The sequence below is a fragment of the Aphis gossypii genome, chromosome 2 (genome assembly GCF_020184175.1).
Source record: "Aphis gossypii isolate Hap1 chromosome 2, ASM2018417v2, whole genome shotgun sequence".
NCBI lineage: Eukaryota > Metazoa > Arthropoda > Insecta > Hemiptera > Aphididae > Aphis > Aphis gossypii.
Window position 1 is genome coordinate 13704698 of NC_065531.1, and position 106745 is coordinate 13811442.

At 26.9% G+C, this 106745-nt stretch overlaps 5 protein-coding genes and 1 pseudogene across 9 annotated transcripts; all 6 read right to left on the reverse strand.

Annotated features, from left to right (window-relative positions):
• Positions 1–1864: 1864 nt before the first annotated feature.
• Positions 1865–21015, reverse strand: LOC114130213 (lysosomal alpha-mannosidase-like). The gene is made up of 17 exons (XM_050200076.1): positions 20772–21015; positions 18441–18543; positions 15333–15414; positions 15031–15216; positions 14453–14658; positions 12485–12621; positions 12250–12383; positions 11820–12040; positions 11534–11723; positions 9467–9651; positions 9161–9375; positions 8748–8964; positions 8538–8655; positions 7965–8235; positions 7371–7604; positions 7143–7292; positions 1865–2657 (listed from the first exon to the last, which is right to left on the reverse strand). Exons 1-17 carry the CDS (start codon positions 20994–20996, stop codon positions 2460–2462), a joined length of 3072 nt encoding a protein of 1023 aa, XP_050056033.1. The 5' UTR covers positions 20997–21015; the 3' UTR covers positions 1865–2459.
• Positions 21016–21744: 729 nt separating this feature from the next.
• On the reverse strand, positions 21745–29060 carry LOC126549758 (uncharacterized). The gene is made up of 6 exons (XM_050200077.1): positions 28827–29060; positions 26614–26663; positions 25064–25134; positions 24425–24509; positions 24239–24347; positions 21745–22026 (listed from the first exon to the last, which is right to left on the reverse strand). Exons 1-6 carry the CDS (start codon positions 28830–28832, stop codon positions 21925–21927), a joined length of 423 nt encoding a protein of 140 aa, XP_050056034.1. The 5' UTR covers positions 28833–29060; the 3' UTR covers positions 21745–21924.
• Positions 29061–35517: 6457 nt separating this feature from the next.
• Positions 35518–40995, reverse strand: LOC114128125 (uncharacterized). Of its 2 annotated transcripts, none has more exons than XM_050200623.1 (4): positions 40767–40995; positions 37307–37459; positions 36003–36146; positions 35518–35826 (listed from the first exon to the last, which is right to left on the reverse strand). In XM_050200623.1, the coding sequence occupies exons 1-4, from the start codon at positions 40845–40847 to the stop codon at positions 35641–35643; spliced, it is 564 nt and encodes a 187-aa protein (XP_050056580.1). In that variant the 5' UTR covers positions 40848–40995; the 3' UTR covers positions 35518–35640. The 2 variants fall into 2 exon arrangements, with proteins under 2 accessions (XP_050056580.1, XP_050056581.1); XM_050200624.1 differs by having other exon boundaries at positions 40676–40780.
• A 2397-nt stretch (positions 40996–43392) lies between these two features.
• On the reverse strand, positions 43393–48185 carry LOC126549983 (transmembrane ascorbate-dependent reductase CYB561-like; annotated as a pseudogene).
• Positions 48186–51926: 3741 nt separating this feature from the next.
• On the reverse strand, positions 51927–94948 carry LOC114128124 (sodium-dependent nutrient amino acid transporter 1-like). Of its 4 annotated transcripts, none has more exons than XM_050199897.1 (13): positions 94802–94948; positions 78573–79187; positions 59706–59826; positions 57546–57677; positions 57318–57460; positions 57083–57219; positions 55772–55931; positions 55230–55333; positions 54913–55150; positions 54331–54456; positions 54070–54267; positions 53703–53876; positions 51927–53608 (listed from the first exon to the last, which is right to left on the reverse strand). In XM_050199897.1, exons 1-13 carry the CDS (start codon positions 94829–94831, stop codon positions 53186–53188), a joined length of 2601 nt encoding a protein of 866 aa, XP_050055854.1. In that variant the 5' UTR covers positions 94832–94948; the 3' UTR covers positions 51927–53185. The 4 variants fall into 4 exon arrangements, with proteins under 4 accessions (XP_050055854.1, XP_050055855.1, XP_027848359.2 ...); XM_050199898.1 differs by lacking the exon at positions 94802–94948 and adding an exon at positions 92583–92844; XM_027992558.2 differs by lacking the exons at positions 78573–79187; positions 94802–94948 and adding an exon at positions 65139–65715.
• Positions 94949–99487: 4539 nt separating this feature from the next.
• Positions 99488–105602, reverse strand: LOC114128126 (cullin-3-B-like). The gene is made up of 3 exons (XM_050200472.1): positions 105084–105602; positions 102539–105006; positions 99488–99601 (listed from the first exon to the last, which is right to left on the reverse strand). The coding sequence occupies exon 2, from the start codon at positions 104967–104969 to the stop codon at positions 102588–102590; it is 2382 nt and encodes a 793-aa protein (XP_050056429.1). The 5' UTR covers positions 104970–105006; positions 105084–105602; the 3' UTR covers positions 99488–99601; positions 102539–102587.
• Positions 105603–106745: the final 1143 nt, after the last annotated feature.

A 106745-nucleotide genomic window follows, 5' to 3' on the forward strand; every position in this document is an offset into this window, starting at 1 on the left:
TGATATTTTTATTCAACTTGTGTAGGCCTACTAAAAGGGTCCCTTAAGCTCCGGGCGCCCATGGGCCCCTGCAAAGCTTAAGACGGCCCTGGAAGCGGGCCAGCTATTGTGTGTTTAAAAAAATATCTCGTGGGCGTTGATAATAAAAAGGTGTATTAAACAATAAATAATGCATTAAAAAAAGTATGCAGGGCTACATGCTTAAAACGTTTTCGCGAACATCTCAAATAAAAATATTTGGCGGGTCACAGGTTAAAAACCTGAGCAATAGGTACCTACACTGTAGATATTTGTTAACATTTTTGTACACCATCATATTTCGGCGTGCACATCATATTGTGTCTATTTATACCTAAATAAAATAGTCGCTTTGAAAAAAAAATTGTCATTGCAGGATTAGGTGTAGTCGTGATTTACTGGTATTATACAATAGTAGGTATATAATACGTCGAGTCTCCGCGCTTGGCTATTCTGTGACGTTTGAATTACCTGGCAATGTCCCAGGTCCTGGCATCTGTACCGTTTAACGTCAAACGGAGGCGCGTATTAGTCAACGGTCTTTTTGGCAAACGGAGGGTGGATCAATATTATTGTTACTGCGGGAAATAGTACGGATACCTGCGATCAAATCGAAAACTATATAGGCTCTACGCGTCTTATGATGGTATTAATTATTATTAGGTAAATAGAAGCTGCGATATACGGAATATAATATTACAATATGACAGTGCACCGAATAGTTTTCACGTGGTTGTTTAATCAAGTGTGCGTTATATGTTATGTCATATATCGGGTTAACATCGATTTATATTTGTATGAGTCTCTAGTACCTACGTGTACAAGACGCGTGCTATATTATCGCAAGATAGGGGTGATATTCTCGAGTAGTTATTGTTATTTCAAGTTTCCGGTTTTGTTACTCTTGCGTTTTATTGTTTTATAATAAAATCGAGATGCTGTAAATTGTTTGTAATAACGGAAAGTTTACATTCGTATTAAAGTTGAAGCAAAACAACGTCGGATTTGATAATATAATAATGATGAAATTATCGCACACGTTTTTAACGACTTAAAGAATAAACGTTTAAATTCATTTGCAAATAACATCTCCGTACGAATGCATATACCTATATACTGCGAACATAATTTAGTTAATCAATAAGCAATGCCACAGCATCCACACTTATTATTATTATTTGTTTAAACACCGCGATGTAAACATAATGATATAATTATTTCTGTGAACATTGTGATTGTACAAGTGTGTACTTATACATATAACATACAAACGGCGTTTAGTCCACACGGAACACAAACGAAAAAATTCAACAAGAAAATATTTATAATCACACTAACAGAAAATTATTACGTGATAATATCAATGTTATTCCAGTAGTATTGCATGTGTATTATTGTGATCGTTTATTAGATTATCTACGAACGTAATATAATAGTAATACACGAGTTTCTTAGTAAATACCAAAATCGTATTTTATATTTCGGCAGTAGAATAAGGGGACGACACTCCGTATTTGCAGGAAAATTAATTTTAGGAGCACTAAGATTCTGTGCACTAAAGACAGATGCTTTCAGATTTAAGTAATCACGTATTACGATATTATGTAGGTAAAATATGTCCCATTACTGTATACTCCTACAAACAAACTGCAATATTTTGAAGTATACACGATGTGTGTATATGAACATAAAAATGTATAACTCAATGTATTCAATGTGTGCATATTATATGAAAACGTGCAAAAAAAAGGAACATTTTTATGTGTTTGGTTTGCACGGATAATTTCGACTAAAATAAATATATTTATTTAAAGAGGAGTATTATACATATTATTTTGTATCAATATACGTCAAACAAACAACGGTTTTATTAAATTCATACAATAAGTCTATATTAAATTAATATTACAAAATTAGTCTCATACAGTTGTGTAATACACAATTTTAATATACAATAATATGATGATGAACGTCATGCTGTATGATTCAATAAAATAAATTAATAAAATAACATACTATATTTAAAAATAAAAGGGATTGTCAAGATTTAAAAAGAGAACATCATAATGTGGAAACGCGAGTAATATCATATCAACTCATGAGAAATCCAGAAACTATTTTAACAAACTTTTCGCAATCATCTTATCTCCGGATGTATGCTTTACATTTTTTTTCTTTTTAAATTAAGTAAATAAAAACTAATAAATAATGAAACTAATATTTTATTAGCTGTATATGCCTACTTCCGTAGTTAGCACATATAATTTCAAACGGGCAGTTTTCATTGAACATAATATTTACTTTGTCTGTATATTATAATTTGTCGATTTTTCTTGTGTGCGAGTGTATCTGTATATGTGTGGACAAAACAATTTAATAGTTTTCTTACAGTTCCTTTGTCTTTGGTTATATAATAATAAAACTCAAAACAAATCTATACATTATCGTGGTTTCACCGTAAGCAAATAAGTTTTAATGGCCATGGGTGTGAGGAGATTGTCTGGTAGCGGTGCATTCAATTCTGGTCGTTGTGGTTTATCGCTATAGTTCCAACGGTAACGATCTAGATCTGCCTTAGCCAAATTTGCGCTTAGCGTCAGTTCTTTATACTCCAATACCTCCAATTGCGAAAATAATTGCTGAAACACGTTTTCAAATAATTTTACATTAGTTTTTGAAAAGTTAACGAAGTGCGTAAATGTCAATGTTGCGAAGTCTAATGAGTTCGCTTTTACGGAGAAAAAAAACAAACAATAGGTACATCAAACACGTGTTTATCACAATATCGCGGACCGCTATTGTATTTTTTCGTTTTATTCTTTAAGAAGATAATGGGTCTTATTAAACATGTTCATGTAGGGGAGGGCATAAATTCACAATTTGAAACACAAATCCATGTTAAGTATAAGTACTGCAAAAAGTTATTTGAAGTACACGAAATATAAAGATAAGCTGCAGTAGTTATAAATTGATTAATACATTCAAATAGTTACAATACATTAATCTTACCCAAATAATCAATCTAAATAAATATATATTTTATTCTTTTTATTTAATAAATATAATACATATTATCTATTAAATAATATTATTATAATATATGAAAACGTACAGTTGATAACATAACTAAAATTATCAATAATTTATATAAAATCCTCATCCGATTGATTTAACAAGGAATTAAATAATCCTCTATACATTTGTTATACATCTATAATCTATATCTTGCTCGTGCACAGTAGCCAAATTGTAATTTTTTAATTTTTTATGTTGAAAAAGTTACGATGGTTAATATCTAATGATAATAAATCACAGATTTTTGGACTTACATTAATGTGTAGGTATGTAGGTATGTGGATTATGTTAGCTCTGTGTGCATAGTTGGTGCTTTTATAAAATATGTTTGTCTAAAATTATATCCAAGTTTAGTTCAAAAAAAAAAAATGTTTTTAATAATGTTAAGTACATAAGACTTATAGAATATACTTTTTTTATTGATGATAAATTAATTTAACCCACGCAAGTATTTTGTGTGATATATTGAGTTTTTTTTTAATAATTTTTTATATTTTATTTTAATTGCCTTATAGTTTTTTCATATATACCTAACCTAAAGTTTAACCTTATCATTCCTATATAGAAAACACTCTAATTTATTTATTATAGAATCTATCAATACTTAATACACTACTTATCGTTTTACTTCATTTACCTGTTACAAAATATATTATACGATCATTACATTTATGATTACCTATACAACATCTTTATACAAACAATTTATTAACAGTTCTACTAAGTATTTTTACAAAGGTTTAGAATGTATGTATAATATTTTGATTAAAACATACATTATCATTTATCATATAATAATATAATATATTATATAAACATTATTTAATTGATTATGATTAACTATAAAATATGATAAAATGTAAGTTTTTCCTAATAAGAAATAAATTATTTTCATATAGTCACTATTGGAATTTGTTTATAAAAAAATACTATATCGACAGCATAACTAGATTACCGTGTGTGTTTAAATTATTTATTTTGTTTGTATGTGGTATTTATATTTGGTCTATTAATGAGTGTAGACGATAAAGTAGTCCCTTGAGGCATACTACGTATTATTAAAGTTTCTCGACTTAATTTATTGTTAGTTTGGACGTGTTATTTTTCTATTTTATTTAGTATGAACTTTATACATTTCAAGATGTTTCTTTAACGCCAAATTTGTTAAAATATTGTTTTAATGTTCGATAATCTATAATATTAAATGCTTTTTCTAGATCCTAATAAATAATTGCACATTTTTTTACCTAAAAAACTATAAATATAGCTCGATACAATTACAATATCTTGTACAGTGTTTTTTTTACCAAGAATTAAGCGGAATTTAGTACATTATAGAAGATAATTATATTCAAGGTCTAACTTACCTTAGTAGTACTATTACTATTACTAGTTATATTTTAATATTTTTTATAAAAAAAAATATAAAGCTATACTTATTCAAAAAGTATAAGATTGGGTGACAATTTTAAATTTATTATCTTTTTGAGTTATTATTATTATTACTGACATTTTGAAGCTTTCTAGGACAGTTTATACTATGATAGATGAATTTTAAATGTGTGATGGTTTAATTATTAGATGCATATTTAATTGGAACGTTTTACTGTAATTTTATCTAACTTTTTTTTCTGGATTAGATCATCTTTTACGATCTTTATTGCTATTGCAATTCTTTCATCTTAAATTTAATTTAATTTTATTAATTGAAATGTTAGTGGTATTGATGTTAGTTGTTAACTATCTATATTATGTAGTATGATGTATAATATGTATCATCAGTATTATGAGTTTAATATGGTAAATTCTATATTATTTTTTGATCTGAAAATTATAGTGAGTTAATTCTCATCAAATAAAATATTGACAGTTTGAGTAGGCTAATGAGTTTTAGAAAAATTTTTGTAAGTTTTTATTTTGTTTATTTACATTATAAAATATTTAAATTGATATATCATTAAATTAACATCATAACAATATGTAAATAAGCATATCTAAATACATACCTAGTTATCTATGATTATAAGTGTACTAATATAGTAATTATAGATGGCTAATAAATTAAGTAATAGGTAAAATTAACGTCCTTTAACCAAATTAAATATCATTTTCAGGGCATAATACTAATATAGTTAGCTGATAGGTATTAATAATTACTAATTATATGGTCTACAGGCAAGGGAAATCAATTTAATTATTACTCACAGATTAGTTTAAAAACTCAGATTTTTCTTTGAAAAATGGTTGTATAATAATAATTTAAGTCAAGATTATAAGCCCATAACTAATTTGTTAATCAAGAAATTTATAGTAGTTTAATGCATACTGTATGTCTATAATCTGCACATACATAACTAAGCCATCTCGAACATTTCGTAAATATCTACGTCATTTTATGCCAATAGTATACAACGAAAATAAATGAATAGCACATTACATACCTATCTCACGAATATCTCATAATTAAAAAAATACACAGAAGTCTCTTTTCTATCGATTATGTTTTGGGTAAGGATTCTCGTTGACTAACTGTCATTTATGTGATAAATATGAACTCAATGATGAATCGTTCCTCGCTAAATAAAATTCTAAGCGATGACAGTAATTTCAGCTTTTACGTCTATTTAAGAATGTATAATACATTTTCATAATTAGCGTTTACTTATGAAAATTGTTAAGAATTATATTTCTTCAGTGAAAAAATTATAACAGATTTCGAGGTATTATATTTTAAAGCATTGTTTAAAATCTTAAACCATGTACTTTTATATATATGTATATATATATATATATATAATTGTGAATGACTTTTCAAATCGTCTTATCTTTTTTGTTAAGATTTTATTTTACTCATTTCTTCGCTTTCATCATTTATATCTTTTAGGTAATTATAGAACGTAATCCTTTTCAAAACCACTTTATTATAAACTCGGTTATTTTAATTAATACAAAACTGTCGTTTGTTCTAAAAACAGAGCTATGAAACCAAATCTTACATGTTGGCATGTTGCTAACTGAGCTTATTAGTGAAGAGTATATAATATCATTAGTGTACCTACCGTACCGCCGGGCAACATGTAAATGCGTTTATATTTTGTACAACTAAAATTTAAAATTGCACCTGACTATCAACTTTTTACATCGTAAAATCTAGAAGAAATTAGTTTTTAACTAAAGATTCTTAAATACTTTTATGAACAAAACTTACAAGATAAATCATATATACAATATGGTGGTAAAAACTTTTTAAAATAAGTCTCAGGTAAATAATAACAATTGATTTTGTTGTTAAATAAATTTCGGAATAAATAATATCGATTTTGTTATTTTAATACTGCATTGTCTACATTTTACTGATAAACATGATTTAAAGACCTAGTCATACAGAAAATGCTGAAGTTGTATAATAGCGCTTAACTAAAGTACTTAGAATGTATGTAAGAATATATTGCTCGGAAAAAAGTATTTTTATTAAACTGTATATTTAACTTATGATTGTTCGTATATAATATGACTATTACTTTTAGTGTCGACATATTAATTCCCATTAAATACCCAAGACAATTATCATATCTATTTTTTTATAAAGGTCTTTAAATCGTTATTATATTTACTGTCTGATTCTTTCTAACACCATTTAAGAATAAATAATATACTTTTCAACTACTTTTGTAATAAAAAAAAAAACTGACTCTTTCAAACCAATTATATATTTCTTAAAAATGTACCTATTAAAATACTTTATTCAATTTAATTTTCCTTTCATGAGTTATTGTTAAAGGCACATAATATAATATTATTATATTCTAAATGCAATGTAAATAGTAGATAATTGCAAAAATATTGCTATCAAAAAAATATGTATTGTATAAAAATACGTAAATTTTTATTATTTTTGATTTTACGTTTGTAAGTAATTTAAAACGATAAATTATTTCATTAAAAGCTAACACCAAACAATGATACAAGATATATTGTAATAAAACGATGTCATACCATTTAAAACGAAAAATATTTGTTTTAATACAACGAGTTTAGTAGGTACTTACTTGAAGATGAACGGTTTCAGGCAGAGATAAAAATCTATCTTCGTCTTTCTCAAATATATGTTCGATTCTCAATAAAACTTGATTTTTTCTCCAATATTCCAAAGTCAAAAGATGTATATTTAATGGTAACGAATTGTTCAACAATTTATACTACAAATGCCAAACGTGTGTATTAGTTAGGCGAGGAGAAGCATTTAAAATGCAGTTAGCAACGCCAATAGATCTTACCGTTGCACTGAACTTTGAAACCCATTCATTACTTTCCATGTGAGTTGGTGCCAATGTAACAACAGGTTGCATGGCTGTATGGAGTGCCGACAGCCTGTGTGCTTTGGCAGCCTTATCTAACTCGTTAAAGTGTAGTATGTGCTTTCCCCTAGTCACCATGCCTTCGCCGTATTGATTCTCATCCAATGGTTCGCTAACCCCTTGACTGTCGTCGTACAATAGTCGACGATGAAGCTATAATATAAGAACGTATATAAGTATATTAATATTAAATATGTACGACCATACCTCGGCGTTGTATTGAAATTTGAAAATATTTTAAACCAATAAATATTTGACAAGTACGTGATTTTTAACACACGTTAAACGAAAAGTATTTTAATAATATTATTAAAACAAATAAATAACATATTAATATTATTACATCGAATATTCGAATCGTACAAAACGATATTTTATAATACGATAATAATGGATTGATTTTTTTATAATTTTGTAAATTTTAATCATACCGCCGGGCAAGTATTATTAACGTTCTGCAGACTATAGTATAATAATATTATGTTAGCAGTAATTTTCTTGTCATCAATTTACCATAAGTTCCAATGTGCCATCCTCAATGCTTGTACCGCCCTGAGGCCGATCGGTTATTACTGTAGCTTGGTGAATGGCGTCCCTGATTGCTATGCTCGAAGTGATTGGATAATAATTAGACGCAACGGGTTCAGTGAGGGTTAAATTCCAAGAAGAACGTTGGTTTCGTTTCCTTTTCATCCACCTTCTCCCATTAGAATCCGTATAAAATGTACCGTTTGACGCTATTTTAGTTGTATATTTGGTAATGACTTCTTTTCCAATCCATTCCCTGTATAATCAATCAAACTGACATATGTTAATTCATCGAAGTGTATTAATAAAATATATTAATATTGTATAGTCTTGTAAACTTTTATATCAATAATAATTATAAATTATTTGCTTCGTATTAAATACTATCGAAAATATTATTGTAACGTGAATTATCAATTATCAAAAATAATGAATTTAAATACAATATGTTAATATTGTACAATATGCGTTAAATATAAAAAAAAAATTTATTTTTAAGTTATCATTTTTTTTTCATTTTTTTCATTTTTTTTTATTATTGTTATTTTTTTCACTCACATTATAGGTATGGGACCGACGAGCCATTCAAATTCAATTGATTCTTGTTGATCATAAATCCTAACTACTTGACTAAGCCAAGAACTGAAAGACTGGTGTACTTCGTGCACATTTTTGCCTGAAAAAAATCATACACATGTATTATGTTTTGCCGCTTTAGGGCGAATTAAGTATAAGACTATACCAGTATTAACGAACACTTAATCATACCTCGATAAATCGTCAAATTGATTTTTTCCGATATGACTGTCGGTTGGTTTTTAGTGGGTCTAAAAATATAAGCACCGCTGGCACGATTATCGGAGTTGAAATTATAACCTTTCATTGATTCGTAGAAGAAAAAGTTTTGCTGCAACTGATGTCTGGTGCCGTTTTGTTCTATCCATTGTACTAATCCGCTGGTGCCGTTAAAACCTATTTTCAATTTCTGCAGATTTGTCAAATCGGAAGAAATAAAAAAACGGAACGAAGATATAATTACATATTATATACATATATTATGCGTATAACGACGCGCATAAAATAATGATAAATCACAATATTAGTATCATAATGATATATCGAAAAGGTTAATATTAATTAGTTTAATTTGAAATTTATTTAACGTTATTGTTGTTATATACCCCGTTTTCTATCGTCACTTCCTCTGTGCTATTGTGTGGCGTCGGTCTCGGTGGGGGTTCTGGTTCGTTAATTCTCTCCACATGATAGTTGACTAATCCTAATGGGGACACTTCACTAGCAATAAATACTAGCTCGTGCGTGGCGTTCGAGGTACGGCCTCCCAGTCGGAAAATCTGACCAGGCAAAAACACCAATTCGTACTGCACATTGGCCCCTGAAAATCACACGCGTGATTATCACCGTATGAGTTAGGCATGCGAAAATTATCAGGCTTATTTAGCTGTTGTAGTGTAAATTGTTGTTACCATTCGGACCGGTAACCTTGTAATCTGCGTATTTCACGGGAATACGGACAGGCGTGGTAACGGGGCGCGATAATGGATTGTACAGAGTGATCACGAATTTAGAATTGTTCTCTGAAACATCGCACTCGCTGATATTGAGCAACTTGCAGTACTGCTGTTCGGGAAACTCCTTTCCAAACCATTTTCTATAGAACCACAGTATGATGTATAATAACGTGAACGTTTAATCACTTGTATAATATAATATGATGAGCATAACCATTAATCATATTTTATAAAACACAATATAAATATAGTTGTTCCTGTTAAATCTGTACTCAAGTATAAGTATGTATTTTATGTAAAGTATATAATATAAATTTGTACATTGTGATAAATAAACTTACCACTAAGATTTTTTTGGACTTTTTTCCGGCTTTTTTCATTGTATAGTTTAAATTTATTATTATAAATTATAAAAATAATATGTTTACATTTTGTTTAGACATTTTTAACTACGATAACGGTTTACTCTATTTTTTTTTTTTTTTTATAAAACCTATATTTTTAGTTTTATATACTTATCCTGAATTCGCTGACTAATATTTATGAATAGATATCGAATTTTAAAATCATTAGATTATCATCGCAAGAGTTTTAAACATTTAAAGTTTAGCGAAAAATTCAACAATTATTTATCAACTTCTCAAATTCTGTCGACTAAGCTTTAAATTATTAAAGATGATAAAATATTGGTTTCCGGTTCGTTGAATGTATAACATTCTAATTCAGAATATGAAATTTAAAAAATAGCTATTTTCTTTATATTTTATAAAACCTAAAAAGTCATTGCAATGATAAAAATGAAGAATATTATTATATTATTATAATTTCAAACTAAAAGTCAAAGCAAAAGAAAAAATTAACAAAACCGTTAAAGTGATAAACTAAATGAATTACTAAATGTATAATTAATGGATATTAACAATATGATACGCCTTTTACTTATATTATAATCAGAAACTATAAGTTTAATAGATGTGTATAACATTGTTCATACTACATACAAACAAACCTAAACCAATTCTCTACTCGAGAAATACAAAATCAATATTATTTATTTCATTATTTGAGAACGAAGTAAATACTCGACGAATATTTTATTCATTTATTAAATATGATCGGTGTATCTAGGTACTTATTACTAAAATTCAATAAATATTATGCTATTAATTATTAAGTATTGATCGTTTACTTTTCAATATTACACCACTTTAATTATATGAATTATATCAATATTGTTATATTTTATATTTCATAGACTAACCAAATGTACTAGGTAGTTATTTTTTTTTTATATTTAATTGTATTATTTCAGATGTTATATCTTTATGAGGTCAAGGCTTACATTTTTTTTCCAATATTATAAAAACAAATTTAAAATTTAAATTTGAAGTTATTAAACATGACATCGCATGCTATAACAAATATATTTTAGATTCCGATCGGTTCAAGTTTAATTTCATTCAGATCTGAGAGAAAATAATAATATAGTCGAGTATGGATGTTAATCCCACAGTAATATATACACATAAATATATTGGAATAGTCAAAAGAATGTACGGTGATATTTTCAACCATTACAGAACGATATCTTATTACAAAAAATTCAGTGTGCTTGGTTGTTGTGACCAATTTTTTTTTTTTTTTTTACGACTAGGTATATAATATATCTATGCTATGATGCTCATAAATTATTTATTCACTATTCATACGTAAATACACTGAATAATGTTGTTCATGGTCTTATAAATTATTTTACTATAACTTATATAATATAATTGTATTTTCGACGAATTTATTCTTTGTCTCTTCAATTGCGGAATAAAGCTACAAATGAGGTTAAGTCATTAAAGAAAATAGGTTATACTCATCAGCAACTAGCGAAAATTAATCTATCTTCTATCTCGACTCATTTGTGGATATAAATTTGTATTTTTGTCTATCATAATATCATATTATAATAAACGCATGCTTAAAAGTTAACGGTATACATAGGTAGTAGAACACGATATGAACACGGTATACCTGTAAGCAGCCGTCAATACTTTTTGCGACTCTCCTATTCCTTCGTCTAAGTAAAGGGCATAGTCGTCAGAAACGTGTTGTTTTTCCGTGCCCGTGATGGCGTCGTGATGTTGTGACTGCGCGACGGCGATAGCTAACAATTTCACGTGCTCGTTGAGATCTCCTCCCAGTATCGAACCGATTTGCTTCACTGCCTAATTGGGATTACCGCCGGTCAATATATTATGTGTTTTCGTTTCAAATCTATTACTACTATATTATAACAACACGACGTGTTCCTGTGTACTTGCCTGTAGAAGGTTGTTGGCCTTGCAAATCATGTACTTCAAATTCGATCGAGACGTGAAGTATCCAGTCCAATACGAATGTTCGTCGTGCGCGTAAGGGAAGAAATCGTCGGAATCCTTGACGGGCCAAGTAACGTTTTTGGACATTTGCAGAGCGGACAAATAACATTCGGGCGTCGAATACAACACGTTCAAATCCGGTTTCAATATATTCACGTGTCTAAAATAAATTATTAGAATCGCGAATGAATAATTCGTACGGTATCGAGTAGGCCATCTAGATAATTATATTTTGCTATATTTTGTTCGTTATCATTGTTATATTATCTTTATAATCAATGTCGACTAACTAATATAATATATACATAATATTATATGAGTTCAAATCGAGATCAACATTGTTCAATAATAGCGAAAAAATCACTGTACTTGATTAGCTTGTCCATATTTCTGAACCACGACGACGCCACCGAATAAGAGAAATCACCACCCATGGTCATCATGATATTGTTCGTTTTGAATGCCGAAGCGTATCTCTGGACGTGATTCGCAAAGTTTTCTACCTTCCAGAGAAATAAAACATTATTTAATTCATTAATTATCAATGCGCACTGCACAGGTTACGTATATATACACAAATACATCCATTAGGTATAATTATTACTTTTGCATTGACGTTGTATCCGTGGAGTTTTGGGTTGTCCAAAATGGGATCATCGTTGCAAAATGCATCGAAACAAAATCCTTCGGGGGCAACGTATAGGTTGTACAAAACACTTGTAAACAATTCACCACCTTGTCCTATAAGGATTTATAAACCATTAATTTATAATATTGCATAAAATAATCGGTGTAAAATAATATAATATTATAATTCGTTAGTATACTTTTGTCACCGATAAATATTTTATGAAATTTAATAATTGTATTTTAACTTGATTTAACATTATAAAAGTGTTTATATTATAATTTATTTAAAATTAATTACATTTGAAAGAATTTTAAAAGACATAAGAATAACTTTTTTTGTAAAGTATGCTCTTTATTATAATAAACCAACAAATCAAACCAAATTAAATTATATTAAATTATTTTTAATTACAATTGCAATAATTAATATGATTTATTCAATATTAATTGTTTACTTTTGTAAAATATTGACGTTAATGTTGAATTATTTATTTATTTTGTTCAATAAAAATAGCCAATTTAGAATGATTTTGCATGAAATATTTTATTGACATTTCAAATAAAAAAAATGAATAACATTTCTGTAACACTTTCAACAATATTTTAAACGTTAACTTCGACGAACCTAAATTCTTTATAAAATCATCAAATCGAGATAATCTTCTTCAAACTTTTACTATAAAAACAAGTAAGAAAACATATTATATAAAGTTATTTGTCCGAAAACTTCTTATATAAGTTTATAAATGACCAATTGATTTAGATTATTTGTTTGAATGATATTAGTTGAAAATACATACCCAAACTTTAAAACATTGTGAATGCAAGAAATAAAAACAAGATTGTTTTCTTTAACGTATAGTACAGAAACAAAAGTAGTTTAATCCGTAAAACAACTATCATTTAAACTTATCGTTGTTAATTCGTCTTGATAAAACTAAAATTAGTTCATTTATAATATATTTAAAGTATGTACAATGGTGATAGGCGCTTGGCGTTAATTGATTGGATCTGACACACACGTTTTTACACGTCTTGTAATTATATTACAAAAGTTTTTAATAAAATGTTGTTTATTGAATAAAATGTTAATATTATATAGATTATAACAGTTATAATTTACTTGCAGAAATACCTACAAAAAAAAAAACCCTATAAATTATGTCATTGATTTGCATGATACTATTATACATAGTGATAGATAAATTGCAAAACTTCAAATTATTTTTTTTAAACATTATTAACATTTTTTTTTTTTTGGAATTTCGGTTATATGACTCCTAATAAAAAAAAATAATGAAAATAAATTTATAAACTATAATAACTATAGTATATACCTGCAACTTTTTGGAATCTACATTATCTACCTATACCTACTATGTGTACTAAAATTATTACATTATAATATTATTAAATATATATAATTATAATATTACTATCTAACCTAATCATATCCGTAAAATAAAACATAAATGTTAAAGCTATGTGTAATCTCTATAATTAAAGAATGAAACTATATTTAATCTAATATTGACATTGAAAAAACAAATATAACTATATCAAATTATTGCTGATGATAAAGAATTAATCTATAGATTGATCGTATATTATAATATAAATTTAAAATGCAAAAGAAAAAAAAATAATTTCACTATATTGTTGTTTTTTTATTTTTTGTTAAAAATTGAGTTTGTATTTTAATCATCATTATTCTATTAAGCTTAAGTGTGTTTTTTTACATAAATTAAAAAAAATATATATATTTTGTATAACTGAATTTTCTTTAAGCGTAATAAATTGTTGACACATTTCAAGGCGAGTAAAAATGATATAATAATAAAATATAATAGAGATAAAAAATAAGTCTGATGAACAACTTATACTATTACAAATATAAATCAATTAAAAATATTATGATACAAAATATAAGTCATACACTTACCTATATTGACATCCGGTCTCCATACCATTTCCATTGTTTTTTGATTTTTTCTAAGAAATATGTCTTCATGATCAATACGGCCCAACACCAAACCATCAAAACCCATTTCGGCAAATTCAGCGGCGACTTCGCTTGAATGACCAAATGGATCAATTTGCCATGCCACACGAGGCCGAGCACACTCTCCAAACGTGTCATTTAAAAACCTGAAATATAAAACAATAGTCTCTACTCAATACCAATGAAATTACTGAGTATACAGTGTCAGTGTAATATTATAAAGTTATTTTTATAAGCATGTGTTATAAACGCGATACTTTAAAAAACTATAAATATATATTTTTTTAATTGTATTATTAAAATTCAATGTTTTCGTGTAAAATAAAAATAAACGATTAAATGTCCCCACTTAAAGCATAACAATCAATGGAAATTCTTTACAATAACTTCCCTATACCTACTACAAATTGTTATTTAACCGCCACAAGACAACATATTATACGTTTAGTAACCTATAAATTATAATATTCAGATATACACAATAATCCTCTAGCCACAAACACATTATTCGCACTTACTTAAGGCCCAAAGTCATCTGATCGATAAGGGTTGAATAATGAGGGACCGCTTCGTCGCTCATTACCCATCCACCGTGCAACAGTTGTAGCCGACCTTCGTTTACTAGCATCTTTAAGCTGTTTCGGTTCCACTCGTCTTGTTCTTCCCACCAACGCCATAAAAACGCAGTTTCCACAAAAACGAATCTGGTAAAATAAAATATACATAAAAATTACAAACTCGAATGAATCCGTTTTTACCCTATTCAGAATAAACTGCATATTATTATAAAAACTTTAAAATTTAAAAAAATAATTTTTACTTTCGATTTTTGTTTTTCAACAGTTCAGAAACAACCGAGTCCAAGATATATTGCACTCCGTAAGGTGCATGTGCCTTGTTACCTTGTCAAAAAAAAAAAAAAAATACATTTCATTATATTATAAAAAAATGTAACGAAAAAAATCGTTTTTATTGTTGCGAATGGACATATTCATTCCTATAAATCTATAGTACATAAATAAAAATATTTTACATGATACAATCGATTTCAGGGTTAATTTATTCCATATAGATTTAATCGTTTGTAATTTTGAAAGTTAGGGGGTCGAGATTATTTTACAATAAGTACAATAGATACGTTCGATTAATGCTTATTAATGTCTATATGCAAATTATTAAGTAGTTACTAGGTATTTGGTATATTATAGTATACACTATATTATAAAATATTCATAATACGTACATGAAATCGTTCAGATTAAATTGTAAAGTTAATACGCTAAACATAGATAGGTAAGTATAAAGTATAGGGTGATTCACTAAACATGCTCAGTTCGTTTTTTTTCGATAATGACGTTATTCAAAATCTGATCTGTTTTGGAATTTTTAAATATATTTTAAAACCATACTCTAAAATTCTTAAGATTTTATTATACTACTTAAGGAGTATTAAGAAACTCAAAAAACGTTTGTTTTTCATATAAGAACTGTAATTTTTTACTGTAAATTATTTTGTGAATATTTTTTTTGAAAATGTTGACGTACAAAATCATAACGAATAATTTTTGAGTTATTTAACTATAGAATAATGTACTAAGTATATAGATTTATGGTAATGGTTTTGTACGATATGGAGGCTATTATGACTTAAAAATTTAAATAATTCATATTAATCTATCAACGTTTATAATTTATAAAAATAGTTCAAATATAATAGCCTGTGTATAGTATAAACAAACTAACCGTAATATGACCAAGCTATATTTTAACATTTTTAAATTTAATATTTGATCAAGAAATCAATGGAAATGTTATTAGTTGGAATAAAAACCTACATAGGTAATACATAAATTTAAAAACAAAATGTAAACAAGAACTTCTTTTATAAAAATTCCATGATGACAAAATAAAACATAGCCAGGGTTTCAATATCTAATACTAACCATTTTTCTTGCTATGCTCACCTTGATATAATTCATTGATGTTATAAATTTTAAAAGCAATGGTAAATAAGAATCGTGTTTACAGAGTCACTTTAAATAAAGCCTTAACCTAACTACCTATTGAATTACAATTCGTCGTCTCTGTTTTTCGAAATTCTTATAACAACTATAAGACAATTTTGAAGCACTTATACTACTTGGTGTTCATAAAAACTTCATCATACAACCAATCCATTCTTCACTAACCGCTTTGCTTAAAATTTAAAATTTTTTTATCAAACTATATTTTAAGTATTTAAAATTACGAATATAACTAAAATATGATTAATCTTGTCGCATTATTTGTACGATAATAATTTATATTTTTATCTGAAACACCCAAGTATAGATAATATTCAACGATTAAATAGTAAAATTAATCTTTCGTGAAATTTCATATCAAAAATAATTAAAATATTATTGGTAAAATTATATAACTAAAGTATTATTAGATTTTTAAAGTATTAACAAAGCATAATAACCATTTATCGTATATAAAAAAGTGGCGAGGTATTAAACATAACCTTGTATGGTTGGACTAGTTAATTATGCGTACATCAACTATTACTGAAATTATAAAGGCGAATGAATTGTATTATATGCGACTAGATAAACTTTTTACTATTTTAAGAATTAAGTAATTTTTGTACGACAGTGTTAATTTACTTGCAAGTTTTACTATTCTCGAGAGATTTAACGTTTAAACACTCAGAGAAATTAAAATGTCAAGAAATATAGCGTGCTTATTCTATGACATATTATTATAGTTAGTTTACGGAAAAAAAATAAATTTATTAAATCTTATTATAAAATATTAACCAATATATAACTTAAATAAATTTATAAAAAATAATCAAATCAAATATTAATTTAAGTATAAATTTATAACATCTGATCAATAAGTTATAATATTACCTATCTAAAGTTTTAAATATGAATTTGTTTTTGAATACTTCATGTATTACTATAGATAAGCATTTTTTTTACAAATTATAATAATTTAAAACGATGTGTAGTTAAAAAGTAGATATTGTATTATACGACTTGAGTTTTGTTCGTGTTTAATGTTTACATAAATTTCTAAAGTGAATTCAACTTTGAATTATAATAATATTAATACAAACTTTATATAAATTAAAAATAAAAGACGTAATAATAATATTATGGCATAGTACTCCGCTGAATAAATTAAATAAAATTGTTAAAATCTAAAAATATGTAACAAAAATTCAATGTGGTTATACTTTTGAAATAATGTTAATTAAAACTCGTTCATGGAATAGGCAAAATCTAATATAAATTATATGCTGTTAATTAAAATATTAAATTATCTTAATTAATTTACTTTGAACCTAAAAACTTGATTATTTCGTTTTATTTCGGTGATATTTAAATCTAACTACTAAACGGGCATATAAATACTGAATATTATCATTTATTTCGAGGTTAGCAGTTTTTTTTTTGCCAATTTAAATAGTGTTCAATGATAATATGGTTATCAGTATTTTACATTTTATATTAACACAATAAATGAAAAATATTATTACAATTCTAAGTTTAAAAACAAACAATTCGATTTTTTTTTTTTTTTTTAGTAAATATTAAAATAATTATAAGATCACTACTATGTATTAGTTTTATACGATTAGTGTAAGTCATTGTTTTTATGGATTTTTCTGTTTCTAATTTAAATATTGATCGTATACTTTTAATTACATATTGTTATTATTATAGTTATTATTTATACTATTAAAGTGTATTTTATAGGCAATAAAGTGTATATTATTCATTGTGTAAAAAAAAAAATAGTATCAGATCTATTTATTGTTTTAAATCAGATATGTATAAAATGTACATGAGCGATAACAATTTCAAAGTAAAAGTTATTTTAAAAGTTGTTTTATTTTGTAATTAATAATAATACATTAAATCAAAAAAATACCTACTGCCATAGTAATACTGATCCACAGTTTTCAGCCATCCCACGTCATCGTGTGTGTGAGCAATCAAATGTACGTTTAACTTATTAGGATCGATTGCGTTGCATGACTAAAATAATAGTTAAAAATTAATTTTTTTATATGACATCTTATTGAATTGTATCAATAAAAATTTAATATTTTAGTTTATTGTGTTAAATATAATGCGATCATGTGACAACGGATAATCAAAAATAATATTTTTCAACCTGTTTCTTAAATGCTATTAATACACTTAAAGGTTTTACGAAATACAATGAGTACTTCACTAGGTTCCAATATTTCAATTTGTTACAAAATATTTCTTGGTTTTGAAAATCTGTTCTTCTTTAAGTTTAAAACAATACTTATATAATATTATATTACAAATTCTGTCGATCAATGAGTTTAAATATAATATTATATTCTTGTATATTTTTCATTAAACATAAATGATGAAACATATGGATTATTATTCATTACATTTTACTATTTAATTCTAAATTAGATAATATAATCGTAATCAAATTTCAATTTTCAAATGCACCCTTATATTTAGATATTATGCCAACTTACGATGAAAACGGTTGTTTTCGAAAATGAACTCGGCGGCGTAAGATATTTTAACGGGAAATTTTAGAGTTTAAAAAAAAGCAATAGGTACACGTAGAAAAAATTCACGGATCCAAGGTCAATGCCAACTCGATAACCTTTAAGACGTGATGATGATTAATTTCTATAGTCCATGTGCAATAATTATTGTGTTTGTAGGTATTGTATAAACGCTCCATCGATAACAAACGGCAAGAACATAATATCATCTTTACATACCTAGGTACTTGTACTTTTATTAGGCCGTTAGTCGTTAATCAGTCGGAGAATAGTATACCGGTGCAACAGGTTAGGTACCGGTACCGCAGGGTCACCGCCGGTCACCGGTTCACCCAGTACAATACAAAGAATATCGTTTTAAGTGCGCTTTAAAACAAGAAACATAAATGAGAACGATATAATTTTTTTAGTCGTATCTATAAATATATAAATGTACAGGAGTTTGACGTTGCCACTGGGTATGTAGTAGTATATTACCACTGTTATCGTATAGATGTGTTGTACTATAGGTAGATACGCATCTTGTTTTGCTTTGGGTAGGTAGAAATCTAAAATAGTTTTAAAAAGAACTACTACGTAATTATCATCCACATATTATGGGAATCGTATACCTACAATATAATTATACGACTTCTGACCAACATTGATTTTATAATATTATTTTAATACATTCAAATCAATGACCTGCACAACGACACGATGATTCACCATAGTACAACATACGATTATTATCATCCGTCGACTATCGTACTTATATCGTTTGTACTCGTTACAACTAGTCGACTCTTAGGTACGCGTGTGATTTAAAACAAATATTATTTTAAATATTATAATACAATACGCGTCTATGCGTGTACTAGCGCGTGCGAACGTGTGCATATTATACCTACGACAATATTATTACTTATAGGACCTTTGGTTTTGGTATAAAACATATGAAAACGTAAAACGTCACAGACGCGCGCGGTCAAAGGCCGCATTCCACGAGAGTTATTCCGATAAAAATTACAAAAACTTTTCGTGTACACTAGTTTGCGTTTATTTTTTATTATTGCTCGCCAACGCGTGTACGTACGTTTGTACCAATTGCTTTTTATTGCTCGGTCTACACATCATAAATATATATATATATGAGTACCACGTTGTACACACACAACGCGCACGTCGTATACACACATTTATATTTAATATATTTATATATTTATAGTGTAACGTGTATAGTATTCAATTGGTTCATAAAAGAGACACGTCCTTTTCAGCGATTACACACTCTGCATCGCAGACGGCACACTCTCGCACACATCATATTCATACTTGCGCGCGTGTAACGCGCAAAATAATGTACAGGATCATTTGAAAATTTGAGTGTCCGTCCGATTCCTATCGCCCAAAATGATAGATGACGACGGCGTAAACGCGAACGTGCGGCTGTATAGCGTAACACACGTCGACGAAGCCGGAAAAAGCGTACCTTTTCGACGATATAATAGACGCGATCGTATAATATTGAATTACGTCGTAAGACACCGGTCGTGTATGGTCCGGCGAGTGGAGGTTTTTTAAGGGTGGTTCGGGGAGGGACGCGCGTAGACGACACCGGAAGTCGGCGATTTCCCGAGAACCCCGCGGACGGAAGCGATGTTTTTCGCGCAAAGTGTTTTTTTTTTTTTTTTGATATTTTTACTCGTTTTTTTTTTTCATGTTTACCTTTGGAGCGCATCCGCTTGACGACGACCCGAGATCTGCTGCTGCTGCTGCGGCGGTGGTCAGCGCCAATAACGCGCAAAGCGCGACGCACACGGCGGCGGCGAACCGGTACCGAACAACACGTGACGGCGACCGGTCAAAGGACGCTACAGTGCGAACGGCCATACCTGTGGGCAACACGACCATTACCGAGTACTGACGTCTGACTGAATGGGTGATGCACATAATAATATAATACGTATAGGTACCGTCTCGCCACCACCGCCACCATAATATGTAATACATCCCGTGTACACATTATATTATTTCCCCCACCGCCACACCGCCTATACAAACATATTTTTACATAATTTACCGAGTTTGATAATAATAACACTATAATATTATTATATATATTATATGTGTGTGTGTGCATTTAATATTTATACGCATAGGTATTGTTATTTCTACGATTGTCCGCGGCTGTTATGATATATTATTGTTATTATTACATCACTACAACAATAATAATAATAACGACGACGACGACGACAATGATATGATTCAGACGATAAGTCACAATAATAATAATAATAGTCCGAAACCAGATATATACGATAACAATATTGCAGGTTTTGTATAATAATATATTAACCGCTAAATATTCTGATTTTAGTGTACTACCAGTAGGTAGACGGGTACCAGTAGACGGGTAGGTAAGAGGCGAGTGGGCTGAAACGGAAAGTTTCCAGCCGAACGACGGCGTGACAATACGCGGATATCGTGTATTATTATATATTATTATTATTTATATTGTTGTACCGTTGACCTACTTCTAACATTTTCCGCCGTATATGACAATACTATAAAACATTACGATATAGCCGTTAAAGGTATGCCGCCATACGATAGATAGCTGACGTATGGCTTGAGACGGCGTATAAAAGTGAGATCGTTTGGTGGTGGTTTAAAGTTTTAAACTTCATTCTAAAAATTATTTTCAACACGTTGTATATTGCATTAAACAAGCGCACATCGGCAATCGGCTATCGGCTGTACGATAACACGACTAGATCAGTACAGACAAAATTAGTGTATGTAAACGACATGTGTTAACAAGAACGTAGTAGTCGTCTTAAATATAGTTATGTATACATAAAGGCATAAAGGGTGGCTAAGTCGAATGTCGATCTTCGCCCACGTTCTCGGAGCCAATGTTCAACAGTTTGAGATGCCGCTGTATCATCCTCCCGACGTCTCTTTCGTCCGCGCCCACCTGTAATCACAGACCAATTTCCATCGATTTCAATCACGCTTTGTACACATATTATATTACATATATATATATAGTACGATTTCGAGTTAATATATGCATCTAAATAGCTCGAATAACATTACTCGACAACCGTTGTGAAATATATTGCAGTATTATTGAATACGTGATATATGATATTAATTACCTACTATACTGTCATTAAAATAATAATAAGAACGTTCGTCAACAATCGCGCAACAGATAAAATATTATAGAATAATAATGTTTGAAATGTTAACATTACACCTTTTTTTTTTTTTTTTTTTTATGAGAATACGATGAGACTATGGAATAATAATGTTCACTGGTTAGTTGAAATAATTTACACAGCAATTATTTTCTCGAAATTGATATAACTTTTTTTTAAGAAAATTTTAATTATTTTCTGCACAAAACATCTTATAAGGTGGTAAATATTTAAAAATATTGACTTTAAAGATAAAATAAATTATACGGTTAGAAATGATTAAAAGCTGTATTTAAATTTATTATTAGAAGTACCTACCTACGAGGGAGGTGTTTTACTAATAAATTTAATTTTTCCATAGTCTTGAAAATAATATTATAAATATTTTAAACTAAGCAAAACAAATGCAGTGAAGATTACCCCGTCTGCTTATAGTTGAATTATGTTAGGGTACTTATAATGTTAAAACAAGTCTATAAAGTATTCCAGTCTATAAACGTATTTTTCTGGTGTAAGTTAGTGAATTAGATTTATACAAAAGATAAATATAATGATAAAAGGAGCTTTACATTTTAATAAAGATAAAAAGATAAAGTAGCTATATTTTATTTTATATTTAATAAGATGTCTGATGTTTAGACATTATTTACAAAAAAAATATATCCAAAGACTCTTGAGAGTCTTGGACCTTATTCAAAGTTAGTTTCCTCTTAACGTCTACTTGAGTGGTAAATATTACCTGAAAAGTAAAGTGGGAAATGTCAGTTCCGACTATGTTAAGTAATTAAAAGAAAAACAATTATAAAACCATCGTAAAGTGTGTAATTTATCATTGTATAGCGGAGGTAAAAGTTTTTGATTTACTGGCTTATAATATTGTGCTGTAACACTTTGTATAATATTCAGTCATTCCAATATTTAGAATAAGTACATAAATTTAAATGGAAAATAGTGTTTTTATGAATAATTTATCGTTAAAACAAAAGTTTTTTTTAAGTTTTTTTACAAAGTTCATTTTTTATATATTAGCGACTAAGTAACCATTCAATTTTAAATTTAAAAATTAAACTATTTTCAAGATGAATTATTTTTCAATTTACCAAAGGTTATCTTTTTTTCATACATTGGTATTATACACACAAATATTATTATGTATATTTACGTATTTATATTCATGTAATATTGGTGCAGTCATATTATTATTCATGCAGAATATATATAAATAATAACTACGTGTTTACTATGCTTTTAAATGAAAAACAAATTTTAATTACCTAACTCTAAACTCATATTTGTTAATTAAATATGCTGTACTGCTGTGTAAAAGTTTAATTATTTTATAGTATAAATAGTTGTACCCATTCATTATTATAATTTATATAAATAGATAACAAAGTACCTATGATACTATTTATTATTTATTATTCATAATTATTAAAGTAATACGTGTTTATTTTTTATTTATAACTTAGTTTTCAAATAGATACTAGCACCGGCGTACACTTTACAAGTGACAAGAGAAAGTTATAATAGCTTGGGTTATCTTACTAATGGAAAACATAAAGAATTTTACGTTAATATTATAGGAATCTGTTTAACTATGTTATTTTTGAATTTAGAGTAAATTGACTAATTTTTAAATGCATAAGAGGACAATAAAATTTATCTAGGGCGTCTCTGAAGGTTTTTTTGATAATTTAATTTTAAAACAAGTTATGACTATTTTTAAATTTGCAAAATAACATACAATTTTAAAATGCTCATAGTTTGCTTTAAAATTGAAATATTAAAAAAAAACCTTTCGTGATACTTAAACAACATTTTTACTTTTAAATTTGATAATAGTTCAATTCAATTTAATATTCAAAATTAGAGTAAAACAGATTCTTCTAAACGTGAAATTTGATATGTTGTACATTAGTAAGAAGGAGACAACTTATGTGGGTATAATATATAACGTCCTAGTTATAATAATATTGTTCGTACGTCTTCTAAGTGATGTTTCCGTGTCATGTTGCTAAATAATAATCCGAGATCGATGTCGGGTAAATTAATCGGAGGTCTCATTGTTTCGTCTTCATAAGCAGATTCAGTCCTAAAACAAAAGTAATATCGATTAGTTAAATAACAATTTATTACCAAAGTCCAAAATAATATTTTATATCCTTTTACACTCTCGAATGTAACTCGGCGGGTTTTACTGAATACAACAAATCCGCATCAATATTTTCATCTGCATCTGGTAGTATAGGTATATCTGAAACATCAAACGGTTTTAACTATTAAATATAATATATAATATGAAATATGATATAATGATTCTATCAATAACTGCTTTACTTGTAAGTATTTATATTATATAACAACAAACATTATTAATATTATACATTATAATAGTGCATAATACGTTTCGATTACAATTATTAATTGGATTATTATTGTTGGTTATTAGATATAATATTATGTTATTATGTTCCTTATAATCTATTCAAAAATGCATTTTAGAAGTACGTCATATTACAGGTACTGATATATTATGATAAAATTATTTTATCATTCATTATAAATTAGCTTCTGTAAAATATTATATTACCAGCACTGAACTGTTTTAAAGTGTACAACATTTTAGATACTTACACATAATACTTGTATAAATTGCATTATAAAGTTATAAATTATATCCAATTAACACACATTTCAGTCAATTACTAATATATATTTTTTATCGACGATTTGCATTCATCTTAATCGCGTTTCTACCATAATATTTTTTTACCATATGTACACAAAACTCTGTATTGTTTAAATTACCATTGTTTATTTTTGTAGTGGTGTTAGAACTTGATTTCTTTCGCGAACCAACAAAGTTATCGAATTTTCCTCTGCAACAAAACAATACAGTATAACATTATCATTAAACATAAAGTCGTTTTTATATTCATAGCTGCATAGTTTATTAGCAACGCACAGCAATTTATTGTTGTATAAAAGAAAACATTGAAATCGGTATATGTTTTAGATATGACGTGATTAGGTTGGAAGGAAGCTGCGATTTATGAATCATTAGCATCTTCCAGATTGTAATTATCATTTTGTGAAAACATTTAAATTGTGTACATTAAACATTTCTCATTGTAAACGTCATGATGTACATTGTACATATTGTAATATTAATCGCTAATCAATACCTAGTAATAAACACAAATAAAATGCCCCGTAGAGAAAAAAAAATCCAATAAAAATTAATCAAATGGAAGAATTTATTATTTACCAAATACAAAATAAAATAGACAAAGAAAAAACAGCAAAAGTACAAAGTAAATACATAGGTAACCCAAACATTTTCAAATCATTTGAAATAATACATCACAACCATAAAATTCTAAAATAACTAATTTAAAACATATCGATGTCTTATCTAGAATTATTAAAAAAAGTTTTTGATTCGTTGCAAAAATCAGTAAATCTTTTATAACAACACAATTTAAAATTATATTTTTTTAATTGAATTAAATAATTTGCATATAAAGTTTTTAATTTAAAATAATTATGGTATTAACATTAACAATGTTTATATTACGATTGTTTTGTTCAAGTACGAAAGACGAATGATGTATATATATTATCAGGGACCGGGGTAAGTAGAACACTACCTACACCGACCATACTTATAACGAGAGAGTAAAAATATTATTTATTAATTTTTTATTTTGAAAATTACTTAGTTATTTTATACATTGTTTATGACTGTATAAGTAAAGTACCTACATACTTTAATCAAATTCTAGATATATTTTTTTTTATGTAACGCATGCAATAATAGATATTTTAGAAGTTTAAGCTATTAAAAAAATGTGAAATGGTTTAGTTTACGTACAAAATATTTTTTCTGATGGTCAAGGTTTTAAAAAATGTTTTTGTAAAAATGAATGAATATCAAATAAATATAAAGCAAAGCCAAGGAACCGTACTTTAATATTATATTAAATATTTTAATATGCTTTGGTTGTTGCTACTACCATTTAAAGTTTTAGGTGAGTTGATCGTATTGTACCATCATTACAGTTTACGAATTTACGAATTTACGATTATGATAATACGAATAATACTTTATTCACAGCACACCGATCAATATATAAATTTTATAATCACCTTAAATATGTATAATATATACGAATTGCACTGTCCATATGGATAAAGTTTACATTACTTGGTTTGTATGTACACTTGGTAGCTGTTTTTGGACCTTACCCATAATATATATACTTAAATAGTTACCCAATATAATATTGTATTAAAGTGCCTATAACAGATGTCTAAACAAAAATATTGATAGTACCGTTTTATTTAAATTTACTTACTTCATAGTTTCATCGACCCAACGTCCAATTTTCGACTTTGCTCTTTCAGTCTGTTACAAAAATATAAATACAATTTTAAGTTTGTTAATAAACTTGATATCGAAAGATTATTAATTGTCATAAATAATAGGTCCCTCAAAATTTATAATTTTTGATCTTACACTGGATGTCAGGGAAGTTTAAAACTCTAGTCTAATTATACATTTTTTTTTTTTTTCGTAAAGATGATAAAACGATGTGATTTTGTCTAAACACTGTCAATTTTTATTCAATATGATATTTCATTAGAGTCTATTTGAACTTTAAAATCTAATTAATTCAGTCAAAAAACAATTATTATTTTCAATTAAATTTCAACCCTTATAACTACAATAACGCAGCCATACCGTAAATATTAAAGATAAAATTTATATCAAAATATAAATCATCCATTTACGATACATAAATTTCAATTTAAAATGCTCAATAACCAACAACATATTACATTACAATTATCCAAAACTACATACCAAATGAGAGATGGTACCTAGTGTTCTAGTACACTGATATTACATTATGAATTTGTGCGAATTGTATGTATAAATATTATGTTTAGCACGTTCAAATGTTCAATGAGTAATAATATATTCCGAAAAATTTATTCGCACAGTCACACATAATTCTATTAACAATATCTTAGTAAGCTATTCAAGTAAATCGCAATCTATTTTAACTATATTATACTAAATCACAGATAGTCGTGACACATTAGTTATTTTGATTACTATAATAACTAATAAGTAATGATTATAGGAAATGTCGTACCTAAGTATCGGCATTGATTATAAAATGTATTAATTATAAGTTTTTTTATCAATGATATAAGCGAATGAATTTATGTATTATGAATATGTTATATCAAATCATTGTATTAACTTAATGTTGAATAGAATCGACTTAACTAACATTTATTATTATTATTATTATTTGTTTTCTATTTGTTTTTTTTTTTTTTTTTTTAATAATATAATTAAAAATAAATAAATAAATTCTTAATTCTCTCTTATTAAATTACTTACACACATCTTAATTGAGTTTTATTGTATCGTACCTTTTTGAGGTATTTTATAAGTCGATTGTCCGATTTCAACCAGTGATAAACTCTAAAATCTTAATCGTCATTATTTAATTGATCTATAGACATTATTTCGGTTTGACTATAGTGACTGACCAAAATATCTTTTTGTTAGAGTTTTTTTTCAGTTAAAACACATTTATTTTTATTTTTTTTTTTAGTAAGACACATTTTCAATTATGGTAACATAATATGTAGGTACATTCATGACGATTAACGAATTTATTGTAGTATAAGTTTAAACTTACATAAACTACAGGGCTATTTCACGATTAGCCTAGCCGAAATACAGAATCAGAATAAAAATATTGGTTATTTTTTTGGAAATTTTATGTATTAATAATGATGTTTATAGCTACTGTGCAGCTATTAGAATGTCTTCGGTTTTCTTTTGCTATGGACCATTGAAAGGCTACCTACTTTAATCGATAGTGATCGCGCTAATGCATGCGTATTTGCTATTTAAGAAACGTAAAAAATATTATAATCTATTTTCGTATGCATATACCTATATAACTTTTTATAGGTAACCGCATAATAAAGCTTCTGAAGATATTTTACGCGCTGTCCTCCTTTTTTGGCCCGGAAGGCAGTGATATACTTACCGTGAAATAAAAACTTTATCTACATTGTGTTTTTGCCTCACATAATATATATATATATATATATATATATGGGTGTTAACTTGCCAAATCGCACGAAATAAATAAACAAACGATAAAACTTTGTATCACTGTGTCACCGGAATTGTAACTAGACCTATATGTGGTCGTGTATATAAGTATATACTATACATTAATACATTGTATAGGTTGAATGTATGATTGTAATAATAACTAGTATATGTGTTTCAAGTAATTTGCTTTGCGTAAAAGTTTGAGAAACGTTCTACCTAACTTCGTACCTATGGAATTTTGATTTGTTATAAAAATCTTTGAATATAAATTATTAATTTTGGTTTCTTTCCACGGTTATCTGTTATAAATCGTTATCGCCTACAACAGTCCTACGAACTACGAAGTACAGGTATGTTATAAATAATAACATGTTTTTTGCACGTATTATATAAATGTATATGAAACCGTATGTAAGTACTCACAGTCATAATTGTTGATAATAAAAACAGCGATATTGTATAATAATATTATATAGTATCACTGAGAGCCTTCTGAACACTATAATTGCGGTGTCTGGTGATTTTAATATATTATGTTGATAAGAAACATTTAATTATACATAATTATAATGTATAGAAACATTGGAAAAATATTTAAAAAAAAACTTTAAAAAATTAAATATTATACTTAATCATTACAGTTTGATAAGACGTAGAGCTGCAGTATCAATAGTCCGGCTACATTATATTATCATATTATACATGCTACCAAGGCAACAATACACAAACATAAAAACCTGCACTGATGATTTCAACGCAGCTCTGTACAGGTGAAAGGATATTTCAAGGTCAACAAGACTACACATGAGTACATGACTTCTCTACATCTGCAATAAACGGCGTAAGGCTATGCCGCTAAGGGGCATACTGATAAAGATATAATAATATATCAGTTATCAACTCGGTCATAATATCTTGTAATAAATTTGAATAAAATCTAAGATGAAATTTTAATCTATCGTTGTCTTGTTATTATACTTTCACATTTAATTATTTCAATCATACCAAACCATTGAGCAAATCGTCAACGTTTTATAAATATGTATAAACTGTTCTTATATACTCATATAGCTATTATTATTTCAACAGCAATATCGTCCTACAGAAAATTATGAGCAATTAAAATGCAGAGAATTTAAATATTAGAATTTTTATTTTTATTGAAATGTCTAGATAAATTATATTATGCTTCAAATTTTAAGGTTTGACAAGGAATTAATTATTTCAAAATGACATTGCTTAAATTGTTTAAATTATTAATTTTTTACCAAGGATAATATTTAGAATGATTATTGTTTGAAATGCGTAATACAGATGAAATGAAATTGGCATAGGAAAAATTGATATTAAGAAATAGGATAGATTTGTTTTTCATTAAATTATGTCACTGTTAACATTAAGATGATGAGCAAAGAAAAATAAATACCGCAATTGGTAATGATACCAGGTGGACTTTGATTAAGGCCTAAATAAAACACTTGTTTGAGAAAATAATATAGATAATAGGATTTGACACGACTGAAATCTTAAGTATTTGATCATAATATAACGGCATTCATTTAAGGCTTAAAACCAGGGTTGATTAGAAATGTTCGGGTAACTTGTTTGTTTAAAGAGACATATCACATATGACAAAGAGAGGTTTGTCATTCGATGTATAATTGTGTATGGTTTATAAATTTTAATCTATGATATTAGACATTAAGTAAATATAAATAGTACGTAATGATGTATTCCTTATCTCGACTTCAAATAATTGTAATTATGACACTTTTTTAGTATCGTAAAATCATAGTTTACAAAGATAAATGACTATATTACATAATAGTACCTACCGTGGATTATACTATTTTAGTGTAGTTTATTAGTTATACCATAATATAATATTTAGTTAAAAAAAAATTTTACTGTAACCATGATAAACTTAAGTTATATAGTCAGGAATTTTTTTATCATATTTTATGGAAATTGGCAAAAATAATATCAAGCAGAAAAGAAAGAAAATAAAAATAAAATATTTAAAATGGAAAAACGTGTTTTTAATTGGAGCTTATGAGTATTTGAAAATATTTTTAGGTAATAAAAATTCTATTTTTATATTATTAAAAATTAAAAAAAATTAAATAGTATAAAGAATATTACAGTTATAATAAGTAAATTTACTAAGAAGACAACAATAAAATAATTGGAGATTTAGTGTTTATATTTTAAGAAACATTGTCATCCAGTGTACAAAATTAATCTATGAAATTTGAAAATAAAAAAAAATTAGCCATACGAATTGATAAATAAATGGAAAAAATAATGATCTGTATAAGCAGTATGGAAAATCAAATTATTTAATTAAAATTCAAGTGAATGGAATGACTTAATCATGTATGGAGGGCCGATTATGAAATATTATAAAAAGTCATAACGATACCTACCTAAGTAGAGGCTATAATACTAGGATACCAGGTAGACTGTAAACGAGGTGTAAAGATGCTGGAGAGAAAAATATTCGACCAGTAGACATAAATGCATCAGTTGAATTGGAACTGAATGGATAAAATTTAAAGGATTGATTGTAACAGCTCAGGTCTTATAAGAACAATAAAACTAAGCAATTAGTTGACATTTACAGTGGAGCAAAAACGTTACTATTACCTTCACATAACACATCCATCAACATTCAACATGCATACTGAAGCAGTATGGGATATAATTAGTATTCTACTACATTTTTAAACCATAACCGTAATATGGGTTCCTAACCTAACTCTAACCGACCTCTTAGCGGTAACATGCCTAATAATTATACAATTATCTTTCAGTGTATTATAGTATTATACTTCGTTTTTTTATGTCCATTTTACGTTTCAGTTGCATTTCTATTATTTAATATAAAATACACATGTATATAATGCACGGGAATGTGTAAAATAATTGTATAAGTATATTACATAGAGTATAAAATAATTAAAAAAAGTAATAATAATAAAAACCTTAATAATGTTTTTAAATTAAAAAAAATAATAATTTTCAAGTACAGACGCAAAAATACACCACACGTATGTTAAAGTGTAAGCTTCTGCGATATGATCCGCTTTTATAATATATACGTATTGAAACCGAAACAGATGGTGCGTGCTTGCAAAGACAGCAGATTGCGTTTGAAAAATGGTCATCAACTACCCTAAAACTTTTACGGGATAAATTTTGAGAACGAGTAGAGGAGGTAAAATGATGGAAATGGCGTGTTGTGTTAAATGTACAGCGGAGGCTATAGGCGGCGATTACTCGAAAACCTCTGATTTCACATAGATAACGTTAGTGAACCTATAAATAATGTTTTCGCAGGTCGATAAACGTTTAAATTAAACAATAACAATAATGTCTAATAAAAATCTTAAAATTAAATAACTACCTATTTTGTATAATAAATAAGACAAACAGATATATCATAAGTTTTATTCCACAACATTCTAATTACAATAATATATAGATGAGATATTATATTGATAGATTAGTTGACAATAATATTTACGATGAAGGTTAAAAGTATTATTTAAATTGTTTTTTATTTATTTATTTCATTATAACTATACGCAGATGTATTATAGAACACGACAAATTTGAAATTTTAAAAATTACAGACAATCAACAAAAGATACAAATCATAAAAACAATTATTTTTTCAAAATCAAAAATTAAATTAAAAGAAGTGGGCTTGGCCCCTTCCAATTACAACCCCAGAGGCCCAGACCCCTGCTTGATACATTTAAATAATGTAAGCTATCGAATTTATTACAATCGACTACAACTGTATTGTTAAATAAACATAATATAAATACAGTTTTTTTCAATTATTATATTATCTATCCACAGCATGAGAAATTACAAACAAATAATAATTAGTCTTTAGTCTTCGAAACAGATAACTGCCGATAAAACCGACGAACTGGTGCAAAAAGCCACCAGCATAGGTACCTACGACAAACGGTATGTAATATGAATATGATTGAATAAGTAAATAGTATAAGTTCTAATAAAATATTTTATACAATTATGATATGAATTAATGACTACTAATATTACGTATTTTGACAAAAATAAAAAGTATAATGATACTTATAATATACACATGTTCGTGTTAACGTCATGTATAATAATTAATAAGGTGACGAAATATGAATATTAGAGAAACGCTAGAATGAATGTACATATTTACCTGACGGTTTATGGTAAATAATATATAGATACTATACCTACGGACATTATTTTAAAGGGTATACTCCCTTTTCTCTTCGAAAATGGTCAAGAGAACGTAATACCCGTCATATGTTGTCTCCGTCTTACACACATACGACTTGGAAAATTTTCGACCTTTTTGAAACTGTACATTTTAATATGATGATAACTTACTTAAAAATAATATGTAATACCTATCAATAAAAGGCTACGCGAGGCCTTAGATAATAATCTTATCTTTAAATTTTATAACAGATCAAATTCATTCTAATGTTAAAACTAACAACACAGTGCACAATATTGAAACTGCAGGTGACCGAAAATTTGCTATGTTACACGTGTGTAAGACGGAGACAACACGTGCGGGTACAACGTCCTCTTAAGACCTAAGAGCATTATAAATTTACTATAAAAGACGTTTCATCCAAGTGCCACATTTATATTGGTATTATATATTATATGTATTACTATATTATTGTTAGTATAACTTTATCCGCCAAGGGCGCTAACCGTTATGTTATAATATTTACTATAAAATAATACAATTTCGGTGATTACTAAAATACTTACACGCATTCTGCGCGTAAATAATTTATTTTTAAAAGAACCCAAAAAGCCCAAAAGCGAAAAAACGATAATTTATGCATTAATAACGCGGGAAAAAACTAAAAATACCAAAAATATATACTACAGTAAGGGTACGTTGTGTTATGTTGCAAAAAAAAAAACACATTCCCGATAAAAAAAAATAGCACAATATTCTTATCCAAAGTTTACCTACCCGAAATATTGTTATATTTATACGTAGGTATCCATTTATACACTGTTATATTAGCTACCAGCTAGCATAATGCAGCAGTAGGTACTTCAATATTTAACCTTATATCAATTTTAAATAATGTTTGATACAACCAAAAATACTTTTATTCTATATTGAGTCAAGAATAGATCAAATTTGAAAACATAGGATCTTATAGAGATAGCTTGGAAATATTTTGAAGTAAAAATCATTAAATAAAATATTTTTCTTTAGAAGTGTCGAGAGGTAATAACCACACTACAGTTCAAACACAGAAAAATAAATAGAAAATTTACTAGCATTGCTGAATATCATAGAAAACTCATCGCAGTAAAGAAAAATGGTTTTCGCATTCAATCTCGTTGTTCATCATTTGATTTGGCTGTATTCATACTATACATTTATTTTATTTTATACTTACAAAATATATTATCATTCTGAGCCTCTAATTTTTCTTAAAAATTGTATTTATTGTAGTTACTAATACTGCAGTGACAAGAATATAGAGGAAAAGTCAACGCTTATTATTATTAAACACATATAATACGGGGAAAAGTTCAATCATTTAAATTTATAAACTGTGACTATATAAATGTAATCGTTTTTACAAAAACACACGAACAGTTGAGGTAAATGGTAAGTAATCGTATCTATTATTAAAAAATCTTCTGTATTCAAATGAAAAACTTTAAATTACTAAATTCATAGAATTATTCTAGAAATGTAAAATGATACCTAGCAAGTGAAAACATTTTCTGAATAGAGGGTACAAGGACTTTTAAAATGAGATTGCCTTAGTGGCACATATACATAATATGTTAATATATGTAAGTCGAAAATATTTCTATTATAGAACTTTTATGTCACTCATTTTTGGTATAATTATATAAAAAATCATTAGTACAATATTCTTGTACTGATTTATTAGAACCAGTATTTTTTAATAATGTGATAAAATATTTTATGAACAACACATTGTAAATTATTACGCATACTGATTTTAGTTTTTGACAAATAGTATTTTTAATAATATTCTAATACTTAAGCTATAATTTTTTATATACATATATTTATTGGTAGTACCTCTATTAACGTTATATTTTACAAACTCATCTCTTATTTTAAATAAAAGTTCGAATTATAATAGTCATTCGATTTTTGTTTTTTTGTTACACCAATTCATTGTTCACAATCTAGTTTTTATTACTCGTGCATATCATGCATAGTTGATAAGGTGCACCAGAGATACGAAATTTTGCATACATATTATTTAATTTAAAATCAGTTAATAAGACATTATTAATTTTAACTGATACATTAAATCAAATTATTTGTACTCCAAATTTTAACGTTATCTGTATTTCTATATGTACATATTTATAAACAAAAGGTGACAATTTTATAAACTCATTTCAGTTTATTTTTATTTTTTGCTAATCAAATTATATATTTTTAGTTATATAAAAAAATATAGTTATTTAAAAAAGGATGACCATTTTTTTTAAATTGAGATGACATTTTTTAATTTTATAATTTTAATTATATAATCTTAACTCTTGGGGATACTGTTTTTCTAAAAATGAATATGACATAAATGTCATATATTTATAAATAAATATATTTGTTTAAATATCAATAACCATTTAAAGTTTAGTTGATCTGATTAAAATGTGAGATATGATTATTATTATTTAAACTTAATTAAAATCTTATTTTAATTTAAAAAATAAATGAATAACTGTAACCTCGAAATATTTTTACAAGCACTTCAAGACATTCGTACTTCCGATTATGAAATAAAATAAACTAAAAATCATCTCAATAACAATTTCTAAGAAATTAAGCGTTTTACAAATTGATAGTGTTATCATATAAAATGTAAGTTAATGTACGGACATTTTTGGAAAAAGCAAAATTTGACCTATCACGATTTTTTAGTTTAAAATATGAAAATATATAATCTGTATAATATAATAATTGCATAATACATACAATAAATAAATAAAAAGAAACAAATCAAGAAAAGGAATATAATTACCGCAAAAACGTTTTCTGTTGAAAATTGAAATAAATAATAATCACGTATTACAAAAGTACTAAATAATGCGTTTTAATTTTCTGATTTATTAGATATTACTATAGGTGTACTTCATGTGTCAATATATTTTAATATTATATTATATAATAAAATAATAAGATTTATAGATATCAACCAATCACGCTGTGACCCACGACTTTTACGAGACTGTTGACCAATTTCGCCGAGAACTCCATGCAGGACTTGCCCGCGTTAGTGGTCATTACCGATTTCCCCTTGAGATGACCGACTATTACATTCATTAGTAATTTATACTTACTCACGTTAATCGATTTAATTCCCAAACACACCGTTCCCTGCAAACGATAACAACAATTTATAGGTACGCCGTTTAGGGAAAATGGTAGACGCCAATAATGTAGAGTATGAATAATCACATTATATTATTATTATTGTTATCTTAGTCTGTATCATAGCGAAGAATCACAAGACAATATAATTTATTAAAATTATGACCAAAACGGCAACAAACCTTATTAATTGGACAACGCTTCGGTAATCCGAGTAAGTCCAAACCCTTTTCAATATCGCTCGACGGTTTGATATTGTCGAGCTGTTTGCAACCGTCCTTTTTGCCCGACATCTTTACCGAGTTCTTTTGAACGGTGTATTCGGTCTGAGAATTGTATAAAATTATTATTAATATATAAGTATAGATATTATAATAATACATGGCTATGTATTATTATACGACACCAGACCCTCATATATCACTGTTATTTTGTTGAATTTTTTTTTTTGTACCGATGAAACTATTATTATACCGAGTGGAGGTATCTATATGCTTGCATATTATTTATCTTTTCGCTGAGAGACTCCATATGATTCACGAGCATTTGATGATTTCGCAAAATGTCAAATTCTCGTGAACGATATGGACCATAATATTGTAACCGTATGACGTGAATAATATAATATGTATGCAAAGCATAAATTCCAAAAAAAAAAAAAAAACGTAGTTGGTTACGATACGTGATTAGGTACAGGAAATATATACCTACACGCGGCGACCGGTGCGTAACGATTAAATTGTGCACAAAGGCGTATGTATATTTGTATATTATTATCAAAACGAAAACGAATCCTCTACACGCTATATTGGCTTTAAAAACCTTCATAATTCAATTTTTTGTCACTCATACACAATTTAAATTATTGCATATCCGAATGGTACACGTAATGTACACATATCACATGACGGGCAACCTATATATTTTATCTACAAAGCGCGTCAACACTAATTCAACGCCAATAATTTTAGAATTATAATTACGAAAAAAATAACTACGATATCTTTATATGTATTTAAAATTGTTAACGAATAATCATAAGCATAATAGTATCCTTAGTAGGTATAAAAATTATGTCCAAGTTTTAAAAAGGATTGGTTCTGAGTTGAGAAAAAAAAATTTGCATCAATAATTGAATTTAAATATTTTAAAATATGATTTTTTAGTATGCTTAAAAAGTTCAAAAATCAGAATTTGAATAAATTCATTATTAAATGAAAAAAATGGGGGACGAACTTGCTGCTTGGTAAATCACTCTGTAAATCAAACTTGACCATATAATCAGGTATTTACATATTATATTTTATTGGTTTTTGTAAATTTTCTATGCTACATTACACATATATTAAATATTATGTAACACTTTTATGGGTAAACTAAAGTATACCTACATGATGTATTATCATATTACTGAAAAAAACATATTTTTTGCATTAAAATATAAAGCTTTCTTAAGCACAGCATCAAATAATAAATAGGTACTTACTATAGAACTGGTGATATTGGCATGCGAGATAATGCATCCGTTGAAATGTACTTCGCAATTAGGTTTCAAGATGACGTTAAAATTATCAGACAGTTCGATAATATTGTCTGAGTCGCAGTTTCTGATATAATCGATTATTAACTCGTAACCGCCCTATATAAATCAAAAATTAACATTATTCAATAAGTAAAAATAATCTTTAATTAAATGTTCACGGAGGATACTTATTCGATTGTGAACTTTTCCCTTCACAACTCATAACAACTACAATGCATACGAGAAATATTATATCAATCAGAAATATTTTAAATTCTATAAAAAAAAATTGAATAGTTAAAAAAGTTTTAAAAACGATTAAAATTAAACAACTATAATAAATGTTTGGAATACAATTTTCGTGACGACAAATTATAATTAATAATAGTTTATGGCAATTGAGGGTGAGAAAATTTAACACAAACATATTATGTGGATAAATACGTATCGATGTATATACTCATATAATATTATAATATTAATATTTATGGAATAGGTATTCGTATAGTGTATACCGTTATTCATTCTTAGAGTTTGGTTATCTGTTTACCATATAACTAATTTAAGGAAGTTTTAAATGCAGTTTATTTGTTTATATAAAAATGTATCAACGTCTCAAAATTAGATGAAAAATATTTAATTAAAGACAAATTCATCGATTTGTTTCTGGTAATGAGTCAAAGCTAAAAAAAATATAGAGATTAGAGATTTAGAATTATACAAATCAAAAATTAAAAATATATATGTGAGCAATATTTGATTGAGTTAATTGAATACGGTTCATTAGAATTTTTTTTGTTTTACTACATTTTGAATACATTATTTTAATAAATACATTGTAAATGTATTTTTTCTATAGTTAATGATTTTAAATTCATATTTATTATTATTATTATTATTATTATTGAGGTATTGATTATAGTGGCGATAGGGATTAGATATTATTATTGAGCTTAAAAGTGAAGTGCTACATTTCTTGTAGATTCTCTATATTTAATACCCATCTATATAACTATTAAACCTGATTATCAAAATAATTGATATATTTCCTTAATATTTTAAGATGGATCTTTAGTTTATACTTTATAGTTTTATACCTATACCTATACTAATTAATAATTATTTAAAATAATTTTTATCAGCGAATATAAATTCAATTCAACTATCAAAAATAATAATAAAAAGTCATTATAATTGCTAATTTGATTTTTTTAATCTACATCATTGTTTGGTAAAAAATAATTTCATTAAGCTATTTAATTAGATTATTAATACTGATTGTGTAATAATAATATAATACGTAAATTATTATTATAATTTTATAGAACTTAAAATCTATGAATACGCCAATAACTATAAATAATATTAACACAACACCCAATATCTACACAGGTACTGATATAATTTTAGCAACAGTAATACGATATAATCGACGTCCGATTATAAACCAGAAAAAACATTGCACAACTCGATTACACATACAGCATACTAAATATATCCGGAAGAGATTATATAATATTGATTAAATATTTGAAAATAATAAATGAAGCATTCTTATTATGTATAATATAGATAAGTATGTAAAGTTTAAATCTAAACTAAAGAGAAATATACATAATACGCTCCCTAAATTGTACTGTTTTAAACACAAATATGTATATTTCCGGAGTATACACAGTTTTCTTGCAAATGTAATTTACAAAATGTCTCAAGTAGGATATTTATGTTTAGTTTTTACATTTAAAATTAAGAAAAAATAGGTAATGTAATATTATAATTTAAAAAATAACAACAGGTCTCAATATCATAATTTTTTTTAATTATTATAATAATAACAAGAACTTTTTATTGTATGACCCTTATTAGATCGTTGCTTAAATACGGTTTCAATGTAGTGAAATACACCTCATCAAACATACCTAACGATCAATTACAATTTGAAAGCTTTTAAAACAAATTTTTAAATTTTAACACTTTTAGTTTTAAATGTACCTACATTTTCAATATGCTTCATATTATTACTCTATATTATTATATCCATTCACAATAGATTCTAAATATTCCCATATTAGCGGTTGGTCACAAATAAAATTAATTTTATCGACTTAATTTTAAACTGTTCACTTAGTTTGTTTAAAGGGAACAGCTAATTCCCTTAAGAATTTTATTTCATTCCTCTAATATGCATTTCTATGTGCCTACGCATACTATGTCATATATGGAGGTACAACCCTATTTCAAACCACACGCTTCGAAATCTATGGATTTGGAAATAATTTTTTAATTTTTGTTATTCGATTATTCTAGTTATTGTGAATACGTATTGTTAAACTTCTATGAAAATGATTAAAAACATAAAAGTAATAAAAATATTATACATATGTATGTACATTTTTTAATATTTCTGACCGAAAAGATCAAACCTATGTCCTATAAAATAGATCAACAGGATCTGCGACAATTCAGCGATGACATTTTAGCGCACTACAGTTCAGCGATATATTTTTCAGTTGAAATTTCCGCACGAAATTGACGGTACACCAGATCAACAGTATGGTGCACGCGTGCAAATCGATTGTTATTAATAAATGAATCTAAGCAAATCTTCGAGTGTAAGTTTTTGATTTTCTTCTTTATATTCCAATTATCCTTACCGCTTACCGTTACCGTACATTTAAAAAAAACCCAATTAAAAAAGTGTCATAATATAGTAAAAAAAACTAAGCAATTTGGATTTTAATGTCAAACTCAGATGATAATATTTTTTCCAATGTGACGATTCGTCATTCCTAGAAGTTCAATTTATTATATCAGAATATATTATAATATTATAATAAAACACTCTAGCGAGTATAGTTTCCTAACAAACAGTAGAGCGTGCATCTTGTCTCATGTCTGGATATTTATTCATGAAAACTACGTTTACCTACCTAACAATTTCTTTGAACAGACAATACTAGCTGCAAAATAATACAATTAATATCCATTAATAATTGTCTAACAACGAATAGTTTCAAGATCAAATCAAAAAACAATATCGAATTCTTAATGCAAGCATTAAGTAGTATCAACGGATAATTTTATCGAAAAGCTTTCACGAAATAAAATATATCCACATCCAATCTATACAATATAATAATAAAAAATAATGAAAAAGAAAAATCGACGATAAGTTTTTATTTTAATAAATAATTCCGAATAATTGGAAAAAAATAAATACGATTGCTTAAATTCCAAATCATCCACGCCCACGTAGTAATTCGTTCAATTTACCATTACGGCCGTAATCTATCCATTTATGTGTATAACAATATACAAATAGACATTTTTTACCTCGGAATTACATTTCATCTCTTCCTGCAGTACCGTCTCCATTGGCGATTTATCAATAGTGACGCATTAAAATCTATTAAAAATCACTTACGCAACAACGAGCAATCTTCGCGTACAATATCAGAACATTTATTGTTGATATCAAAACGGACGTCATCGAAGCTTTTTTCATATCAATGAATGGTATTTATCGTAGGTTGAACAGGTATAATAATATCGAATACGTGTGAAGTTAAACTTTTACTGGCACTCACATTGATTAAAATGTGACAGAATAAACTCGATAAGTAAAGTTCATTTTACAATATAATGTTTAATGTATATATTAAACAATAACGTCGACTGCAGAACAGAGTTATCTGTAATTCTATAGATTTATATCGTTTTTCGATGGAATTGAGGTACACACGCAAGTGGTATATGCTAAATATAAATTAATTATTATATTTTTTAGCCACTAAATAATAATTATAATTATTATTAAACAAATTTTTATGTGCACATATTTTAATAGAATAGCCAAAATTGTTTTTACGTAATCGAAGAGACGAGGCCAACGCGCACGGTCAGATCAAATACATAGATAGACCTGCGTAGCTATTGTTAGCAGTTATCATTATGATATTATTGCAGTAAAACCTGTATAATATAGATATAATATTAAAAATAATTTATTTATTACTACCTATCTGTTAAAAATAGAAACCTTAAAAAATGGTCAAAATTATCTAATTGCAATCATTTCCTTATTATTTTAACATAGGTTACACTTATAAAAATTAAGAGATTGTATAGGTACTAAATTATAACAAATTGAAACAAGTTCTTCAAAATTCAACATTAATACGTCATAAAGAAAATCCAAAAAGTATTCTGATTCAGAATAAAGAAATTGAAAATGTTTATTATCATTTGAAAGATGGAAATTATAAAATAATGTTATAATTTTGAAATACAATCAAATTATATGAAAACAATTTCAAATAGTTTCTACCTTTTGGAAAAAACATTATATCATTAATATATACCTAATGGAAGGCTATAAAACATTTAACAGTTCTTGAGGTTTATTTATTTATATCAACAAGTAATTGTAAGTTATTTTTTTTATGATAGGAAAAGTACGAATATAGTTTGGTGTTTGACGTTACGAATGGAACGTGTACTTGAAAACATGTCACTTCGTTAGTTTTTACCTCAAAAATAATATATTATAACTGTAGGGCTCGGATTTTAAAGCTTAATAAGCAACTAAAAAAAAAAAAACAGGATTGTTTTAAAAAGCAAAAAAGCATGACCAAAATTTAACGTAAACTACTTATAAAAATGAATAAAAAAAATTTAAATATTAGTTTAAATTAACAAAAAATAATTAACTATCATATATTCCCCTAGATTTGCAGTAGTGATACTGATTTTATTGTCCGACAGAATATTTTTATACATAGAAAACGAACTCTCTACATTCACTGAAGTGATCGGTGCATACTTCATACAAGAGGTTTCAAAATTAAAACACTAAATTTTAAATTTTGAAATGGTCGATATCAATATTACAGGCATACTGACCGTAGAGTACTGCAGGTTTTAAATAGATCGATAATCTATACATTTAATACATTTAATAAACAAGCCGATAACGAAAACAATAATAATCAAATATCCTCATTCTGGGTTTTTATATTTATTATTAATTATTTTTTTTATATAACAATAGAATAATAAAAATATGAAAAATTCACAGCTGGTATGATTGATAAAAGCATAAAAAATCATTTACATAAAAAAAGTAAAAATAAAAAAATAAATTGGATTATTTGGAATCAGAATGACGTGAAACGAATTTATGTATACAAATTAGATCTCTATCTCATAGATAAAAAAGTAGCATATTATGCTTTAAAACCTGAGCTCTAGTTATAAGCCATAAAGGAAAAAAAAGGTTACACAATTTTTTTTGACCATCACACATGAAACAACATTTTTTTTTAAATAGATCATTTTGTATATAAAGTAGGTAAAGATCTTTGTTGACTATTTATTATATAATTTAATAGTGTTACTGATTAAGTCATTTTAATGAAAAGTAAACGTGAACCCTTCATATATTTTAATTAATACCTAGTTTCTATAATTCATGCCATATACTACTTTTTTTTGAAAGTAGTTATATCATAATATCCTTATTACTTATAATAGCATGTTTTAGAAAAAAGCTGCAGTTGCTCATACGCAACCTTCAATTAATATTTATAATAATTTTAAAAATATTTTTTAATTAGCTTTAAACATAATTTATTGCACAGATTTTTAACCTCATATCTGTATAAATAGTTTTAATAAACAAATTTAACCGTTTGAAGTTTGCGTCCTGTAATTTTGCTAAGGCAATTTTATTTATTTTTATTTCCAATTATACGGCTGCTACGTGCTCTAATACCTATCGGCTATCCTGTAACAATATATAACAAAAGTACTGAGACATAGGCAGCATATTCCGGTACACAACAAACGGGAAAAGGGTGTTATAATATCAAACATAATTACGAAATATATTTGATACAACTTGCTATGATTATCGGACATGGGCCGAAACCAATTTAGGTTGTAATTATAGTTTCATAATATAACTCTGCATACAGAGATAAAGCGATGCGTTAGGTACAAGACACGCTACACAGTAGTTTTAACTGGATTACTAGATAGATACAGCTGCACGTGACACTATCTCATGGATTTGGGTGTAGTAGAAACGTCACCCGGTCGTCTTAAGATAATCAGATCATCGCACGTACGCATGGACAAGTGACCCTTGGGAACATGGTTAGGTGGATTTTTACTGGAAGGGATATGAATAAGAATAGTGGGAAAATAGTTTATATAGGAGATCCCGAGATAGGACTTTTTCAGACGTGATTTACCAGAGTTAGATCAAGCACATTAACGCCAGTGCATGTCAGAGTTTGGTAATTTAGACTTAGAATTATTTTCAATTCAAAACACACATAGAAGAATTTTGCTATTTATTTATTTTGACAAGACTACTGCACAGCTCCGTACACAGTTTCTAATATGTGTCACACTACAACTTTGTCGTAGTTGGTAACGGCATTTTCTAAAAGCAGAATTCCCGAGTCGAAATATTTTTTCCAAAATTTTTCGAAAATTATTCGACTCCGAGGAATTCAAGCGTATTAATTCTTCACCGAGTCACTATTGTGGAGGACAACTGCATTACGTTTACTTCAATGACTCCGTGAAAGAACCGTAAGAACAGAATTCACAAGATAGCAACTAACACAAAACGACAAGAAAAATTGAACCAAATACTTAAACTATCGTAATGTAAGTTATAATTTTTAACTAAAACATATTTTTTTTATGCTGCTATAACTCTGATCCATCTAATTTGAAATAAAAATGCCATTGTAAAAAGAAGTTAATTATGAAGGTGTATACCTACATCTATAATTATCGGCGTAAAAAACATAATTATTAAATTCGAGTATTTAAATATTTTTGTGAGATCAGAATTTTAATTAACAGTTAAATAAAAAATAAAATATTTATGTGTTTTTTTCCTGTATTCGAATGATAGGTACAATAAGTAAATTTTTAGAATAATATACATATACCAGTGACACTACTTTGATAATAATTCTATTTATTATTATTATTATTTTTTTTTTTTGCTAATTATAATTTATATTATATTTATGAATATGAGTCAATAAAAAAAAAAAAAATAGAACAAAAATTGTTGAGAGTGTTTTGTAAAAAATTAAGTAAATAAGAGTGAATAATACGGAATAAATATTGTAAATTATTAGTAAACTTACATTTTGTTAACAATTAATAATTAATCTTCGTCATTATTGTATCATATGAGTACTTCGTATACCTTTTTTTATTTATCTATAAACTTAAAAATGATATTAAATACCTATTAGTGTATTATTAATTATAAAAAAATAAGAAATCGTAATGCTTTATAATGATTTTAATGCTGTTCGATTAATGGTTGATATTCTGTTGCAGTAGGATCTCTTTTGAATTCTGGTTTAGTTACCATATAAACCACTAAACCACCATAAAAAATACATAATAAACCTAAACAGTTTCCAACTATACCTTCTGCTGGCAATTGTTCATATCCTTTATCCCTGTAAAAGAAATACATAATTTTAATATTTACTAAAATGTATGGTATAATGTTATATACAATGAAAAAATTATTTTTTCACAGAATCCTAATCCACCGGATACAATTGCTAATACAAAGCTTGAAATACCGAAGAACACGTGATAAGGCATCATCATTTCTCTATATTGGGCAGCTACTTTGGGATATAGGTAAATCCAGAATCCACTTATAAACTAAAAAAAAAAAAAAAATTAAAAAAAAATTAAAATTCAACAAATATGCCTGAAAAAGTATAATTATTCTATTATTAGGTAAACTGACCTGAAGTACAATCATTGAAAAAGTAATAATTCCCAACCAACTGTGTAAAGAATACAAGTTAGGTATTGCAGGATTAGTAAATAAAGGTCAAAATCGATATGAATTTAAAGTAGCTAGACCAGCTATCATTATGATACTAATTATACAACCAAAAAAAATTGCATGTTGGTTTTTTAAATTTTGTTTTGTATTCCGAAATGAACGGTAATGAAGAACAGCTAAAAATAAAATAAATAGTATAATTATTAATAAAAGATAGAATAACAATAAAAAGTTCACTAGGAAAATTGAACCGTAAAAATTGTAGCGCCATTATTTTTTAAATGTTAATAACAAACAACTCTCATAATTTTCTCAAACACTTATTAAAATTCCAAGTAGCAATATTAGTATTAACCATACCGTCTGATTGAAAAATTATTATACATTTTAAAATAGAATTGAAGATAATTTTTTTACACGTGGTACATAATTTAAGTGAATTTCTGCATAAATTGTACATAGTTAATGGGTATAATGGTAACTGGTAAGTGATAAGTAAAATGTAAATGTAACTACTTCAAACACTTTCAAATAGTTATTGAAACAGAACTTAGATTGATAACATTGATTTATCTATGATGATCATCTGACCAGTGGGGGCAGCGGGGCGTATTTGCGGGGAAGGAGAAGGTTCATTACAGCCATATTAAATGTTGATTTTTATTCAATTACTAGCAAAATACTTTTATGCATTATGCTTAATTGCCACAATTGATGAAAAATAATAGCTTGCATTATAGATTAAACAGAATTTAAAAACGTGCAATAGTAGTAATCAAATGATACTATCTTGTTCATGGTAGTTCGATTACAACATCAATTAAAGTTATTCGTTATAGCAGAGGTGACCAACATGAACGTGTTTGTTAGCCATGTGGACAAATACAATTATGCCAAGAGCCAAAATGTTTATAAATAAATTTGATAAATTGTAATAAACGTTTACCAAAAAATTAAAATTTATAACAATAGTAAGTAAATTTAAATTTTATAAATAAGACGCGAGCCAGATCTGACAATGGCGAGAGTCACATGTGGCTTGCGACCCGCAATTTGGCCACCCCCACATTATAGGATGAAAGTTAAAAATATTTTTCGTTTATAATTTTTTTCATTAGTATATTGGCATTTAAATTGCAAATATTATAATTATTTATGTTATACATAATATGGACGTGGTTTCTTATTATACACCTAATGTTATTAGAGTGTATGAAACGAGCGTTATCCGCGATTGCGTCCAATCTCGATATTTTATAATTATCAAATGTTAGCAATACATCTATACGTACGCCTAAAGGCAGATAAATTAAAAAATATCGTTTATTGTTTCTGTAATTTGTACCTAGCCGGCGCAGAGTAAACATACATAATAATTTTGATCCATTGTTTATTTAATGATCCATGTGGCATACAGATTTATTTAAACATGAATGGTTTTTATTTTATAAGATTCCGAAAATTAGATCTCTTACCGGTATCTTTTATCATTTTATATCATTAAAATCATATATAAATTAAATTTACGACACAAATCCATTGTTAGTCGATAATTAATTGTAAAATATCTAAACGCACGACCATTAGATATTTTAAAGTTTAGTTCATTAATTAATTTCAAAATAAAGATCGTTAAAAATGAAATGAACTTTTAACGATAAAAATAAACATTATTTTGTCATAAAAAGTTATAAACATTTTTTTTTACAAAATAATGGCCAATAATGTTAAGCGTTGAAGTTGTATTAATAAGAAATTTAAATGTTATTTGAAGATAACCGGATTAGAATTACTAAAAAAATTAATGTATTTTAAGGTTTTAACCAATCATTATCATGAATAATATTCATCTAAATTATTAAAAAATCAAAATATTCGTAACCTTTTAAAAACAAAAGTAACTGCGATATTACTATGAAACTATCTTAAAATAAATAACTTATAAGCATTGATTAAATATTATATATTTTACAAATTGTAATGGCTTTATTGACTAAAATATTTTACTAAAACTTTGTGTGGTACTAATTTTTATGTTTTTATTGGCCAAATATTATATAAATAATTATTATTATTGCAATGTTTATTTTTTAACTCATTGAAGAAATAATTTCAAATTAAACCACTGGCCCTAATAAAAATGATGAACTACGTTTATGAATGCATATATATTATTCCCAAGTAAAATTTGAGTAGAAAAATAGTATAGTATTTAAACTATATATTATTTATTTTTATAATTTTTGAAAATGTATAAGATGTTAATCATAATGATTGATAATACAATAGATCAAAAGTCAATTGCAATGAACGATTTAATGAATAAATTACTATCTAAATTAATTGAAGACCCACTTGTCTTGTAAGTTATTTTAATGATATTCTATGCAACTGTATTTTTAGCGTCTTGTAATTAATAAGTAAGCACTAATACAATTTTTTATTTTAGTTTAAATAATGATATTTAAATAAGAACTTACCATTTGCAAATAAATAGATCAAAACAATTGACATGAATAGAGGATGCCAGTTGGGTATTAATTTAGCATTGGTTAAACTAAACCCACCCCGAAAATGAATAATCCAAGAGTATACTGAATATAATAGCAGTAAACCAATAACCTAAAATTCATAAAATTCAATATGATTAAAATTAAATAAAACTCATAAAAATAAAATAAGTACCTGAAATATTATATAGAAAAAAGTATAATATGAAGTAGTCTTCGGTGGTTTTTTCGCATAATTTTCTTTTTGAATGCACATAATACCCTAAAAATATATTGACATGGCTTACGCTTCAGTTTCGGGTTTCTCTGTTTTATTTAATTTCAAAATGATTTTAACCATTTATAATTATCAAAATACTGTATACTTACCTAGTATGTATGAAGCGGTTATGAATTACTATTAAAAACTATCTACTACACGAAACAATATTACTTAAAATAATATAAGAACAAGTTAAATCAGTGTTTCAAGATTTGAAAATTAAAATATTTTGTTTATATTGTGTTTGAAATTGTTTTAAGTTGTTAACGTTAATTGTTAACGTTCGTAAAAATATTATTATTTCATTTGAAATTATTATCATGCGCTTAATCAAATTTTATGTCCATTTGCCATATTTTTTTGTAATTTTTGTTGAAAAATATTAACTTTCTTAAACTATTTGTTGGTAAAAACCAAAATTGACCAACCAGTTATTCCAAACAAGCCTGTGAATGTGATGCTTGAGTTCTTAACTAAAATGTAAAAACCGGTATTAAATCTTCCACACAAAAAATGCCATTTACATAGGGAAGACATAAAAATTATTATTTGGTAATATACCTATGTGTATAATATTATATAATACATGGGAGCGGTTCAGCAGTTTGAATATGGTCTGTCCGAATGTCATATGTTCGAATTTAAACTGACCTAATGGTCATCATGTTAGAAATGTTTAATTTACGAAAGGTCAAGAGTTTGAACATTTAAAACAATATACTATAAAATTAAATTATTCAGTTTTATTGGTTTTATCGTTATATCAAGGATATCAATAGACAATAATATGGAAATTTTTAATTTTTAAAATTAAATTTGAAAATACCTAAATCTAATATTTTTATACTTAAAATACTCAATCGTTTGTACTCAAAACATTTCCTACAAATGACTATTCAGCCAATTTACATTTGAACACACCAAACTCGAACTGATAACCCTTACCTATAATATATTAAGCAACGAAATGAGAAATATTAAGAGAATATTTGTTATTTTATTTTTATTATTAATTTTTCCTTCAACATTTTGTAAGATCAACTAAAATATACAATGAAATTTCCAACTAAACGAATCAACATTAACAAAACATTAACGTATACCTACTTACAATTATAAAAAATAACAAAAATATAAAAGTAGAAACAATGAAAATTAAAAGATCATAGTGTGATAGTTAAAAAAAAATATAAGCCCTCAACGTTGACGATTGAACAAATGGACATGTAAAATTATTTTATACAAAACAATTGTATGTATTACAATGATAATTCCAAATTTTTACAATATTTAAATGTGCTCGTTAACGACTAGTGAGTACAAAATACAATAAATTGATATTTTTTTATAATCCTACTATAAGATAAAACAGAATAACAGTCAAATATAATTATTTTAAATTAATAATATACTACAATTAATATTATTATTACTATTTGATTATTCATTATTATGAACAGATCCAGTTTGAATAACAGATGATATATCCCATCAGTTGATATAAAATAGTTAAATTTTATTAAATAATACACAGGTTAAAATAATAAAAGTACTAAAGTCGTATGGTGCGACGCGAACATGTTAAGGACTCGACGACTGTGGTAAATACTTCTGAAAGTGCTGAATTGCGAACTCCTTTAAATTAGTATTTAATGTTCCTGTTGCTCTTATCCTAGACTAGAGGTCCTATAGTTTAACCAACAACCTCTTTGTTGTCCTCGTGGTAAAGTTGCTGTTTTCATAAAACTCAAATAGATAAATCATAGTTTGCAATGTGAAACACTTTAATTGCCTATATGGGCTTATTGTTTGATATATTGGATAGGTTAAACTCAGTTAATACTTCTAAACACTCTTAATAGTTTTAATAAATCATTCCATAAATATAGGTAGTATTTTATTATTATAATAATTTATCCAATTATTATATTACAACATGATAATATTGATTTTGGTAAAACTTTGAAGTGATTAAGTACTATTATTTACTGTGAAATAAACTTATTTCTAAGTTCTGAGAATCAGAGTCCGTTACATTATTTACTTATTTTACTGTGCTTCTATAGCAATTAGAGTTAAAATAATCATAATAATATTCAATTTTGATAAATCGTTAATATTATTATTATATACCAAGATAAATATCTAAAGATAATTCAGCAACAATCTATCAGCAAAAGCGAGCAACGGCCACAAAAAGTTCTTTGCAAGTTTGTTGAAAAATTCAAAACAACAGCGACAGATGGCACTGCCGTTATTGTTTAGACCGTGAATTAAGATCAAATCCCTTCATTCATAATTCTCAGTAAATAGAATAATACCCGTGCGTAATGTACAATAAGTTATAAAAACAGCTCATAAAAGTGGATTAATGCCCTAAAATACGTAAATGTTTGTGATGATTAAAAAATAATATATGATTTAATTAACTATACCATAAAAAAATAAACGCATAAACAATGTTTTTGTTAGAATCAAAACGGCATAACCATAGATAATACTATATGCATGGGTAGTCTATGTATTGTATTTAAATGTTTATAGATACGTTGACTTTCGTATAGTGTCCAAAATATGAGTTAAGCCTTAGGCAATAGATCATGGTTAGTGAAGAAGATACTATGATTACAATAACATATCTAATCTAAGTAAAGCAAACCATTTTTCACGAATTTAAGAATTTATAATTTTACTTGATTATCTATTTTATATATCAACTCCATATTATATTCATCGTTTTTTATAATTAAATATCACACTGATAATATTTTATAACACAGCATATTTTAGTTATATGAAAATAATTAATTCAATAAGAAAGAATTTTGACTGAATAAAAAGGAAATTATTGTCTTTTAAGGACATTTATAAAAATTGTTTCATACGGTGACACGTCAAAATATCCCCAAACCAAAATATCACTGCAAAAATATCCCCTCAATAATATTCCATGACAAAATATCCTACGTAAAAATATCCCAGTTAAATAATAACTCAAAATGTTAATCTTTATTATAAAAGTTGCGATTATTACTTCTAATCGCACTTTGTCGCTAACTTATTCATTAAGTACTCACAGAAAGAGTGAAAAAAATAATTTGACGTTAACACAATATAAAAGAAAAAAAAATTTGACAAGATGTAAGATGTAACACAACCATAGACGACATATCAGGTTTGTTGATTTATAATTAATTACTATAGAATTTACACCGTTATTGAGCTTCTAAAACCTATTATGTACTTCATAATGATAACTACATACCTCTTATATTTTATTTTTTACTAGGTACCAAATATTTAATAAGTATACTGAAACTAATGTGCAATTATTTTAATACAATATAATACATCATTCTAATAAAAATAGTTATTTGTTTTCACTTACATGCGATCTCATATTATAGATTTTGAATTCACCATAAATTCTGCTTTGAAACTTGTACTACTTACAACTAAATTCAAGGATGCCATTTTCAATTAGATCAATGCTAGTGAAGAAGAATACAATATATTAGTTTGACAAAGATTTTTAACAATATTATTTTGAGCTAAGCTTCTTACATCCAGATAATATAAAATAATGTTTTAAAAATGATTTGCTACTAACTTAACTTATTGGAAAGCTAATAAATATCCTCTCCCCTCCCCCCTCCCCCAAAAAAAAATCTTGGTAGAATTTGCATAAAAAATTTAACTTAAAAAATCTTCGAAAAAAAAATTTGTTTATGAACCTCTAATTACAAAATGATTTGTAAGTTTCCGAGGCTAAACAAATTTTATCAAAAATAATTTTTTTTTTCATAATAATTTTAAAAACGGCTAAATTATAAAGTATTTTATGAAACAAAAATAAATAAATAAATAATGTTTCGCCTAAATAATATTTTGTACATGAAAAAAATTATTTAACAACATTAAAATGGTATAAAAAAAATTGTCCTTCCAAAGTAAATGAAAACAGCATAGATATATAAGAAAAATATTAGTTTTATTTGAATGATATTCATGACATTCATTATATTTTAAAATATATGATGAATAAAAAAAAAAAACAGGAATTCATTTCTATTATGCGTAGTTTGTTTAATAAATAATTTTATAAATCATCATTTATAAATTATTATTATTTATTTTGTTTATTTATTATATAATTCAATTATACATACATGTAAATTAATCCACGCGTCCAGCAAATGATAAAATTGAGGCGTCATACATAATATTGTATTGTATGCCGTACTTAGCTTATTAGTTCAACACGATAAACTTCGATTGTATTATTTCATATAATATAATTATTATTAACTATAACAATACTAACATAATATTGTAAAAGGAAAAATTTATTTTGGTTTAATTATTATTTAGTCTTTGTATATTTTGACCGAATACTGTAATATAGTCTTAGACATAAGTTAAGTACATTTTAAGAATATTAATATGTACACTTTAAAACTAATAACTTATATAACGGACGATTTTACATTAACATAATTTTTTGGTCCAAGTACAAGATTTCATCTAGGTATTTCGATTTTCGATTACATTATTTACATCCATGTTAGTAATTGTTATACAAACAATAACCACAAAATTTCATAAACAACTTTATCATAGTATATTATTTTTTTATTTACATCGAAGTAATAATAATATAGTTACTAATAAAAAATAAAGGTCAACCATTATTGCATGTTAAACCTTTAAACAACTTAAACATAAAAAAAAAATGTGTACAAATCAGTCCTTTAAAAAAAAAACGTATAAATAAAAACCACTGTCGTTAGACTACAACAGAAATCGACACGTCTATCAATGATGGTAACTTAAAATTAATCCTATACCTTAATCTAAAGTTTGGAGAGACTTTGATAGTACTTGATAGATGTAATTCAATGGTTTCTATGTCGACATAGTATAACATTCATATCGCGAATAAAATTAAAACAAACAATATTAGTTATATAAAACACTTTTGTAGAGTACAAATAAAAACAAAACAAAACAAAAAGCATATAATATGTGTCTCTCTTAACTCTTCTTATAAAATAAAGATAGTTCATATATAATATATGTAAAAATTACAAAGATAATACGATACGCGAGTAGAAAAAAAATCAAACGAATCAGACACTTCAATTTCCATAAAAATAAATAAAACGTAGTATCCTAACGTATCATAATAATATAACTAAAACACGCACGATGAAAACTATCCGTTTCTCGATTCACATGTAATTGATAGAAGTCCCACCGCTGTTTTTGGGTTCCGCGGCGATCCACCGCCTTTGGTCGGCCATTGCGTGGTTGTAATGGTACTGGTGGAGGTTTTGCTGTTGTTGTTGTTGCTGTTGCTGTTGTGAATGTTTATCAGAAGAGCGCTGATGAGACGGACCTCTGCCACCATCTATGCTGTAACACGATGACGTTCGATCCAACGACGTCGGACTGACACTGTATGCAGTTCCTGGAGGTGCAGCGTGTTTACCCCGCTTGATGGAATGCGTATAGTCCTTGGTACCACGTCGTCTCAGTGTGAAGTCTCTTTCGCCCGTCACCTGGTACTGTTTCTTCCACTGCACCCAACAGTGCCTGTATATTGGGTCCACCGGGCCCCAGTTCCGCGCCGGTTTAATGGTACTCAGGAATTTCTATGGATAACAAAAACCAACAGGTGTGTCATCAAAAGTATCATAACACAATACGATGATTCAGCACCGACCGACCAGCAGACCGAACACTCACTTGCGAAAAATTGTAGTCCACCTGAGCGGATATCTGCCACACGGCTATACCGATAACCATCGACCACATGAACAAATAAATGATCCAACCGATGACGTACAGCCACATGGAATCTTGTGAGCTATAATCGGACTCTGTTAGCGGCATTACGAACAGACTCCAAAACTCAAACACCTGCAATGATGGAATTAGTAATTGAGCATAATTTATGCTAATGAATTTTGTAACCGAGAAATCATAAAAAAAAATTTTTCGAATTGTCTAATTGTTTCAACGATTGTAGGCAAGTTGTTTGCACTAATAACATATATTACAGTATATTTTAATTTTATATAAACAAACCTACGATGTATTTAGCGGTACGTACCATAAACAAAATCGGAGTGCTTAGCCACACAAATTTCCACACGAAGCACAGTTTGTATCCGAGTACAAACTCGAAGTCGTTTGATAATGACTCCATTCCGTAGATCCAAACGAAAGCAATCAGTTCCAGCACAGTGGATGTGACCACCATACGACCAATGATGTACTCGTCCAATAAGTGTACGGCTTGAAGGTTTTCCTTAAATTCAAAATGGCGTCAATGCAATCAATAATATTATTTTGAAACAAGTCTAATACTTACGGGCAAAAGGCACAGGACACCCACCAAAAAGCCGATAAAACATACCATACAAGTCAATATCCACCATTTCCACTTTTCTTTGGTTTCTACGGATAGTCCTACAATAGCTGTGTAAATAGCAGCTATCTGTAAATCAAGAAAAAGTATTAGTTCATTGTTATTTGTGCATGTACCTATTGTACCTATGTCATGATTTTAAATTATATTTTAATTTTTTATGTAGTTCAAAAACTTTGTTGAATTTTTAATTTGTCATTTAATATAATTTCATTCTATTTAAATAAATTATTTTATTATAAATAATATATTTTCTTTTTTAATTATTCAATGTGCATTTAATTATGATCGCTTTTATGGTGTAATTAAGTACAAGGATATTCCCACTGTTATCAATTATAGATAAACCCACTGTCAGATATTTTATATGAATTGTTTTTTGTAATTTATTGTGTGTTAAAAACATTTTAGAACAATTTTCAAATAATTTTACAACTAACTTTAATACTAAATATCAAGTATTCAAATAGAATATAGGTAAAATGATTTTGAAAAACCCTTTTAAAACGATTTTTGGTCACTTACCAAACTCAAGAATCCGGAAAGAAACACCAGTGTATAGACTAAAGCTGCCCACATATCTGACAGGATGCCTTTGACCGTTAATTCGTACACGAATGTCAGGAACCAGACTTCCGATATAGCCGACGTATTGAACAATTTTTCTCCGGCTTGTATTTGTATATCATAAATCCACATTGTAACAATTGAAACGCTACACACACCGACTACAATACTGACAACCGTAAGCATTACCGAAGTCCTGTTAACAATTTTTGAAAAAAATTATGAAATTTAGTCTATTAAAATGACAATAAGAAAAAAACCTACAAGGCACTTACCAAAAAGGATTAGACTTCGAGTACAATCGACCTGCACAAGTTGTGATGTTACCAAATCCCAAATGAGTAGTAAACAAAAATTGTACTATGGCGTGATACCATATCTGAAAAAATAAATATCTGCAACGGTCATATTCTATGTATATTATATAACATACTCGCCTCCTGCCTAAATGTTAAAGTTCACTACAACTATTTAAAAAAATAAGTTAATAAAAAAAAAGATAAAAAGATTTAATTTTTTTTCTTTTGTATAGAATTCAAGTAAACAACTTCTATGAACTTTAATAATATTAAGCTCTATAATACAGTAATAATAATTATCTAAAATCAAGTATGAAAAATATTAATAAGAAAAAAAGTTTTTTAAAGGTTGACAAACACATTGAAATACACTCTCATAGTCTCATAACATATTATATTTAGAACAGTAGTTTAGTCAGAAATATCAAAAATTTTAATTCGTTGATGCATTTGATTTTTTTCTATAAATATAAAACTATCAGACTCCACTTATAAATAAAAATATCTAATAGACTTACATCTAATTTCCACAAAGTATCCCATTGAATGTCCAGCAGTATTTCCAGTCCTTTTTGATTGGCATTAAGTCCTTTGACTAATAGAACTCCAATTGTTATAAATGTTGCAGGCACAACAAGTAATGCCACTGTTCTGTATGATTTACTGTTTTTTATCAGGCTAAAAAATAACACAAATTAATAGGTTTTCTACTGCAATAATTACGAATTGACTGAGTATTTAATTTTAGACATCCCCTATTGAAATTAGAATAAATTACTCCCTTTTCAAACGTGAATTATATAGTGGATAATTTTTTTGAAAATATTGACGTATCAGAATCTATAATCGAACTTATAGTTTTTAAAAACCAAAAGTTTGTATTGTGCCACATTAACACTACTAAGGTAGTAAAAATAAATACAAAAATTGAAAAATATAGTGTTTGGGTATATATTTAAAAATTTTAAAATTTAGATTTTGAATAACTGCATTATTGACTAAAAGGAAGGGGTCAACATGCTTGGTGAATACTGTGTAAATTTCAATTTCCTAAGTGTAATATTAAAACACGTAGGTAATATGAGTGCAATATTTTTCTAATAATATACCCTTGACCAGTAACAATATTGTTTATAACAAACGCGAAGGTTCGGCCGAGTAAACAAAACCGTAGGTTTTAATGAAATAACAATGAGGAAAAGCTGTATAATAATGAAGTCATGATATATAATTGTCTCAGAATATTAGAAACGAAACATCCGTGACAGCGGTATAGGCGGTTTAGCGATGTTGAGTAGTATTAACTATATGACTGTAAATTGTAATATGGCACCTACGTATTTTATTCCGTGCTTTGTTGTAATAAAAACAATGGTCATGGGTTAGTTTTTCTAAAAATCAAAATGTATTTGACGATCAGTAGATAAATTGTGTCGATTTAATTTGACGATTAAAAAACTATTTGTTACACCGTATTTTTAAATATTTACTACAATATAATTTTTTACCTTTTTCTTGTAAAAACGTCGATAAAAATATTTTTTTTTAGGTTATAAATATTCGATTAAAAATGCAAAACGTTTTTAATCAAAATATAGAACATACATTTTACATTTTATTCGTACAAGACTTATATTGTTTTTATTTATTTTTTTACAATAATAGTTATTGAAACTATGTATGATATAGTTGTATACCATTGGTTATTATTTTATAAATAAACTTATAATTTTGTATGCATTTGATCAAAAAAATGGGCTCAGTTTGTATACGCTGACTACTAAACATTTGCGACGTGATCATTAAAGTACCAACATAATAATACGAACCTTATAGCGGCTATGATCCAAATAAGTAATATTAGCAAAATGTCCATCACAATCCACTGCCAACTCAAGTGCGGAGGTTTGATAAAAGTCTGCTGAAGACATTGGTCACTATTGATAGAATTAGAACTCACCCCTTGCTATAAATACAAAATACAATTAATGTTCAATATTCTTTAACGACATTGAATTTCGAAAAATCATTATTTTTGAGCAAAATATACTACTATAGACTCACATAAAAACTGATTGAATTGCTACACTCCGGAAATGGAATACTTCCAATAATACTACGTGAGCCGTAAAATAAAGATAACGCCATAATTATCGGGTAGTAAGCAGCAAGTAACACGGACGCCAAGACTTTGACGAATCCGACACCTGTAAAAAATGTTTGTATTATTTTAGAAGTACATACTTAATGATTAACATTTTATGACAACTACGATATTATGATGAACTATACCTTTGAGCAGAGGTACGGCTCTCCATAACTTAGTGGTGCCCTGTTGACAAAACTGACCGAGCGTTATCTCCAAAAATAAGAGAGGAACTCCAAACACAATGGCAACTGTGAGGTATGATACCAAAAACGTACCTATAAAATACAGACAATGACAATAAAATAGTTAATAATATTATTTTGTAAAGTACGTGCAATAGGTACTTATTTAGGTAATGATCGTATAGTCTAGTCCTCTAGTGTATAATAGGAATAATTAATAGCTTTTTTTTATTTTCCAACTGTCATCACATCCATTAATAGATATACTCAATGCCGAGTTATACACTCGACTTAGATTTCGTGCTTAAATTATAATTTTAATTACTTATTCGTGGTTTTTATTGATTATTATTCAATATTATACCACACACACAGTGCAAAATGTGGATATTGAATTTATTTATTAACATTTATACATTTATGCAATTGTGCATAAATATATAATATTATATGCAATGTGAATCCTTCTATTATAAAAATTAAATTTTGTATTATTTATAGAAATACATAAATACAATGAGTCTTGAATCAGAAAAAAACTTTGATTCCAAAATTACGACATTGTGATAAATTTTAAATGCAAATACTAACCATTCTAATACACTATTACACAACTATAATGAAAATAGTGTGTTTTGACGATTAAAAAAGTAATAATTTAAAATGCCCTTGTATTTTCAAAAATCTAGTTCACGATAAAATATAGAGTGATTTGGTAAACATACTAACCCCTTTTCTTTTTTCTTCAATAATGCAGTTATTCTAAATCTGATTTTTTGAAATTTTGAAATATTATACTTAAGCACCATATTTTCAAATTCTTTTTTTACTACATAAGGTATATTATCTTATGGAGATATTTACTTCTGATTTTAAAATTAAAACCCTCTTTTTTTTGTATAGGTACTATTAAATATATTTTAATCTAAACATTTTGGCATTTCAAAATTTAAATTCGAACGAATAGTTTTGGAGTTGTTGTTAGACCTATTGTTTACTAAAGAAAATATTTTTATGACAATGGGTTTGGAAACTATAATTATTGAAAATGTTAGTAATTTTTATTTCTAATAATATTTCTAACTTGTAAAATACAATACTTAATCGATTTTACAATAATCAAAACCATTTTTAAGAACTGTTACCCTAAATATAAATATTTCAACAACTGAGAAACTAATTGTTTTAATTTTAAACTGTATACTTCCAGCACAATTTTCAAAAAAATTATTTAACAAGTAATTTACATTAAAAAATAGGGGTTTTCATTCGAAAACATGAGTTTACCAGAATACTTCTTTAGCAGCATAATTTAGTTTTTTTTTTTTTGAGTGAGCATACTTTATAAAACACTCTGTATACTATTACTAACTAGGGTTAGGTCAAATGGTCAAACTAAACTTATACTGGCGACTCACAGATATAAAGTACCTAATAAAAATTAAAAACCTTTGTTGTACGCATAAACTACTCAAGTCTAATATATTAGGGTGAATATTTTTTAAGAAAAATCAATAATTCGTGTTTTTGAGCGTGTAAAAGTAGGTAAATCTACCTACTAATCTAATAGTCTATCTACCTATAAATTTAATTGTATCGCGTGACATTCTTAAAACAGTACTATCGTAAATCGACACAACAAAGAGAATAGTAAATTTGTAGATATTTTGAGAAAATTTTATCGTGAACCCACATAATTTTTTTGTATTGTAATTATATAGTATTACACACTGTATAGCGTTTATGTGACCAGATAAAGAGAACACTTGTGTGTATATTACACATAATAATACAATATGATAATTCGTCATTTTATGGTAACATAATATACTACGCATTGCAGTTATTTTGTCGCGTTTCGTATACACTTCACGTGGCACATATATATACTCACTCCACAGTATAATATACTTACTAAAAAAATATTATTATTTTATAGTTTTGACGAAAAGTTACCTAATAAAATAATTCAGTATGAATATAAATCAATATGTGAATATATTTTTTTTACAAACTGCAACAATATATGCCGTGCGGGCTAACAGGAGTGATGAATTCGAAGAATTTTGGATCAAAAGGAAGAACTGTATTGCAATATTTTACAGTTTTAGAAATACTCACCTCCACCGTACAGAAATACCATCCGAGGCAGTCGTATGACGTTCGCTAAACTTAATGTCAGTGAGACGGTCATCAACAGCGTGCCAAAACTCTGCAGACAATTTGATTTGCAGCAATATATCTGAAAAAAAAAAAACAAAACCGTAACGTTAAAACTTGGTGTGAAAAATCGATAAACGGTTATTTTATAGCCATCTATAATATTAATATTTATATTTTATATAGGTATCTACTATCTATAAATACAATATACATTATAGTTGTATCTGAAAATATTGAACGGTACACTTCGGTAGCACCTGAAGAGAAACATATTAACCGCCGATGAACATTTTGGTGCGTGAATTACTATAATATAATATAAAATAAAGTCAACGCGAAACGAAAACCTGACGCTTGAAATATAATTGTTGCTGCACCGCCGACTGCCGTAAACAGACTAATTACTCTGTTTTTATATTCTGCCCATAACAACATTTTTACCCCGTCTACATACATTTCCCGATGTCGCGACGAATAATAAACGTCCTAAAAAATGGTTTAAAAGTTGTATAGACTCCACCTATATATCTACTACTCGAGTTCTCCCTTGCGCGTATGTGTGTATGTTCTGCAATAATTATACTAATTAGACTTAGTCACAATAAGATAAACGTATGATATTACAATGATTTTTCACTGGATAGAACAACGTAATATTGAATACAAAACTCCTCATAAGTTGATAAAATAATTATTAAACAATATTAAATCTAATACACGCGTATCCGCAATTCTTTTTTGTATCATATGTAGTTCAAATTTTTGTAACATTCGTCAAAATCATAACATTTTGCAAATAATTTTTTAATTAAGATATTTTATACAATTTTCAATTTTTAAAGGTAAAGATTGTAAACATAATACAATGTTTCTCTTAAGTAATCTATAATGTAACCAAAAAATAATAATCACAGTTCTTTTGATATAATATATCAAAAATTAAATCAACTATTTCACTAATAGTAAAGTAAATTAGTTTAATTGCAACGTAAGTAAATAATAAAATACTATACCTAGTAATAATGCTAACAAACCGTCATTACTCAGAATCGTTTTTCGTGCGTAATGATTAATCATTGAATTAAAATTTAACACATATATAGGCGGTTTACTCCTCAATGACTATAGGTACACTCGACACTTACTGTAAAATATATAAATATAACAATTGCTTACTTTTCACCTTTTTAATGATTCGACCAGACTGGACAGCTACTAATGAAACTTAATACACTCGCATTAATTTTTTTTATTTTATTTTTTTTTTTAATAATAAATTGATATTTTATATTTATAAATGTATAACAATTTGAGTTCTATGTTTGTATAATATTATTTTTCGCTGATTAAGTTATTATTTATTTGTATTTAAATCTATAATTATACTGGTGTAATGATCTATACATATATTATAGTATAATATAATATATATATTAAAATATTCAACTACGCGAACAACGAACGCAAAAACACCAACGCTGCATACACTTTTTATACAGTTTCTACCACTAAATAAAGATCTTCTATTGATGAAATGATTTTTAATTTATTAAATTTATATTTAATCAATGGATTTACTCGCTATAATCTGTTTGATAAAATATAATAAAATTTTTTTCATGTGTGCCAATTCTAAACTGCCAAAGAATACGTATGACAATAATTTCCATTAATATATGTAATTATGCACGTTTAATTAATATGCCATATGAATTTAAACATCAAATCACCACAGTACTGACATTGTAGAACACGAGATTATAATGTGCCAATGCGAGATAGTGTATTACTCTGGTTATAAACGATAACCACTATCGTGTTATTATATACATATTTATTTTTTTGTTATATATTTTTAAGCCCACAACGGAGTAAACGTAGACTGAGATTGTTCACTCAGTCGGTCATTTTTCGTAGTTTTTGAATAAACTTAGGTTTAAACCTCTTATTACAAACAATTTAAAAAAAAATGTTTTAAAAAGTTTATTTTCATTAATAAGAATACTAAAAAATTAATCTTAACTTTAATTAACCCGTGGATTTCAGTTGGTACATACAATTAATAGTGTGATGAAAAAAAATCACCGCACTTAGAACGTTATATACGGAACTACCTCCATTACATAATAGGTACAAAACTTATTACTACCGCTATAATACAACTATAATATTGTGGCAAACTGCTGTTTAACAATATTATACAACTAAGGGGCGAAAAATCTTATATATTATAACGTACATAACATTACATAAATGTACGCGTTTTCGTCAGATTTATGTAATCGGCGGATTTGTGAGAATCTCTGGTGCTACTGTGCTCACAGATATTATTAGTATATAATATTATGTACATTACTATAATTATATTTATATTATGTGACACGATGACGATACCCTCGGGGCCTGAGGGCCTCAATAGAAGTATTAATTCTGCTGACGCGGTACGACGAAGAAGAGTGACCGCAGGCGAAATAAAATTCCAACCACATATGTGAAGTTGGTTTATGATATTATATAAATGCAATTTATAAATACACATAAATAAGAACGTCGTTATCATATTATTATAGTCACCTTTTTCGGGGAGACGGCAAATTCCGCACGCGCACGCCCAAATTGCATAACGGAATACCAATCGAAAAACTACACTGTTTCAATACGACATATTAAACGTATATTATTATATTATAGATATATTATGAAAAAAAAGTGTTAACTGCGGAAAGATTTGTGTTTTGACGGCCAAACCCGATCGTGACACAAGAAAGATAAAATAATTATAGAAAATTATGTTGTTTTTAGCACTAGCCGTGCATGGAGATTACATTATATATTATTATTGTTATTATTTCTGTTGTTATACACAGCTAGACGTATATAGCTGGACGATGACGAAACGGTTCGCTAACGATTTGGCCGAACTACAGCTGCGGCTAGGTACCAATAATGTGTATTGTGCGTATCGTATACAGGCGGTGACCGTTCTCAAGAGGAATAAATGATGAAATTGAGTAATAATTATACATCGATTCTAGATGTTCTATATTATAGTAAATTAGAGTTGTACTGTTATATTGCCATCGACATAAAAATATGTAAGTACTCCACGAATGTGATGTCTGAGTAATTTATTTTGAGAAACGAGCGACTTGATTTAAACAATATGTATTTTAGTAACTTGAACATTATTCGTTTTATTTTTATGTTATATGTTATATTATTATCTTATTTTAAAAGAACTCGATTGAATTCAAAACACTTGACCTCGCCGCATACTCAATTAGCTGAATACAAAATACACGTATGACTATTTTTAAGTACGCGGGTGTGCAGGTCCAATTCTAGAACTATATACGTATTTATCAAATAACAATATGACTTTTGGGATCCAGAAGAATTAGGCGGTCTGTTTCATACATATATATTTTGTGGAATACCAGTGTAACTTAACCAGCTTTGTTTATACATCATATTATAAGCAAATTTTTAACTCTAAGCATTCGCACGTTAGCACTTGGTTAAATTTTATTTTTATTTATTACTATTATAATTTTACTTTTTTTTTGTAAGATATGGTTTGATATACATTATATAATATAATTATGCATATTGTTTTTATAGGTACAAATAAAACTTATTTTTTAAATTGCGTATATTCTGATGTCATTAAAAAAAAGTAGTTACTATCATAGTGATAAACAATCATATGGTTTGTTTGCAAAAAATTAGTCTCATATGAATATAGTTACTTCAAATTATACAATTTTACAATCTAAGAATTATAAGTCGTAATTAACAATTTTCATATTAGTATTTGATATATAGGTAATATTTACAATTGATTGTAATTTAATTGATAACAAGTATGAAAATAGTATTTTTAATGTTTGAGTTGTAAGTAATCAAAAAAAATATTTTGTTAGATACATCATTAGTATACATTGCAATACTTTCGCCCGTTAAATATAAAATAAAAACAACTATTAAAACATTTAGATAAGATACTATACACAAACATTGTATATACTGTTTTACGTTATGGATCATTTTAAACTAGACATTTATCATGAAAAATATCATAATTAGGTATGTGTATTTAATTTTTTAATTTCCCACGGTTTCTCATGCTAAAAAAATACTAATTAACAAAAAGTTACATTCTCGATTTCATTTTTCCTAGTAGACAGTATGTTTATAGTTTTATGAACTAAAAAATAAAATTAACTTTTGCTTGAAAACAATGTGAAATAGCAATATTGATAAACACGATATTCTATTACCTATACATATACCTATTAGTAAATAATAAAAACAAAACAATTCGATATTGAGTAAAATGCATGATAAACTAAATATTTTTTGTAACTATTTATTTTAATATGTCGCATAATATTCCATTTTAGTAAAGCAAAAAAATATTTTTTTAAATTGATTTATGATGAAATCGTGAATAAACGGTAAACATATGTTCAAAATTCCGATGTAAACACGTAATACGCACCTAAGACGTAATAAAAAATACAAACTAAACAAAATATTCAACTATTTTTAATTCTAGTAAACTTATAATTAAATAACTCATTAATATATTGTATACATGTAAGACATAATAAATATAAGCTATTATCAACCAGGAACCAAGTGACATCAATTAAATTCTGAAATTTCCTATTATGCACTAACCTTCTTAAACAAATATAATGTGCCTTTCTATATTATTAAATCTATACCTATGACCTATGTAAACACTTTTAAATGCGATTAAAATTTAAAAACATACTCAAAAACTATTTCTTACAATACGTAGTAATTCCATTAGTCTTGGATATCACAGACAGTTTTTTTTAATAAATAACAATAACAATAACAGTAATAATAATCGTAATTAATCTTTTTGTTTTTTGCATAAAATATATTTTCATATACGCTGTTAGTAAATAATATTAACGATTATATTGGGAGGGTAGTTATACTTGTATAATATTAATACTAATAGGTACTATAGACTACCTAACCCGGTTAACCCACTAAAATAGAATATCTTGAATTATAACTATATTATAGTATACATATTTTGTCGGGGAAAACGTAAAATCGAATTTGAAAATTTAACCGATCGATAATGATACAGTACCTCTATCGTAAATGTACTAAATAGAGATGACTTACAAAGTAGTTATACCGTAGGTGTTGGTGCCATCGTGAGGAAGTTTAAAACGGGTGGGAGGGAGACTTCGCTAGACGGGAAGTCGTAATCCGATCGCGACACAACATTTTTAACGTGTCATTGGTGAGGTCACATCGATAATATACACGTGAATACGTGATGCATATAGCATAATATTATGATAATATATTAATATATATAATTTATATATATTGCATACACACCAAACGTTGCTTTTGTACTGTTATGTTCACGATGTCTAATGCTGCGAACTTTTGGCGGATGGCCGCCGTCAACGAAAAACACATGTGCAAAACTTCGCACTCTCCTCTCACCGCGAAATATCCGACGTATCACGTTATCATCATGGTATGATGGATAAGTCTCACCGCCGACTAGCACTGTTCTACTTACTACTTACTACTTACAAAAGTGAAATTAAGAAATCAATAAAAAATGTTAAATCGGTAAAATAAAAACGTGTTTAATGCCGCAACACCGCTGCAGGAATTGTAATTCATGTTTGATATAGTGCAACTAGGACTGACGTGCACGGGAAGCCGAAAAACGAGCGGAGGATCGATGCACACGGCCACAATAACTCTTTAGTTATTATAAGTATTATTATTCACACGCGCACACTCCGCAGATGACGTGACCAGTGACAATAGCAGGATCGAGTAAATAAATTATAACCCGCCGTCGACACTCGAACCAGGGTAGAATAACACAAATAACATAAATACAACGGCAATAGTATAAAAATAATAAAATAATATTGAGGTCTACCTATATCGAGAGAGACCGCAGTACTAGCCTCGTTATTATATAGCGGAAGTATTTGCCTCCCCCCGCTAGACGCGCGTGTCGCGCGCGCGCAATGATCGCGACGTGACGATTGTTTACATACACATGCAGCGGCGATAATTTATGTGCGAGCACGTGTCGATGACGACGAAATACTTGTATAATAATATTACCGACTATAAATATATAATATAATATGTGTTATTTCTTAAATATTTGTGATGCAAATTGAAACTGTGAACACGGTAAAAATTGTTGACGTGGTCACGGTATATAATCGACGCCACCCCGTTGTCGCTCATCCCTTTTGGATCCCAAGAACACCTTCCCTTATATTCATCACGTACAGTCTTTCGTGATTTGTCGCCTTGGCCTAGTTTATCTTCCCACAGTATCACCTTCTACACATCGCCAATTCGGAAATTATGGTTTTCAGTAAGATATAATCATAATGTATACAGTAATATTAGGTATACTTCGTTAAATCGTAATGTGAATAACTTCCTATCCCTCTCGATTCCACTTGCAAAGTTTACGCATTCCAAATTTTGTATGCCCATACATAAACCCAGAGTCGTTAGTGGTTAAAAAATACTTTTATTCTGGTAAGACCTTTATTACGGTACATTATGTTTTTTTTTATTATTATTATTACAACTGCAGTCTTAAATAAATTATGCGAAATATTATTTCAATTTAAGTTCCTGATCTTTTTGCATAGTCATAAAAGTATTCAACACTTAATAATAATTAATTACTAGTTAACAAACTATATATAACTTCACTCAGTCAAAATGTAAGATAATGTTCGGCTTCGGGTGATATTTGATTATTAGCACAAACTAAAAGATAGGTACCTACTTCAATTTTATTTATTTGTATTGATAAAGATATAGATCATAAAAATAATTATACAGAAATTCTTTTCAATACCTTTAAAACAACAGGTTCTATAAAATAACTTATTTCACACGATACTTATACAGAATTTAAAATACTATAAGTACGTATTGTTTTTTCCCTATTATATAAAATTAAAACCAAACTCGTCGAGCAAGCTTTACAGATTCGTATAATATGTATTCATGGTTATTCACGTTAATTCATATTTTAAATAATCATAATATCAATTACTGGCTATAGTATTTTAATTTTTTACATTACCTACTTTGTAACTACTTGAAAAACTTGTTTGTACAGCGCACAAGGAAAAATGGACGCACCCGTTTGGGCGCGAGGACATTTAGGTGCATCCATTTGGGTTCGAGTATTATTTAGACGCAACGAAATATAACTATACAAAAATGTGTGTTGTTATTCAAAAAAAAAAAAACAAAAAAAAATTTAATAATGCTGCTTTAAAATGTACTCAAACTATATATATATAATGTTTTCAAAAAAAAAAAAAAAATAATAATACTTTCTGAGATAGTGTTTACTGTTAAAAGAATCAACTAATATTAACAATATTGTACATTAAAAACCACATAAAAAATCCACGTGTGAATGAGTTCAAAAAAATTAAAAAGATAACAATACGATATCAGATAGGTATCTCTTTTGAATTTTAAATAAAAGTAGTTCATCGATGTTCATTTTAAATTAGTTTGTAGCTTCATATGATCAATTATCACGCATGTGCGTTCGTTCCAGATTAAATGCACTTGCACTACAAATACAGTAAAACGCTACTGTATTGTCACACGATTTCTTTAATCACTGACGACAATATAAAAATAATAGATACAACACACTATCAAGGTTGATCTACAGCTTCTAATGCTCCTATGAATAATAACAATCTCGGGTTTATCGGAGAAATCGAATTCTAACCTTGTTCAGGGACGTGAAGATAGTACGTGTAACAGTGCGTTTGTTCATGACACGATTTTTTGTACGAAATATTTCCTGGCCGACGTTTTTTCAACTATATATCTATCATAGCATACCTACGTAGATGATGCGCACGTATGACGTCTATAATACGAGTTTTATTATTATAAACTATGTTTTTACTTTTTAATGATACACGTTTTACAAGTTTAAGCGCGTTTTGTAAAAAAAATTGATATAAACGTAAAAATGTTCTTCACAAAAGGAAAACCGGTTGTCACTTTCCATATCACTACTTAAACTTATCATTGCTGCGACATTTGAAAACATGGATTTAGAGCATTTAACTTGAAATCTCGTCACGGTGTTCAGTGAGATGTTATATGACGTTTTTTCATGCAGAGACAAGTCATATTGAATTAATATGGTTTTGAAACAAAATCAAGAACGATAACAAACGAGTTTATTAAATTCCAAAAAATCAACATGCGTCATTATTTATCTATATTTTTTTTTCTTTTTTGTGTGCATGGTATTAATATTGAATTAAGACTGGTTTGTAAATTAAATCTAAATAAAAATTAATATCATAAATATAGAATATTATTGTATAACTATGGTTAATGAACAAATATTAATAATTTAATATACATATAACTTGTTAATAATTTCACCATTTTTTAGTTTTATCTTACTATATTTTATCAACAAATATGTGAAATCACTTTATCGCTAGTATAATACTGACATTTAATATTAAAAACTTGGTTGGCTTGAAATCTATGCATATATTAGTATATTACACGGATAACTAAAAGAAACATGTTTAGTATTGTAATGTTGCAGTATAATATTAATATGTTATACACCTATCTTTTTTATAAAAACGACTTCTTCACTTCAGGAAACAACCTAAAAGAAAAGTCATCGAACTTGATTTACCCATTTAAATATTTTAATAACTTTCATAGTACAATAAACCAGGCCATGGTAATGTTACAATGGCAACGATACAATATTTGATACCATTTAAAACTCAATTGTAAATATCCAAAGGTCACAAGTAATAAATACACTATATTTCAATTTGAGATAAACCACCTTATTAAAAGTATAAATTGATTTCAATATGTAATTTTTGTCAATAAACAAATTTGACCACTGAACACAAATATTATCTGAATTTAATTAAAGTGAATAAATTGAGTTCATGATCATTTCTAAAACCAAATAACCGCACTACTTAAATTTATTCTGCATTTAGAACGAAATTTAGGTTATGGTTATTTCGTAAACTTCAGAAGAATAACTGAGGAGGTCACTATATTGTATAGTAAGTGTCGAGTACACCAGATCATTATGTAAGTTACTGTGTAATGGATGTGTTAAATTTAAATTCAATGATCACATACAAAAAACAATTTTGAACAGAGACGGTCAATCAGCCAATATATATTACTAAGGAGAATATTTTATAATATATTTATATTGCTATTAGTAATTTTATTTTGTACATTACTAATACGATAGGTTAAACTAAGTGTTGCAAAAATAAATTGCATATCATATTTTTAATGGTGAGACACAGAAAAATTGATTTCAAAATTTATCATGCAGTCATAATCCCTACAATAACAATACAATAAATGCATATTAAATATCAATAAATATTACTTTTATTGTTTCACACATAAAATTTAATTAAATTGTAATTTATTATAAATTGTCTATGTCTATAAACAGCATACAAAAAGGCGAACAATTATATTATGCTTATAAACTGCTAATAAAAATAAAATATACAATTTATATAATAATATTACATTTATTTAAAGGCATGCACCGATATATAGGTATTATAACAAATAATTACTAAGTTCTGATTTCCTTTCAATAAAAAATATATATCTACTCCACGGTATGTACTCGTAGTTCGTACAATAGCATGACCTTACATAACGTATACCTTCGTCATAATATATACTTTATATACATTACGTTAGTTTTAAATTGGTACCTAATGAATAATGACATCATTTTTAATGCAGATTTTGTAAAATAATATTTGATTTAAATACAGCTTACGAAATACGAAAGAAGAATAATTATAAATTATAATAATTATTTCAAATGCGTAGTCAACCTACATAAAAACGTTATAAACATTTGCCAATTTACTGAAGTATATTGCTGTATTTAAGTAACTTAAAACCTTCCTAACAAAAATGCATTTTCATTTCGCTCCTTCAGTAATTTATGAATTAAATATTTAAAAAATTAAAATGTATACTAAAGAAAAATTGTCCATTCAAATATTAAATGACAAATGTATATCATATTATTCATATTCATTAATTCATAATTCATGTAATTTATATTTTTAAATATTTAATATAACATTTATGAATACTTTTTTTTTAGAAGTGAACAATAATAATAAATGTTGTATTGCATACACAATAAAAGTAGGTAAGCAAATATAAGGTAAAACACATTGTTATATTATAGTTTTATAAACACAATGGGTTAATCATAATTTGATATTTAATGGTATTTGAAAAAAAAAATTAATATTTTCCATGAATAAGCAATGAAATAAAAACATGATTTATTTAATGCTGATATCTATTCTTGTTTTCTTTTTTTTGCTTTTAAATATAATGTTTAATTTATAAAAACCTAACTCGATTTTTGGGTTTTCTCCTCCACTCTTACATTGATGAACTCGTTAAATCAATACGTATTGTTTTTTAAAAATCTATAATTAATTATTTATTTATAATTTATTATTTTAATATTTTGAAGATTTCTTTATTACAATTAAGTTAACAATATTAAGTTGACACACATAATAAAAGAGAAAAGAGATAAAAACGTGTACTTACATTATTAAATTTATAAAATAATAAGTGATAAAAAAACTTATCATTGAATTAAATCGCATAACAGTAAAATATTAAAATACATGGTAACATAATAGTTAATAGTTCTCAGGATTTTTAAAGGAAACTTAAAATTCATTTCAATATTTGCCATAAAATTACAGCCCCCAAAATATAATACATATTATTTTTATTGTCTTATGTACAAAAAAAAATATATTACTATCATTTAGAAAAGTATATCAATCTTTCTTGACTTTTGAGATATGACACGAAGAACTTCTAAATCAATATTAATGCATGACGAACAATACATTGTTTTATAATAAATAATTATCAACAAGACGAAACATAATAAGCTTATTAAAAACAGGAATAAACTTAATTAGGAAAAAATAATTTCACTTCAAGTTGAAACGAATACGAAAATGTCACGAGAAAATTAAAATGCACAATTTGCAAACGACTAAAAATCCACGGTAAGTATATATTATATATAGTATGGTGGCCTAATGTTATTTATTGTAAATAAAATAAAAATGGTTAATTTTATGCAATTCTCAAAAAATAACAGAAAGAAGAAAATGAAAGTCGTGTATATAATTACCGAAGACGACGATAGTTGTAGGTAGCAATTGGAAATTTAATCACAAAACCGTCACCAATTGTTTACCCGCGTTAAGCCAGACCACTATCACGAGTGTACACTGTACATACGCATTTAACAATATACAATAAAATATAAACACTAAACCTATTATTAACATCGACTAAACTGCCTGCTGTCATACATACTGTATTAATTAGTGTACAAGGTGTTCCATTTAAATATCCATACACTCACATTATTTTGAAAATATTATTTTTAAATAATTTGATGTTATTCCTTAAGATCTTAACAGCGTTTTTGAAAATTAGTAAATGTATTTTTTATTAAAATCAGAAAGTAGTCCAAAATACAGTAAAAATTTGATAAAATTATATTTATTATATAGGTAACATACTAATTAAAAAACATATTAAATACTAACTTAAGCTAATAGCTTAATACAATAAAAATAAAACAAACAAAAGTATATGTTGACAAATCATAGATACCTTTGTTTAATGAAAATGATAAAAATTTAGTATATGGTTTAAAAAGATTTAGAATATCTACTATATTACTAATAGATAACAAAATATTTATGTGTGAAAAAAACATGTTTCTTTTTTTGAAGGTTATAAGGCATAAAAAAGATTGTTATTTTGGATATTTTAGATTCTGAACGGAATGATGGGGTTTTTTTTGTTTGTTCTTACGATAACGAGTCAAAATAATGGTTCAATTTAAAACTCCAAGGGTGGTTTCCGGTAGCAAATTGAATAGCCTTGGTTAGCATAATAAATGTCAAAAATAAGAAGTTCCCAGTAATATTCAAAAAAACCGGGAAAACCACAAAAAACAGTGATGAAAAAACTGGAATTTTTCTGAAAAAATGTTATAAGCGTCTAAATTTTTAATTTTTACGAAATTGCATAACGATAACGATTTATCCTCAAACGATTTTATTATTTGTTATTATACAAAAAACTTTTACAATTTTTTTCAGATTATGAAATTCTTTTCATAATTTAATTTTCAAAATATTTCGCTTATTTTAAGGTATTTGAAATATTCGTGGTTTTTTTGAGTTTTTTTCATAAATATTGATAAAAATTTTTTAGCTAAGTCAAAATACTTGAAAAATGTAATACAAAGTTTCTCATAAGTAAGTCTAATAGTGATTCAAAAATTATAAAAATACATAAATTCAATTTTTTTTATTAGCTTTTGAAGTTCAAATACTGACAAAATAATCATGAATACTTGCAAAATTATTTTGTAGTTAAAAATGTATAAACAACTATGTATAAGTAGCTAAGAATTGATAAATTTTAAATTTAATACAAGATTTTCTATAAGTTTGGCTCAAATAATTAGAAAAGAAGTTTAACTTTGACCTATTGTAAAATATTTAACGAAAGTTTAAATTTGTATATAATTCACGCGTAAAATAACGAGAAATAACACAGAAAGAACTTTTTCTTGATTAATTATAATATAATATAATATAACATAATATTTTTGTAAAGAAATATGCTGTTTAAAATACACCAATTCAAAAGACTATAATAATATCTTTTTACCATAATTTTGCATCATTCAAATTATCAAAACATTTAAAATCTTAGCATAGTACCTACATAAATAAAATAAAATTAGAATTATTTATAGAAAAACGTATGTGCTTTCTATTTTTTAATCATTTATAGTTGTATATTTTTTATGATTTTGCTCTTTTTGTATATATCTTTAGTTTAATATTCTCAAACAGAATATTCTTTAAACAAGTTGGTTTAATTGTTAAAAATATTTAAAATTTTAATGAACAGAGACGCAGAGTAGTGTATAACAATTTTTCGGGGTTTTCCAACCTCCAGTACCACTAATTAATTACTCCGTTCGAAAAATATTCTACTTCGGAATATTATGAAATTAAAAATGCACATTTTCATTCAAAAAAATAAAAAATATTCGAAATTATACGTAGGTATATAGCCACTTAAATCGATCACTTTTATCTTTTGCGTTTTAAATATGAATCAGGCCGAGTTATGACAAGTCCATTTTCGAGAATATATAGATCGTGCTACAATCTCCCTTCTCAAAAAAAAAATCTCAGGATCAATTGCTCACAGGCATCGAATATACACATCTTCGTTGTTACGACAATAGCATAATAGGGTACGCTCCGTCGCCACACTTACTTCCACTTACACTGTGTATATAAATTATAAAGGTGCTACATATAATAATATTAATAATAATAATAATATATGTATTATATTTGTTGCGCACACTGTCATCGTTTCGTTTTTAATTTTTGTAGGCACTAGGCGCGCACCGGCACAATAAGCACCGTTGCACGTTGACATTGTCATCGCGTATATACAGACTATACATAAATGAGAATTTTTAATTTTCGTGTCGGTCGTGCATATGTACGACACATACCATTCTATTGTAATCGAATAGCGTATATATATATATACGCGCACCATTCCATTGTAATCGAATATCGTATATAAATATATATATAATATGCCGTACGCACACACATACACACACACCGCACCTCAATCCACTGCAGTCGTCTCCGTTACCTACAGGTGTATATTATATATTATATATACAGCGTGTGTATGGTGAACACTTATTGTTATTCGCTCCTCGAACTGACTGTAAGTAATAATAATAATAATACCTAAGTATTTAGTCCAACTAGGACCTTGTAGTTATCATGAAGACGATAACCATTACGAATCGCCTACATATCCTTTATTATTATTATACATATATAATATATATATATATATGTATACAATATACACTGAGGAAATAGAATGTAAATCAGTACTATATAAAAAAAAAAAAAAATGTTTTTAAAAAAACGGTAAGAAGCTCGTGCCCAAATGGTGTCACACAAACAATGACCGACACGTACCGTCATCCAAAGAATATTAATATAAACGAAAAAAAATATATGAAATATAGAATATAATGATGACTCGATTACATAATATTAAAGTCGCGGTTCGTCTTAAGGGCGTATATAATGAACACGTCGTGCGTCACCGGGACGAAAACAATATTTTTTGTTATTATTGATGAAGTACAATGACTAAGACTTAGGTATCATTAAAAGTGTCAGAGTAGTATTCTGACATTTTGTGGAGTACCTAGTACCTACCCAATAAACCATTCTACTATGCCCATCTATCATTTCAAATCTTTAAATACTTAAAAATTATAAATAATTAACAACTCATTTAAAATTCAATTTATATGTATCGAAAATCGAAATACGAAAAATATTCTGCTTCGAGATATGAAATTAAAAATAAATGTTGTCATTCAAAAAAAGTAAAACATTTTAAAAATTATGAAAAATGTTGTATAAATGACATCAAATTATGTAAAAACTAAAACTTTCAAAAAACATTAGGTACACGTTTTTAAAATAATGAGTGTAAACATTATATTATACAGAAGGTATACTTCAATTACTAAGCCTATACACTTACACATTACACAAACACAAATTATTGGTTTATTTATAAATACATTTATGATTTTAAGTACCAATGATCTAAAAAATCAAAGGAAACTCTTAAAGTTCAACATAATGTTCGAAAATATAATCAGTTACGAGCCAGATGGAATTTTATCTCGTTTATCATTAAAAACTATATTTTTTGTACTCGCCTAAATGTAAATAATTTACACTTAAATTTTATTGGTTACATTATATCAAGTTATACAATATACCATATTTTATCGTATTATATCGTATTATAACAAGACAATAAGTGAAAATTAAATTTAATCCATCAGATTTAAGTAATGTATCAATAAAGATTTAAATCCACATAGCATACTAAAATCTATAATTATGCTATTATTTGCCATTTATAATATTAGTCATCAATATTTATTACCTATATAAAGGGAAAATATATCAAATTTCAAAATAACAATTAAAATTATATTTTATGTTTAAAATTTATCAAGAACTTAGAAAATTTTATATTATAATAATGTAATATATCCTCATTTTACCTCCTAAATTAGATACTCTATCATACAAAATATTATTATTATAATATAAATTTTGTTATTATAATTTATAACTACGGTCTATTTTAATCGTGCAAAACGTAATAATACAATATCAAATGTATCATTTTATATTGGTTACATTAAAATGTCTATGTAACGTATACCTACCACATTATAATACAATTAGTATTGTTTTAACAATACATTATAAAATCGAGGATTAAATATTATTATACTTTATACTATAAATCTAAATAGTTTAAAAATACAATTCTATTTCTGATAATTTACATCATTTATTATATAATAGTTTAATGGATACTATAGATGTGATATTACAATCTAAAGTATATAAAATATTTTAATCTTTATCGGATTGGGAATCTATTATCTATTTTATGTGACAAAACATAATCCATAAAACCTACCTACCAACACTGCAATGTATGCATTTCATTAATTACATATAATAATATAATACAATTATAAATAAATTCAAATTATTAATAAAAAGTTTTTAATCCTTTGTCTAATTCAACTTAAACGACTAAAAACATTATTATTTATAAAATTTAAAACAAAATAAATGACGTTTAGGTACTTATGTTCAAAGTAGAACTTTAACATACGTGTAAGCAATAATTTAAAAATTCAAAAATATTATTTAAAATATATAAAATATTATTAATAATTTATCTACTAAACTGTCACAACATTATTTTCTATAATTTTATATTACCTATATATGTATATAGTATATTCAGAGGTCGTTTCTAAAACAATGCATGCAATATGCATAACCAATTGTGCATTATGGATTTGTACAGAAAAATTTGTTATAAGAAAAAAGTTAGCCCTACCTATTACAGAACTCCTACTGCATAAAAACATCATTAACTGTCAAAAATATTACATTCTTTTTTTTATTTACCCTAAAATATTACGTGATTTTTATACATTGAAAATTTACTACGCTCATATTTTGTTGACTTGATGATGTTTCTTATATTTATTCAGGAAACGAAAAAAACTAACTAAACTAAACTAAAAAAAAACCTTTACTTCCATTTTTCGAGTCCGTTTTTTCTAAAATAATTTGAATAAACAGATTTGTGTGGTTCACGGTCCGCAGAATTTAACGAGCTGTGCAATTTCGCCTTGTCAAGGACGCCGCGCACGAAATTATATAGTTATTATTACTTATTATAATTGGAGGTTCTATGGCAATCAAATCAAAAATGCAGTTCAAAATGCTACTTTGCATCACATACAAATTCGTTATCAATACCTAAGGTTTGAATATATACAATGTAAATAATGTATATTATACATGCACAAAAAAACACGAAATACATAATTTTAAATAGGTATGCGTTTCAGCGTTTGTACACCGAAAATTTCCAAACATTGATACTGTAAAATATGCTCGTAAAGCCATGTTGTTTAAAAAAAAATATGTATATAATTAATATAAAACAAGTTACAAAATTAAATCAATATTCATTTATTTATTTATTTATTATTTTTTAGTTATAAATTTACAAAAAAAAAAATAATATTACTTTCTCGAAATTTTACGTTTAGTTTTTATTTTAGTTACAAAATAGTGCAATTTTTCATAACAAAAAAAAATCTTATATGACCTTAAAATTGTAAAATATGCTCTTAAAACTGTAAAATGTTGAAAAATGCACAAAAATTCTCCAAAAAAAATCATATTTTTAATCACACTTCCATGATATGAAATATTTTATACTTGCTCAGTTTATACTATACAAGTGACCAGTAAAAATATACAAATACATACAAATCCAAACGCCTATCAGTCATCACGATCATTTTTTGACTAGGTAAATGACAAACTTCAGCATATTTAATAATGGTTATTTTTATTGATCGCTTGTCTAGAACTGACGTAGGACCTACTGCCATTAGAACGTAATGATTTTAGTACCTACACAGTACATACGCGAGTAGAATTACATTAGTATATAATATTTTCTTTATTAGTCCTACTATTGTTTAGTTTTCAAGCCCTGAAGATGTAAAATTAGTTTTCTAACGGAAAATAACAACAAATTATTCAAACTAAAACCTATTGATTGTGGTTCAATTAAATTTTGCCAGTAGCATCACATTCCGTACACTTGAATATTATTTTGATTTACGCAATTCATTTTCAAAATGTTTGATATAAAGTATATAACTCTAGTATATACAAAAAAATTAATAACCAAATTGTTACTAACATAAGTAATTAAAAGGTATGTGTAAATTTTTATTGCGACCTTGATTTTAATGACAATAAAACGTATTTTAATACAAAGTACGTTTAAATTTGTCATTTTTATATAATAATCAAAAGATAACATTATCTGTAAGTAATAATAATATTTAAAATATAAAAAAGTTCAACTTGCATCAGTTTAACAGTCAAATGACTACACAAATATTATTAGATTTTAATTTATACCTATATGGTAATTATTATTATAAATATTAAATTTATATATTTTACTGTTCCAATAAAAATGTAAAAGCACGCTTAGTAAGCTCGGTTAATAATTTAACCGATAACAAAATTCGATTTCATGAAATAGGTTTTCACTCCTTAGGTTAGATTATAATAAAGACAAACATAACCCGTTGAAGAATATTCTATAATACACGATATTTACTGATTTACTCTGAGTTACTAATATATATTGTGTGTCTAGTACAAACACAAAGGTGTGTCGACCTATGTATATCTATTAAAACACAAAACACTTATAAAACCAATCAAAACAGATCCACGTGTAATGAACTTAAAATATCATACCTATAAACAGACTACACTTGTTGCGCGCTTTCACCCCAATGTTACATTCGTTGATTATAGACAACATTCATATACCTATACAGTATACAATATATTCCTAATTAGCTGACTATGTTTAGCAGTTGTTACTTGTCCTCATCCCAACTGACGGTCCATGAACTCATCTTACGCTAAAGGTTCTTTTTTTAGTTTTGATCACGTTTTAAACTTAAAAAAAATCAAAAATTTAAGAACGACCAAATGTACTTAACGTTTGAATTTTTATAGGGCGGAGTTATAGCTACTTACAACTCTACTCCTAACTATACAGTGATCCACACCCCGCAGTGGTTGAACATCTATGACTAACATTTGTATACAAGTATGAAGTAAACTGTAAACTACAGTATTTGCACTACCTCGACGTATCGAAAGGGACTAAGGGAGGGTGAGTGTGAATAATAGAAAACAATATTGCTTGTAGAAGATCTTAAAATAAAATTATAAAAAAAGCGAAAACTCCGATATCTATTTATTAACGCCTGCGGCGGCCACGAATAATACGTATAAGTACAACGACTTATTACAAGTACGAACGACGAGCAATGATAATACCTATTTATTTAAATTTAGTTGGTATACATCACAGTGGCGTGATACGACTTAATACGAATTAGTAGGTATGGGTACGTACCTTTGGCGTGTCATCGCTGTTGGCGTCGATCCCCACGAGCTTGGTGGTCGAGCCCATCGGGGTGTGACTGAAAGGGGCGGCCGCGCCCCCGCGGAGATCGACCGTGGTACCCACCGCGATGTCCGCGGTACAGCAGTAGTCGTACTCGTCCCAAGCGACCGCTCCGCCGAAATCGCTCAGCCCGCTCTCGTCGCGACCACCCGTCGAAGCCGCGTCCGTCGTAACCGTGGTCGACGTCGTAGTGATCGCTGTGGCCGCGTCACAACCGTACACCAAATACGTCTCACGGTCAAAATTGCAACAGTCGTGGTCGGTGTTTACGTCGTCGTGGTCCTCGTGTTCGTCGTCGGCTACGGCGATAGCGCACGCGAACGCTGACACTCGCGGACTGACTGACGATGTCGGCGGCGCGAACGGTCGTGACTGCCGGCCGGCCGTGATGCGCTCTCCCCCGCCGTCGCCGCCGCTGCCGACGGGTTCCAGTTTACGGAACACGCCGTAACACGACATTTCGGCGCTCGCCACTTCCGACGGGGCTCCTCGCGACGACGACGTCATCATCGACGATTCGTTCTTGCCGCGCATCGCCGAAATGTTCGACACCGACCTTGTGATCTGTAAACGCACACATAGGTATTATAATACATCATTTCGTATTATTATATTAACAATATTGGTAATAATAATTTAGTAATCACTAGAACGTGTTGCATATAATATTACAATAGTATAGGTATACAAATACATATTACGTCGCAATGAGTTGTACATAAATAATTAAGTAAATATGTTATATGTTTATAATTTTTTTAAATATGATTTATTTATTATTACTATATGACCGACTAGGCTGTTTTCATTACACAGATATGTACAATATTGTCTGCAATTTGTAGCTCATTAATTTAATAAATTAACGGCAAAATAAGATACACGGTTGAAATAACATTAACAAAAATGTTTTAAAATATAAATAAAAGTTATAACTTAACTGCAATGATCGTTATAATATAAAAATTATGAAAAAAAAATTTAAGTTCGAAAATTTCATTTTCAAATTTGGATCCCCATAACCACGTCAGAGACTCTTTTCAAAATTATAAGTAGGTAATAACATGTGGAACGTAAAAAAATAACAGTTCGAGTTAAACACTGAAGTAAATCTGATACCTACCTAATTTAAATAGATTCGCGAGACAAATGCAGATTCCATTTTTCGATTTAACAGTCCTTCAACTAACCAAATATCTAGGTACGTGCGTCTTCATTAAGATAAGAAATATTGACCGAGTATATTTTTCAACAGACTACCGGAGCATAATCATGAGGCGGATAAGACATTTTGAATAGGTCTACGATACACACGAAACGAGCAAAACGCAAAAACTACGTATAGTCTCTCATAAATTACCTTGAATCGGTAGTTGTATGTGAATTCCGAAAAATACAACCATACTGAAGTATTAGGTGGACCAGAGCATAATACTTAAACAGACATATCTAATTGGAATTCTTTTGCCAATCTCATATCAAAACCAAATGTTTTAAATGCCTGACAGCACACAATATATTCTGTGTTTATTTATAAATTATAATCGTATAATTAACACTCCGCGGAATGACATGTTGTTGTTTTCGAAAATACAAATGTTTTTATATAATACATATACTTCATTATATTATATAGTATTTATTACGTTACAGAAATAATATGAAATTATTATTTACAAATAAGAAAATCGTTCAATTCCTAGATTCCATTGAGAAAATTGAACATGCTGGCAATCAAGCTTTATTATACATTCTCAGTTTTATAATATCATAATTAATAATATATAAGATTTAAGTTTAAATAAATTCATCTAGTAAAAGTCTTACAGTTAGATACTATAAATATTACTAATAAAATGAAGATTTTAACACAATTATTTTGAACAAAATATTTACAATAAATATTTCTGTATCTACCCACGAGTCAATATTTTTTCTTATAAATATACAATTTTAAAATCTACTACGTCAGGCAACGATAAAATATCATAAAGAATTACTTTTATAGCAAATTTGTAACAGTTATAAACTGAAAAATAGCAAAATACAAAAAAAAGTTATAATGTTATCCAAATGTAAGACCAACTTACAAAACTTGTACTTGAGTTATATTACCTGCCCAATCTTATTAAACCTAATTTAACACACCTCACGCTAATCACACTTACTGTACCTTTACTGTATTTTTAAAGTTTTAAAAAGAATCTCTTTGAAAGTTATAAGTATTAGGTATCTATATTTAATATACGGAGTAAATAAATTCATGTAATCATACCACAGAGTAATAATATATAAAGATACAAACATACAGTAATGGTAATTACCATTACAGTATTTATATTTTATCGTATTACCTATACATAATATATAATATATATACCAGACGCGTTTACCATCTTGCATTCGTTCTGTATTATCACAGAGTTCCAACATAGAGGTAAAACTATTTTTGATTACTTTATAAAATGTCTAGTAATAACATTGATTTTAAAATCAATGATAATAATCATTTGGTCTGTTTCATATGCGTGTGTCGAAGTAGTCCCATTTCGTGACTTTCTCCGTGTATCACTATCAGGTCATCGGTTAAGTAGATTTTTATATAATATTATAGGTATTAGCATTAATGTACTACCATGTAACAGTATTTAATTTTATAAAAAATAAGAAAAATGTAAAAAATCTCTATATATATTTCATGTATTTTTAACACAATATAAAGTAAATAAATTCAAATGGTTATATTGGTAATTGGTACTTAAATTGTATATTGGATCAATAACTATCTAATAACCGATATTATAAAAATAAATACACCAGTACATCACAAGACAAGTATATGTGAGCTAGAAGAGTCTTCGAGGGGGCTATGCCGGTAGTTATTTTAATACCTAATAGGTTTTTTTAATATTTTATTTTATAATTTTTCTAAACATAAATGGTTTTATTATTAGATTGATATTAATAAATATGTACTAATGACTAATAATGGAATTATCTATGGATAGAAACATATGAAGTAACTATATCTAAACTATAATTATTAAATATTAAATAGGAACTAAACACCAATCATTTTGAAATACATTACAATGCATCGAATAATATATTTAATGTTTATACATTTAATATAAAATATTTCTTTGAAAAATCAATATAATATAAAGTGCATTCATCTTATAAGTTATAAGTCCATACAACTATAGTCTATAAGCAAGTGTTCCATTCATTATTATGTTTTTTAACTGACGTCGTTTAATTATCTATGTATTTCATTAATACCTTAATACACCTTCAAAGCCTAAAACAACCATGGACAATTAGTTTTGTAAATTGTAATGCAGATATGATTATTCCATTTAAAGTATTTAAACTCATTCATATAAATTATAACCACAAACCGCACCTAATTGTTAATCGCTTCTAATAAAATATTTCAATTTTCATTTTCACGTTGTCATTCAGAATTCTACATTGATTTTTATTTATTAATTTTATTTCAATATAATAAATTTAATTTTAATACACAAAATATATATTTTTAAATACGATCCCCTTTATATTTATATTTTACTTTTCGATAATATGTATACATATTTTTTTTTTTTTTTTGATAATATGTAGATTATTTATGTAGTTTAACTTTATTCACATATTTATGTAAAATTATGTAAAAATACAGCTCATTAAAATAATGAACTTAGATTGATTTTTTTTAATATCTGTCGAACATTATCGTATGACCTATAGTCTACCACTTTCTGCTCGTTTCTAAATTATAAATACTTTAAAAAAATAAAGATATAACCATAACTTCCATAGGTTATTAAAATCTATTTATTCCAAAATAGTTACCATCAGTTATCATTTGTATTTTGTATTATGGGTATCATCAGTATAAAATTAAAAGCAGTTGTTGCTATTTCCATTTAATATTCGAATTAGAAAAATAGAAAAATATTTGTTTGTATAAACCGTGAAAATATAATAATATAGATATATGAAAATGAAAATAAACCGAGAAAATGAATTTATTAGCCCATTCTTCCTGTTAATATGGAATAAGCATAGGTATCTAATAACTGAAAATAATGAACTTATACGTTTTAATATTTAATATTTAGTTGTTCATACTAGTACATTTGTTTTATAGTTACATTACAAAAGCAATTAAACAAAAAACAGTTAGTTCTTTTAAGTTGTTATAACTATATTTCACGTGTGCAAATAATAATTTATTTATATATACGCCTATGTTCTATATAAAGCTTATGCAATAACAAAATCAAATATAAAAAGTCTTAATAATAGATATATTTTTATTGTTTACAATAAAAAACATTGTGACTTAATATTTCATGTTTTTGCGTATAGATCATTAATATACCTAAGTGATAAAACCATAATGTATTATAATTAACACTGATATATAAACAATGGTATTATATAGGATTACAACTTAACAAGCTACTGAGGAAAAAATAATATACGGAAATAAAAAATAAAAAAGTTATTATTCAATAGTTAACATCTAAAGACTTCACTATAACCTTGAGATCTAGATGACCTTCTATAATAATTTACTATTTGGAACAATTAATGTGTGTATACTTTATTTACCAACTACAAATCAATTATTTAGTTACATATTGTCAAAAATAAACATATTATATGATTATTGTTTTATCATATTTTAAGTTCCCAAAAAATTAGGAATACTAGTATAAACTTTTAATAATTGCCTTATATCAATATTTTATATCTAAGAAAAACACTAATAATAAAAATTAAAACTATATTTAAATTTTATTTTATATATACTCTGTGGGTAAATTCTATTCAACAATGTAACTATTGTAAGAATTAAAAATTAAAAACTATTGGAGGTCAATTTATAATTAAGTACAATTTCATACAATAATCTACAAACCCAAAAAATAGATTCATTATTAGGTACTCAGAAAGATATATTTTTTATATTTGTTTAATTTTTTTTCCTATTTACAATAAGTATACTTAATACTTATATATTTATTTAAATCTCAGTTATTAAATTATGTCAGTTAGCTCTCGTCGTAAATCTTAAGTTCTAACATATTGTCAACAATGTCAACAGTTAATTATGGACATGGGAAATTTCTCAAAACTTTTTATAATTTCATTTATTATTAAAAAATTATAAATTTAACTACTTATAAGTTATATCAATAAACTATTCAATTGATTGGTAATAGAAATGAAACTTTAATAATTAGGTATTAATATATATATATATATATATACCATGTATTATACATTAGTATACTTGAATTATTTTTAGTTTATAGTTAGAGAATATATAATAATAATAATTATTCACCATACAATTAAAATTAAATAAACATCATTATTATTTATTATTTTTATTAGTAGGTAAGGAAAAACATTTTTTATTAATTTTACAAGAATTTATAAAAATGCCAAAGTGTGTAATTGTATCCCATTCTCGACTAAAATAATAATAATAACAACAACTACCTATAATAGCTATAATAAATAATAATAATACGATGATAAAATGTTTATAGCATACAGAATTATGTTTTTTAAAAAATAAATATTTTTATCATAATTAATTCTAATCTAAATATTTATGTACACGTAATCAATAATAAGATTAGGTACTAAACTAAATAATTTATACAGTACCTCATTACCTTATAAATTAAGTTTTTTTTCATTTCAACTATATAGTTATTTTTGAATTAAAAGAAAAATTACTATATTATATTATAAAGTAACTTATTTACCTTCATTATTAGATTTAAATATCTATATTTTTAGACTCTAAATGGAATGATTAATGTATTATTTTTACAATGACGTGTGTTTAAATTTATTATGTTTAATACTTGAATTAAACATTGAACGTGGTTTCTAGAAGTAAATTAAATCTAGTTGGAAATTTAAAAATAAAAAAAGCGGGTTAATGGGTACCGCTATGCTATACATTAGGTACCATGTGGATCACTATTATATATTATAGGAGTATTAAATTTGAATCCAATGATAGGTATCATTATATTATACGAAAAACGATTCTAGACGAAGATGATTTGTCAGCGTAGGATATAATTCACTTCAAAAAAAATTTTCAGAAAAACTAAAATTTTCAGTTGTCTATAAATAGTTCAAAAAAAGTTAAAAATTTTGAAAGTTAAATCATGTAAAGAAAATGACAATCTAAATAACTGGTGAAATTTTCAAATATCTACTACTTAACTTTTTGAATAATAACAAATATTTAAAATCGTTTGAGGATAAATCGTTATCGTTACACTATTTCGTAAAAATTTAAAATTTAAACGCACTTAAAATTTTTCCTATAATGATGCTTCGAGTTTTTTCTATAGCTACTTAAAGAAAACCTTATGAAAAACTTAGTGTTGAATTTTTTATTCTTAGATATAAACACAAAAAATTTTATGATTTTTCAACTTCAAAATTACTTGCAAATTTTCGCGATTTTGACATATTTCGTGAAAATTTGAACTATAAACGCTTAAAAAAAAAATTGTGACCGTGAAAATTTCACTCTATATAGATAACACTAACATAAACATTTGGTGAAAATTTCAAGTATTTACAGTTATTATTTTTTGAGTTACAGTAAAATAAAATTATCGATTTTGTTTAAAACTGGTTTTGCGTAAAAATTCCTGTTTTTCTATTACTTTTTTAAGGTTTTTCCTGACGCTTTTGAAAACTATTGAAATTTTTTTAATTTTTACCCCCCAAAGTACCAACTAAATACACTTTCCTATCAGAAACGGAGCTGAGTCTGAAAATCGAAGCACTTTTACTGCTCCAAAAACGTGATGACAGATACAAAAATAAAAAAATAAAAATAATAATAATAATAATAAAAATAAAAAAAACACATCATTGTAAAATCAATATATTCATCACTCCTTTCGGAATCTAAAAAATTCCAGTGCTTTTAAAAATAACCGGGATAAACAAACAAAAAAATAGGAAAAAATTTCGAATTTAAAAGTAAATACATTTTTGAAAAAATCTATTTTGTTTTCTTCTATATTTTACTATACTCAATTATTATAGTCAATGATAATTTTAAAATATTTAAATTAAATTAGAGCCATTTATACCATGAAACTATTGGTACCGATACGTGCGTCGGTATTGATTTATAATTTAATAATATATTTTAACACAATATAAATTTATTATATTGTAATATAAGATATTTGTCTTTGAACGAATTTAGTTTAACCTACACGATTATACTTATAGAAGAAAAAAATCCTTAAAAAGACTCCAAGTTATAGTGATGATAATTTTGAGTCACTTTCATTCAAGTCTCCCGATTTATTTAAATTATTTACATCATGTATATTTAAGTATTAAATTTTCAAAAATGAAAAATTTAATCATTATAACTACATATATAAATATAGTACTATAGCCGTATGAATATGTATATAATAAAGTTTTAATTTTAAATATATAGGAGGTATATTATAAACTACATCAAAATTTAGTTATAGAAGTTATTATTGTACATTATTAAATTCTAATAATTTGGAAAATCAAAAAAAATCAACTGAGAATTAGCTCTGCAATATAGTAGATGTGAAGAGTGTATCTGATCAATAAGTTTACTCCGTCTGAACTAAGAGTAACCTCAGGTTACAAGCTTCTGTGGACGACGACGATGATAGTCATACATTCACACTGTCAACACAAAGCAAACACAACTAATATTCTAGCTAGTACTCTTATTATTCTAAGAAACATCTATGAATATAGCTTGTATTTTGCTAAGATTAACACAGGCATTGTAAAAAAGTAATATTTTGGCTGCGACTGATCGTTAGGAACGAAAGCTAACGACAAAAAAGACAAACTATACTCAATGAGAAGACGTACACTTGATAACTATATACATCTATAAAGTAGATAAAGTTATTCTTTTCTATTTTCTAATTTATCAGGATTCAAGTTACAATAATAACTTCAATAATGTAATCAATAAATAAACTTTGATGTGGTTTATTCGTTTACATTTTATATATTACATTAAACTTACCTTTTTAAAATTAAAACTTCATATAATACCCATAGTACCTACCTTTATAACGACTAACAATTTTGTTTTTGAAAATATTACGCTTCAACATGTATGATGTAAATAACTTTTAAAGTGATTTTGATTAACTAGGAAACTTAAATGAAAGTGATTGAAAACGATTATAATAACCTTGAAATTTCACCATAAATTATACTGTAAAAAAATATTTAAATCATACATTTCTTAATTTAACAAAAATTAATTAATTACTTATAACATTGACTTATTGACCCTCCTCCCCCTTATATCAACAATCAAAGATGGACAATTATTTATACTCCGTTTTTATACTATAATATTACATCATTTATTATTTTTACCAATATAGTCATCATCAAATTAACAATAACAAATAATTATATATATAATATCATCGATGAATAGATAGAAAAGTATAAATGTAATATGAATTTAATTCCATTAACCTTGTACACAAATTTCCAGTTTTTAAATACAAATAACGAGATTTTTTAAAAGGTATTAAAAATACTTTAAGATAATACGTCATATCTATATAATGTGATTTATAATAACTTATAATAAATTCATTCAATTACAATATTTCTCAATAACTTAAGCTTATTATTTTCAAAAAACTAGTCCACATTTACAGCAATGATGACTAATAATTAGGTAATTACATCTTTTAACTCAATATATTATGTATGTCAAACTAAATTTAAAAATATTAAAAAATTATTAAGTTATTAAATTATTGCAACAAATAAAGAATATTAGAATCAATAAAATATAAATAATTTTTATATTTGGTTCATTGCGCCTGAATACACTTAATTCGTTGCATGCATTTATTTCTACGTGTAAATTAAGAAGTATATACATCCTTTAACAAGGGATAATAATATTAAAATAATATGCAATAATTTATTTATTCATATAGCAAATACGTCTGCAATAATTAATTATAGGATATAATTATAAAAAAAACCTATTTTTACTCACGAGTAACTTAATAAATAGTCTCTAATTTAAAATTGTTTAAAAATAAAATATATTTCTGCATTTAAATTATTCAATTGAGTATAAAGTTAAGCATATATTTCACAAACTATACTATAGTCTAGCTCGAACAATCTTTTCAATGTTTTGAATAATAATCAATAAACAAATAAAGCATTTAATAATAAACAGTAATCACTGTTCACTATAGAGCTTAAGAAAAAATAAAAAGCATGAGAGTAGATAATGCATGAAATTATATTTGCTACCAATAATACAATTTAAACAATATAGTTTGTTATCAAAATAGATACATAGTTTATAGCTGTAAAAAGGGTGGTCAAATAGGTAACGTTCTGCTGTACATAAATGTACATTAGGTATCGAGGGACCTCGGACATAGGTTATTATAATAGGTGTGTTAAATTTGAATCCAATGATATATATCAGGGGTGGCCAACATAAACATGAACGTGTTCGCGAGCCATATGGACAAATACAATTATGCCAAAAGCCAAAATGTTTATAAATAAATTTTATATAATTTGATAAATTGTAATAAACACTTACCAAAAAATTAAAATGTATAACAATAGTAAGTAAATTTAGATTTTATAAATAAGACACGAGCTGCAATTTAGCCACCCCCGATATATATCATTGTATATGAAAAACGATTCTGAAGGAGATTATTTTTCAGAATAGGATATATAAATATTATAGGTTATAAAAAATTTTATCAAAATTTGAACACCAAATATTTATAAAAACAATAAACTTTTTCTATTTTTTATATTAGATCTTAAATTCAATTTTATAGATTATGTCATCTAAGAAACATTATGTTTACTTAAGCACAGATGAGTTAATAGGATTTCTTATAGTTTCCTAATACAAATAAAAATTTATCTGACTGTCGGTAAAATTAAGACCTACGACTTAAAATATTACTAACTATTCAGAAATTCAAAAATAAAAAATAAAAAGACCACTAAAAAACTTATTAGGTACTTAGTTGTATTCGATTGTATGTCGATTTTTAAAAGACTATTTATAATACAATATACTACAAAAAAAAATTTTGGCCTTTTGAAGTAAAAAAGTATAGATTTTATTTAAGTAAAAATAGTACAGGAAAATAGCAGTTGTAGTATGGTTGTAAAAACAACAATACTGAAATAAATAATTTGAATAAGTAATAATTTTTTGTTTTTTTATTTTTTAAGTTTCGTAATGTTTATTGTTTTTCGTACAATATAATCACATTTCAATTACAAAATAATAGGATAAATACCGACTATATATTACAAATATATTTACCCCCAACAACACAGTTTCTCCACTAATATGGGACAAATTTGTATCCATATCTAATAGCTATTCTTTTTGAAAATGTCATGAACTTTTCTACATATTGAAAAATATCTTCAAAAATTGAACTTTTAACTAATGAAGAATCTTGTAATACATTTTCAAGCTCTTTTACTCATTATCAAAAATTTAAATATACAATAATTTATAATACATTTTTAAAAAGTCAAAAATTTCAATTATCTCTAAATAACACAAAAAAAAAAAAATAAAATATTTTGAAAATATTGTTGTTTATAAATAAAAATTAACTAACTATACAAAGCATAATACTATCGTCGAATAAATATTAACATTTTTAACAGTTTGAAATTAGATTTCCCAACTATTAAATATATATGACTGAGAATTCTCTAATATTTCAAATATAATTATAGATTAACATTTTTGTGAAAAACCACCGTATGATGCTGAATCAATTAATAGGTAAGCTCTAAAACAAGAAGACACGTAATTTTTATTTTTTTAAACCACTATACCTATACTTAATATATTTCTTGCTAAGAAAAAACTAAAATGTAAATGTAATTAAAAATAGACGAACCTTTATAAAATACAGTAGAAACAAAGTATAGTAATCAAACAATGTCTGAAGGTTGATTAAATGAAATGACAATAACAATGTACCTAATCTTCATTGTTATAAAATCAAGGTCCAATACTCAATACCTGACATAACCTGAATAACTTCATTAAATTTATAACAATTTACGTTTATTTCAAAATCATATTTGATAACCGATCTGGAAACGAGGATATTACTAAATATAAAAACAAACAAATAAACCTTTCTAATAAAACTAATAACGATATATCAATAAAGTAATCCAATCAGTACATAAACAAAATCATAATCACAATGTTTCAAAAATTACACTGTACATTTTAAAGTATACTACTTAACCTAATCTAGTGATATTATGAAATCTGTGAAATCTATTTCAATAAAATTATGTTTTTATTTTTTGTAAAATGTACAACAAAATCTGTAAAGAAATCTATGAAAATTTAATGAGATTCAACCAAATGCATTTTCCCACGAGTTTTTATTTTTTACTTAGATAAACTATTATAATGTTCTGCAATATTTCTCAAGACAACCTTATATATATAGGTAACACGTCGTTTTTTATCTTGGTCTCAGTGAATTTGGTTATTGTGTTAATATTGTATTCGTGGCTAGTTACTGCTATAGCAGTAATCAGTATCATGTACCAAATGGGTCACTACTGATACAGCAACAATTTACAAACCAACGAAATCGAGAATTACTGCTCATGTAGTACTATTGTCAATAGCATCAAATGAAACTAAAAATTTGACTGACCTGTTGTGTTCAGTCATGTGTTCAATCACAAATAAATAAACAATTCTATTTTTATATTACTGCTATTATAGCAGTAATATAAAAGTGATTCTCTGAGGTAGATACTTAAATAATATTAAAAAGTGAAGTGACCACGAATATGTGTTGGGAAAAAATTCATTCGGGTTATATGGGTTTGAGCTATATGTTAGTTTATCATGAACCACCACATAACCCCATACTTATCGTAATCAATAATTAATAAATACAATGTTCATAATCTTAAGTAAAATGATGAAAATTCAAAATATGACCAAGTCACATGACGAATTAATTTAAAACTTGTAATTTCTAGTTAAATATTATCTTTTTTAGTTATAAGAACCCTTAACATGTTATTATACATAAATAGATTAAGTTATTAAGTTGATGTCTAATACTTATTATATACAATATTCATTACATACATATTTTAATTATGTATTTTCGTTTTTTAATTACATAACAAAACCAATTTTATCAAAATTTAGTATTACGTAATAATACTCATTATATATCTGAGTAAAAAAATTATTTCTTAGTTTATTCTAATTAGTAAGATAAGTTATAGGAGAAAAATCTAAAATTTAAAGATCGGAAAAATTTTTAAAAATAAATGTGTTCAATGTATCTAATACATTATACATTCAATACATCACTCATATAATCTAATATAATATTACACCAATACTTATAAATATATATAAAGTATATAAAATTATATAAAAAATAAAAATTATAATTTTTATAATTTATAAATGTATTGAATTACTACTTAATTTTGATGATAGTTATTACATCAATTTCATGTAAAACAATGCATGATATTTTTTATTTATTATTATTTTCCAAATTGTTTAATAATTTTAAGTTATAATTAAAAATAAATTGTTTATAAGACAAACTAAAGTTAACTTTAACACATTATTTGTTATAAATAACTGTTCTGTAGTCCTAATGTACGCGAGTTACTTTTCTTTTAAACAGTCACCTAAGACATGCAATTAATTAACGAATCAGTTTTGCATGATGGCCATGATGCGACCATTATTTTTTTATGAGAGGGTTCATACTTTGTTAGATATTTTAAACTTTATAAAGCGATTTTCATAGATGTATTATCATTTTTGTTATATCAAAATACGAAACATATCACCATCGGTTAAGTATATCATATCAATGCAATCACAAAATTAGTTAATAATTAAATATTTAACCGTATTATATTCTAGATTTAATAGTTAGACTAAACAAATTATGCATGGCCCAAAGAAAAAGGGTTCAGACATTAATGTAGGTACAAGGTACATTAGGCACAGATTTTAAAACTGAAAAAAGTACCTATTAAAAATACAATTTTATAGACTATATTAAAAAAATATATAAAACATGTTATCTTATTATCTATTATTGTAATCATGTCGAACCAAATAAGGTGTCTTTTTCGACATTATAAGTTCCTACCTTCTATTCAATCATTATAACATAATAATATCATACATTATTAACATATATATCATATACAGTATATTCTATTAAAAATAACAATGACACATTTAACTAATTCGTCTTCAAACTTTTGAAACAAAGAATAATTAAACTAATTAAAATTAAAAAATAATTACCTATATACTTATTAGTATTAAGTATAGGTAATTATTTTTTAAGGTAATAAGTTATTACCTACCTATACTCGTATATATTGTTGCGGAATATTATAAATTAAATGGTATTCGTATTCATAAATCGTGGTTACTGTTTTGGTCCTTTACTTAAAAATTAAGACACATATTATGAATATTAAAAAATCAATGACGTTGTATTCCAAGTGCTCGAATGATCGGCTAAAAATGTCTCAATGTCATAAAAAATGCAATTTAATATTAAAATTCGGTGCCTGTTATTACAGTACCTAAGTATTTGTCCTGTAGTCGACTTGTCGGTACTCACGTATGTACCCGATAAATGACAATAAAAAACGTTATGAATAAATAAAACAAACAAGAAAATTTTTCTATGATTATTATATGAAAATATAAAGATGTCCACAAGTGCCTGAATTATTTTAACCCAACAGACTACAGACTTTGTCATATAAACTATCCATGGAGAATAAATTAATAAAGATGGTTATAATATTATCATCACTCACTTTTTTTGGCAATCCCGCTAACATGGTTATTTTTTGCTAGCCGTGCAGGAGTCTTAGTCCTTTAAAACGAGCTTTCCAGTTTCCTTAATAGATACGCCGACATTTATCGCGTACAAATTATTCCTATCAAATTATTTAATGTGGCAAATTGCGTAATCATTTTTTAAACTATTATTTTGACTGGCAGACGACAGGCACGCAGCGCAATACCTGTACGGCGCGAACACGGTATATAAACGCTCGCACGGCGCGCCGGCGCGGCCTTTGTCGCGATACTACGATATAATACGAGTGAGGATTAATGTCTACGGTCGCGATTCTAGTGACGGGCAACGGCCAACGGCACTGGCGGTAATCGAAAATACCGAGTACGTTAAATAAATGCACTCGCACTCTAACGGTTGTGTGTAAATGCGAGTTCGAAAAAACACCTGCTGCACAGTGCACACACTAGCCGACGTGCATACACTACCTACGCCATGTGCACAGTGTAAAATAATAATAATATAAAAACGCGATCAACGACGGGCAATCGTCATAATATGTGCCTGTCCAATAGAATGTATTCCTAACTACATGCGTACGACGAAGTGCATTTAGGCAGTAATTCGAGTTATTTTTTGTCTACCGTGACCCTGATACGCTGCCATCGGTGGCTCTCCCACACTCCGAACAATTTTTTATCTACTTATCCGCCGTACGGGTTCTCGGTCGAACAGCCGCACGTTAAAAGGTGACAGGGGGATGCAAAACATTAGCCAGATTGATTTATATTCTGTACCACATTGACATATTACCAGGATTATTATTAAAATATATATATATAAACATGCATTTGTATAGCGTGAGTGTGTATATGTATAGTGGTAGGGGCGAACCAACATGTGCGTTATGCCTGTTGTGTAATAAGTTATACATTAAAATTCTTTGAAATTTCATTAAATTATAACCAGGTTTTGCACCCGAATTATTCGGAACCGGTAACACCCCTGAAAATTCTTAAGAAATCAGAACAGTTGAAACCCATACAACCCGATTTTTTTTTCAAACAACCGAATTCACTAAGACTAGAATAAAAAAGTAAATATTCACTTGATCAAAAAACTTGAAAATGTAAATACAAGGTTTCTCGTAAATAGCTTATACCTACTAAAACCAAAAAATATAAAAATATAAGAACATGATTTTTTTTTATTAAAATTTGAAATAAAAGTTTGGTCGAAATTGACGAAATTGGATATTTAAACAAAAAATAACAAATTTAATTATTTTGTGGTAATTCAAAAATATTATTTGTCTATAATACTTTTACATACTTTATTATATTTTTTATACACAATAACATTTTTAAAACATTTAGATGAATTTAAGCTATTGCCTATTTATATCAAGAACTTAAGTATTTATACGGTTCTACGATAAGTGGTATTGACTTAAAAATTAATAACAATAATAAACTGTATACGTACCTATATATTAATAATATAATAAATACGTTTTCAGAAAATATCAATTCTACTTACTGTAATACTATAAATACTAATAGTAAAAAAATTATTTAAATTTAATATTGGTAGCGTACTCGTATAATGTAATGTGCATTGTACTTATTATAATAATATAGCTTGCCTAATGATTAATTGTTGAATTTAAATTTAACACATTCATTACAGTCACTTAGGTACACTCAATTCCTAATTTACAACAAAACGGTTACATATTTTTCCCCTTTTTTGATTCAATATTTTTTTTTCTTAATAAAACTTTTCCCCCATTGAAAATATCCATGTACGTCTACGATACGCCACTACTTCTGTTAATAATTAATAACTTACATTAAATAATAGGTAGGTACCTATAGTCACTATCAATAATTCACGTAGATTGGTGACTTTACCAAAATATCTTAATAAATATCTAGTGAATATAGTACATGGAACACATTTATAGATACATACTTAACCTAACTAGCACTTAAATAATTAGGTCACGGACGGATTGATAACTGATTAGTCTACAAGGTTTTAAGGGTTTAAAACAATTACTACCATTGTAAATTCAACAATTTATCTTTTTAAGAAAAAAATATACATCTGAAAACTTAGATACCTCATTTTAATCTATCAATGATAATGCAGTCCATTAAAACCGTTCAACCTTCGCTTACAATTAATAAAAAAAAAAAAAAAAAAATTATTATAATTATTCAACGACATTACCTGCTGTACCAAATAGATATCTTTTTGCATGTAATATTATAAATCACCGATAAAAATCGGCCGCTGTTAATTTGAATTTCGTTCCTTGTTTTGATACCAACAAAATCTAAGTGTTCGTACTTTTTTTTTTGCTTATGATGGCAACCGCAGGAACATCCGAGTAGTCGTGGACGTTAATCTGTACTGAACACAAAAATAGGTTTGGTTTACACTACAACGATAATAATAATAAGGACAACAAGTGCTTATGTGTGTGTGTAAATGTGTATATAGTTTGCGACTGTGCGAGAGACGGGTCTGTTCTTGAAGAGACGACAGTCACACGAGGGGTAACACAAAGAAGTGACCAGATGGGGGTATTCCATTGGGATCGGCATTCGTGTGTCGAGTAAGGTATAATAGAGAGCACATGTTTGAGATTTTGAGAGTGAGAGAGTGAGTGGGGGTGAGATCGCGAAGCTATAGAGGGATCGTCGACGGGATAGATCTATATAGGTGTACAGAACCTTTTTAGTTTTTATAATAAAATACATACACCAAAAGAACGAATAGGTACTGGGACATTTTAATTGTATAGGTAGGTACTAGGTATATATAATATTACTATAGGTAATTATATAAAATGTGAGTTAAGTAATGAGTAGTAATTTTTTATAAGTTCTTACTTGATGTTTGCGTTTGTCATAATATGTAATATACGAATACTAGTGTATAGGTACAATAATTGTCGTCAATTTATAATAATATTATTTTTGCGAGTCCATTTCGTACATTGGTAATTGATAATATCCACAGTAAATTGCGGATTATAGTATTATACCTACTATAGACAATAGACAGTTTTATATTGTATAATATATATGTACAATGATTTTCGTTTCAGTAAGTTGCGATTTTTAGAAATGAAAAATAGAATATTATATTATAGGTACTTTTAGATTATATAAATATACTTTAATGGTATAATTAATTAATGTAAAAAAGAATAACGAGCGTGTCATGTTGTCAAACATTGAAATATTAAATATTAAAATAACCAAACTAAAATAATACAGGTTAAACAACTTATAATAAACAATATTATATAACATCCCTTTTTCCTAGATCGTGTAGAAATAAGTAACGAGGTACATAATTAAGTCTTATAAAAGTAGATAGGTACTTAAAATATTACATTTTAAAAGTCTAAACGATCTCGAGGTTTGATTACTTTCATTGGCGTACAAGATTATAATTTATAATATAGAATCGTAGCTTTTCGAATACCAAGACTGACTTACCTAGGTATGATACTACTATTTTGACTTTTAAATTAATTGAAAGTTTTAAGACTTGTTGAAATTCTAGAATCATCCCTATTACCACAGACGAAATTGCATTAACATTAAAGAGATTTCTGAAATCTCATTGGATTAACCAAACCTAGAAAAACGATAAATTTAAGAAGAAAGTTCAAATAAAAGTATCATACATAAATCAGTCTTGGTATTCGAAAAACTACGAAAAATTACTAATTCTATAATATAACCTTGGACTCCAATGAAACTATCAAAGTAATCAAACCTCGAACTATGGATATGACTATGAATATTTATTCTATTTTATTGGTTCATTCGTGGGAAATTTGTGTTTGGAGATTGTTAACTATTACTCCAAGTAGCCAGAAATTTTAATTTCAAATTCAACAATTTGCTATATTATACGCATTTGTAAGATGGAAACTACATATTATATGGTTATAGTTGTAGAGTACAATTTCATGCACTTAACACTATTGTTAAGGACACTAGGACATGCATTAAAAAAAAGAGTACTGTTCTACGACAAAATAGTAGGTAGAGGTATGTCTGGTCACCTAGTTATGTAGTTATGTTAATTGTTTAGCTTTTATTTTTTCTCCACTCTGTGACATTTTTTTACTATTTTTATCAAATAATTTTTGTGTATAAAATACATACATTATTTTATTTTATTCTATTTATAATTTATGATGTATAGTTATCAATGTATGTAGCTATGTAAAATATACTATCGCGTTACCGTAAACCATGTGTTAAAATTAAGAATCATGCAAACTAATGATTCGACCATCTTGAGTATAATTGACGTCAACTGCTCTAAGAAAGAACGTCTATAATCTAGTGTCTAACTTTTAATGGGTAATTAATAACATTTTGATAACCAATATGGCAATATATTTTGGAAATAAATAGGTAGGGAATAAATTATATAGTAAATTCAAATATACTTTTTAAACTAAAAATATTGACAATAAAAAACAAATATTCCTATCGAATATCATAAATTATAAAAGCATGCTTTATTTAAGTTGCATATTCGCAATAAATCTGAGCATATTTCAATACTTAAAGTAGGTGACATGAGTGCCACTTGCGACTTGCCTAGTGAAAAATTATTGCTATCTTATAGTTAATGGTTTGTACCCTTTTCTGATTAATTTAACTAGGTAATATTTTTTTTTACATAAGGCCTTATTATTTGTAAATAACATCGACAAATGTGTTCAATTTTTTCAAACGATACCTACCAACTTGTAGTTTATTAATAAAATTAATAAATACCATTTTTAATTTTTAGGTTTTGCTATCAAATTCATCATTAATCTATCTCAACTTAATAAAATAGTCCATCATAACTTTAAATTATTATTAAACAGTAAAAACTCTCTAGTGGAACTCAAGTAATATAGGTATAGTAGGTACCTATAGCAAAGACGTGTGAACACGATTTATAAGTCGAAAACATAAAAGGTACCTGAGGTATGTATTAGCGTAGTCCTTATGACTTATAAAATCATAGTCCCACCTATTAAAAATTTCTTAAAATATACTCTGCAATAGATCTATATAGTACATACTGTACTATAAAGTATAATACTACACACATTATGTCATTATCAAAAAAAAAAAAAAAACGATTAGGTACCTAAGTACCTACACTTATAATAAAATGTGCATTAGTATTCAGTAAATTGTTTGTTATTGTGTTAAATTTTGAACGAAAAGATTCACATCTGTTATTTTTCTAACCTGTTCATTGTTCGTTTTTATGATATTATTGAAGATCGTCTTAACTCTTAATCGTACCCATATAGCTTGATAGGTCGTACTGTTACAAAAAGTTGTTCTGTGCTTTAGGCGTCCAGATCTAAAGCCGAAGTGAATATAATTATTATGATAGTAATATTAGTAATTACATAAGTACCTACATATTTTAACTGCGTGATATACAAATATTCAGAAACTACAGCCCGCGAAATCATTACTTACAAAAAATAATCCAGCAAAGCCGTTAAGTTTGTTACGGGTAAAAAGATTATTTAGGCGGATTTAATACACAGTAGGTAGGTACCTATTAATTATAGATGTTATTATCATCATCGTATAGTCATTAGTAAACTAATATGAAGTACCTATTTACTCTATGAAGTTAACATTTGTACCTTTGTAAGATTTCACATACCGAATAGCCAATAGGATATGGTGTTTAGTGTTATAGTATACCTAAGTATCTATTTTTAAATTAATCAATCCGTTTTATTGATATTGTCTAGGTATTCATGATTTTACCCTTTATTTTGTAATGTATCAACCATTTTATTTGGTTCTTTCAGAGCTCAGAACACGATTTAATTTTTAGTCTGTAAATATACAATAACTTCTTTCAAAACCTTCAATCAGTTCAATCAACGACGCTTTTAGGGAGGTTTGAGCGTAGACCCTCCCTCCTTCCCCCTTGAAAATTGTTTTTGTTTAATATATAGGTTCACTAGAACAGCTCAATTATATATCGATTGTTTGTTGTGTAGGTACACATCCATTTATACAATATAGGTATACCTATTTTACTCTATCCCTTTCCATCGATGAATCCTGACAACTCTAATTCCACCAACTATGTATGTTATTAGATTAGATAGAAACAAATTTTAATTGCCTATTTTAATATTGTGACAATTTTAGTAACACATTCAAATTTATAGCAGAATACTTTTTTTTTTAATGGTTTTTGTATAAATAATAAACAATTAGTTTTGGCAGGATAGATAGTAAGATACTTGTAACCTACATTAAATAAACAACAATAAAATAAATGTTTTTTTTTTATTTTTATCTATAAACAATGATATATTACATATTTTATAAAATTTAAATCATAAACTAATCAATATTATAATATATATAACATAAATATAGGCATACAAATTAACCATATAAGTATATAAATTATATTATAATATTTAAATGTAATAATTATGATGTTCATTTTAGTATCTTGAAAAAATGCCATTTTAAAAACTGTACCTTAGCACCAAGGTGTAAAAGATCCATATTATAAATATGGAATTGTATTAAATACTAAATTATTTGGAAACCAGAACAATTTAGCGTACAAACAAATTGTATGGCTACTGGTTATACAAATAATTAATACAATTAATTTTATATTAAAATTAAACAGTTCAAAATAGCGTATTTATTCAGATTTGAAAAGTAAAATTTTTCAAAATTCAATCAATACTATTAAAATAAAACTGAAACTAAAAAATATATAAGTTACAATATAATCAATTATTACATTTTAATAGAGATAATATTTAAGTATCACTCGTTTAAACATTAAAAAAAATTATAATTATAATTATAAAATAATTGGTAGAATACATTATTATTATTTTTTTTTTATTAAATTAAAACCAAATATAACAAGTAATTTTGAAAACTATGTGTTCTTCAATGTTTTAAAATATAGTATTTATTTGTCTTGCAAACCAATAATCTGTGAATAAAAAATAAAACGTTTTATTATAGTACATACTACATAATTAACATTATTATACATAAAATCTTGTATTATAATTCAACTATTTCTGTTTGAAATAAAAAATAAATCTTTACACAACTTACATTAATATTGATGAGGTTTAAATCATTTACTTAAAATAATAATAAAAGTATACCTAATATAAATAATATGTATAATACTCAAGTTATTTAATGTTTGTTTTTTAATATTATTCAATAAAATTGCAATAGTTATTCGCAAACATTCTACATATCTGCATACAATTAATAATTTTAATAATTAATAAATAATATTAAATTGGGGCAATAATTGAATCGATCATTTCAAAAAACCATACCTCCATAAAATAAAAATTATCAGGAAAAGTAAAAAACTGTTTTTAGAGATCAAAATTAAATTTAGATGAAAAATGAATAAGGTTTGAATTATCTAATTCCGTTATAAAAACCAACTATTATGTAACATTGATTATTTATACTTATTGGAAAATGTTATGAAGGAATGAATGTATTTAAGATAAGATCTTTATCCGATTCAATTGGGTGACAAACAAATGGCGAACTGTTAAAAGTCTTATAAGAAGGTGACATTTTATGACCCAAGACTTGTATTAAAAAAAATTATTTACATTCAATATTTTGCCTTAGGGGCTACTTGCATTGTTCTTTTCCTAATACATAGGTATTAAATTGTAATTTGTACAAATATTAGTAAAAAAGTCAAAAATGTTATATACCCATCGCCCATGCCATCAACATATTAATTTATTTGGGACTCTATTCTTAAGTAGTTCAAAAAAATTTCACAAGAATTAAAATAATGACTTTTTAAATTCATTATTAAAGTAAAAAATAGGGGTGAGCATGTTTGATGAATCACCTTATATATAAGCCAGGACAAAGGGGAAGCAAGGCTTATAGGCCCACTTATGTAAAGAGCTCATAATTCCATCAGTTCAAAATTAACTACAGTTTATAGAATATATTGTATACTATTTTTTCCTTGGATAATGACAAGCATCAATAACTACAACATCAATAATAATAATTGTTAATGTACCTATCTAATATTTTTATTATTGATATAATTTTGATTATGTAATGAAAATTATTTAAAATAGATACACATAAATGTCTGAGATAAAAAAGTATTTAAGTGAATTAGAGAAGATAAAAAATAAAGAAAATATGAATAGTTTTAATTCAAAACTTTCACGTTTACAAGGTTATTTTAAAAAAATAGCTTTTATAATTAATATAACCTTCAATAGTAAAATTATTAATTTTAATAATTTTAAAATTAAGGGATTAGATATTTATTTTATCAATAGTTTAATCAACGTAAATATAATGTATATTTAATGTAGTCAATATTTATACTTATTTAACATAAATTTTAATTTTAGTAATAATAACATGTTAACCTATTAAATAATATTGATTAAAAATGATAACATTTTGGTATTTTACTTTATATTTAATGAGAGTAATATTGAATTTATACATGATTGATCAATGAGCGATTAATTAGTAATTAACTATTAATCCTGCAAGCAAAAAAATATATTATAATAGTAAACAATAATAAGAATAGAACTGTATTTATTTTTAGTCTATGAGCAAGCTTTGGCACTTTTAGATCTTGACTCAGGTTAGAATATTATGTAGAACTAAATTATGTATATTATTAAAACATAAATAACAATTCATTTTGTAATGTTGTATTTGCCATTGCCAATAATTGGTTGAATCTATTATAATTCATAAAATGTATTAAACAATAAATAATGCCATGCAAAGAATTATTATTCCTGCAAATCAATATTGTGTTATTCCAATTTTACGTGAGACTAACTTAACTATGAATTCAGAGGATGTTGCACACACCTGTTCTGTATTACCTCTATTTTATAAATGAATAATAAAGCATATTGCTATTTATAAAAATCCTTGTGCTTTTCAGTTTTAGATGAATTAGCACCTATTAACAAATTTAAAAGTAAAAATATTATCTAGAACATCATCTAATGTACTAAAAATAATTAATATTTTAATTTTAGTAGGTTATAACTTCTTATCACTAATAAATTACAACTATGTAAAATATTATAATTTTAAAATACTCATAACTTGTTTTAAAATTCAAACATTAAGTAAAAGCCTTTCAACATTAATATTCTCACCTATATGCATTTAAAAATAGGTCAATTCACTCTTATTTTTAAATTATCAAGAAAAAGTGGATTTTTAAAAACATAAATTTTCTGTAATGTTTGTAGGACGGAAATGACATGACAGGTATAACATCCTTTAAAAAAAAATATAAGATATTTGAAGAAATATAAAGTATTTATTATTCCACACATTTTGTAATATTTGAAAAATTAATAAATTATTTCTTGGACAGTATATTCTCAAACTATGTTTACACACAAATACAGGGATTGTATTGTACATTAGAAGCATATTGAAATACAATTAAAGTTTAAAAAAGTTAATGATGAATTGGATGTGTTCTATTAAGTTCTTTATATTTTATTATAAATACTTGTAACATGGTCAATAGAATAACATAACTCTCATAATATTAAAATTATCAAATAATAGTAAAATAACTATTATCGATGATGACAACAAAATTTTGAATTTTACATAAAATATATTTTATACATTGGTTATATGCAAGTTTATAAAATTATAGTAGGCATTTCATACAAATTTATTGATCAAATTAAATTTACTAAATACTATCAATACAAAATTAGTATGAAATAACTTTAAAGAACATATAAATTTCACATGTAAATATAATATATAGATATTTCTGTTCATAAGTACTTATGATATATTGTATATATATATTACAAATTTAACTCATTGCTATATAAAAAAATTTGGTTAAAATATTTACCTTATTTATACGTATATGTATATATATACATGGTGATATGATAGAACATTTATGCAACATAATTGTAAGTATTTCTGTCTTCTGGTGTGCGTGCTAAATACTCTCTTTCGATTAAGCATTCAATACGTTTCTTAATAAGAACAGGCGAAGGCATAAATCTAGATCTTAATTGTTCTGTTACTTCCATAATAAGTGTATTGTGTGTTAATTTTTTACGAGCCTTCATAATACGCACGAGTGCTGCTTCTATTTCATGTTTTCGATCTTCTTCTACTTTGTCTTTAGTTTTCTTCCTCTCTGGCTCGTTTTCTCCTTTGGTAGTAATTGACTGGATTTTAACACGATACAATTTAGAAGTATATGACTCATTGACAGAAAACTCATGATGTGGCTCAATATCTTTTGTTTTGGGGCTCTTTAACAATACCCTTTGTGACGGCTTTCCCATTGCTAAAGATTGTAATGCCCTAGTTAAGTCTTTTTCATTGATGTCAGTTTCATTCATTATCATTTCCATGGTCATCTTTTCATAACTGTTAAACAACATCAGTATTGCCATTTGATAAGTTGATACTTGGAAGATATGCTTACGTACAGATGAATTAGAATTGTTCATGCTAGAACCAGAAACAGAAGACGTCGACACAACAGTACTACTGCTTCCATTTGAACTAATTACAGATGTTGTACTATTCTCTCTACGGTTATCATTAAAAATAGCAGTTAAATCTGCAGAACCTAATTGTGGTTGAAGTCGAAGTTGCCTACCATTATGTTTGCCCAGATAGAAAGTTCTAAATTCTTCATATGCCAAACGTGCTATGCTTGGAACATTGCACTTTGGAGTAGTTGTTGGTAATGGCCAAAATCCAGTAGTAAGCACACGAACTGATAAATCAATATTGTTGCAATTAGATGAAGGCGAGTTGGACAGGTACAGTTTGAATGAATCCATGATGGTGTTTGACAAAGACATATCTTTAAACATACCTTCTAATTTGGAAGTAAATTGACATCCACATTCAGTTTTTAATTTTGAGATCATATTTTTCTCATTATCATCACTCACAGACTTGTTCAACAATAATCTCTTAGCTAAATGTTGTTTATAGTATGTTTCGAAAACATCTTTATCCTGTAGAAATCGGAACAATACCATGGCTTTATCAAGCACAGGTTCTAGATCATTTTCATCAATACCACGCACTCCTTTTTTCAATTTATCATCAATAAATAATGACATATATTCAGGAGACTTTGAATTAAGGTTAAGAAAATGTTCAAAGTCTGAAGATATTGTTTGTTTAAAAATTTTATCACTTCCAAATGAATTATACAAAAAATAATCCAATTTGTCTTTGAGATCTAATAAGCTTTGTACATATGTGACGGGATTTAAATCAGTCTCGTCTTCTTTGACTAATGATCGGCCTTCTTCTCTTAAATACTTACTTAAGCAATCAGACATGGTTTTTAAACCATCAGACAAATTGCTCAGTAACTTATACATACAGGCCAGATCTTTTGTCCTCTGATTCTTCAACATGAAAACAAATCCAGAGTTTTCCATTTCAACAATAGTCTTCATATGCTTTTTAATAAGCTCTTCTTCAACTACTTGAATCACTCGGCTTTCAGTAGAAACGTCAAGGTAGTTTTTAGCTCGTTCAGCTTCTTCATTTATCCGAGATTCAGCTTTTTTAATATAAATGGAAGCACTGTTTTCAGCCAAAAGCATTTGACTTTCAACATTATAAAATTCACTAGACTGAGCAAGAAACGGGCGTTCAAAATCTTCTTGATAAACTATCCTATTTTGTATACCTAATATCATAAGCATTTGGCAGGCGTTTTTCAATGCAATACGGTCTATCACTTCACCGTTTCTTTCTTTCATCACCATGCTCAACAGTGTTTCTCGTAAGTGATCTCTAATGCGATCATGCCTCACAATTATGTCACGAAAGAGAACGAGTCCAAGATTATAAACACTATCGACTTCGTTGTTCTTAACATACACTTTGTCCATGTACATTAGAATGTCTCTAATCATGACCATAGATGTTTGGTGATCCCTCCAACACTCATCCAAGGTTTGCAGGAAGTTATTGTTTAAAGCAACGAGAACGTCCTCTCTCACCTTGGTTTCCAAGTGTGTGGAAACCGTCTCCCTCATACCATTGTATAAGCGTTCACCATGCTTTAATAGTATCATAGTGTATGCGTTTCGATACAGTTCTTCAAAGCTCAGACATGAGTTGTTTTTCTTGTGTATTTCCTGTATGGCGTTTTTCAGCATTGCCCAGGTAGTGTCAACAAACTTCTCGTCAGTGCGAGACGGGAACGCCTTGACGCGCATGCTGCCCCTCTTCTTTGGCACAGTACTGTTCATGATACTAGTGCGTCTCCTTCCCAGCGGGTCACTACTCATAGTTGGTACGCAATCACCATCAGTACACGATGGTCATCTGTCAAATGAAAGGGGTCGAATGTATAAAAAAACATGTCACATCAATTTGGACACAAATTAATGATCTAGCAGTACTTGATGGTGGTCCTTGGAGATCTGTGGTGTACGACCTACGAATGGGAGGGGGTAAAAAAAAATCGGAGACCGAAAAAAATACCCGTGCGTGTAAGACTCCGTTCCTCCTCTTCTGGGCGATGTACTGAAGAATATCAACTATTATTTCCTGACTACAGTCGTCGTAGTCTAATCGCGCAGATCGTTTTACCGTAACCGCAGTGGACTTTGCAAGTACGGAGTCTGAATGATACCGCAGGTCCAACGAGAAACTAAAACTGATGCGGCAACATAGAGCAGCACGATCAATTTAAGACACTCGGCCACTTTCACATAAAATACAACAACGATCAATCGCAAAAAAAATAATCTCAAATCCTCAACGCGTTTAAATCATTTCATTTGACGATGTTTCAAAACATAAAAACACACTACTATCAGTATAATATTGTACACTATAAAATTGGTGTAGTTATAACATTGTAGGTAGTATTGTATAGTTTACAGTGAAGGCGAAAATAATAAAGTGTATACTCATACTGTATAAATGCATATACATAACATAAATATGTTTTTTCAGACACGATTTTTTAGTTATTCGTTAGGTTATGTTGGTTATCACAGGTCTGTTTTGGTTCTTGTTCCATGAAAACTCATGACAAAATAGATTTTGTCATGTGAAAACTGTGGCTAAATTCGAAAACCCCGTCGTCCTAGACGAGGTGGATACATTATAATATCCACCTTGATGCTGTCACCGAGAGGGAGACATGGCTACAAAGTGTCTTACAGCGATCTGTACTTTTAACAGCAGTCAGCTACAATCCACCAATCTACGTCACTCGACTTGTACACACAAGCCATGGACATTGATGGTGTTAAGTCCGGTAAGGGAATGGAGCTCTTAAAATCCACAAATATTATCCAAGTGCTTTCAAAAATTGTTTGAAATATTAGAATGATTTATTATTCATAAATTTATCAAGTCCGTCTAATCTATAGCCCGCCTCGTCCCAATAATAAAAACATGATTTAAACTAGTGGAATGTATAACAAATACCATTGAAAAATTAATATTATTTGTTTTTGTAAAATTATTTTATATTAAATTACTATTAGCTGTAATTTATATATTTATTATTTGAAGTGTAGATATTATTGTTTATATCAATAACAATTTTAAAAACTAGTAGCCACAGCTGCAGATAAATGTACATATTGTCGTGAACACATATATGTATACAATTTAATTGTCTTTTGCTTATTTAAATGTTATCTTAAAAATATAAACAAGTGGATAACACTCTGCCAGTCTGCAGCTGTACATTATGTTTCGAGTGGAGCAGTGGGCCAATGTAATTACTAATGAATAAATAAAATTTGAATTCAATGATAAATTGTTGTAAACGTACAATTACTGTGAGCATAGGTCTGTTAGTCCATTTCAATAGACAATAATTAGTATATCATGTTTCATAGTATGTATTTTGATACTCCTAAAGCAATTATTAAAATGATTTATTTTACTATTAATATTATGGCACTACAGGGGATTGTTTAATTCTTTTCTGAAAACATTGCATTTATTTAATTACATTAATAGTATAATATTTTAATCATTACAATAGTATATAATATTTATACCATATACAATGTATTGTTAATATGACTTCAGTTTTAAGT

Excerpts from the sequence above, each read along its gene's own strand:
- LOC114130213 (XM_050200076.1), bottom strand. The coding sequence starts at position 20,996 with ATGTGCATCACCCATTCAGTCAGACGTCAGTACTCGGTAATGGTCGTG. Across the intron at positions 11,724-11,819 it reads CAACAACCTTCTACAGGCAA|TGAAGCAAATCGGTTCGATA; the intron begins GTACACAGGAAC and ends CCAATTAGGCAG. Across the intron at positions 2,658-7,142 it reads CTGAAACCGTTCATCTTCAA|CAATTATTTTCGCAATTGGA; the intron begins GTAAGTACCTAC and ends AACGTGTTTCAG.
- LOC126549758 (XM_050200077.1), bottom strand. Across the intron at positions 25,135-26,613 it reads TGGGTCGATGAAACTATGAA|AGGAAAATTCGATAACTTTG; the intron begins GTAAGTAAATTT and ends GTTTTGTTGCAG. Across the intron at positions 24,510-25,063 it reads CACTACAAAAATAAACAATG|ATATACCTATACTACCAGAT; the intron begins GTAATTTAAACA and ends TTGATGTTTCAG.
- LOC114128125 (XM_050200623.1), bottom strand. The coding sequence starts at position 40,847 with ATGAAAAAAGCTTCGATGACGTCCGTTTTGATATCAACAATAAATGTT. Across the intron at positions 37,460-40,766 it reads CGAAGATTGCTCGTTGTTGC|GGCGGTTACGAGTTAATAAT; the intron begins GTAAGTGATTTT and ends TGATTTATATAG. Across the intron at positions 35,827-36,002 it reads AGCGTTGTCCAATTAATAAG|GGAACGGTGTGTTTGGGAAT; the intron begins GTTTGTTGCCGT and ends TATCGTTTGCAG.
- LOC114128124 (XM_050199897.1), bottom strand. The coding sequence starts at position 94,831 with ATGCAAAAAGATATCTATTTGGTACAGCAG. Across the intron at positions 54,457-54,912 it reads TTTCCGGATTCTTGAGTTTG|ATAGCTGCTATTTACACAGC; the intron begins GTAAGTGACCAA and ends CTTGATTTACAG. Across the intron at positions 53,877-54,069 it reads GCACTCCGATTTTGTTTATG|GTGTTTGAGTTTTGGAGTCT; the intron begins GTACGTACCGCT and ends CCATCATTGCAG.
- LOC114128126 (XM_050200472.1), bottom strand. The coding sequence starts at position 104,969 with ATGAGTAGTGACCCGCTGGGAAGGAGACGCACTAGTATCATGAACAGT.